This window comes from Lactuca serriola, chromosome 6 (genome assembly GCF_051521515.1).
Source record: "Lactuca serriola cultivar US96UC23 chromosome 6, Lser_US96UC23_V15, whole genome shotgun sequence".
In the NCBI taxonomy this organism is placed as follows: domain Eukaryota; kingdom Viridiplantae; phylum Streptophyta; class Magnoliopsida; order Asterales; family Asteraceae; genus Lactuca; species Lactuca serriola.
Genome location: NC_136413.1, coordinates 164,179,434 through 164,323,612, shown reverse-complemented (window position 1 = coordinate 164,323,612; position 144,179 = coordinate 164,179,434). Strand labels below are relative to the sequence as shown.

General features: G+C 37.6%; 6 protein-coding genes across 9 annotated transcripts; 2 read left to right on the top strand and 4 right to left on the bottom strand.

Moving 5' to 3' along the window:
* The first annotated feature begins 27,311 nt into the window (after nucleotides 1–27,311).
* LOC145057274 (metal transporter Nramp7.2-like) lies at nucleotides 27,312–30,490 on the top strand. 2 transcript variants are annotated; one of them, XM_079005057.1, is made up of 13 exons: nucleotides 27,314–27,511; nucleotides 27,680–27,758; nucleotides 27,840–27,880; nucleotides 27,963–28,041; nucleotides 28,132–28,236; nucleotides 28,336–28,445; nucleotides 28,552–28,733; nucleotides 28,844–28,913; nucleotides 29,007–29,180; nucleotides 29,279–29,383; nucleotides 29,485–29,616; nucleotides 29,721–29,816; nucleotides 29,889–30,490. In XM_079005057.1, the coding sequence occupies exons 1-13, from the start codon at nucleotides 27,392–27,394 to the stop codon at nucleotides 30,222–30,224; spliced, it is 1,629 nt and encodes a 542-aa protein (XP_078861183.1). In that variant the 5' UTR covers nucleotides 27,314–27,391; the 3' UTR covers nucleotides 30,225–30,490. The 2 variants fall into 2 exon arrangements, with proteins under 2 accessions (XP_078861182.1, XP_078861183.1); XM_079005056.1 differs by having other exon boundaries at nucleotides 27,312–27,511; nucleotides 29,721–30,490.
* A 244-nt stretch (nucleotides 30,491–30,734) lies between these two features.
* On the bottom strand, nucleotides 30,735–36,354 carry LOC145057273 (putative inactive leucine-rich repeat receptor-like protein kinase At3g03770). The gene is made up of 7 exons (XM_079005055.1): nucleotides 34,871–36,354; nucleotides 32,907–33,040; nucleotides 32,519–32,762; nucleotides 32,040–32,230; nucleotides 31,895–31,950; nucleotides 31,682–31,799; nucleotides 30,735–31,201 (listed from the first exon to the last, which is right to left on the bottom strand). The coding sequence occupies exons 1-7, from the start codon at nucleotides 36,258–36,260 to the stop codon at nucleotides 30,914–30,916; spliced, it is 2,421 nt and encodes an 806-aa protein (XP_078861181.1). The 5' UTR covers nucleotides 36,261–36,354; the 3' UTR covers nucleotides 30,735–30,913.
* A 16,931-nt stretch (nucleotides 36,355–53,285) lies between these two features.
* SWI3C (SWITCH/sucrose nonfermenting 3C) lies at nucleotides 53,286–58,611 on the bottom strand. Of its 2 annotated transcripts, none has more exons than XM_079005053.1 (9): nucleotides 58,403–58,611; nucleotides 57,693–58,232; nucleotides 57,048–57,586; nucleotides 56,616–56,964; nucleotides 56,467–56,540; nucleotides 56,254–56,381; nucleotides 54,229–54,293; nucleotides 53,993–54,144; nucleotides 53,286–53,907 (listed from the first exon to the last, which is right to left on the bottom strand). In XM_079005053.1, the coding sequence occupies exons 1-9, from the start codon at nucleotides 58,419–58,421 to the stop codon at nucleotides 53,470–53,472; spliced, it is 2,304 nt and encodes a 767-aa protein (XP_078861179.1). In that variant the 5' UTR covers nucleotides 58,422–58,611; the 3' UTR covers nucleotides 53,286–53,469. The 2 variants fall into 2 exon arrangements, with proteins under 2 accessions (XP_078861179.1, XP_078861180.1); XM_079005054.1 differs by having other exon boundaries at nucleotides 53,993–54,141.
* Nucleotides 58,612–65,987: 7,376 nt separating this feature from the next.
* OGG1 (8-oxoguanine-DNA glycosylase 1) lies at nucleotides 65,988–67,612 on the top strand. The gene is made up of 3 exons (XM_079005052.1): nucleotides 65,988–66,821; nucleotides 66,892–67,102; nucleotides 67,201–67,612. The coding sequence occupies exons 1-3, from the start codon at nucleotides 66,112–66,114 to the stop codon at nucleotides 67,420–67,422; spliced, it is 1,143 nt and encodes a 380-aa protein (XP_078861178.1). The 5' UTR covers nucleotides 65,988–66,111; the 3' UTR covers nucleotides 67,423–67,612.
* A 1,254-nt stretch (nucleotides 67,613–68,866) lies between these two features.
* Nucleotides 68,867–73,479, bottom strand: LOC145057270 (V-type proton ATPase subunit B 2). Of its 2 annotated transcripts, none has more exons than XM_079005050.1 (15): nucleotides 73,251–73,479; nucleotides 72,604–72,679; nucleotides 72,412–72,467; nucleotides 72,161–72,259; nucleotides 71,978–72,037; nucleotides 71,789–71,900; nucleotides 71,490–71,698; nucleotides 71,129–71,263; nucleotides 70,913–71,050; nucleotides 70,681–70,831; nucleotides 69,966–70,048; nucleotides 69,806–69,853; nucleotides 69,669–69,722; nucleotides 69,441–69,524; nucleotides 68,867–69,340 (listed from the first exon to the last, which is right to left on the bottom strand). In XM_079005050.1, the coding sequence occupies exons 2-15, from the start codon at nucleotides 72,659–72,661 to the stop codon at nucleotides 69,155–69,157; spliced, it is 1,473 nt and encodes a 490-aa protein (XP_078861176.1). In that variant the 5' UTR covers nucleotides 72,662–72,679; nucleotides 73,251–73,479; the 3' UTR covers nucleotides 68,867–69,154. The 2 variants fall into 2 exon arrangements, with proteins under 2 accessions (XP_078861176.1, XP_078861177.1); XM_079005051.1 differs by having other exon boundaries at nucleotides 71,129–71,260; nucleotides 73,251–73,478.
* Nucleotides 73,480–114,136: 40,657 nt separating this feature from the next.
* Nucleotides 114,137–116,868, bottom strand: CYCA1;1 (Cyclin A1;1). The gene is made up of 9 exons (XM_079005049.1): nucleotides 116,441–116,868; nucleotides 115,761–116,070; nucleotides 115,535–115,671; nucleotides 115,361–115,453; nucleotides 115,150–115,283; nucleotides 114,874–115,060; nucleotides 114,647–114,796; nucleotides 114,425–114,559; nucleotides 114,137–114,341 (listed from the first exon to the last, which is right to left on the bottom strand). Exons 1-9 carry the CDS (start codon nucleotides 116,630–116,632, stop codon nucleotides 114,270–114,272), a joined length of 1,410 nt encoding a protein of 469 aa, XP_078861175.1. The 5' UTR covers nucleotides 116,633–116,868; the 3' UTR covers nucleotides 114,137–114,269.
* Nucleotides 116,869–144,179: the final 27,311 nt, after the last annotated feature.

Here is a 144,179-nt window from a genome sequence, read left to right as displayed (position 1 = left end):
CAGTTTAGGTTCGGTTCTTTCACTACCATATTTTATACATGTTGAACCACTTATTTTTGACGACCGACCAACTAATTTTAAATATAAGTTGGTTTAGTCAAAATTTTAAAGAAGAACCGATTTCATGACAAATTTTTATACATGTTGAACCATTTACTTTTCTAGTTGAACCGATCCGGTTGAATCTTGTTTCTGTTGAACCGACTTGGTTCAAATCGGTTAGTAACTACATGATTTTCTATTCTGGACTCTTGACTAGGTGGCCTGATAAGAATAATGCAAAATTGAATTGCTATATGCTATAATGTAATATTCTAAATAGTAATGTAACTTACTTTCAACCAATGTTTTAAAAACCGGTTTGAACCGGCCGGTTGGACCGGGAACCGAGAGAGGGAGCGGTTCAACTATCACCGGTTTTACATTGATTTCTGAACCGGATTGAACCGGCCGGTTTTTAGAAAACCCCGGTTGAACCGGTCAAAATAAACTGGTTGAATCGGTTAAACCTAATAAAACCACATAAAAAATAACCATTTACATAACAAACTTTGATAATTTTTTTCAAATCTATTAAGTTTTCTTTAAATAAAAATATATTGTAAATTTTATAAAAATTTTTGATGTGTTTGTATTCATATAAAACTATATGTTGTTTCGGTATTATACTTTATTTTCTTTTTGACATATATGTATTGATGTAAAACACTAAAACTTATGATTATGTGTTATTTTAATGTATTTGGATTTATGTACAACTTATTTTTATATGTATTTTTAATGTTTGAACTTGTAAAATCAAATTCATAATTTATATATGTATTTATGTATAGGAAAATAGAAAAAAAAATATGAAAAATATAAAAACCGGTTCACCCAGCGGTCAAACCGGTTGAACCGGGAACTGGTCACCATACCGGTTCAACTAAAAAACCGATTTTTAAAACATTGCTTTCAACATCAGAGTCAGCATAGAAATTAGGTACATTATGTTTTTTTAGAACGGAATAAGAGGTACATCATGTAATACAACAGAATATATGGTATGTTTCTTTTTGAATCAAGCCTACTTTTAGTCGCCTTCCTAGCAAGCTTTGTTTTGGAATTGTTGATGGAGTATTACATGTTACCATTCGAATCTTTAATAACCTACAACTATAATTTCACATATTCTTCACAGTTAAAATAAAAATAAAGTGTATCACTCATCTTCACCTTCAATGTTGGTTTAGGTATATAAAATATCATCATCTAAAACACAACTATTGATGTCTATATTATTTTATTTCTATCTGAGTTTAGCAACCATTGCTTGACTTTTAAGAGTTGCTTCATATTACCACTTAGGAAGGTCCATTGATATATTCACTACCACATAAACTGAGCATTTAAAAACAACTAAACTTCTTATGACTGACGTTTACAATATAATAAATGTAATCTACTTCATAATAATTAACCAAATCATTTTTTATCAAACCATGAAATACTTTATTTTTCTACTCTATAAGATTAACCATTCTTGCTTGACGTGTGTTGATACAGCCAATTATATGGATGGCGAGTCCCCTGTAGAAACTAGAGATGAGAGATAGATAAACAAGACAATATTGAGACAATTTTCTCCTTCCTTTTATCAAATGCAGGTTACAATTTATAGCAAACATGGAGTTACTGGCTAGCTAAAATGAAGGGAATTATGCATGCTGAAATTAAACGTGAATCCTACTTTACTGCAATTAACTTCTACTAGAAACTGAAATGAGACTGAGTCTTCAAGCACGTGACTGATGCACATGTTGCTCCATGGAAGAGATCGTATCAGTTGTTTATGTCTTATTCTAGCAAAGTCCATTGGTCTACCTATTACCATAGAAACTAATCATTTAAAAATGTATTTTGTACAAATAACCGATTGATTTGTCACTAAAAACAATTAAACTACACATAACGGCCTCATCACATATGAATTCAATCGTTTAAGTTTTACTACTTAAAATCATTAAGTAGTATATTCAAGTTAGCAATGCCACATTAGGAAAATAATCTACTTTGCATCAAAATTTAATAAAACACTTTTCTTGAACCATGAAATGTAAGTAAGAAGACAATCCAATATATTTATATGCATCAAAAACATCATATAATTAACAATCATTTACACGCTACTTACTTTTCAAACTACATGTATTTATACATTTTTACTTAAAAACATCAAATTCTAATTGCAAGTAACCAAGGAGTCTGTGTAGTAACTCTGAATGTAATATAGTTATTAATTTTCATTCTAGTAATTTGTTTGAAATACTTATAATCTCCTTTAACGCTACATGAGTAGTGTGTGTTCTAGGATTTTATGATTTGTTATTCATGTTTGGGGTGGTTTAAGTTATTGGATTCCATAAAGTTGGCAACTTTATGGATCCTTGGGGTCCCTTTGAGGTTTGGTATGCTACATCTGAATTTGGATGAATTTTGGTTCTTGCATAAGATTTTGACCTCATTTTCACCATTTTGAACTAACCAAGTTCAAGATATTCATTGGACATGTATGAACATAAAGCAAGGGTTTTATGAAGCTTATTGACATTTGGAAGCATTGTGGAAGAGATGAGTATGTGGCTTAATGGATTAAAGGATTAATCGATTAACTGGTTTCTGGACAGTTCCTACAACATGGTAACATATTTACTTCTAGGTACTATGTTATCCATATAATTTTTTCCTAGTATATCGGGTAGCATAACGGCTAGGCATAATATCATTACTTAAGACTAGGCAGAGTTTCTACCTGCATATTATCTTAACGTATTTATCGCATAAACTACTAATATATTACAAATAATAATATTTTATAAAATCGAGAAAGTAGTTTTATAACATTTATCCTCCCCCCCCCCCCCTATTTTAGAGAACGATAGAAAAAGGGTTGTGAAACTCTCTTGAAGCGAGATATCGCTGATGTAGGGTAGAATCGGGATTCGGTACTCGAAGATCGCCACGGGATCGACCAGACTCGAGAATATAATAATAATAACTAAAATATATATTTAATAAAATTTCCTAAGAATTTCTTGAGGAATTTGAAGGAATCCTCGAAGAAAAACGAGAGAGAAATGAATAGAATTGAGTGAGTATCAAATGAGGGTTGATGAGCCTTTTATAGGCAAAAATCTGAAGTGCACCCTATGTAAAAGGGGTGCACCCCGTTCAAATAGGAGGAGCCTAGAGGTGTCACGTGTCACTTTCTTGGTGGTCCATGTCGCCCTTCTAGAATTTTTGCGCCTGGTGTATTTCTCAAAACTTCAAAAATATGTAACGTGTTCATACGAGCTCCGTTTTTTACGTTCTTTATATTCACGCGTAGATCTCAACGGGTACTACAACTTTCTTTTATGTTGTTTTGTCTAATTCTGAATTTTATTTTTAGCCCTTATTTTATATGATTTAATGATTTTGCAAAAATCATAACACTCTCGTACGAACTCTGATTTTGACGTTCTTTTAATCAAAATTCATATCTTAAAGAGCACTACAAATTTTGTTTTGCTGACATTACCAAAAAGTCAACTATTCTCTCTATAGATTTTGACGTTAATAGTTTTTATTATGCGGTTGATTTTTATATGTTACAAAAATCATGACTAATTTATACACAGTCGGATTTTTATGAAATTTATATTTTTAGAATGGAAGTGACACGTGCTTTCTAAATATATAATAAACTATATACGTTTGGTGCACAAATTTTCACGACTTACAGACGATTCGGTTGATGTTTCATATTTATCTTAATACGACACTTCATATTTCTATCATATATATATATATATATATATATATATATATATATATATATATATATATGAGTGTGTGTGTGTGTGTGTGTGTGTGTGTATATATATATTACGTATTAAGCTTTTTATACTCGATATTTGTGAATTTTCGTAAATAACGATCGGTGCCAAAAATCACAATTGTTACAGTTAAGGTGTTCTAGTGTGTGCATACATGTGAGAAGAATCCTAGAGGGGAGAGTGCTTGTGGGAGTACAGGTATCTGCAGTTGGTAGTGGATGTGTTTACTGATTTAGGAACTTTGAGACAATTCTTAGGGCACATATGGATGGGTGTGGAAGCTAGTATGGTCCAATACTACTAAAAGCACAGGATCCGTACGAGGATTAGGAAGAGTCGAAAAGGTATATAAGGAGCTAGTGGATGGTAGATAGTGTGGTATAGAAGTAGGGTTAATTGTAGTTGTCATGGTCGTTGCCTGTCTTTTGGTGATGGTCGTTCAGGATAAAGGCAAGTCTGGTCATTGTTCAGGCATTAGTGACCATGGAAGATTGGGTTTGATTAGTGTAGGCATGTGTAAGTTAGTTGATTCCAAGCTCTTGAGGTCCTTATTCGAAGTAGTTCCAGAAGAGTCGCGAGATGCAAGTAGGAAGCGATTATGATGATCGACTTGAAGACTGCAGCCTGAGGCTGGGTGGTCGGCTGATGTCTTTGTATGTAGTTTTCTACAATAGGGTTATGTTTCTTCAGCATGCCACATTCAAAGTAAAGAGAGAGTTGGCATATAATTTTGGATTTAGGTGTAGAGACAACACGAGGTTGATTATCGGGTGTAGGGTCAGGTATCGTCGGGGGATAAAAAGTCATGTTGTTATAATGGGTTTGTTAGAACTATTATTAGAGCATCTATAAGTTTGATGGAGCAAGGTTCAATTCTCAGGGTGACTTGTGAATCAAGTTGGTATTGGAATCCACCATGTTCGCGGAGAATTTAAGGATTGGTCAGATTGTGGGTGCAGATCAAGTTGTTGTTAGGTTTATGCCTTCAAGGATGCATGCATTGTCCTCGCAGTAGGAAGATGTTGAGTAAGGAGCTTGTTATGGTTAGTAGTTCCTTTCTGAAGCATCAAGGATCTTGATAGAGGGGGGTTGAACCGCTCGAGTTGTACATCAGTTATAGAGAACATGGTTATCCCATGGCACAGGTCGGTTATCTTTGTTCAATATTAGGAATTGGTTAATTTAACATCCCGTTTATTAAATAAATAAATAAGATTAAATAAACTAAATAAATAAATAAATGAACTCTAGGATGAGAAGTATATTTCATATTGTTTTATTGAAGCCCTAAATCCATAATAGCATATTAGTGCCAGCCTTAGGAGTAAAATGTTATAAATTCGAAAATTTATGGTTTTATTGGTATCATATGGACGTGTGTTGAATAGATTTTGCGAACCAAGGGATAAAGGGTAAATTTTAGGAGTCACTTGTAAAGATGTATGAAGGCAGGGACTGTTTGGTAAGTTTGGGAGCTAGATTGAAAAGATCGTGTGGGGGAGGGACTAATCTTGGAAAAATGACCAAATGTTTGAAAGAAGGCACGGGATTTAGACCCGGGACTCCTTCCTCACGTGTAGCTAGTATCAACTCTAACCCGAATTATACCAGCCACCATGCGTGATATTTAGCCACCACCACCTCCCCTTCGTTCGTTGTTCCGATCAGACAGGGTCGCCTGCTGCCTCGCCGTTGAGCACCACCGACCGCTACACTTCCATTGAAGGTCGCCATTACGACGTCTGCTGCCGAAAACGTCGGGGGCCATTGGAGAACCGCTGAGGACCAGGAAAACCCCGTTGTGTCGTCGTTGTGCAAGTCATGAGCCACCAGAATTACTTGGTAAGTTCAATCGCAAACCCACATTTCTCCTCTTCCTCGTTATTTGTTGTGAATATGTTGCTGGAGACACCATGGCTGCCGCCAGTGGCCTTTTTGGCCACTATTTCCATTTACTCTGATGACGACAGCCACCTGAGAGGTGACTGAATGTGAGTGTGTTCGATTGTTTTCGTTATTTGTGGTGTTATGCGCATCATTTGGCCAAAAACCCACCGCCACCACCATGAGGTGGTGGTTGCCACCGTGAAGGGTGGTTATGTGTGTGTGTGTTTTTTATGTGAGTGTGTACTTTATGGGTGGGAAGTTGTACATGTGATTTTTAGGCAGGAACCACCACCACCACCACTATTGGAAATGGTGGTTGCCATCGCCTTCCGTCGTGAGCTGTCGTCGGCCACCATCGCCTGAGGTGGCAGTGGGTGGTGCCCGGCTTAATGGAACCCTAATGGACCTAAAAACTTAATTTTGTACTTGGTTCGCTTATGCTTGGGTTAGAAACCCTAAATAGGGTTTAGAAAACCCTAATTCTAGAAAAAGGTTAGTTTTGGATTGTCGAGACACGCGTTTGGACCAATGGACTGAAGTTATGACTTATGTCGATTCCATTGTATGTTGTCCTAGTGGAGTAATAGACTTAATAGGTTAAGTCCTTAATGGGTTAAGTGAGAACACTTAACCCTAATTGTCATTTTATGTAAAAACCCTAATTTGGTTTGGGCCTTGAGTTGGGCCTTTTGTTGGGCTTTGGTGATTGGGCTATTGATGGGCCATCCAAGAGCAAGTATATGGACTAGAGTATTGAATTGGGCTTTGATATAAGGCCCATTGGAAAGGCTTGGGCCCAATTTGGAAAATTGGGCCATAAATGGGCCATAACAAGGCCTTGATGATTATGAGATATTGGACCATTGGATTGCCAAGTGTTTGCACCAGAATATATGGTTGGGCCTTAAGGTGAGACCACGTGAGGGGTATGGGCCCAATTTGGAAAATTGGGCTATAGTTGGGCTTTGGTTGATTATTTGACTTTTGGGCCTTCAGAGTATGAGTTTGGACCTTAATCTTGGACCAAGCTAGGTTAGGGGTAAAATGGTCTTTTTACCCCAAGTGTGGATTTTAGAGTTATGCATAGGAAGCCAAAATGGTTAATTGGGTATTGTTTTAATGTTGACAGCTTGGGGATATGTCAGCCAGCAGCCCGAGATTTATTCGCGGGACTTCAGCAGTGCAAGGTGAGTTTCTCCCTGGATTGAACGGGTCTAAGGCACCAATGTCAGCCCGTGTAGTTTATATGTTCTTGATAGGAACACAGAGTGTGGGCAGGACCCGTATCTCATTATTACCAGAGTATAGATATCAGTCAGATTGTTGGATTGTTATACTTGTTGTCTGTGTGATACTTGTATGTGTTTGCTTATGTATGTGAGTGTGGGCGGGGCCCGTATCTCATTATTATTCGATTGTGGGTGGGGCCCATATCTCATCATTATCTGAGTGTGGGTGGGGCCCGTATCTCAACATTACTTGAGTATGGTTATTGGTATAATGGTAGGTTGTGTATTTGTTGGTTGTGTGATACTTGTGTGTGTTTGTTTATGTATGTAAGTGTGAGCGGGGCCCGTATCTCATTATTATTCGAGTATGGGCAAGGCCCCTATCTCATGATTGGTTGAGTATGGGCGGAGCTCATATCTATTAGTCAGCAGAGTGTGGGCGGACCTGTATCTCCTAGTTAGCGGATTGTGGGCGGGGCCCGTATCTCCTAGTTAGCGGAGTGTGGGTGGGGCCTGTATCTCCTAGTTAGCGGATTGTGGGCGGGGCCCGTATCTCCTTGAGTGTGGTTGGGGGCCATATCTCTTATTAACATGATTATGTGTGAGGTATGTGGTAGTTTGGGGAGACTCACTAAACTTCATGCTTACAGTTTTCAATTTTGGTTACAGGTACTTTCGGTAAGCTCGAGATGATTGCAGTGCACACACCATTTATTCAGCCTGGGATGTTTATACTCTGGTATATTTGACAGATGTTATGATATTCTTGAGATACACAATTTATGATTTTTATGTGTTGAGTGATAATTATGGTTTTATTAATGATTTAGAACGAAATTTTTAGACTGTATTTTTGGGATATTTCAGTTAATTTGTTGATCAGCTTTAAGGTTTGATGTGTGTATTTCTACTGAGGCTTCTCAGCATTATAAGAAATCGTTTTTCATTTAATTCATCGTCGACGGCTATGGTTGTTTCAAGGTCTTGAGCTACGATTAGTTGAAGGTGCAATTGATGCGTCAACGCGTCGTTAAGTTTTGTAAGACATATATATTGGTCTCTGTGTATTCTTACTCCCGACTTTTTGGTTGTGGAATTCTTGTTCCTAGAAGGCTTGAGTTGACAGTTATCCTTGGTTATTGGGAATTCAGATATCGGAATAACGTTGTTCAGTTTTTCCAGGCATGCTTGTGGCCTACATAGAGTCCAGTTTTGACATGTCGCATCAGTTGGGTTGGTTCTGGATTGACTCGACCATGATGTGGGCAATATTTCTGGATAATTTTGAATTCTTCTCCGAATTTGGAAGTTATATTGGTCTATTTTTGCCTTGGGAGAGGATCCATTAAACTTCTCTATCAAAATCTCTTCGTCAATACCATAATGACACTTTCCCTGACAATAGCAAACAAACAAACAAAAAACATTAACCCAATGCAAAGTAAAGCAACAAAACATAGACATATCACATAACTACCTCCTACTCCATTAAAACCATATCAATGTTGGTCAATTTTGAATGCCTTCATGTACACGTGTTGTATCTACAAAAAAGAGCAAAACTGATTATGATGTTTTATGCAAACAAAATTGCAGAAATCAAAAACCAATAAACTATAATAATTAATGAACATAAACAAAATCAATAAAATAAAGATAATTATGATGTTTCATCTTAACCAAAATGCAAAAATCAATAACCAATAAACTATAAAGATGAATGAACATAAACAATTCATTTGTTGAAAGATTGTCCAATATACCTCATTTATAAAGGAAAAAATGATCGGTTATTGTGGCAGCTAGAAGATCAAAGGCTGCCAAATACAACCCGTAACCGTAACCCAACGAAGAGCCTTTCTAAATCGAACGATATGTCAAAAAGCAAAGGCTTTCCATAGGCTATTATAAACAGATTGAAGTGAATTACAGTAGTTATATGGCCTTGAAACGCGGTTCTTTTGATAAATAACCAAAATCTTGTGTAAGTTATACAGGATATAGATATGAAAAATAAAAAACACTTGCATCTCATGCGAAAATGAATTTCATATTTGAGGGGTGCATATTTAACAAAGAAACACCTTTGCTTTTAATGACCTTGAAGAAAGAGCCTCATGAGCATCTACGACACTAAACCTGAAAGGTATATCATTTTTTTACTATAAAGTCCAAGTAAAGCGTCAATTGCTCCAAAATTATTAGTGTCAAGACGTTGTCGCAAGCACCTAACAAATAATATATATATATATATATATATATATATATATATATATATATATATATATACTGCTCAATTGCACTAAGGGGTAGTACATGACAGCAGGGTCGAATCCACAGGGGACACGTCCTAAGGTCTATGTCTTCTTGCGTAAAGTTCACACTAGTTTGACAGTAAATTAATGTGACAACTAGAGAATTTTGAAACAAGCAAGGTCTAAATGGTAACTGTGTGTGTAAGTGAATTCACAACGTAACTTTATTGCAATAAAACTCTGAAAATCAAAAGGGCATTGTTTGTTTAAGTGTATATATAGGTATATATATACTTTAAAGATCATACTCGTAATAAACACTTAAAAGTCAACAAGATAGACCAAGAATTATGAAAATTCCATTTGCATTTAAGTGATTTCGGCCTAGGATCCCAAAACATGGATTTTGGTTGATGCAAACCGAAATCACATGTGATTTCGGTTTGCATTAAGACAGATATCACCATGTGATTTCGGTTAGAGCATGGGCCAAAATCACAAGTGAGTAAGGTGTTTTCCAGTGAGATTTCCATGGTGATTTCGGTGAGAATAAAGAGAAAAGGGGTTTGACTTTATGATTAGATATTTCACCCTTTTCCAATAACAAAGTTTACCCATCAAATATCCATGCATTACCCAGCAGATAAAAATGTAAATGTCACCTCACTTCCCCTCCTTATCTTTGGATGAGATCACCCCATAAACCCCCACCCTTTCTATATTCACTTATGTTTACTCCAAATCCTCTCAAAGAATCAAGTCTAGATCTCCTAAGTTCAAATCCTCCAAGCTTATTCTTAGAAATTTGTTAAGTTCTTCATGACCATCTAGTGTTTTCATACCCTTTCATGTTAGTCTCATTATATTTACACACATTATTATATGGTAAAACTCTTAGGGTAATATCATCTTCAAAGGATACATCAACCCCATTCAAGTGTTTAGGCTTGGAAATCTTCACACTATCTCTTCAAACAACCCACAAATCCACTCAAGGTGAGTTCATACCCCCATATTTTTAGGGTTTTCATGTTTTAAAGGGGGAGGGGATACAAGTAAAACATAGTTTGCCACACAAAGACTTGCAATGTTTTATTTTTATGCCAAAATAAGATATTATTTGCATGAGTTATGGTTGTTACTAGCTTTTATACAAATATTTGTGATATATTAGTTTTCAAATGCAAAACTAGCAAAACAAAACATAATCCATGTCATAAAATCATAAGAAAAATTATGATTTGTAAACTACAAGGTTTTTGGAAACTTTTTACCAAAATATAGCTTTTCTATTGAAAATGAGTACATTCTAGTTATTTCACTATTATGTGGGTTACCACCCAAAAAAATGATGTTTGACCTTACATTTTGAAACTCGACAAGATAATTACTATATATTTATATAAATGTTCTTGGCAAACAAACAAGATAAACTATAATTGGTATAGTATGGGCGTCACAAACGCTAGACTATCATTTCAGAGGGAACATATAATTATTTTGAAGGTATAATTATTTCATTTACAAGAAACAAGGATTTTCAGTTCACATAAATCGGTTGATACTGGTTGTGAGACATTTAGCTTCACCGTACCTACCAGAGTACACATTTAAGTCTTGAATTATAACCAGAGTCGCTTGTAGGGAGAGCATGACACTTGTGTATATATCTATACGGGATTGACAACCCCGCACCTAAATTGTTAGATACAGTTAGACCGACAGGTCTTGTAACGACCCAATTTTCACGTCCAAAAATTTCGTTTTTAAAACATTACTTAGAAAACATTAATAATTAAAACATTGTTTAATTAAACCATTTCACATCGAAAACCAAATTTGAAATCCACAACATTTGAACAACCAAAATATCAGAGTATCAATCCCAGAATAAACTCATAACCGCGGAAACAAGAGTGTGTGTGATAGGCCGCTACCGCGCCGGCTCCTTCCCCTTTGAAGCAGAGGTACCTGAAAACCAAAACTGAAAACCGTAAGCACGAAGCTTAGTGAGTTCCCCCACTGTACCACATACCATAAAATCACATAACATACATATATTGTCAGGCATATCTGGGTGCCCGACCTACCCCTTCGGTCCTCTCGACCGGACATTGCCTAACATACCTGGGTGCTGGCCTCCCCTTCGGTCCTCTCGACCGAATACTGCCTAGCATATCTGGGTGTTGGCCTCCCCTTCGGTCCTCTCGACCGGATACTGCCTAGCATATATGGGTATTGGCCTCCCCTTCGGTCCTCTCGACCGGATACTGGGGAACTATTTCTCCCCTCTACTACTACCACATAACATGTATCACAATATCAGAATCTATCTAACATGGCTGAGTATGACTACCCCTTCGGCCCTACCGACCGGATACCTCGGGGACTATCTCCCCCTACTGTCACTAGCACATAGCATCATATCATACTAACACATAAACATAACACAGGTAGTAGTAATCCCTAGATGAATATCACAGAGACAATCATCTACATACAACTCCTACTGGTGGGTCGGCATTGTGGCCATAGACCCACCGCTACTGGAAGGTAACTCACCTCGAAGTAGCTGCTGATCTGATCGGGAACTGACTGTCTACTGCTGCCGCTGCTACTCCGGAAATCCTCCAGCTGTAATTCCCACAACATACTCAATCAAACACTGCTAACTGCCCTTTGGGTAAAATGACCATATTACCCCTAATCATGCCCTAAGTCAAAGTCAGAGTCAACTTTCAGTTGACCCGACTCGTCGAGTTCGCTCACCAACTCGTCGAGTCCCTGTCCAATCGACTGACCTGGATCCCGTCTCTACTCGTCGAGTTAGGCGTTGACTCGACGAGTTCTCCTTCCAAACTAATGTTCAAGTCCTTCATCCTACTCGTCGAGTTCATCTTCTTCCGATGAACACTTATGCTGAGACTCGCCGAGTTCATCTTCATCCGATGAACACTTATGCTGAGACTCGCCGAGTTGTATGAACAACTCGCCGAGTTTGTTCTTGATCTAAGAAGATTGCCTTGAACTCGCCGAGTCAGGGCAATGACTCGCCGAGTTCCTTCATGGATGAGTCCGGCTTCCAACTCACTGAGTCATACCCTGTGACTCACTACTCTACTCGACACAACGAAAAGGGGACAACTCGGAGACTCGCGAGCAGACTCGCCGAGTCAGATGAACGACTCGTCGAGTCGCTACCAAGCAGTCTCTATATGGTCGATTTTGCTTGAATCCAGCTTATGCTATCTACAGATATGGGTTCCTAGAGCATGAATAACATGTAAAGTTTCCAACTTTACGTGTAGATACTCACTAATGAGGGTTTTAGGGCTTAAAATGCACCAAAAAGGGTAGATCTAGGGTGTACATGCAACATGGGTCCATAAAGGCAGTAGATCCAAGCTCCTGGAGCTCGATCTCACCTAGATCTAGAAGTTACCCAGCTTATTACGAGTCCACAAGCATACATAAGCTTGGAAATGGATCAAAAAGGGCTTTAATGGAGCCATAAGTATGAAAACATGGGGGAAACGAGTCATACCTTAGTGAACACTCTGAGATTGCTCAAAGGTGCTTGACCTCCTCTTCTTCTTCTTTATCTCCTCTCCTTCTCACTCCAAAGCTTCAAAAGAACACACCAAAGGCTTCAATTCCACAAGAAACAAGGCTTAAACGAGGTATAGGGCTCTGAGGGTGAATGGGGGCTGGCTTGGGGTGGAAATGAGTGCTTAAATAGGGTGCAAACCCCTGAAACTTAGGGTTTCATCCAACAGTGGTGACTCGCCGAGTCCAGGATAGGGACTCGCCGAGTCGCCTACTTAAACGTGTCCCGGGTCCCGTCTCTACTCGGCGAGTCAGACCTATGACTCGCCGAGTCCAAGGCTAAAAATGGAAAACACTCAAATAAGATTAACGTACCAGGAACCAGGTGCTACAGGTCTGGAGCGACTAATGTTGTAACAAATCTGACGCCTGAAGAACATCGTTCAGGCCACTAGTCGCATTAGTCAGGTTATAATAACTAACATAGGGTATTGACAACATATTTGATTTACGGGTTAACATACATTCAAGTAGTTTTATATAAAGATAAAAATTCATAACACCATTTTTCAGTACAGTATTACAACATTTTTAGTCTTGGGATTTAAGACTTACAGCTCATTTATAAAGAAAACATCGGATTTTCTAGAAGTATACATTATCATTTTACACAAAAGAGTTACAAATCCTTCTCATACAAAACGCTTATGAACTCACCAACTTAATTTTTGACACTTTTCAAAATCACTTGTATTCTCAGGAAACCAATAAACAGGTAACCACAAGAGTTTTTGGTGGATGGGATGTCGTTGCATCACGTTATTTACTTTTGTCGTATGTATTTGATATCATGTAAAAAATGTCTTGAGCACAATGTAAACTTATTAAATATTCAATACAATGGTTGTAATGTTTTGATTCCTACTATTCAATTGTTATGATACTGTACATGAAAGTCATCCACCCCCAAACGTTTCAGCCGTTCTAGTTTGGGGGTATGAGTGATTGGTATCAGAGCATTATTTATAGTGAACTAAGTATATCAACCCATTTGAGATATACAACTATAAATACAATGGGGCTAAAACACTCTGACTAAGAAGTATACTTTTAAAATATAATAGTATTTTTCTAAAAAGTATACATACATGCATGCATACTAGAAACAGTGTCATAATGAGAACCATATAAAAAGTATTTAGAGGAGTTAAACACTACGATTACGCCTAGACAGTTAATCATATTTGGGATAAATATAGCCTGATCAACTATATTTATACGAGATATGACCAACATGTGTTTAGGAATGGTCGTGGTAGGCAACTAATCTAAAACTTACCAACCCTAAATACCAAGAAACTTTAGGGTAAAACATAAACATTAAAATACTATAGGAGTATTTTAGAAATACTACGAAATCATACACTTAAGCCTTTCATGTATTTCTCATATCTCTATTCTCGCACAGACATCATGGCAGGATTTCACATGCCTGGAGACCCCTATTTACCTAACCAGGGAAATGGTGGGTGGATCGAAGAGGATCCCGGAGAGGATCCTGAGGAAGTAATGGAATAGGATCCCTAAGAGGATCCAGAGGAGGAAGAAGAAGAAGATGAGGAAGGGGAAGAAGAGGGATTGGACGCAAAATCTGAAGTCATAAATCCTCCTTACATCGCCCGAGTTCCCGCACCGACTATGCTACCAGGGACCCATGCCCCACTGGGCAGAGGAACCGAAAAGGTGGAGCAGACAGCAACATCAGTGTTCTCCATATGGCATGGAGTGAGGTTTCTATAACCTTGGTCATGGAGGACCGGTGGACTGGGCCCTCCTTGTTATGGTTCAGCGAATCACACACCTCGGAGATCAGACCAGGGCGTCAGCGAATCAGATCATGGAGCTAGGGGCCGCTGCCGAGGCTACCGACGCACTGACTCGATTTCTGGAGAGAGACTACCCCCGGTATGCCACCTCATTGACAATCTCCATGAGGACCTTACCACCGCTCGAGCGAAAGTGAGAGAGTACCAGGAGAGGCACTCGGCTCTCGAAGAGAGAGTGATCGCAGTTGAGCATCGGATAGCATAGATACAGGGTGCCTCGACTTCATCCCATGACCCATAGGAGACTACCCTCCGTGAGTAGAGCTTATCCTACTCACATCTTGATTTCATTTGCGAGTAAGAGTTGGTGCTACTCTTTCATGTAGACCTTCTTAAAGGTGAATTTTCACAAAAACTATGTACTAGTACCAAATTTATCAATGAAATGGGTATGCATTTTTATTTCATTAGATGTTGCTAATTGTTATGCAATTTTTTACTTGTTATAGTAAATTTCATTATGAATTGCTTGCAAATTTCAATAACAACTAGACTTGATATGTATACAAAACAAGGCATTCCATTACGGAAATGTCTGATTCGTAACTCTTATCAAAGACTTATCGTCATTCCACCTTTAAACTTTATGGCATTAGTATGCCACCAAGGAAGTCAAACAGGCGCAAGAACAACACACCAACAGCCCCACCACCGCCACCACCTCCATAAATGGATTCTAATGTGTTCCAGGTTGTCGTAACAGCCGTTATGGCTGCCACTATGGCCCAAATTAGCAGTAACAGCAACGGAAGCGGAAACGGGACTGACAGTTCTAATCAGGGAGAAAACCAAGGGCACCAGCGGATGTGCTCATACAAAGAATTCATGAACTGCAAGCCCATGATGTATCATGGCGACGACGGGGTCGTTGCTTTGACAAGATAGTTCTGGAAAACTGAGTCCATCTGCGAAATATGCGCCTTCCCAGAAGAGTTCAAGGTCAAATATGTCGCATGTACATTTGCGAACTCAGCCTTGTCATGGTGGAACAGCCACGTTAAAACATTGACTCTAGCTATTTCCAATGCCATGAGTTGGGAGGAATTGAAAGCCATTATGCTCGAGGAATATTGTCCAAGGAGCGAGATGCAGAAGCTTGAACAGGAATTGTGGGAACACTCCATGAAGGGTTCTGATATTGCCACTTACACTTCCCGATTTTACGAATTGGCAACTATGTGCCTAGGAATGGTCACTCCAGAGGCCAAGAAAGTGGAACATTACATTTGAGGGCTATCCCCTCAAATCCAAGGGATGGTCATATCTGCCAACCCGAGCACCCTCGACAATGCCAAGCGACTGGCACAAACTCTTGTCGACCAGGGAGTTCGTCAAGGCATTATAACCCCCACGCCCGAACAACCAAAGGGGGGTGACCACAAGAGGAAGTTTTGGAACAAAAAGAAGAGCCAACCCGCTCAAGATCTGACCAAGAAACAACAAACGGTGACCGTCCATGCCATCACCACTTCCACCGCCCCTACTGCCCCTGCACCAGCCAAGCAATATGTTGAAACTCTTCCAAGATGTGACATATGCAACTACCACCAGCACGGAGCATGTCAACACATACAATGTAACAATTGCAACAAGAAGGGGCACACAACCCGTTTTTGCAAAGCACCAGCACAACAAACCACCCAGGCCGTTAATGCTAGGGTGAGTCGTTCCTGCTACAGTTGCGGTGAAACCGGGCATTTCAAGAAGGATTGCTCGAAGGCACAAAACAAAAATAGCGGAGGTGTGGGAAGGGTTCTAGCAATAGGGCATGAGGAGGTCATGAGGGATCCCACCGTGGTTATTGGTACGTTCCTCCTAAACAACCCATATGCATGCATAATATTTGATAGTGGTGCGGAGAAAAGCTTCGTGAGCCACCAGTTTAAACACTTACTCAAACAAAAACCCCAAACACTAAATGAAACATTCACCATAGAAATGACAAATGGTAAAATCGAAAGCACTAAGGATATATACATAGGATGCACTCTAACTCTAAACAACCATTCTTTTCAAATCGACCTAATGTCGGTCACCATAAGGAGTTTTGATGTTATCATCGGCATGGATTGGTTGAGCCCCCACCACGCCGATATCCGATGTTACAAAAAGGTTGTTCGCCTTAATCTGTCAAGCAACGAAACCCTCGTCGTTTATGGCGACAAACCCGACGCGAATCTACAAATCATCTCATGTATCAAGGCTCAGAAATATATATATATATATATATATATATATATATATATATATATATATATATATGCAAAGAATACCACGCCTTCTTAGCTCATGTCGTTGATAAGAAACAAGAAGTGCAAGAAATCAAGGAAATTCCTGAGCTCTGCAACTTTCTCGATGTACTCCCAAAAGACCTTTCGGGAATCCCACCCGTATGCCAAGTCGAGTTCAGAATCGACTTAATCCTCGGAGCCACCCCCATAGCCAAATCCCCAACTGAACGGAATACTGAGCAAAGGATTCATCTGACCGAGCTACTTACCTTAGGGAGCATCGTTCTTGTTCGTGAAAAAGAAGGACGAATCATTCCGCATGTGTATAGACTACCGAGAACTAAACAAGCTCACTATCAAAAACTGTTATCCCCTACCTCGAATCGACAACTTATTTGATCAACTGCAAGGATCGAGCTACTTCTTAAAGATTGATCTAAGGTTGGGGTACGATCATCTGCAAATTCAAGAGGAAGATATTCCAAAGACGGCATTCAGAACTCACTACGGCCACTATGAGTTTGTGGCGATGCCCTTTGGTTTGACTAATGCACCTGCAGTGTTCATGGACTTAATGAACCATGTGTGCCGACTTTAATTGGATAAATTCATGATAGTAGTCATCGACGACATACTAATCTACTCACGAAGCAAGGAGGAACATAGTTAGCACCTACCGCAGGTCATAGAGACGTTAAGGGCAGAAAAGTTATACGTAAAATTCTCGAAATGCGAGTTCTGGATTCAAAAAGTAGACTTCTTGGGGCACATAGTCAATGAGGAAGGGATACACGTGGACCCTTCCAAAGTCAAGGCGATTGAAAACTGGGCAACACCAAGAACACCGACAGAGATCCACCAGTTTTTTGGGCTTGCTGGCTACTACTAAATATTAATACAAAACTTCCATAAGATTGCAAAGTCACTCACTACCTTGACTCAGAAGGGATTGACATTCAGTCGGGGGAATAAACAAGAAGCCACCTTCCAGACGCTTAAACAAGCCCTGTGCAATGCTCAAATCTTGTCCATCCCAGAAGGGACCGAAGACTTTGTAGTCTACTATGATGCATCCAAGCAAGGCCTGGGATGTGTGCTCATGCAAAGAGGAAAGGTCATCGCCTATGCCTCAAGACAACTCAAGGATCATGAGGTAAATTACACCACGCACGACCTCGAATTAAGAGCAGTGGTGTTTTCCCTGAAGATCTGGAGACACTACCTGTACGGTACTAAATCCACCATCTTCACAGATCATAAGATTCAACAGCACATCCTCAATCAAAAGGAGCTCAACATGAGACAACGACGATGGTTTGAACTGCTAAATGACTACGAATGCGAAATTCGTTATCATCTGGGCAAAGCCAACATAGTAGCAGGCGCCCTAAGTCGTAAAGAGTACTCGGGCCGCCGAGTGAAATCGTTAACCATGACCATCCATTCACACATGTCCATACAAATCAAGGAGGCACAGTTAGAAGCCTTGAAACCCGAGAACGTCACAGGAGAGGCCCTGCGGGTAATGGATAAAAACCTTGAGGTTAAGGATGACAGAGCTTATATATTATCTCATGAATCGAATCTGAACACCGAAATTCGGCGGGGTACAGAGACGTTGTCATGAACGAGGCTCACAAGACAAAATACTCTGTTCATCCCAATTTAAACAAGATGTATATGGACCTCAAAGAACTTTATTGGTGTCCAAACATGAAAGCAGAGATCGCAACCTATGTGGGCAAGTGCCTAACTTGTGCCAAGGTCAATGTAGAATATCAAAAGTCATCAGGTTTGCTTCAGCAACCGGTTGATACTAATAATCTTTTTTAACAAATTGTTTAATACAAACATACTCATTGAATTACACCTTGCTTTTTTCTAAATTAATTAAACAATATCTTAATTAATCTAGAAAAGCAGTATTAATAACAACGTAAAATTCGCAGTAAAGTCCAATACTTCTCATAGGCCCGGAAGTGTAAAAACTTGTTCAATTAGTTTATATTACAATTAAATCCTAGCACAAAACCAATCTAATACTTGTTACTTATTACTTATTAATTAAGACAAGTATGGATCATAATAATCAATTAACTGGAATGATTTAATATCAATTCAAGTGGCCAACAAAAACTGAAGTAAAATCAAACATTCATTAAACGCAAAATTAATCAAATTAGTAAGGATTCACGATAAAAAAATCAATTCTGATGATTACTTGTGCGAAAAAGTCGAGTCGATGCAAAACTAAAATTTGGGGGTTTTAACCTGACATGGCTAAAAACTAATTACAAATGGTAAAAGTAAGTACCGAATGAATAATCTTACTAAGCAGGAATAACATACTAAATCATGTTCTTTAGATCCTCTTTCTTCACTCAAAATATTCATAAATTTTCCACACAGCCGTCTAGAAACAAGTTAGGGCGATGGAAGGTTATCAGATGCTTTTTATGTGTAGAAGAATGTTTCGGCCAATTCCACGATCGTGTTCTTGTAAAACACGTCCACAATCGTGTTCTTGTAAAACACGATCGTGTTTTTATTCAATTCGCATCTAAAACTAGTTTAATGAAGTACGTTGTTATTTTTGGGCATTTTTCTGACTTTGTAGGAGAAACGCAATCCTGTTTTTGCTATAAAACTTTAGATGCATTTTCACGTCCAACAAAACCTCGAAGCACTAACACGATCATGTTTTTTGAGGAAGCACGATCATGTTTTATCTTTTTCTCGCAGATTGATCGTAATTCTTCAATTAAAGCAGCTTCTAATCATTCCCAACATCAATCTTCAGTTTCCAACTCCAATTAAGCTTCGATGTTTCGTAGAACGCATCCTCAACGTGTCGTATTCTCAGCCGACTTTAATTTTCCATGAAAATCATAACAAAAGTGAGTAGTATGGATCATTTTGTGAATATAATGAGAAATGCACAATTTATAGCAATACTATGGAGAAAACCAACTTTTTATAAGAAAATACCAAGAAAAACATGCTAAAAGATACATACAAAATGCATCTAACAATTAGCTAAAAACATCGGGTTGAAAGACTAAAAGATGTGGGATTGCCAATGGATGTCAGGGATATCATGAACACATATATCTAAGAAATTTATAAAAGAAAAAAAGAGTATTCAGCAAATCAAATTTCTTATTATGATTTATCTTAATACTAAAATAAATACAAAGTTTCACCTTCTGCTCCTTCCTTGGTTGCTCACAGGATCTACCTATATACGTTTAAACTTGCATTAGATTTCCCGCTTATGTGAACATGTACACTTTGCATGATGATCTGAAGTCTTTTGAAATGTCACACAAGTTAAATGGAAATACGTAATATCATATTATAAGTGCAGGCTTATGAAAGAGATAGATTAACTAATGACTTGATTCACCTAAGGGCATACCTCAATTTGTTTTTGAAACTCTTTGATGTAATCGATAACGAAATCTAACATGTATGTCGTGTTTGTTTGCTACAAATATCAAATACATAGATTCTTAGTAGATATTTAAGCAGGATAATTAATTAACAAATGATCTTACCTCAACCATATATATTAGGGACAAACTCTTGTAGCTTTCTCATTTTTTTCGCTTATGTGTGTTCGCCTTATTTACACATGTACAAAAATGACAGTCGCTATGATCTTCATGATAAGTTAGAAATTCCAAATGAACGACATGTAAGATTGTTTATCCTTTCGTTTATGATTCATGTGTGGATGAGCACCCACCTGTTAGGCTCCTTATATGCACATTGTCTTGAAACTGTAATAATTGTTCCATAACAGATAGCTTAGAGGAACTCATTAGCAAAACTTAGCTAATGACTCAAAACAGTTGAAACATGGATTCTTCCTTTTAGATTATGTTCATCAAGATTATTTAAAAACATGGCAAAGTTATTTGAACCAATTACAAGCTATGCAACTAGGGTTGTAAACAAACCGAACGTTCAACGAACCATTTGTGAACCGTTCAACAGGAAGATCGTTTATGTTCGTTTCATACATACTTATAAAGCTAGCATTTTTTCTTGAATCTCATGCATTTGAAACCTCCTTTTTTAACTTCCTTTCACCACATTCATTTGAAACTCCTATGACTTTTCAATTTCTTTACAATAATATTATAAATAAGTTAAATAATATTCTATAAACAAGAAAGGGTGTTTTATTATAATGTTTTCATCCCACATCAATGGTGAGAGTAAACAAGAGAATGTTTCATCTTCTATAAATAGGAAAGGTTGTGAAATGTTTCAAAGGGACTAAACCATGAGAACTTCCTCATGCCTACCTTTGTAGGATTTTGAAGGTATTATGTAGTTGGGTATATTGAGTTGAACCGGAGCTGGATCAATTTGGACCGATAAAGGAGTCATTTTCCTTTCACAACAAACATTTGAAACTCCCATGATTTTTTAAATTATTTCTAATAATATTATAAATAAGTTACATAATTTTATATAAATATAAAAAAAGCATCTACCTAAACCTAAAATTATAACTATTTGAAAAATCACTTTGATTATAAATCACGAAATATATACAAACCGGGTTTCACTAGGAAAAAATATGTAGTTTGGTATATTTAGTTGAATCGGTCCGAGTTTGATCTATTTGGACCATAAAAGAAGCATTTTCCTTTCACTACATACATTTGAAACTCCCATGATTTTTCAAATTGTTTCCAATGATATTTTAAAAAAGTTACATAATGTTATATAAATATAAAAAAAACATATACCTAACAATAAAATTATAATTGTTTGAAAATTCGATTTGATCAAAATTGCGAAATATATATACGCAGATTATATTTTATAAATGAATTCTTTTTATAATGAACTTTTGAATTTCGAAAATACATATAAACAAACTTTCTATATTAAGTACCTAACTGAATTTATGATTTTAGAATTGAACAAAAAGTTATTCAATAAGAACTTACTTTTTCGGATAGCAACTTACGAGATTATAGAAAAATGGAACTATTGAACAATAAAGAAAGGGTAAACAAGAGAAAGGGTGTTTTACTAAATAAGTTGAATAATGTTTTATTAACAAGAAAGCGTGTTTTATTACAATGTCTTAATCCCACATCGATGGTGAGAGTAAACATGAGAATGTTTCCTCTTCTATAAATAGGAAAAGTTTTGAATTGTTTCAAATGGACCAAACCATGAGAACTTCCGTATGCCTACCTTTTTAGGATGTTGAGTGTATTCTTTGGTGAGATTGTCTTTATTGGCAACTGTCCATTTAAGTTTTAGAATCCCGAAAATGGTTTTGAACAAGATTTTTTTAGGTTCAAACAGAGTTTCAGTTGAAAAACATTTATGTAGTTTGGTATATCGAGTTGAATCGGTCTGAGTTTGATCAATTTGGACCGAAAAAGAAAGCATTTTCCTTTCAGCACATATATTTGAAACTCCCATGATTTTTCAAATTGTTTCTAATAATATTATAAATAAGTTACCTAAACATAAAATTATAATTGTTTGAAAAATAAATTTCATTCAAAAACACAAAATATATACAAATCGGGTTTCAATAGAAAAAACGTTATGTAGTTTGGTATATTAAGCCGAATCAGTTCGAGTTTGATCAATTTGGATCGATAAATGAAGCATTTTCCTTTCACCACATACATTTGAAACTCCCATGATTATTCAAATTGTTTATAATAATATTATAAGTTACATAATGTTATATAAATATAAAAAAATATACCTAAACATAAAATTATAATTGTTTGAAAAATCACTTTAATTCAAAAGCACGAAATATATACTCGATTATATTTTATAAATGATTTTATTTTATAATGCTATTTTGAATCATGAAAATACTTATAAACAAACTTTCTATATTAAGTATCTAACTTAATTTATAATTTTAGGATTTACCAAAAAGTTATTCAATAAAAACTTGATTTTTTATAGCAACTTACGAGATTACTGAAAAATAGAACTATTGAACAATAAATTTTCTGGATGACGTTTTATTTTTATTATTTAATATTTTATTTAACAAAATGAAATTATTGGCAAATACAGAAATGAGTTTAATTAAAATGTCTTCATCCCATATTGATCGTGAGAGTAAACAAGAGAATGTATTCTCCTATATAAATAGGAAAGATTGTGAAATATTTTAAAGGACTAAGCCATGAGATCTTCCTTGCATCTAACTTTGTAGGACGTTGAGTGTATTCTTTTGTGAGATTGTCTTTGTCGACAAGTGACCAATTAAATTTCAGAATTTCGAAAATGATTTTGGACCATATCTTTTAGATTTGGATAGAGTTTAATAAGGATCCGAGTGTCTTCTGGTTGAGTTAGGCAAACTCGCTTCCATTGGAGACTGAGTTTAAGTAACATGCCGAGTATTTGGTTGTGTTAGCCAAGTTTTACAACCCTGTATGTAATACAATTTAAAGTTTTAACCTTATAAAAGACGTCACTATTATCATATGTTCTACATAATTATGGTAATATTTATGGTACAAAACGTTTTTTTTACTATTTAAGATAAAAAGTTGTCTCTATTATCATAAGTTATACACAAGTATAAAATTTAAGATAGATAAAAAGATGTCTTTATTATCGTATTTTCTACATAATGATAATATTTAATGTAAACGTTTTAATTTAATATGAAATTATTATTTAATAGATAACAATAACGATTTATCTATTTTAATCATATAACTTTGTATATGCAAAACAACTTCAAGTTTCAACCTTACCTCTTATAATATAATTCAACATAATAACAATACTAAAAATCATTTTTTATATTTTTTATGAAGTTATTATTTAATTGTTAATAACAATGATTTAGTTATTTTTAATATAAAATATTTTTTTATATCCCACGCAACGTGCGGGATTCGCCTAATATTTAATAAATGAGCGAACATGAACACAAATTCTCATTTGTTTAGTTAAAAGGATGACCATGACAACGGTCTCATCCGTTCATTTATGTTCGTGAACATTCGTTTATGTTCGTTCATTTAATTTTAGTTATGTTCTTATATGTTCAATTGTCTGTTATTACATTACTATATCATATGTTCGTTTATATTTATATATGTTCAATTGTGTTTATTTATCTTTGTTCATTTATGTTCTTTGTGTATGTTCGTTTAGCATGTTTATGAACATAAACGAACAAACATGAACAAGGTAATTTGTTAAACAAACGAACATGAATAAGAAAATTTGTTTGTTTATATGTTTTTGTCTGTTCGTTTGTTCCGTTAATTTAAACGAACGAACATAAACAAGCCATTGTTCGTGTTCATTCGGTTCGTTTACAGCTCTATACGGAACTATCATCACAAAATGAAACATCATCAATTTTACCTGGTTTTCAGATGAACTTATTTGATCGCTTTCTCTGATCTTTCGTGAAAATCAACATTGTTGGTTCATTCCAAGAATCACCGGGAAAGTTGGAAACATAACCACTTTGACCAAAACCTCCATCGATATGTGCACCATTCATTCTCATGGTTTTGCACTAGTTTTCAGGAATAAAAGACAGTGGTCTAGAAACTGAATGTGAATCTGATGAAAAAGCCATTCGATTTTCAAACCACTTCTGGGACACTGTCATTAGCAGTTCAAAATCTATTCATGGATATCATTCGAAGAGTAACCAAAGAAGAATTGCGATCTAGAATTTTATCCATGGATCACCAATTAATCCGATGGTCATTGTATTTGAAGCATTCACGAGGAGTTATCGGTCACTGGATTCATAACAAAACTCCATGGCTTTCATAGCAGAAGTCATTGGTGATCTCGACTTTCCGACTTACAAACATTAAAATAAAAAATAAACAAAATAACAAATAAAAATATACCTTAATAAATAAGAATGATTCTACTATATGTTGTTCTCTCATTCAATTGGTCACATGTCAATTTGTCATAATTTTGGGATATATATATATATATATATATATATATATATATATATATATATATATTCTACTTGTCATTTTTTTTATTTTCCAATATATTATTAATTTAGTTTCCATAAATTAAACATTACATAATGACTATTAATTTTAAATTTTAAATATCAATTTCAGTTTCAAATAAATTTATACTTTAAACATTTGTATTTAATATTTTGTTATAATTAACTCGTTTATTATACAGATATGACCAATAAACACATAATTTTAATTTATTTATTTTTCGCATGTTTTTTATTTGGGATAATGACTTAAAAGGGTAATATATTAATTGATTTGTACACATTTAGTCACTAACTTGTTTTTCGTCCACATTTACACATTCAACTTGTTAAACTGTACACATTTAGTCCTTATGACCGGCTACTCCAGGTTAGCCGGTAAAAAGGACTTAATAGGGTAATATATTTCTCACTTTGTACACATTTAATCTTTAATATTTTTGTATACATTTAATCCTTAATATTTTTTTGTTGCAAAATAAGTCATTTTTGTTTTTGTACTCATTCAGTACTTATGAATGATTTATTTAGGTTTTTCTCACGACATCTTACGTGAGATAGCCATATGGTGGTGGGATAGGTTGAGGTAGTCCTGCTATATGCTGTAGGACAAGATACATGGTGTGGGTCGACTGTAATTCGTAGCCACAAAGGCTCGAGAAGTTGTTGGGTTATGGCGACATGCCGACAAACCTTGGCTATCCAGTCCGATGACTGATTGGACCTGTTGCATGTTGGCATTTCAGTCCGATGACTGATTAGGCCAAGGTATTCTAATTTGCTGAGTATGGGTTCGTTATGCATGATAATACGTTTGTTGTATCGGGTATTTTGGGGGAAACTCACTAAATTTTATGCTTACCCAGTTGTTTATGTTTTCAAGTTCTATCGTTGATCGTGGGAAGACGAATGCATGACTGTACACACTTATCAATAGTATTGAGGATTCCGAGTTTCTTATATTACTATGATTTTCAATAAATGTATTTTTGGAATAAATGTTTTTTCTCAATAATAGATTTATAATTAGGGATTTTTGCCTTATTTAAAAATGATTTTTTTTTTTGTGAAAATGAGACGTTACACATAAACATCAACAGTCCCACAAATTCCATCAATGACTATCCCACATTCATAAGTATTGAATGAGTACAAAAAACAAAAATGACTTATCTTGAAATAAAAAAATATTACGGATTAAATATGTACAAAAATATTAAGGACTAAATGTGTACAAAATGATAAATATATTACCTTATTAAGTAATTTTTCCCGGTTAACCAGGAGTAATATATATCATAAGAACTGAATGTATACAGTTTAACAAATTAAATGAATAATGTGGACGAAAAAAAACTCACTAACCAAATGTACACAAATCGAAAAATATATTATTCTTTTAAATCATTATATCTTTATATTTCTCGTAATTTTTAATTATTTTATATTTCAAATTCATATAAACTTTCTCGTTAATTGTTTATATTTAAATTTTGTTTTAATCGGTCAACAACTAGTAAAAAGATAAAAACGGATGATCAGAATTCAGAACAGGAAACCCCAAAATAGTCCATGAAGCACAATCAGGAAAACTAGCCAGAGAAAGAGAAGTGAACACTGTAGAACAAACATAGAAGAGAAAACATAACTTCTTTGACTGTGGAGGCCATGCCAGAACACAGCTCAATTGGAGAGATATTATGGAGATAAATCATCCAATAAACCCTAGGGGGACGTGCACAATGTCATGTTCATCGTCTCTAATTACATTAATTTTAATCGACTTTCGAAGTATAAATCTACGTGACATTGACTATCAAAATCAAATTCTAAGTGGGTAGTAAGTAGAACGTATAGAAGACATGATCAAGAATAGGGACAAAGACGATGAGCACCGGGTCCGACTTGCCCGTAAAACCATTGGGCGGTGGCGGCGACGTGTCATGGTGGTGTCGGTGACGGTGATGTTGATTTTCCTTCCGTCTCTTCCTAATCTCTGCATCGGCTCTGTCGTCTCTTCCAGTGAGGATTAGGGGTTGAGAGCGAGAGAGATGGAGCGATGTGGGAACCTTTATATGATGATGGTGATAGAGTGGATAAAGACGTGGATAAAGGAAAAAGGCAGGCGGCAAAAAGAAATAGAAGAGCTGAAGAGGTGTCTCGCGGCGGGAGGTGGTGGAAGGGGAGGGCGTTACTGGGTTAGGGAGAAGTTCAGAATCCTTTTTTAATTCAAACGGCATGGACATGCCACAAACTGAAAGCAACCTTTATAACTTGAACTCAGCAGCCGTCTTTTTTTTAATGCAAACGGCATGGACATGACCAAAATCTGAAAGCAACTTTTGAACTTGAAATCTAGTAGCCATGAATTATCTGCAGAATTCTAGTATAAGTAGCATATTCAATCCAAGGCTTTACCATCATATCTGTTCATACTTGAGATTGTTCACATACATAGAGTCTCCATCCCCACAGAGACAGAGACAGAGATGGCAAGTCTGCAGCATGAACCACGAGTTACAGGAGGGAGCAATCGTGTTTCAGCTGTTGATCTTTCTGTTCTTAACTCCAAAGACTTTGATGACCATAAAGATATCGACCATGATCAGGTAATTCTCACAAACATTAATGTACATGTGGTTTTCAGTTCTTGGAATAAAAATGAACTCCATCATGAAATACTCAAAGTTTTGGCTGCTTTCTAATTTCAAAATTGATATCTAACCATATGTTTGAGGTTTTAACAGTTTGAATAATTTGATAAACATAATCTGCAGAAACCTGGATGGAAAAGTTTTCTCTCCTTTGTTGGCCCTGGTTTCCTAGTGTCATTGGCTTATCTCGATCCTGGCAACAGTAAGTTTTGATTTCTCAACATCTCATTGTAGCTTATATATCTTAATCCTCATTATAAACTTATCAATGTTTTTTATGCAGTGGAAACCGATTTACAGGCAGGAGCCAACCATAGATACGAGGTAAACGTTTTTTCCAAGAAACCTCCATAGTTCTAGTTCAAAAAAATGGCCACTTTGATCATTAAAAAATCTTTATTTTCAGCTACTTTGGGTGATTTTAATCGGGCTAATCTTTGCACTTGTTATTCAATCTCTGGCTGCCAATCTTGGTGTAAGCACTGGTAAGACGTACACTGAACTTGACCTATGAATTTGTTTATATATCCAGAAATAATTATAAGTATCTAAAGTTTAGTTATTCTGTTATTCAGGGAAACATTTATCAGAGTTGTGTAAGGCTGAATACCCTATCTTTGTCAAGTATTGTCTGTGGCTGCTAGCTGAGGTTGCAGTCATTGCAGCAGATATTCCTGAAGGTACTAATTTTTAATCTTATCCACGAAACTGATGTGAATATACGATTTAACTTTTTTTATTTTATATTATTATGATTCGTTTTCTTTTGATGTTTTCAGTGATCGGAACAGCTTTTGCACTGAATATCTTATTCAAGATTCCAGTTTGGGTTGGAGTTCTTCTCACTGGTCTCAGCACCCTCCTCCTTCTTGGCCTCCAAAAATATGGTGTAAGAACTTCATTTATGATTCGTTTTCTTTCCATGTTTTCATAGTTGGTGTTTCCTTATATATATGACAACACATGTAATTAATGTTGGTTTCATATATCCATAGGTGAGGAAGCTTGAAATATTGATAGCTATTCTAGTTTTTCTGATGGCTGGTTGTTTCTTTGGAGAAATGAGCTATGTGAAGCCACCAGCTGCTGATTTGCTAAAGGGAATGTTCATTCCTAAACTTAGTGGTCAAGGCGCCACTGGTGATGCCATTGCTCTACTTGGTGCCCTTGTCATGCCGTAATATCCCACTCCCCCAAAAAAAAAAAAACTATTTCTCATATACATTTGTATTAATTCCCTAAATGTACTTTGATTTCACTTAACATAAAGTTCACCCTTTTTAATAGGCATAACTTGTTTCTCCATTCGGCTCTTGTTCTTACTCGGAAGATACCAACTTCAGTTCGTGGCATCAATGTAAGTCCCTCCATGATATAATGTTGTTGGAATCTTTTTCTCGAAAGAGGAACTCAAGTTCTTATCTATTCATGATGATGTTTTGAATTACAGGATGCATGCAGATACTTCCTGATAGAAAGTGGCATTGCTCTCTTTGTAGCATTCTTAATCAACGTCTCGATGATCGCTGTTTCTGGCACTGTTTGCTCAGAAAAAAACCTACCAAGCGATGAAATGGATCGTTGCAACGATCTCACCCTTAACTCAGCTTCATTTCTTCTAAAAGTATGAGCTTATAAGATGTTAAATCTATAACTTCTATACCAACAACATTCACAAAAAATCTCATAATTAACTAACCCCGGTTAATTTTTATTACACAGAATGTTTTGGGAAAGTCGGGCTCTACTCTTTATGCAATTGCACTGCTAGCTTCTGGTCAGAGTTCAACAATCACAGGCACTTATGCTGGACAATTCATTATGTCGGTAGGTTAAGATAGGTCTTTGGGTTTGTAATATTCAATTCCCCTTTGGCAGATACCTTTTGATATTGATAATCACTAAGAATGAACTATTTGCTATTTTAGGGTTTCTTGGACTTAAAAATGAGGAAATGGCTCAGGAATTTGGTAACAAGGTGCATCGCCATCACACCGAGTCTAATAGTGTCAATAATTGGTGGGCCTTCTGGAGCAGGAAGACTAATTATAATAGCATCTGTATGTGGCGCCATCTTTAAAGTTTCATTCAATATGTAAAGCATATCCATGATATTCATTGAAACTGGACTTTAATGTCAGTATGGAATATGGATCTTTTGCAGATGATACTGTCATTTGAACTTCCATTTGCACTCATTCCACTACTCAAGTTCAGTAGCTCAAGCACCAAAATGGGACCTCACAAGAACTCAATATTTGTGAGTTTTAATTTCATAAATCCAGGATTATACCTGAAATTCATTTATAATACGTTTATTTTTCTTCTACAGATCATTCTTTTTTCATGGGCATTAGGACTTGGAATAATTGGCATCAACATCTACTACTTGAGCACTGCATTTGTCGATTGGCTAATCCATAGCACTTGGCCAAAAGTGGCTAATGTGTTTATTGCAATATTAGTTTTCCCAGTCATGGCTGCTTATGTTCTCTCAGTGATCTACCTTATGTTGCGTAAGGATGTTGTGGTTACATATATTGAGCCATCGAAAGGCAACCCTATTGCTCAGGATAACATGGAAAGTGGAAATGATGCTAATAGAAGACCAGAGTTGACAAATGCTCCTTACAGAGAGGATCTTTCTGACATCCCATTTCCACAATAGTGTATCTGAAACTTTCTAAGTGGATTCAAAGGCGTTCATTGGTATCTAGCCTTCTTACATATTACTTCTTTATGTGTGTAGATCATCTGTGTTTCAGGATTGGTCATGTCTAATCCTAAATGTAGGAGATTTAATTTGGTTGCTTGAAACCAAAAGTTTTAATTATATTGTCTGCGTTTTGTAAACCGAATGCGCTTTGTAAACCGAATAAGAAAGTGTACGGCATCAGTTGAATCCGTTACAGCTTAACTTGTTTTTATTCTTTACATTATTGAGTGGATCTTCAAACTAATGCAACTATATCATATAACCAACAAGGCAAATAAGCAGCACTCACGTGTGTTTTGGTCCTTTATTTAAAGCAACTTCAGAAAGGAGAACTTATTAAGTTTGCTCGCATTGCATCTGATCCATTCTTACTTGTGCTACGCAAATTATTAAGTTAATCATATTCTCTGCATTGTTAAGCTCAGAAATTTAACCAATTTTCCATGCGTAAACATGTGAAGATTTTGAAGTAACTCAATTCGTCATAGCAAATTTCTTGGTGTAGTACCAAATGTGTAAGTTTTAATCACACATAAATCTGTTAATCAAGTCTTTAATTGTTCTAGATATCACTATCATAAGCACAAAACTACAACGAATTTCAAAACAATTACAAATGTGATAATAACTTATTCAACTATTTATGTTATAGAGACGCTTGTCTCATTTGTTGAGGTTTGAATATTATTCATCTTCTCGTTTGTTGAGGTTTGAATATTATTCATCGAATCCTCCATTGATGAGGTGTGGGCCTGAGCTATGAACTCTAGATTCCATAACACGTCATCAATGGAAGGTCGATCCTTAGACATGCATCTTAGACAAAGCTCCATTAATGTCTTTAAAGATTCATCACAACATTCCTTACGAACCAAAGGATCCAGGATACTCCTTCGAGCTACCTCATCCGCCACCAGACTTACATGCAACTGTAAACAAAAAACAAAGTTTGCATGACTTTAACGTTTTGACGTTAATTCCAAACATCTATCAACATGTATATATATATATATATATATATATATATATATATATATATATATATATATATATATATATGGTTAGGTTATTTTGTTTTCAGCATCTATTGTGTGCATGTATGACTGATTCTGGACCAATCATTTTAGTTATTTTAAGAAAGTAATTAATGCATATTACATGTTGAAGATATAATAAGTATTAATTACATCTTCAGCATTTAATATACATTAATTACTTTCTTAAAATAACTAAAATGATTGGTCCAGAATCAATCATACAGGCACACAATAGATAGTGAAAACATTTGAACCTATATATATATATATATATATATATATATATATATATATATATATATATATATATATATATATATATATATATATATATATATATATATATATAGCTTGGTATACAATACAACTTACCATATCTTTAGCAATAGTTATGTCGCTTATGCAATCGATGGCCCTTCCTAAGATGAGTTCTAGCATGATTACTCCCATGTCGTAAACATGATCATGGTCATCCTCCTCCGTTTCAAATCTGTATAAACGTCAAAGAAAAACATTCATAAGCAGAGATGCATGCCATGAACGTTGACTCCATTAACTAAACGTTAATTAAACATTAATTAATACCGTTTACTTCTTCCAAGATTTTCACTCGATCTGGTTGCAGAATGTCCAGCAGACACCTGCGGTAGAAAACCGTACCTTAATTTCTTCTAACATACATCGTCAACTTACTTACATGAGTACTGAAACACCGGAAAGGCATATATACCTTAGTTTCTGGTAGCAAAGGAAGATTATAGCCACTGATCTTCACTTGAAAATTTTGATCCAACAAAACGTCGGTTATTTTTAGGTTGTCTGGAAATAGTTTAGCAGTTATCCGTGTGTTTAGAAACTGGATCCCTTTTGAAATCCCGATAGCAGCTGAAAGCCTCTGTGCCCAGGAGAATTTCTGTCCGGCTGTCATTTTAATCTTCAGATTAGTAAATATCTTCAAGATTGTGGGTTTGACTTTTCGGGTCAATCGAACTGATTTTCAAATATCGTCAAGAATCTTTTAGTTTTTGAAAAAAATTCTACAACGAGATTACCAGACACAAAGATAAGAGAAAACCGAAAAGGGTATTTAAGCTATGGTGATTGGAAGCACTGTTCTTATCGGAAAATAAGATCTAATAGAATAGTGTTAATTTCGCCTTGAAAACCAAAGTGTCTCTTTTTTGTTTTTTTAGGGAATCGAATACTGACCCATTAGGGAGGCTCTGAGTGTTCCGTTTGGGACGAATTCAAAAACCAGAAAGACGCCATGGATGATGGCTGAATCGTCTGTGTGGCGTTCAAAACAGTGACCGATGGGGTTGACCAGGTTTGGATGCCTGAGTTTAGATATGAGTTCAATCTGTCGAGTATAACTCTGGATGCTACACCTCTTTCTCAATTTCAAGTTTCTAATAGCAACTATACTTCCATCGTTAAGCTGGCCTTTGTAAAGCTGATGGAATATACAACATACAACATATTAATTTTGAGTTGAATTGTTTTAATTAAAAAGGACAGTTTGACTAAAATGATAACCAAATTTCATATTTGTTATATTTAAAATCAAAATGTCTCTGCTTTTCATTAAACCAATTACCTGGTCATGAGAACCATCGCCCATGCAAGTTGATCTATGGAAGTTATTTGTGGCCTCAATCAACTCCCCCAAAACATAAGTTCGATATGCCAGAATTCCAACTGCTCCCAGCTTCATTGTCTCTGAAATGTATCCTGCATTTAATCATTTCGTTTGTTAATAGATTGCTATTAGGAGTCCTACATTTGGGACTCTGATTTCAGACATTTCCTATTTAGAAGGTTTTAAGATTTGACATTATTTTAGTTCTAGTATAAATTACCGTAGGTGAGCATGGAGCTAAATGGACCTAAAAAGTTTGTTGTTTATATATATAAAAAGGTTGGTGCCTTGGTGGGGTATTTAAGCATCCCTAAAAAGTTTGTTTTTTATATATATAAAAAGGTTATTTGTAAACATATTTTATATTATTATACTCTCGGCTAAAAAAGATAGTATCATGTTTTTTAATGTTTAGTATAAGATAACTATATAAAATATATTTTGACAATGTTTGTATGTCTGTATCAAAAAATTTCGTTCCGCATTTTTTCAAGCCAAATAAATTTGGTTTCTAACCACAAAAACTCGTTATCTTTCGATTGTAGTTTCTAGGTTCAATAGAACTAAGCAATATGTCATATAATTAAGCATATAAAGAACTCATAAATGTAATACATACAAACGGTTTTGTTCCATTTTATTTTCAGTTTGAGTTTGAGAGTATTTTTGGTAAAAACTAGTTATTTGGTGTTTCCACATGTTATACCAGTTTGGCACTTTCCATCCGGTTTTTAATTTTTTTTATGCTTTTTTGCCTAAAGTTTGGTTAGTTACAAATATGGTTCAAATTTTTTTTATAAATTCACCCTAAAATTAATTTTTTATACAACTTTTTTTAAATATATATTTTTACAACCTTTTGTAAACTTTTTTAATCTTTTTATAAAAAATTTACGAATTTTTTACATACCTTTACAAAATAATAATAATAATAATAATAATAATAATAAACTTGTGTTATATTTTTTAATGCAATGTTATAAACTTAATTATTTTGTAATTTTTTAATGCAATATATTAATATTTTATAAGTTTCTAAGTGTTATAAAAGAATTATTAAAAAGTTCAAAGAAATTTTGTGAAATTTTTTTAAAAAATTGTGTAAATATTTGTAAAAAAACTTTCTAAAAACTTTTTTAATACATTTTTACAATATTTAGAAATATTCTTTTTCGTAAAACATCTTATATTTAAATAAAAAAAATAAAGTTTAAAAAAATCATAAAATTGTTGTATGAAAAATTATAAAACGTGTAAAAATATTATTACAAATGTTTAATAAATTCTAAAACTAAAGTTATACAAACAGTAAACTTGTAAAAAGAATGAGGTGAATTTGTAGGGGGGGGGGGGGGGGGGGGGGGGGGGGAATAGACCATATTTGGAACAAAATTTATAGTTTTAAATAATAAAATGTAAAACTTATGTCAAAAATGTAAAATTAAAATGACCTACCTACAGAGAAAAATAAAAACCTAGAATTTGTTTTCTTTATAATATTGTTTTGGTTTCTTGGTGATATCATAACATGTTCAACCGTCTCTTCCCTAAAAAACAGTTTAACACTTTAATCATAAATTTTTTAAATGTGTTAGTTTATATCAAATATAAAAGTTAAAAGTTATTTAAATAGATTTTATATTATGAGTTTTTTTTTTGGTATAAAATAAAAGTTCTAAATTTGTATTTACAAACAAAACTTTTTCAGATAAAAAAAAAAAAAAAAAAAAAAAACCATACCAATCCTAAAATTTCGGTTTTTCAGAAAATAAACCGTCGTTTTTATTAAACCGCTTCATTTTTTTGGTTTTTATTTGGTTTGGGTTTTTTGAACAGTACACACCCTAATTTCTGGGATTTTGACCACAGACCACATAGATCCGATTCATGAAAACAGAGGAAGATAGGGGTCGAAGTCTTACTTGCATCAGTCAGCATTTTAATGGTATAAGCAGGTGAAATCTTTTCAACTAAAACTCTAATTTGTGGTGTAGCTGCTGCACATCCTCCACCAAAAAACTCGCTCCTAATCGCAACCAAGACGACGCCAAACACTGCAACTCCTCCGATCACAACACCCCCAACAACACTCGAAGCCACCACCACTTTAACCTTCGACGACTTGGAAGAACCATCATCCCCACTTACAGGAGGTTTAATCATAACAGCTAGAGCTTCGTTATGACAAAACGAATCATTATGCTGTTGTTTCTTGTCGACATTTGATAAACAATTCCATCCGTATAAAACGCTCCCTCTTTTATTGTTCTCTAATGTTTGCATGCATGTCGGCAGTTCTCCGGTGAATCTGTTGAGCGACAAGTCCACTGACACCAGTTCGTCGTTACATGAAACGTTCGCTGATAACTTTCCGGTGAACTTGTTCCCGGAGAAGTTGAGATACGAAATGGAAGGGAGGGAGAACAAGAAATCGGGTAAAGGCCCGTTGAATTCGTTTGAAGAAAGATCGAGCTTTCGAAGCTGGAAAAACGAACGTAGATCGTACCCCTGAATGCCATAACTGAATCTATTCTCTCTTAGCACTAGAACTAACAACCTGTTATGAAGAACTGGAAAACTAGGTCCAAGCTGGTTGCTTTCAAGATCAAGAACTTGAAGATTCGTTAGATTCTTGAAATCAACTGGGACATCACCTGATAACTGATTCTTGGAAAGATCAAGAACACGAAGAGAGAGTAATCGGGAGAGTGAAAAAGGTAAAGACCCATTAAGTGAATTGTTCTTGAAGCTCAAAACTCTCAAGGATGAGAGGTTACCAAGCCAATCAGGGATGGATCCTGAGAAGTTATTGTGATCAAGAACCAGGGTTTGAAGGTTTTTTAAGTAAGAAAGCTCGAAAGGTATGTCGCCATGGAAATGGTTTGAGCTAATGTTGAGGATTTCCAAAGAAGAAACTGTTTTAGCAAGAACAGAAGCAGGTAGAGGACCATCGAGGGCTAGAGAAACCAAAGAGAGGACTTTCAAGTTAGGGAAGATTGCAGAAATGGTGTAAAAGAAAGATTCAGTTGAGAGGTATTCATGGTCAAATCTGTTGTTGTTATCCCCAGTTATGTGAAGTTGAGTGATGATGTTGTTGTAGCATACGAGTGTTAAAGATGAGTTTGGAATTAATGTAGGAAGGTTGATGGCGACACTGCTGCTGGTGCTACTGGGGCAGTAGTTACTTGTACCTCGTGCATTGAAAGTGGTAAATAGAGTTTGTAGAGAACGAAGGGATTGAGAATGGGAATAGTTGATTTGCAGAAATGGTATGAGAAAGAAGAGGTGTAAGATGAAGGTGATTGCAGCCATTGGAGGTGTAGCAAGCTGCACATTTGATTCTTTACAGAATTTGGAGGACTAAATTCACTCATGAATAAGTTGAAGTTTATAAAAAAAAAATTAAAAAATCGTTACCTTACTATTTTACCTTTTCATTCATATAATGGATAATGACAAGACAAAAATAGATACAAATCGACTATTTTGTCGGTCAATAATTAAAATGGCTACCTGTCTCGTAATAAACCAATTACAAAAAATTTAAAAACTTGTGAAATTATTCTTGCCGGAAAAAGACATTCAAAAAAGTTCAAAAATATTGTGAAGTGATTCATGAATTCACAACATATAAATACATTAACATCTTGCAAAATATGTTATTTTTTCTTTAAAAAAATGCTATTTTTTGTATGAACTATTAGAAAAGCAATTTTTATAAGGATAATTTCACTAAAGTCTTTACATTTTTCAATATTTTAATAGCCATTGCTTTACATTTTTCGGAAAAAAAAAAAAACAATGTCATTTTGTAAATTTTGCAATTTAATCATTAAAACTTTAGAAATTTATAAATTTAGCTACGAATTATTTTCTTAAACAACGATTTTAGCCCAATTACCGGCTTATGGCCTGCCAAGAATGAATATCTATAAAATGTTTTTTTAGATACCTTCGAATAATTTCGTTTTTATCCAAAAAAAATGACTACGAATTCTAAATAATATATATCTACAGTCATTAGAGAGGTTGAGAGAAAAAATTTGGATATTTATATTTCCAGCCGATAGATTGTCGGGCCCAATTCTCAGCCCAACATACTTAAATAGAAATGAGAAGGTTGGAATTCTTAGGCGTGATTAATCACCTCCGAATGGAATGTGGCTATTTTTTAAAAATATCTAAATTTTGGTTATTTTTCAAAAAATAGTTGGCGTTTTTAGCTAAATTATAAATTTCTCTTAAAACTTTTTTTTTTTTGTAGTTTAGTCATTTTTGAAGGTCCCCTTCTTAATTAGGTGGTTCACTTCTTATAGGATTTTCTCATAAATAGAAACTATTATTTTACCATACATATGATAATAAAATTCATTTAATAATTGAATTAAACCAAATAATTTTTTTAAACATTTAGTTCCAAATCTAAAGTTATTGTTTTTTCTATCATTTTAAAACAGTCAAAATTGCTAATTTTATGAAACCTAAATGGTTTTCTAAAAAATAATTAAAGTAATGAATAAAAAGCTAAAAATATAATGATGTTTATGAAAAAAAATCCATTTCATTGTTCATAAAATCTATATTACGAAATTAATGATCATTTTGTTAGAAAAATCAAAAGGGTGTCCATCTTGTTAAATAGATCATACTATTTAGTTACCTTTACATTTTTATGAAAGTGTACTTCAGATATATTTTATGGGTAAACATAAGGGACATAAAATTTGCATTGAATAGGTGCACATATATATATTTTAAAAGTAGCAATGTAAGCATAAACATATAGATTTTTTATGTTTTGATAAGTAATAATATATATTCCCCTAAAATCATTATAGTAAATTAGTACCTAAATTTGATCATTTTAATTAAAAAAAAATTAAGATCTTTTGTTTAACTAAAAAAAGGGTTGTATGTTAAGCAATGACATTTAAATTTTTTTTACTTATACAACAAATTAACTTTTTAAACAAAATATGCAACTATATTTAATCCAACTCTAAAAAAATCATTTTTTCTAGCTAGTAGTGATAAGTGAAAACAAAAATTGGTAAATGTGAAATTTTTCACATAAGCCATGAAGTTAGCGCTTCCAAGTTACCATGCTTCATTATTTTGTCATAGAACAAAACTTCATTGCATATTTAAATCTAAAAATAAAAATTATAGCATTCGATCTAGGAATTTATGTTTATTTTAATACTTGTTTAACTTACCAAAATACAAATAGAGTTCATAAGATACAAATAAATACTATAATTTTAGTTGAGCAAAACAGTACTGTGAGGTCTGTGTCATGTTTAGTCACGGGGATGAAAGCATAAGCATCCAAACAAAGTTCACGTGTTTTGTTTCTTACCGAACCAAAACCCAATGTGCTTCCCTTCATGGATCTAACACCAACTTTTTATAGGACATCTTCGTTAACACCCATTAGAACTTTCTTATTTCGTCTATATACTTGAAAAAGAAAAGCAAAAGGAGTGATTTCTCAGAAAATTATAAATTTAGCCAAAAATGTTATTATTTTGTGAAAAATAGCCAAAAAAAAAAAAAAAAAAAAAAAAAAACCAAAATTACATTTTTAGCCACCAAAATTACAGATAGATTAAGTTCATCTGCGATTTTGGCAAGTAATCTGTGAACGTACAAGTGGCTAAAGAACGTTTGTGTTTCAGTCACTTGTTCGTTCGCATATAGTTTTTTTTCGTTGTATAAAAACCCTCATTTCCCCCTTAAAATCGTAGATGGACTAAATTCATTTGCAATTTCCTCTCCTTTTCAATTGCGAATGTGTGATTTTTTTGTAATTTTTTTTTTAATTTTAACTACGAAATTTATTGGGTTTGCGAAACAACCTTATTATATATAAATGTTTGCAAAAAATTATCAGTTTAACTGTTATTTCTGTGGAAATTGTCCATAATCGCAGATGGGATAAAAAATCGCTTCCCAAAAAGAGTTTTCGAACAAGAAAATGAAAAATGAACCAAAAAAAATACGTTTTTATAGTAGGTTATGTTTTTTTTCGCAGATGGACTGATATGTTCGCAGATGGGCTAGTCCATCTGTAAACATAGGCGGTCCATCTGCGAAATTGATGGTTAAAAATGCAATTTTGATTTTTTTTGGCTATTTTCTACAAAATAAATAATATTTTTTGTTAAATTTGTAATTTTCTTATTCATTTTATATATATATATATATATATATATATATATATATATATATATATATATAATCATTAACATTTTGGTTTTTAAATTTTAATTTTATGTCCCTGTTATATTTTCAAATTTTCATATAGTTTGTTAAGTATCTATCATAAAAGGTAATAATTATTTATAGAATAATATCATGGTGATCTTTAACTTGAGTTTATTAAGTATTGGTAGAATTTTTACAAACAACAAGCAAAGAGCAAGAAAAAGAAAAAATAGTTATAAGCTAAAGCAGGATTTTACAACTAGACAACTCAGTACATTGCGCAAATTTCACAACACTGTAATGACAACCGCATCAAGATACTTCTTATGTTTAGCTGATAAAAGCACGGTATCGGCCCACTTAACGAGAGAATCAACATACACGACCACGGGAACATCAATACTCCACCATCTACCAATGTGCCCCCTAAATACGTACAATAGAGATACATTCGGAGAGCAAATGTCTAACAGTTTCAACTCCCTCCAAACAAATTAGGCACAAAATCGACTTCGCTTCCATCGCACGATCAACAAGCTTCTCTTAAGTAAGAATACATGCCAAAATGGCCCTACAAAGCGGAATATTTAACTTAATAGGAGCAAAGTGTCCTATTTAGTTGACACCCAAGTCCCCGGCATCAGACGTGTATCTAAGAAACACCTAACAGAAGACACTAAAAACTCATCATAAGAATCCAAAGATCGTTCCCACCTATCTGTCTGATAAAAAAGAACAATGATGTTCACCAAATCATCAAACGACACCCACTACTTATACCTCTCTCTCTCTCTCTCTCTCTCTCTCTCTCTCTCTCGGGAAGTCGATGTAGAAAACCAATAGTTTTATGGGATACAGTTTTCTGCAGCCGTGTTCTATTCTTACAAAATCATTATGAAAAGAATAATTTATTAATAGTTTTAATAATTTATGCATGATTAACATGTATGATTCAACCTGACATATATTACATATGGTGTACATGTGAATTAAGGTTTCTTGATTTAGTTATCTACTTGGGATTAATAAAGAATCTTTTTTATATAATAATGTAATACATAAACTGAGGTCATTACTTCATAAGAAATAATAAAATATATAGGAAAACATAAAACATGAAATTGTATATAATTGAGTTCCTTTTGCATCACTTTGAGTTAGGATGATCAGAACTATATTTAGAGTTATGGTAGGCTGACTAAAAGGATATCATAATAGTGTTGAAACCATATGAACTTTTGTATGAGTATACTATAATAGTTTGGAGTGTGGATGTATGCCCATTGGAGTCCTAGAGAACTTAAGGAAACTTGTGCAAGAGTTAACACCAAATCTAAGTCAATCCGAGTACATAATAAGAGCATGGATACGATAAAAAGAAAAGGGATTTAGTATGTTTATGAATTTTCATTATCTATTACATTGTGACAACCTAGAATTTCAATCTTGTGCAATTAATCAATTCAATCAATATTCAACTTGTTTGTCGATTTATGGTGCTATTCAAGGGGTCATTTAAGTATTCTAAGCTTGTATATATAACCAAGGTTGAGTTTAGGAATGAGTCGGAGTGGTGAATAGTAAAAATTTGGGCCATACACACCTCTTGGAGGAGTGTACAGCTGTACACCCGTGTGTGCGGCCGCACACCCACTTCCTTGGCAGCACACTCACGTTTGGGCAGCACCTTTACCCCTATATAAAGGGTAGCCCCTTCCTTTCATTCCTTTAACACCTTGGCAACACACAACATCATTTCCTCTCAAGTTTCTCCAACTTTGAACCTTCCAAAGCTTCAAAAACGTAAGTAATCCATCCCTTAGCTTGTTATACTTGAAGAACCTCTTGATCTAGGCCTTGAATCATGAAAGTCCCATCATGTTCTTCATTTCGTTGAAGGAGTGCGACTACACACCCGTGTGTGCGGCAGCACACTCATTTGTGCGACCATACACACACACCATAGGACCACAGACCCATTTCTAAGACCCTAAATTTGTTCTACAACCAAGTATGGGCCTAGGACACTTCATGGATGCAAGTACGGACCTTGAAAACACCTTTAAAAGTGGCCATACACCTCACGTATGCAATCCTTTGAGGTCCTAACACTTAGTGCAAGTAGTCCCAAGTTCTTAGAATGGTTCTTCATCACATCTAGTGGTGAAATAGCATCATTTGACTCTTTTATGTGTCATTACATGTTAATTAGGATCAAAGCGTGTTCAAGGCATCACTTAAGCATCCAGCATTTCGTGTCGATCCGTCATTCAAATCACCCGAGGTGAGTTCATACCCCTACATTTTCCGTGTTTTTAATGTTTTCAGGGGGGAATACAAGCCAAATTCCAAGTATTTTATTAAGTATTAAACTTATTAATGCAGTCCAACGATTTCCATGTTTAATAACATTTTCGGATATTTTATCTCTTTTGTAATATGTTGAGCATAAGGAAAACTTCCATTTTGGAAATCTAACTTCATAGTTTTCAAAAGGATTTTACAAAGCATTTTTCATATCATCTCTAATAAACTATAATGGGTATAGTTTGGGATAACCCTCTAGGCAGTCTCTACCTAATCAGATTTCATAAATGAATATATATATATATATATATATATATATATATATATATATATATATATATATATATATATATATATATATAAACTATGGCAGATTTAGTTTATGTTATATGTTTTCTCAGAAGTATATAGTACATTTATTCAAGGAAATTTTCTGTTTATTATTGATTTACCGCTAGTAAACTAGATTATACATAATTGTGAGGCGCTACTTCAATACTGTACCCTTAGGTGTAAAGTGATAAATCCTTTTAGTATAACCAGAGTCTCCTGGAGGGAGAGCGTGAGATTTATGAATAGATCTATTCGGGACTGACAATCCCACACCAGAACTGCTAGCTACAGTGAGGCGGGCACGCCTGTGGTGAACAAATGTCATTTAGCATAATGCCTGAAGAACGTTATAAAGGTCTCTCGGTCATATCAAGTATGGTTATACGACTCGCAAATAAGTATAAACTAACTTTGTTTACGGACTCTATTCTTCATTTGTTTTATCTTAAGTAATAAAACTACTTTTATATATGCTGATAGCAATCGAGGATTTCTAAACTGGCATCTCTACCTCTAGGATGAATAACATGTTTTTAAGGAAAATATAGGATTTTCCCAGGATAACACTAGCATTTCTAAAACTGATGGTTTGCATTCTACCACTAGATACTCTTTCAACACTATCTGTCATAAGAAAATATAGAATTTTCTTGAGGAACACTCTTCAAAAGAATCAAAGAACATTTTTCTCTAAAAACTAAATGCTTATGAACTCACCAGCTTTATGCTGATATTTTTCAAACTGCTTGTATTCTCAGGGAATTAGTAGACAGGTACTTCCAGGAATTCGATGAAGCCGGAGCAATAAGAGTCATGTTTTCTATATTATACATACTTTCGATGTATTTAAAACAAGTTCCAAACTGATGTAAACATTTTTCATATTTGTATTCAATGTTTGGTTGTGTTTAATATGCTTGCTATACAAATGTTGTGATACTACGCATGATGTCAGCCACCCCCGAACGTTTCCGCCGTTCCGGTTTGGGGGTGTGACAGATTCGTATCAGAGCCCTTGTTTATAGCGAACTAAGTATACCGAACCTTACATGGTATACAACTATAAATATTAAGGGGCCTAAGTGCTCTAAACTAAAAGTATACTTTCAAAAATATAAGTATTTTTATAAAAAGTATACAAGTATACCTAAGTACCCGAACCAGTGTCATAAGTAGAACAAAACAAAAGTATTTGGATGTCGGACATCGCGGTTAAACCTGGGCAGTTATGTAATCATGTCTAGGGTCAATATAGCCTGATCAACTATATTTATTCGAGACATGACCAACATGTGCTTAGGAGTGACCGTGGTGTTACAGCAGGCCTAAAACTTACCAAAATCATCTCATGTAAACTACTATAGGAGTATTTTATCTAGAGCCAAACTCAGTATACAGATTCACTCTAAGTGTTGCTACCTCTTCTTCCTTAAGCAATAACTTATTTGCGTTAGTAAACTTTCTACGCTTATCATTGGGTAGAACACTATTATTATCAGGATGAGATATATATTATTTTTATATATCTCGAGGACTTACCATCCTCTTCTTCCATATTGTTTATAGAACAAGATGCCTCCCCGACCAAGACCTATTAGAAGGAACGACGACACTCCGCCACCACCACCACCTCCTCAGTTCGACCTTGTCATGTTTCAGGCAGCAGTTATAGCCGCCGTGACTGCAGAAATGGCACAAGTGAATGCTGGTGGGGCTGAGGTGGAACCGACCCTCAGAGACAAGATGGAAGTCAGGGACATCAAAAAGAGTGTTCCTACAAAGACTTCATGACTGCAAAACCCAAATCCTTCGACGGAAATGGAGGTGTCATTGCTTTGACTCGATGGTTCGAGAAGATCGAATCCATCTTCGAAATTCGCATCTGTTCTGAGACAAACAAGGTGAAGTTTGCCGCCTGCACCTTCACCAACAGAGCTTTGACCTGGTGGAATGGTCGAGTTAAAACCCTAACCCTGCCAGTGGCTAATGTCATGGGTTGGGAAAGACTGAAGGAACTCATGCCTGCAGAATACTGTCCATGGGGCGAAGTGCAAAAGTTGGAGCACGAACTCTGGAACTTGAAGATGAAGGGTTCTGACATCGTTGCCTACACCGCGAGATTCTGTGATCTGGCTCTCCTCTGTCTGAGAATGGTCACCCCGGAAAGCAAGAAAATCGAGAGGTACATTTGGGGGCTAACGCAACCAACCAAAGGGAATGTCTTGGCTGCTAGGCCGATTACTTTCGAAAGCGCCAAGGATCTGGCACAGACCCTGATCGATCATGGAATCGATCTGGATGAGGTGGCAGCTGTCTCCGAGCCACAAAAGGAGAGTGGTGAGAAGAAGAAGAAATTCAGGAACAAACGCAAGGTTCAGTCTTCGCAGGAGCCCTCCAAGAAGCAACAAATAGTGGCAGTCCATGCTGCTACTACTCCTACCGCTACCCCCACTACTGTTCCAACCACCCAAGCTCCTACCGGTGGTTATTCAGAGAAACTACCTATGTGCAACAAGTTTACTTTTCATCATCACGGACCCTGCCGTGATTTGAATTGCAACAACTGTGGGAGGAAGGGACACACTACCCGATACTGCAGAGCACCAGCCCAACTAACCAATCCGACTCCTGGAGCGGGTGCCAGCCAAGCCTGCTATGGATGTGGAGAATTTGGGCATTTCAAAAGAAACTGCCCCAAAGAGATAACAGGTTGCAATGCAGGAAGGGTGCTAGCAATGGGCCAGGAGGAAGCAGTCGTTGATCCTACCGTTGTTACGGGTACGTTCCTCCTTGACAACTCTCATGCATGCATTCTTTTCGATTCTGGTGCGGAAAGGAGTTTTGTTAGTCATGCATTCAAACATCTAATCAAATGTAAATCCCAACCTTTAACCGAAATGTTCACCGTCGAGATGGCTAACGGAGAGAAAGAGAGCGCGAATGACATATTCCTAGGATGTACTCTTACCTTTGGCGATCATTCCTTCCCTATCGATCTTATGCATGTATCTATCAAGAGTTTCGACGTCATTATCGGTATGGATTGGTTGAGCCCCAATCGTGCTGATATCATTTGTTTCAAAAAAGCTATTCGCCTCAACCTTCCTTCTAGCGAAGACCTCATGATTTATGGTGACAAACTTAGTTCGAACCTTCATATCATCTCGTGCATCAAAGCTCAGAAATACCTACGGAAGAAATGTTATGCGTTTCTAGCTCATGTTGTTGATGGGACGCAAAAAGTTAAAGACCTCGAGAGCATCCCCGAAGTCTGCAACTTTCCTGATGTCTTTCCTGAAGATCTCCTAGGAATTCCTCCCGAACGTCAAGTCGAGTTTCGTATCAACTTAATCCCCGGAGCTACTCCTGTAGCTAAGTCTCCCTACCGTTTAGCGCCAACGGAGATGCAAGAATTATCCAGCTAGCTCAATGAGCTGATCAGCAAAGGATTCATAAGGCCAAGTTCCTCACCCTGGGGAGCCCCGATCTTATTTGTGAAAAAGAAAGATGGATCCTTTCAGATGTGCATTGACTACCGAGAGCTGAATAAGCTGACCATCAAGAATCGATATCTCGTGCCCAGAATCGACGATCTCTTTGACCAACTTCAGGGAGCCAGTTATTTCTCAAAGATAGATCTAAGATCAGGGTACCATCAGTTGCGAGTCCACGAGAATGATGTGCCTAAGACAGCATTTCGAACTCGCTATGGACACTACGAATTTGTAGTAATGCCCTTTGGTCTGACCAATGCACCGGCAGTATTCATGGACCTGATGAATCGAGTGTGCCGCCCTTTCTTAGACAAGTTCGTGATCGTGTTCATCGATGACATACTTGTCTATTCGCGGAGTGAGAGTGATCATAAACACCACTTGAGACAGGTGTTGGAAACATTTAGGGCGGAAAAGCTATACGCGAAGTTTTCAAAGTGTGAGTTTTGGATCGGGAAGGTAAATTTCCTTAGGTACGTGGTTAGCAAGGAAGGCATTCATGTAGACCCTTCCAAGATCAAAGCGATATAGAATTGGTCTGCACCTAAAACACCCACAGAAATCCAGCAATTCTTGGGCCTCGCGGGCTATTATCGCAGGTTCATCCAGAACTTCTCCAGAATCGCTAAGCCCTTAACTATCCTGACACAGAAAGGTGTAACCTTTAGTTGGGGAGTCAAGCAAGACAATGCATTTCAAACATTGAAGCAGGCCCTGTGTAGCGCACCTATCTTGTCCTTGCCTGAAGGGACAGAAGACTTCGTGGTCTATTGCGATGCATCCAATCAGGGCCTAGGTTGTGTGCTCATGAAGCGAGGAAAGGTCATCGCCTATGCCTCGAGGCAGTTGAAGACACACGGGGTCAATTACACAACTCACGATCTAGATTTGGGAGCAGTTGTCTTTACATTGAAAATCTGGAGACACTATCTCTATGGAACCAAGTGCACTATCTTCACCGACCATAAGAGCTTACAACACATTCTTGATCAGAAAGAGTTAAACATGAGATAGCGACGATGGGTAGAGCTACTCAGTGACTATGAGTGCGAAATTCTCTACCATCCCGGCAAGGCCAATGTGGTAGCAGATGCTCTCAGCCGAAAGGAATACTCCGGGCGAAAGGTGAAGGCATTGACAATGACCGTTCATTCCCATCTATCTGCATAAATCACGGAGGCTCAGCAGGAAGCCTTGAAACCAGAGAAATGAATGGATGAAGCATTGAGGGGAATGGACAAGAACTTAGAGGTTAAGGGAGACGGAGTGTACTATTTCATGAACCGGATCTGGAACCCAAAGTTCGGTGGGTACAGAGAGGTTGTCATGAATGAGGATCACAAGACGAAATACTCCGTTCACCCCGGTTTAGATAAGATGTATTTGGATCTCAAACAACTCTATTGGTGGCCAAACATGAAAGAGGAGATTGCAACCTTTGTGGGCAAGTGCTTGACTTGCGCCAAGGTGAAGGTGGAATATCAAAAGCCCTCAGGTTTACTTCAGCAGCCAGAAATACTTGAGTGTAAGTGGGAAATGATAGCAATGAATTTTATCACCAAGTTACCTATATCCCCAAGTGGGCACGACGCCATCTGGGTGATTGTCGATCGATTGACTAAATCCGCCCTTTTTTCTGCCAATCAAAGAAAACTTCAAGATGGAGAGACTTACACGGATCTACATGCAAGAAATAGTTCGCCTTCATGGGGTACCTGTATCCATTATCTCTGACCGAGATAGCAGGTTCACCTCAAGATTCTGGCAATCGCTTCAGAAGGCACTTGGAACTAAGTTGGATATGAGCACTGCTTATCATCCTCAAACTGATGGACAAAGTGAGAGAACAATTCAGACATTGGAGGATATGTTGAGAGCCTGCGTCATCGACTTCGGCGCGTCGTGGGACACTCATCTTCCTTTGGTCGAATTTTCCTACAACAACAGCTACCATACTAGCATCAATGTTGCGCCGTTTGAAGCTCTCTACGGCCGCAAGTGCAGATCCACTCTGTGCTGGGCTGAAGTAGGTGACACACAGCTAGTCAAGGGTCAAGTCCCTGACAGCACTCTCACGGGTCCTGAAATCATCCGAGAGACAACAAAAAAAGATCGTACAAATCAGAGAGCGACTAAAAGCATCTCGGGATAGACAAAAGACCTACGCTGATAAGAGATGAAAACCCTTGGAATTCTAGGTCGGTGACCGCGTCCTTCTGAAGGTCTCGCCCTGGAAAGGCATGATACGTTTCGGAAAACGTGGAAAGCTAAACCCAAGGTACGTTGGACCATTTGAGATCCTTGCTAGGATCGATCCCGTAGCATACAAACTCCAGTTACCTCGAGAGCTCAACAACATTCATCCTGTCTTCCACGTGTCGAACCTAAAGAAGTGTCTATCCGATGAGACACTTGTGATTCCTCTCGACGAGATCGAATTAGAAGAGGGTCTACATTTTGTGGAAGAACCTGTCGAAATCATGGATCGGGAAGCCAAGCATACAAAACAGAATCGCTCCCAATAGAGAAGGTTCGCTGGCATGCCAAGCGGGGTCCTGAATTCACTTGGGAGCGTGAGGATTCAATGAAGCAGAAGTACCCCCGTCTTTTTCCAAGTTCATGATTGTGCTTTATCCTTGAATTTCGGGACGAAATTCACTCTAACGAGGGGATGATGTGACAACCTGGAATTTCAATCTTGTGCAATTAATCAATTCAATCAATATTCAACTTGTTTTGTTGATTTCTGGTGCTATTCAAGGGGTCATTTAAGTGTTCTAAGCTTGTATATATAACCAAGGTTGAGTTTAGGAATGAGTCGGAGTGGTGAATAGTAAAAATTTGGGCCATACACACCTCTTGGAGGAGTGTACAGCCGTACACCCGTGTGTGCGGCCGCACACCCACTCCCTTGGCAGCACACTCACGTTTGGGCAACACCTTTACTCCTATATAAAGGGTAGCTCCCTTCCTTTCATTCCTTTAACACCTTGGCAGCACACAACATCATTTCCTCTCAAGTTTCTCCAACTTTGAACCTTCCAAAGCTTCAAAAACATGAGTAATCCATCCCTTAGCTTGTTATACTTGAATAACCTCTTGATCTAGGCCTTGAATCATGAAAGTCCCGTCATGTTCTTCATCTCGTTGAAGGAGTGCGACCACACACTCGTGTGTGCGGCAACACACCCGTGTGTGCGGCAGCACACTCATTTGTGCGACCATACACACACCATAGGACCATAGACCCATTTCTAAGACCCTAAACTTGTTCTACAACCAAGTATGGGCCTAGGACACTTCATGGATGCAAGTATAGACCTTGAAAACACCTTTAAAAATGGCCATACACCTCACGCATGCAATCCTTTGAGGTCCTAACACTTAGTGCAAGTAGTCCCATGTTCTTAGAATGGTTCTTCATCAAAGCGTGTTCAAGGCTTCACTTGAAAATCCAGCATTTCGTGTCGATCCTTCATTCAAATCACCCGAGGTGAGTTCATACCCCTACATTTTCCGTGTTTTTAATGTTTTCAGGGGGGATACAAGCCAACTTCAAAGTATTTTATTAAGTTTTAAACTTATTAATGCAGTCCAACGATTTCCACGTTTAATAACATTTTCGGATATTTTATCTCTTTTGTAATATGTTGAGCATAAGGAAAACTTCCATTTTGGAAATCTAACTTCATAGTTTTCAGAAAGGTTTTTACAAAGCATTTTTCATATCATCTCTAATAAACTATAATGGGTATAGTTTGGGATAACCCTCTAGGCAGTCTCTACCTAATCAGATTTCATAAATGAATATATATAAACTATGGCAGATTTAGTTTATGTTATATGTTTTCTCAGAAGTATATAGTACATTTATTCAAGGAAATTTTTTGTTTATTACTGATTTCCCGCTAGTAAACTAGATTATACAGAATTGTGAGGCGCTACTTCAATACTGTACCCTTAGGTGTATAGTGAGAAATCCTTTTAGTATAACCAGAGTCTCCTGGAGGGAGAGCGTGAGATTTGTGAATAGATCTATTCAGGACTGACAATCCCACACCAGAACTGCTAGCTACAGTGAGGCGGGCACGCCTGTGGTGAACAAATGTCATTTAGCTTAACGCCTGAAGAACGTTATAAAGGTCTCTCGGTCATATCAAGTATGGTTATACGACTCGCAAATAAGTATAAACTAACTTTGTTTACGCACTCTATTCTTCATTTGTTTTATCTTAAGTAATAAAACTACTTTTATATATGCTGATAGCAATCGAGGATTTCTAAACTGACATCTCTACCTCTAGGACGAATAACATGTTTTTAAGGAAAATATAGGATTTTCCCAGGATAACATTAGCATTTCTAAAACTGATGGTTTGCATTCTACCACTAGATACTCTTTCAACACTATCTTTCATAAGAAAATATAGGATTTTCTTGAAGAACACTCTTCAAAAGAATCAAAGAACATTTTTCTCTAAAAACTAAATGCTTATGAACTCACCAGCTTTATGCTGATATTTTTCAAACTGCTTGTATTCTTAGGGAACTAGTAGACAGGTACTTCCAGGAATTCGATGAAGTCGGAGCAATAAGAGTCATGTTTTCTATATTATACATACTTTCGATGTATTTAAAACAAGTTCCAAACTGATGTAAACATTTTTCATATTTGTATTCAATGGTTGGTTGTGTTTACTATGCTTGCTATACAAATGTTGTGATACTACGCATGACGTCAGCCACCCCCGAACGTTTCCGCCGTTCTGGTTTGGGCGTGTGACATGTATATTATTACTACCTTCGTGGCTTTGATAAACAATATGATTATATTTATAACTACATACTAAAATTACTTTCTTATAGGATATCTATGAGTAGATAAATGAATTGATTGATACAGCTTATAGGTTGGTTATGTGTTAAATATTTTGATTATTGAGAAGTTTGAACCACCTATGATCTCCTTGATGGTGTACGGTGGAACCCGGGAATATGTTTTGAACATTCTAGATACGGCATTGCTTGAGCAAAACTAGGCTATCTATTCATATGTGAGGAGATATCATCACATGGATGAGAAGTCATGTGAAGTCTTATGTCTTCACATATAAGTTAGACCCCCCACCCCCCCCCCCCTTCCAAAAAAAAATCCCCCATGTTTGATATGCTTGTGGAGATACCTTCGATGATGTGTATCTATATATACATGATCAGTTTTTTATATTTAGTATCTATATATAAATACATGATCAATTTTGTGTGTGTGATATTATACTTATTTATGTGTCAAAATATTTTAATATAGTATTTATAAGTTTATTTCACAAAGGATTTACTTATGAGTTTTTGAGTTAGGATATTAATTATATAACATTACAGAGTACTAACCCTTATGTTGCTCACCAAGCTTTCCTATCCTAATGTACTATTTTGACGTGTGCTTAATTTAAAGAGAAAGATAGGATAAGGTATTGAAGAGTTTTGATGTCAAGAGATTAGTTATGGTTATATATTACTTTATATGATTTTTGTTAAGAACGCCTCATTGGGTTATGAGACATGCTAGTACTTTAATTTCCTTTTATATATCTAAGATTTGGGATTTCTGCAAACATATCGAGTTGTTACTTAAGGGAAATTTTTATATGATGGGTGTAAGGTCTGTATATATTGTATGTATTTGAATGTTGGCCGACTAAAAAGGATCATAGAGGAAGATGTATGTTGTAGAAATGAGTATATTGCAATGGGTTTGTGATAGAACTCAATTGGATTGGTTTCAAAACTCAACAATTAGAAACTCATTAGGGTTTGTTTCAATTAATGAGAAATCAAGAGAAAGAAGATTATGGTAGTTTGAACATGTTCATCGAAGGCAATCAAGTGTCACAATTAAGAGGATGGAGACAATAAATGTTTGTACACAATGAGAGGATGAGAGGACACTCGTGAAGGAAGTGGGTTGATAGTGTGATGTTATGCTTGAAGGATTTTGGTCTTTTTTGGACAACCTCATATAGGGGTGAGGAGGCATAGGATCAGAGTAGTTAAGTAGTATATGAGTAATTATTTGAGTTTTACCTTTGTTGGTACTTGTTGTCCTTTCTGGCGAGTTTTTGTTTTCGCTTGTAATCATACGGGTTGATATTTGTTCATTCTTACTATCTCCTTGTATTTGCTAGTTTCTATTCCAAGTTTTATAGCTAATGTTTATTACATACTTTGTTGCTAGTATTTGCTTACATGGTTTGTACTTGTAGCTTTTTCAGGTTGACCTTGTATGTGCTTGTATTTATATGAGTTTGTCATTTGTTTTCCTTTTGAATGTCTTACGTTTTTGCTCTAAGGGTTGTGGCTAATGTTTGTTATGTGTTTTATTGCTTCTATTTGTTTGTACTGTTTGTACATGTCTTATTGCTTCTATTTGCTTATTTTGTTTGTGTACATATACAATAAGCACATGTTTTCCCCAAAAACTTCTACCTATTTAATTTATTGATTATTCATTAGTTTGTTTTATTTATTTATATTATTTGATGGTGAACCGACATTTAATATGTATGACATATTATTCAGCAAGAAGGAGTTTTGTATTTTCCTCTTTTCATTTTTCATTTCCTTTTTTGTTTGTTGTTAATCTTCTTTTTGAATAAGTTTTGACAGCCTTCCATCTAGGTCTGGCAATGGAGCTGGTTTTGACCCTGATCTGATCCAAACCCTTAAGAATTATATGGGTTTGGAGCATAGTTTTTGATTCGTTTACCCGTTAACAACCCATACCCGCTAACCCTTTTATTAAAAGGGTCGGGTATGGATCATCGTTGATCCGCTCCGTTTATAACCCGCCCCGTATAAATTTTGAATTATTGGTTTATATTGTATATTACTTAATATTTAATTTTAATTCCAATTGAAAGTCCAAAGGGAAAATGCCAAAGTCCAAACTGTTTATAAGAATCGAGGAGTCGACTTCTATACTTCCAGTATTCTACTAAGAAAGATGTCATTTCATTTATATTTCATCAAGCAATCATCATATTTCATTCAAAAATCAATAAATTCATTCATTTGCTGAATGAAAGTTTGTCATTGTTATTCTCTATCAATACAATTGAGAGTAAAAAATAAATCATAAGTTACTACAATATTGATTTTTAATTCCAATCGGAAGTCCTCGAGTACGTAATGTGTTTTCTAAATCAACATTTATTTTATTTAAGAAATATTATTTTATGAATTAACTAAAATGTGTTTGATAATTCAAAAAGTCTATGGGTTACGGGGCGGGTTTGGATATCCGTTGATTCGGTGGATAAGGGTATGGATTTGATTATTCAAAACTCTGCTGGTTACGGAACGGGTTTGGATCTGATTTTGAAATTTGTTAAAAGGGTTTGGATCAATGTCGATTCGCTCCAAACCCGCCCCATTGTCAGGTCTCATCTTATCTTCCCTTACGTAAATAAGACTTTGGTTTTTTTTTGTACATTGTTAGTTCTAGATGAACATCAAGAGTGGTTTTAATGGAAACGAAGAAACAAACCATATGTCCAACTATCCAACATGTAAACCCGCTTGTCCATAACAAAAAGAATCATGAGGAAAGTAATTATCAGCCATGAGCACTATTGAATATGTTATTTCTTAGATCATCCTCATCATTATCTCAATTAGGTTATAGATGGACGATGGTATCAATTTTCAATGACACTGAATTTAAAATTCAATACAATTCGAGTGTGATCTTAGTGCCTGACGCCAACTACCAAACCCGATAGATATCAATGCATATATTATTTCAATATTGCCATGTTGCTTTAGTAACGTCAGAACACCATTACACCATAGACACAAAGCACACACATGGCACGGGTTCAACATGAACACGTTGCTATGAAGAAACCAAAAGCAGTTGTTACATAGCATCGTTATCCAAATGCTTTTTAATCAGCAACTTAATAAAGCTAATGTCATGTCCACAACACAAAGCATATGCTAAATTTGCTACATAATCAATATCGCTGTACAACACCATACCAATTCAGTCACAATAACATTAAGAAAGAGATTAAGAAAAAAAAAGCCTAATCAACAAATACCTCCAAGATTAACCATTTCCCTCGTGTCATTTCAAGAAAAGTAAAAAAAAAAAAAAAGGTTAAAATCATTTTTTTTAATTACTCAAAACCAGATCTACTTCCCGACACGGGTCTCAACATGGGATGGGCGGCTGATGGCGGAGATGGGTTGATCGCCGAGAGGGGCAGGTGTGGGCCCAGCCCAAACATAGGCTGCTGCTGCTGTTGTTGAGAATGAGACATCTGTGGGTGGTGGTTACTGGGGAACCCCGAAATGAATGGCTGACCTGGCGATCCGGAGACGGGTTGGCGGCTAGGTCCGGCGGTGTTGTTGAGCAATGAGGGACCGACACCTGGCATGCCGGTTGGTCTGTTGACGGTTGTGCCGCCAGCAGCAGGGGGTCCGAATTGGGAGGAGATGGTGAGTGCTCGCTCGGCTGAGACCCTTTGCCTTGCCCTTTCGAGCTGTTCACATTCTTTGATTAATAAGCTTTCCACTTCTGCAAATTGCTTCAGCTTCAGCTCTAACCTCTTTAACTGAAAAATAAAGTGCATAGTATGGTTAAAGAGTAGAGAATTTTATTTTATTTAAAAAGAAAAAAAAAAAAAAGAAAATTGATACCTGATGATTGATGATATTAGCAGATAGCCTTTGGATTTCTCGTTCTTCATGATCTGCAAAAAGCTTTGCTTTGGTTGCAGCAGCAGCAAGACCAGCTCTGACTGCATCCCTCATCTTTTCAGGAGTGATATTACTACTGCCTCCTTCACCTTCTGAGAATTATTATATTAAAAATATGAAAGAAATAAGTAAGAAAAAACAAGACACCAATAAACTCAAGTCAAGGCCTTACTTACCTTTCTGTTGAATTGGAATTGGGTTTCTGGGATCTGCACGACCATTCATGTTTTCCGAATTTACCCTTCAAAAACAGAACTCTCAAATTAGACATAAGACGGGACAAAAAGCCACTGGTTTTTAGGGTGACAAGGTAAGCAGAAAAAACAATATGATAAAAGCATTGTTTTTGTGCATAATTTTCCAATTTAGAAAAAGAAGTTTACTTAAAACCTAAACCAACAACAACAGCCAAATCCCACATGGACAGCATAAGGGGAAGATGATCATACCTCCACCTCACCGAAGGTGAAATGCAAGCCCATAATAAAGAAGAAATGAAATATAAATACTAGCAATAAAGCCGAGAAAAAAAAAAAAAAAAAAAAACATCCACACTCTCCCATCTGAGGTCATGTCCTCTTGAATGTAATTTGTAAATGGGTGAAACCTTATGTTATGGGCCATTTAATTAATTGGTCTGGTTGATTAATGATTGCAAAGGGCTCATCACTAAAGTAACCTTTCATTCCACCCATGCACATCTACTTCAAGGGCATGGATCAAGATTTGTGGTTCCCTTTTGGATATTTAACTTCACAATCTGCTACTATTATTATATACCATGTCATGTCATGTGTTGAGATAACTTGACCAAAACAATAATAGCAGAGTTGCAGAAAGTAAAGTATAACTGAATAGAAATAGATTGCATTGCTGCAACAAACCAATCCCAGACACAACAAGGACTCTTTTTTTTGTAAAGTTGTCAAACTTCAAAGACTTTATCTGGAACTGGAAGTCTAAAAAATCATATGTATCTTGTTGGAAAGCTGGAAGTGTAATTTCCAAAACAAGAGCCTCGTTTCATTTGGAGTTACCTACAACAACTTATGCCCTTTTTTTTGCTACATACTAAAGGCTGTCCATTTCACTCATTCATCCGAATTTCACATATCCTACGTATGTTTAATTAATAAAGTCTTCAATGTTCCCAAGTTATTTATTGAGTTTTTATCATATTCTAAAGAGCTGCAGAAATGTCTCAAAGTCCTATAAATAGATGAGTTTGGTCAGAGAAGACAAGTTGAGTTCTTAATGGAATTTAAGCATTAAACTTCCTTTCATGTCATGCAATCTTTTTGGTAGGATTCCAACTCATATTTATGCCTTGTATCTTCGAGGTGGATATATTATCTTGGAAGTGGTGAGCACCTTACCCCATTTCAGTTTAGCATCAATCATAAACTTTCCATTCCCAGTATCAACTATTAAACCCAGAAAAGTTTAAATCATAAACAACCAAAACCCAAAATAGGACTTCATCCAGTTGCTATATTGATTCAATATCTTGAATCAAATTGATTCAAGTATTGTACACCCAGACTCACCATGAATCGAACATATATATATATATATATATATATATATATATATATATATATAAAAACTGATCTAATATCAATAACAGAAATCCAAATCAAATGATGTAACAACAAATGGGCAGATTTCTTGAAATTGATTGACTCAGAGTGAGATAGTAATCATCAACTTAAATCACTATTTGAACAAAAACTAGAGACTGGGAATTGCTATTTACAAATATCAGTAGAAAGCATACATGAAGTTTGTTTGTAATAAGTTGGGGTGATTCACTTTGTTGCATGATTTGGTAAACATGTGTAAGTTCATTACATTAATAAGTCATGAACTATTTCTTTAATTGAATGTGTTTTAGAATCATCAAGTCATCAGTATAGGATTCTTTCTATCAAAGAGTTCAAAGCTGACTACTAACAAAAACATCACACTAAAATGTAAAATCTAAACATATTTGCTTTCCCTAGCATACAACCTACTAAACTTCAGTCTATAAGACTAATAAGACACTAAGGCAAAGCAACTAAATAACTATAACAAAAAGAGAAATATGCATCCCTTCATAAGCCTATGTTATTAAATGCATGATCCCATAGGAAATTACTTTTACTTCCACCTCAAAAGGGCACAAAGCTAATAATAATAAATCATTAGAGGAAAAATACCTATTTTCAGACCCAGATTCGTCATTTTCCAGATCACCTAGATGATCATCCTCAGACAATGCTGCCAACGATGCATGAGCACAAGCTGCAGCCACTCTTGGTCCCACTGCAGATGCCAAAAAAGCAACCTAAAAAAATCAAACAGAAATATAACTCTAGGTTAATTAACATATTTCAAGGTATATAATATATTTTGATAAATGGACAACTCACCTGAGACATTACAGGATTCCCGGATTTTTCAAATGGCAATCTCTCTTCAAATTCAGAGTCTTCAATAATAGATGCTATATTCACAAACAATATTTCAGGCATAATTTCAATTAGTTAACCAACCTCCCACATAGAAAACATGAATATACCTTTCCCATTTGCATATGATTGTGGTTTTGCACATGAATTCCCATTGGGCAAATTTGAAGCAGTTGGAACTTCAAGATTTTCCAAAGGAGTCTCATCTATAGAAAGGCGTACAAAGTGGAGGATACATTGAGCCTTTGATTTGGTCCCAACATGCTCAGCAATCTCAACCCAATTCTCATTGAAGAGTTCCATAGCCTCCAACAACAATAATGTCTCCTGATTGGTCCAGCTGTCTGCTTCAAGATCTCCATAATCTTTTGTGGAATCAACCTTGATAAAATCCAGACTTGAATGACCAGCAACAAATTCCCCCTCATTGTAACAGTTCAAGCATAATAGTGACTCAATCTGCCAAACAAATCGTATCACCATAAAGCTTAAAGCTTCAACAAAACAAGAAAGAGAAAAGTACAAAAGGGTTGGTGAATTACCTCTTTGAGAGACTGATAGTACACAATACCAAGAGATTTAGAACAATGATTGCACTTATTCTCAGATAATAGCTCACGAATTCTTGTGTCCAAATCAGATGTTTCATCACTATCAACAGCTAATTCTGGATATATATCTGTTGCTTTTATCCTACATCTTGGTTTATCAAATTGGATTAAGCTATCAATAGATCGCAAAGCAGCTGCTGGCACTTTTAATTCTCCTTTTGAATCTTCTGTCAGATATGAGCCTTCATTTCTAGGTTCATGATGATTTGGTGGAGCAGCACAGTAGTTGATTACACCCCAGTTTTCAAGAAACCTTACAACTCGAGTTACATCATCAGCATCAACACCAGCTAAAAAACTATGGCACTCAGAAGCTGACAACCTCATTGCTGGATTCTCCATGTATTTAGCAACAATTCGGTTGCGACAATCCATGTACTTTTCTGGAGTGTGGTCTGGTGACTTCCCGGAGAAAAAATGTGGCACTGCCTGTCTTTCTAATCGGTTTACAGTTGTTGGTGAAAACCAATCTGCTTGAAATGAGAGGAAAAATACAAACCCATGTAGGTAAGAAAGTGTCTACAATCAATAAAAGTTGATAGCAATAAATGGAAGCCCACATGTGATTCTACAGACCTGCGTGCATTGGTACAACATGTACTCGATCCGAACCATATCTCTTGACAACACCACGACCCTCCATGATGGGAGGAGGTGTAATTACAAAAGACCCTTCTGAGTCTCCGCCAGTCAAAGCTGGAGCATCCTTAGGCATGGCAGACAACGCCTGTAGCTGGCCGTGAGAAATATTCTCCAAGAAGACGCAGTTCATGCCACCATTGCTACTGTCTCCAGCTCGGCAAGCTCTCTCCCTGGCAACACTCTGAATCACCGAGTAATGGTGTTGATTTACCGTATGTTTGATTACAGAAGGGAAGGTGGAGATTCGAACAGCGCCATCGGATATGACCTCAGTTACTGCTCCGGTGGCAGCTGTAGGATCGGGTGAATTACTGTGGTCATCGTCAAATTCGGGATGTTGGTTCTGTTGATCGAGGTCGACATCGTCTTCTTCTTCATAATCCTCATCGTCATCATCGTGCTGGTGCTGGGGTTGCGGTCTAGGTTTTCGGGACTGCTCTCCTCGCTTCCGTTTCCTCCACCTGTTCCTAGTCTCTGTAGAAAATCAAAATCCACATCCAAATCGAAACCAAAACCAAAATTGAAGTTATCCCAAAGCTCAAATTGAAAATGGAAAAAGAATTGAAACCTTAGAAGTTCCAATTTTATTGTGTATATACACACACATATACATATGTGTATATATAGAAAGGGTGTATATGTACCTGAGGAGGAGGCTGGCATTATTGCAGCGAGAGAGAGAAAGGAAAAGAGAGAACGAAGGGGGAGAAGAAGGGGTTTAGAGGAATTGTGGGGTCCGTGAATGGTGGAAGTATGGGGAGAGAGAGGACAAGAAAACACGATAGAGAGAGGGGGGGAGAAGGGTTTCCAATCAATCTTCCCCAAAACACAAGAAAACGAGATTGCGCAGAGAAAATTTATCTTTCTTTTCTACCCAAAACTCTATACACAGTGAAGTTAGAGGACCAATAAGCAAAAACGCAAAATTTATACTTTGACCACTACACTTTTATGTTTTGTATCATTGCTTACTTGTATTTAATCAGAGCAATTTGTGTAAAACATATATATATATATATATATATATATATATATATATATATATATATATACACACACACACGTTCAAATAAAAACATTTTTTAAATTGAGAACATTTGAGAACAAAATTTTAGCTTATTTATTCATAAAACACCGTGCATCATCCAAATACAACACATTAAGTTTAAAAGTTTATCTCTTACTTTATTAATTAGACAGGCCCAAGGAAACGACGTGAAACCTGGAATCAACGGACATACCCTTCGCCTCTACTCCTCCCATCGTCAGAATCATGTCCGTCTGTCCCTTCTCTCCATCGAAAAGTCGATCTGGTTCGAGTGACAATCACATTCTTTGGATTTTAGGGTTAGGGTTTATCGACTAGGTGTACCAAATAACCGACCAACTGAGCCTCAATTTCTTCATTTCAAAGGTGTAGATGGCAAAGATCTACATAATGTCGGCGTTGGACATAGCAAATCAACAACCATGGAGGAAGAGGAATAGTGAAGCAGAAACCAATGTTCATGAAAAACTCATACACAAGAGTTTGAAGCATAAATATTTGCAAATTTTGATGCTTTCCATCGAATTGGATGTCGAGATAGAATTTGAGGTTAGTTTCAGTTGTTTTTAAAAACCACATTTTAGTTTGATTTTTTACTTTGATCGGGAAAATGATGGGTTTGATCGAATTATGAGTCAAATTCATGATATTGTGAAATCTGGCATCGTTCCATTTATAGTCATGAATCGTTCCTTCTTTATGCTAATTATTGGTGTCAATGATAAATGAGAATAGTAAGCTCTAGGGGTTGGATTGGAGTCTATTAGAGAGTTGATGATCACTGTTGGATTTCATGCACGCAACGTGTTTGTCATATTGTTTGAAAGAACCTAATAAGTGTAAAAGTGGCATTTTATGTGAAAATCCTTAACTTTTAACCCTCATTAAGCCAAGTATTAAGGTCCTTAGGTTAAATTGAATTTCACATCTCAATATCCTAATAAGTAACCAACAATCATGTTAAAAGTGATAAACTTAAGGCTTGACCATTAAGTACTTAATAGAACACCAAAAGTGATTTAAAAGCTATTATGATTAATTTTCCCAAATGTGTCATCCAACTTCTAAAATTCGTGAAAGTCAATAAGATCACCTAAAAATCATGAGACTTAGTTTTCTGGAAATATTAGTATGTCTAGTTCCTTCAAACATTGAATCACATTTCTAAATTCCAAATCCTTGAGGGGTAAAATTGGCAATCTTCTCAGGTTGGTCCATGTTGTCATAGATTTCATGCATTGTCTTCAAAAAATCATAATAAATTCATCAGAACTCCAAATGCAAAAATTCCAAAGCCTATAGTTAGATATGGATGTATAGTTTTCCACATATAAAGGGTCTAATGTAATTCTTAATTGATTGGTACAATTTATTCCAAGATTGTTAAGTGGTCCAGAAAGTGACAGCTTAAAGTTACCAACTTGTAAATTTAATATAAAATCAACCAAAAATCATTAGAATGGGATCTTAATATTTATGAAAAGATAAAATGGGGAACTTTACCAATATTATTTTATCGAAATTTAAGAACGGGTTGAAAGGTAAGAAAACAGATCCCAAAAGATGTAACACCCATAAAATTTGCGCCAATTTAAAACATTTTAATCCATTCAAAAACCATTAAGTTATTACAACTTGTTTTCAAAACAGTTTAAACATCAAAGTATCCCCATAACCAAATCAAAAAATTATGTACTATGAGGAGCGGTACGATCACGCTTTCGCCTTGCCACAATCTCCTGATGTACCTGAAACAATACATTGAAACTGTAAGCCCAAAAGCTTAGTGAGTTGCCCCCAAAATACCCATACACATACAGTAACAAAACAGCATACTATGGTCCAGTCAACCATCAGGTTGGAATACCCCTGGCCCTCAACCATCGGGGTTGGAATGTCAACATACTACGAGTCCAATCATCCTACCAGATGGAATACTCCCGGCCCACACTGTCACACCCCCGAACCGAACGGCGGAAACGTCCGAGGGCTCTTGTGACTTAAATTGAATACCATCACAATGATTATACATGAATCATAACATCATTCATCACCATGCATTGAAATATTACAACTGATATTGTTTACATTCAATACATTGTTTTAAACATTACAATTTCATAACATAAACCGTTCGAAAGATAATCTAAGCAAAACACCATCACATAACTTGATACTTATTCTTCGGCTTACCTGTTACCTGAGAATACAAGTTACTTTGGAAAAACGTCAACATATGAAATGTTGGTGAGTTCATAAGTAATGTTATGGAAAAATGATTTTTGTGAAGTTTGAAAAACACAGAAAATCCGATATTTTCTGAAAAGAGTATTTGTTTATAAAAAGTGTGAAGATCCGTAAATATGTTTGTCGATTTTGAAAACATGTATAATTGTTGAACTTTGTATACATCACATAGGTGAAAATGTTGAACTTTCCGGGAAAACCCGATGTTTTCCCAATACGCAAATTACATGACTTGTTTATTGTTATACCGATACGACGAATGTTTTTGATTACCCAGGTGACATTGGATTAATTAAGGTTTGTGACTTGTTACAATCACGCATTAATGAAAATGACTAGTTTATAACTACAGGTTACGAACGATCCGTGAGGCGTCGTCCGTACTACTCACATAATCCAACCACCCTGACTTCTCTTGATTAACGCCACGAATCTGTTTACTCGAATTCTCATAAGCCGGTCAACCAAGGAGAAAGGAGGGTACGAAGCCCCCTTTATTTCCATAAGTTATTCAAGGCTATCGGGAATGCGAAAAGCACTTGACCCAACTCGCATTTGACTTCTCGACCTCACTAGCAGTACTAATGGACCATTAGGGCCCAATAACACATTAGAGCTATTGAAGTCCTTTTACATGGAATTGGGTCATAGAAGGCTCATTAACACGTAAGTGTATTCCCTTCGGGCCCAAATATCATGTTATTGGGCTAGCAAGGCCCAACAAGCACGATTTGAAACTTTCAAGCCCAAAGTTTGTATGTTGACTCATCATAGTTGTCGCGTGTTTAACGAATTACTTGGGTTATTGATTATTGGATTTTGTTATTGATTCGAGACCGAATCAATTCGTTTTGTAACGATATTTGTTGTTGAGAGTGTATTTGTTTTTCTGTTTCGTCGGTAGTCGTGGATCTTGTATTTTGTCTTAATGAATTAATTTGTTTAAAAGTAAGATTTTTACCTTTTCACAACCTTTTTTTTATAAAAATAACACTTTTAGTCCTTTATATAAAAGAATTTCATTTTAGTCCTTAAAACATTATTTTGACACTTTTGTATCATAAACTTGTTGAAAAGACATTTTTAACCCAAATTTATTTTGTAAACAGCTTTAGCCCTTCCAGAATGATGTTTTCTCGGTTAAAACCCCCAGTTTCGCAACTTTTACAGTTTTGGCCCAAAATATAAATTTTTTACATTTTTTATCCTTTTTGAATTTGAAAAGCATTTTTGACCTTTGAAATAGTTTTAATACACTTCAAATCCCCTATTTTACAGAAAATTGCATTTTCAGCCCCTCAAACTTATAAATCTCGCAATATGAGGCTTATTGGACCGAAAAGCCCAAATCTAGCCCATTAAGTTCAAAATTTACATTTTAAGTCCCTTAAAAATGTTGTTGTTCAGAAAAATTATTATAGAAATTGTTTGGAACCTTTTGACCCTCCAGAAACTATAAATTGTTGGTTTGTACCCTAAGTTTTGTATTTTTGACATTTTAAGCCCAAAAATGGGTTTAATATTAGATTATGTTCATCATGATCTTATAAGCCATTTTTATTGACTTGTTTAGTGTATAATAACTTAAGTTATGTTTATTTATCTTCTCATGCCTTAGATCTCGGTTTTTACACACTTTTTGATAACATATACATCACAAAACACATGATATCACACACATACATGCATCAAATCACACATAGCATACATTTACACATAGATCTACACATTTACTTGTATTCTCCCTCATAAAAACCGAAAAAAAGGGGGTATGAAACTCACCTTGGGTGTGGTTTCGGTTTTGGAAGGAAAGATGAAGAAGAATTCGATCCTAGCAACCTTTCTTAGAGGATCTCGAACTTAATATGCTCTAAGATGCAAAATCATGAGTTTGAATGGATTAAGAGACGATTTTTGATGAAAAGGAAATAGATAGATTATGGATCTAACATCAACTTACCTTAGATGATGTGTTTATGGGTTAAATCTCCTTGAAAGCTTCCTTAATCTCGAAAATATGGAGAGGAGTGGAGAGAGTTTTCTTGAGAAAATTGTGAGTGAAATGTGTGTGTGTGCTTGGGTTCGGCCGAGAGCAAAAGAGAGGAGACAAGAGAGGTTTTTGAATTGATTTGCATGAAAACATGAGATGATGCATGGGAATCCTATGGACAAATGTGAGGTGGCATAGGAAAGTCAACTCTCCTTCTTTGGTTGGGCTTGGGCCGAGATTTGGAGAGAAAAAGATGAGGATTGAGCCTTATATGCTTAAGCCCATTTCATGGTTATGTTAAGTGATGTTTGGCCCAAATAATTATAAATATGATTTTTATGACCTATAAGGGCTAAATTTGGTTAATTATGGCCCAATATGGTCCATTTAAATATCTTATTTCATTCTAGGCTCAATATGGCCCATAATATTAAAATAAATGAAAGTGGGTCCAATTAGAGCCCATTCAAGAGCTCTAAGCCCATGATATTCCAATTGGAAGCTTATTGGTCCATTGGGCCCAATAAGGAAGTCCTAGTCCAAAATGGACTTAAACAAGGACTTCTAGGGTTTCCAATTATTTGTTGACTATTTGTTGTGCTTGTATGAAGTGTTTGATTGAAATTCTGTTGGCATAGAGTAAGCATCATGCATGCTTTCATGTTTTTGATTCATAGTTGACATAAGTGTTGTAGTTACAAGGCACCAAAAATTTCTAGTTGTGACACACACCATCGGGTTGGAATGCCCACGTCCCTATACCTACAATAGCTATTATGGGTCCAATCATCCTTCTGGATGGAATACCCCAGGCCCTCAACCATCAGGTTGGAATGCCAACATACTATGAGTCCACTCATCCTACCGGGATGGAATACTCTTGTCCCACAACCGTCGGGTTGGAATGCCCACACTCCTACATCTATTCTAACTACTATGGGTCCAATCACCCGTCAAGATGGAATACCCCATGCCCTCAACCATCGGGTTAGAATGCCCACCTACTATGAGTCCAATCATCCTACCGGGATGGAATACTCCTGGCCCACAACCACCGGGTTGGATTACCCACATACTATCAATCAGACATGTGCACCAATATCAGATAACCATATAACAGTCTAAATCGACATACTAGGGTCCTATCATCCTCAGGATGGAATACCCCACAACTAGAAAACAATCATTTTTGCATTCTCGATCCAATAAATTGTCTTTTTTTTCCACTTTAATCATATGTGATTAAATAAATTTAATCAGATGTGATTATATGTTTCTAATCACATATGATTTTATTTGGAAAAAATGAATCATGTCTATATAAATCATATATGATTAGACACATACAATCATATGTGATTATATACATGGTAACAAATACTGAACCAAGAACACAAAAACAAATCATTATCCAAATTAATCATATGTGATTATATACATCTAATCACATGTGATTATATGAATCTAATCATATATGATTTATGTTGACACAATTTATTTTCTCTTTGTCGATTCAATAGTTATTCTCATGTATTTTATCACATGTGATTATATGTATAATCGCATGTGATTAAGTACATGAACACAACTATTGAATCGAGAAGGCAAAAATGAATCTTGACCACCTCAAATCATATGTGATTATATACATATAATAACACGTTTAAATATCATCAATATCTATCTATAAAACAAATCACAACTGACTATCTAATCACGTATCCTCTATTTTTGGCTTTTGCTTACAATGTTTATGTGCATGTTTTAACATACCTTATATATATATATATATATATATATATATATATATATATATATATATATATATATATATATATATATATATATATATATGATTACATCATATTTAAATATCATCAATATCTATCTATAAAACAAATCACAACTGACTATCTAATCACTTATCATCTATCTTTGGCTTTTGCTTACAATGTTTATATGGCATGTTTTAACATACCTTATCACACACCACCACTCCCTCTAACCTAATAAACAACCTAACATAAAGGTCTTGTTCCCTGGTTCAAACAAAGAAAAGAAGAGAAGAGAAGAGAAAAAAAGTAAGGTGTTGTTTTTTTTTTTAAAACCTTTTCAAACCACTTTTTGCTGCGCATCCCAGCACATGCGCAACACTTTCCCTCTCGCCACGGTTTGTTTTTGGAAGACTTCAGACTATAAAACCTCTACGAATATGTTGTGTGGCGCAACACTTGACTTGCCTCTTCAAACCTTTTCAGCTTTCATTTTTTCCAAGTGTTTTTTTTTTAGAATTTTGGTATATTTTTTTTTTTAAAAAAACTTTTATTTAAAAAAAACATTGATTTTTTTAAAACTTTTATTTACGGATTTGATACAATATTTCTTTATAGTTTCCACATATTTTTCGCAATACTTTCTTATTTTTTTTTATTATTTTCTCTTTTTATGTTTTTTAAAATTAGTTTTTTTTTCTAGAATAAAACTTTTAGTTTCTTTTATATATTTTAAAGTTTTTTTTCTAAGTTTTATATTTTTGTTTTTTTACACGTTCTTTTTAGTATTTTTTTTTCAATGTTTTAATAATATAATTATTAAAATTTCGGTTTTGAGAACTATTTTCAGTTTATAAAATTAGTCTATTTAAATTTCAGTTTACTGTAGCAGTCCGCAAATATTAAAAAACAAACATGCTTCTTATTATAGACTGCAGCCTTTTGTTCCACTTCTTCTGCTATAGAGGATTGTAGAGGTAGTCCGCGTAATTCATGGATTTTCTCTTCGAAAAAACAAACAACACCTAAGAATAGAAAAGAAAGAAAAAAAAAAAATTATGTAAGCAAAAGAAAAGTTAACCATATTGTAAATTAAAAAGTAACACCAGTATTTTTACATTTTTCTCGTTAACACTCAAGAACGGACGAAAAATGGGTTGAAAAATAAGGAATTGACACGACAACGGTTTTAGATCTAAGAGGGTGTTTGACAATTTGTCGTGAGCAATCAATCGCCAGCCAGTGTAGAGGTCCTTGAAGCAGCGAACCAAATTTCAGCACCCAATTACTCAACGAATGATTACATACATGAAGCGACAACGACCCCTCCCGTCGTCGCCGTCAATAACAACGGCTACCGGAGAACCCATCCTTTCAAAAATCACCTCAACCAATTCCACCATATCCTCATACTACTCTTCCAAGAAACCTAGAAAAGCCCTTATTTCAGACCTCAAAACCCCCAAACGGGTAACTCTCAATTTGAACAAATCAGAGCTCTTTCTACCCCTCACATTCCCAACCGGCCAAACATTCAGGTGGAAACAGACATCCCCTTTTCAATACACAGGTGTTGTTGGCTCCCACCTTGTCTCCCTCATACAACTTCAAGATGCAAATGGGACTGACGTAGCTTATACTTTTCACAACACCCCCTCCTCCGATCAAACTGCTGCTAAATCAGCTCTACTGGATTTCCTTAATATGAGTATTTGTTTAAATGATTTATGGAACGAGTTTTCCGCCTCCGATCAACGGTTTGCTGAACTGGCGGAGCATTTGAGCGGTGCCAGAGTGCTCAGGCAAGACCCACTTGAGTGCCTTATTCAGTTTATTTGTTCTTCTAATAACAATATTAAGAGGATAACCCAGATGGTTGATTTCATATCATCATTGGGTAATCATCTGGGCGTGGTCGAAGGGATTGAGTTTTATGAATTCCCCTCTCTGGATCAATTGTCAAAAGTTTCCGAGGAAGAGCTTCGAAAGGCTGGTTTTGGCTACAGGTTAGACTTTCATTCCCATTGAATGCATATTTCCTTACATTGAAAATACATTTTGGTTTTGATGAAACAGGGCCAAGTACATAACTGGCACAGTGCAAGCACTGCAATCAAAACCTGGTGGAGGAGCAGCATGGCTGGCTTCTCTTCGTGAATTAGAGCTTCAAAACACAATTGAAGCCCTTACTACTCTACCTGGTGTGGGCCCCAAAGTTGCTGCTTGCATTGCTTTGTTCTCTTTAGATCAACACCATGCTGTTCCTGTTGATACACATGTCTGGAAGGTCAGCCAGCTTCATTCATGTCTTCTTTATAACAAGGTTTATTGCATGAAACATAATTACTAAAATATTGGTGATTTTTTGTCTTTATATAAAAAAAGATTGCAACCAGATACTTAATCCCTGAGCTGGCTGGAACAAAATTGACACCCAAGCTTTGTAGCCGTGTGGCAGATGCATTTGTGGAAAAATACGGGAGATATGCTGGATGGGCTCAGACTCTACTTTTTATTGCTGAATTGCCTTCACAAAAGGCACTTTTACAGTCTCTAACTAATCAAACAAAAGAGGCAACCAAAGATGTAAAATCACAAAAAGGTTGATAAAGATAACATTTGATAGTAGTTTTCATGTATTAGGAATGGTGTTTCATTGTCTCTTTTCAAAGTGATTATCTGATTGTTACAAGTCATGATTGTTGCTTCTAGTGTTAGGTAAGTTAGTTCTGTTGTACAATGGAAGAAATTCTTACAATTGGTAGTTTTATTTATTGAGTGGTTATTCTTTTTTAAAGTGTATATTATTTAGAGGTTATTTTAAATATGTAGTCACATCATTTCCGTGCCATTAGCCCATTATCAAATGAATACTCAGTTGTGGCCAAACAGGTAAACAATTTACTTTTACGGTTTCACCTTTTTGCATATGAACATAACAAAAATGGATATTAAGTGTTGAAACCTTTATAAAAGTTGTTATCCATATTTTAAGTAAGAAGAATTCCTTAATTGGCTCATCAGTCTTCTACAAAGAGGATGCTCTAAAGTAGGCTCCCCTTTCACTTGTAAGACACACTCATAGTATTGAATTCTCTTATCAATACAAAAAACCCTTATATATCTCTCTCTTGTGCTTCATGTTCTTGGTTCTTAATCTTAATTCTCCAAGATATAGTAGACGTTCTCTTGTACCCATATGTGTCTATGTTTAAGAATATCTAATTCTCAAAGGTCACTTATATGTTGTACTTATGCGTAGGGCTTGTTTCTTTTTGGCTTAATGGGTTAAACACTTAAACATGGATAACAATACATGAATGTTTAAAAAAACTAGCTTAATGTATCAAGACACTGACAATTACCTATTTGATATTCTCTTTTCATCTCAACTTTTCTCATGTTAAAATTGACGAATATTGTAAAAAAAATGAAAGATAATGATAAAATGGTCATTAGTTTTATTCTGATAGTTTATACGATCTAAAAAAGAGTCTATAAAAAAACATACCTTATGTGTATGTTTCTTTATCTAGACAAACGTTATTACTCATTCAGCCAAAAGAAACAACCCTTGATGATTGGGGCCTTGCCAAGTTGCCTTTATTTGAGGAAACACCTCTTCGTTTTCTTTGGTAGTTTGGTTTTAGACCATGTTGTGTTGTTTGTCAGGTTATTTTTCTATGGCATAGTAATTTGAATTAAGCAGTTAGGGGATGTTTAAATTACATTATATTAGGAAATGTACTTTTTTTTATATTAGATTATGATGGTTATGCATTAAGGTACACAAGTATTTGGTTTTATAATAAGTAGACATTTACCATCGTTTTGCATCTATTTTAAAAAAAAAAGTTTTAGGCTCTACGACATCTAAGTAGTAGAGCACCACATTAGCTGGTCGTTGGTTGCAACATATCATATATAATGGATTTATTTGAAGAACGGATTCAAAACCACCCCTCGGAAATTTTCAAAAATGAAAAAATATATGATTCTCAGAAACAGAAACAAATAAGTTGCATTCGTGAACGAGCACAAAACAATCCAATACAACAATAACAATATGGATAAAGTAAACAGAAACGAAGGAATAATAAGGGCAGGGCTGTTTCCCAAAACACAAATCCACAGCTAATAGTCTCTCTCGTAGTAGCCACTAAATACCATAAATTACATAGCCTACCCCCCTGCCTCTTATGCAAAAGAATCATTAGCCGAGGCTTTCAACATAATAAATCAAACCACAGACAAATAAAAAAAAAAAAAAAAAAACAAAAAACCTTTTTCTTATTTCATCGATAAAAAGGTCGTCCAACAAATAACTACTCCTTTCCTTTCAGTTGGTTGCCTCACGGCTGTAGAAGGCATCGAGGGTCTTGGCGGGAATACGGTGGAGAAGCTCACGTGGGAAGATTCTCAGAAGTGTCCATGCCAAGTCCAGTGACTGGAAGATGTTTCGTGTGTCATATGCTCCTTGTGCCACAAATTTCCTCTCAAATTTGTCCAAAAATTCCAAGTACAGCTGAAAATAATATAAAAATTTTCATTTTTGGCAAACAACTATCACGTTTGTCTACTTTAATCCCTTGTAATTTATCAGTCACAGAAAGAGAGAAACTCACCAGATCCTCAGAAGAGAGAGCTTCTTCTCCAACCACTGCCTTCATGGCCTGGACATCTTTTCCAATGGCATAGTTTGCATATAGCTGTGAATATAACAATATAAGGGTAAAACCGTCATTCATTTATACAATATGGAGTTATTTAATTTTTATTATATATATATATATATATATATATATATATATATATATATATATATCATATATGAGAGAAAAAAGAATCTTGACCTGATTGGAGACATCAGAATGGTCCCTACGAGTCATCCCTTCACCAATAGCACTCTGTAAATCATTCATAGAACCTCTAATTACAAAAAAAACCTTATGGTTTATTTAGTCGTGATAAACAAGAGGTTTAGGCTTACCTTCATCAATCGAGATAGGGATGGAAGCACATTGATCGGAGGGTAAATCTGTCATTTTTTTTTAAATCATCATATCAATAGACTTTTCACTTTTAGGTTTTAGGTTTAATAAAAAGAAAACCAATCAAGCATCAGAAACAAAACTCCAAGATCATCTAACCTGTCTGTTGTGGAGCTGCCTGTCAATGTATATCTGTCCTTCAGTGATATAACCCGTAAGATCAGGGGTGGGATGTGTAATATCTGATTAATTCAATCACTAATTAGTACCCAACTACAAATCAAATCTAAAACAAAAAACAACAAGCAACTTCCCTAAGTAATCAAAGAGGGAATGGAATGTGATTCCTTCTCATGGCTGATTTTCATTCCGTAGGGGAGGACTGTTTTTTTCGTTACTTGAAGGATAGAATGATATAATCTTTTATATCAATAATGTTTTTCATTTTTTTTTTTTCAAAACTTCAATTAAATTATTTTTTGTTATTTCCAAAAGTAACTAAAGATTTCATGGTATTAAATTTTATTTAATCTTTTAATATGTGTAAACAACCTTCTTACAGTGATAGATAAACTTTTTTGACTATTTAAAATAAAATACATATAATATATCAAATGACATAAAATATTTTCATCTGTAATTTATTTAGCGATATATTTATGATTGGATTAAAACTTATTTTTATTTCTTTATTTAACAATTTGATTTCATTTACTTTTTTTATTTGTACATAACAAACAACATGATTGAATGTCTCGTTCCATTTCCTCAAAGCAACCAAACATGATAATGGATGTAATGGCCCATTCCATTAAGTTGTGATTCCATTCCAATTCATAATCCGTAAGAAACAGAGGATAAAAATGATACATACCATCATTGGGCATAGTCAAAATTGGAATCTGTGTGATGGAGCCCTTTCGGCCTTCAATTCTTCCAGCACGCTCATAGATAGTTGCCAGATCAGTATACATATACCCAGGATACCCTCTCCTTCCAGGCACTTCCTCTCTAGCAGCAGACACCTAATAAAACACATAAAAATTGAATAATATAAATACTTAAATATATACTGTATTTCAGATAACATGAAAAATATTCATTACCTCACGAAGAGCATCAGCATAAGAACTCATATCTGTTAAGATAACAAGAACATGTTTCCCACATTCATATGCCAAATATTCTGCTGTTGTCAAAGCGATACGGGGAGTGATGATACGCTCAATTGTAGGGTCATTGGCCTGTATATATTAAAATAAAGTCAAAAAATAAGCATCATTTGATGATATTAATAATACTAAACTTAATCAAACACTTACAAGATTTAGAAAAAGTGTCACTCTTTCCATGGAGCCATTTTCCTCAAAATCACGTTTGAAAAACTGTGCAGTCTCCATGTTCACTCCCATGGCTGCAAAAACAATGGCAAAGTTGTCCTCTTCTCCACCCGACTGCTAAAATCACATAAAATTCACTTTGGAGTAAAAAACAAGAATCACGAGAAATAACAAAGTATTATTTTCTTTTCACCTATAATAGCAACATACTTACATTTTGCTATTAGGGGTAAAGAAATGTATGTAGATTGCTACTATGGGTAAAAAAGGAAAGTAGATTCTCCACATTGATAAAAAAAAAAGAGTAAAGCATAAAGTACGTTGCTATTTCTTGCAATAATACCTCAAGCAAGTTTTCAGTCTTTTCCAATCGCTTGACTAAACCAGCTTGACGACAGATTTGAGCAGCAATCTCATTGTGAGGAAGCCCAGCAGCAGAAAACAAAGGAATCTTTTGTCCTCTAGCAATTGAATTCATCACATCAATTGTGGAGATACCAGTCTGGATCATTTCTTCTGGATATGTTCTCTCACTAGGATTGATAGAACTTCCTGAAATAATAATAACATATTACAAAAGGTTTAGTTAATTATGGTTTTTGGGTTTTGTTTTGATGTGGGTTCAAAGTATGTTGCTATTACCAGAAATATCCAGGTAGGCCTCTGGCAAAATAGGAGGGCCATTATCAATTGGCTTCCCAGAGCCATTAAATATGCGCCCAAGCATATCCATTGAAACAGGAGTTTTTAAGACCTGTAATTGTATTTTTGGAAAGTAAGATTTCATTTGGCAAAAATATAAAAAAGACATAAAATGGAATTTTTGTGTACCTCCCCAGTGAACTGAACAGTTGTGAATTTATTGTCAATTCCAGATGTTCCTTCGAAAACCTGGTCAATATAAAATGAATATTTGTTTCATCATAAATGCAGACAAGTATAGAACCATAGATACGGATAAATGATAAGCAGATTGTTTATCATACAATCAAAATAAATTATACAACTGATCACCTGGACAACAGCTTTCTCTCCATCAACTTCCAAGACCTGACCACGTCTGGTTGAACCATCACCTAAACGAATATTGACAATCTCTTGATACTTTGGTCCCTGTGATTAAGTAAAGAGGAATGCCCACATGTTTATCAGTAGTTTGTATACAGAATTACAGATATATAAGTATAACATGTATAAATGTTTGAATATCTATGGGCAAAATAAGAGAGTAGGAGAAAGAAGAAATGAAAAGAATGGAAACTAACCTTCACTTTATCAAGGATAACTAGTGGTCCAGCAACTCCAGAGACAGTTCTATATTCTGCATAGTAGTGAGTTCAGTAATCATGCACAATCAATGATACTTACATATAGAAGTTAAAGATCTTACAGCATTTCAGTTTCCATTAAACTCAAGAAGGGGAAAAAGACATGTTGAGATCGTAACACAAGCTTACCCATTCCAATTTCAAGTGTTGCCTCCTCCATGCTGGTAGTGTTTTTCGTAACCCCCATATTCAGCTATAAAAGAGCCTATAGAACAGAATTTTAAAAATTGGAAAAAAAGTTAAAAGGCTGAAATTTCCAAAAATAAACCGTCTTATAGCTCACTCAAGCAAGTCCAAGACTCTAGGTCCATGCCCAATCCGTACTTTAAAATCCAATAATGCGGATCAAATTATAAGAGCGCTAACTTAAAAAACATCGGATGAGAAACAAAAATGAGATCTAAATAGACAATTAGACATAGACATGAGGAAAACAAATTCTCGTTGAATCATATTGTAATTATGTCTAATTCGCATCAAACTCCATTCAAGCATATGATAGAGAATGTTCCCATCCACTATTCGATCCAAGTATTTTTATTCCAATTTACGATTACCGATTGATCCAATGAAATGAGGGGAAAAAATAAACCTAGACATCTATCGATTATTCAGAAATCAATAACAATAAGATTGCCAGATTTCATAACCAATAAACATACAAGTACGTGGATCTGGATACCACTGTAGACGCAGAACGCAAACAAATCACGTACAGATATAGATTTACTGAAATTGAAAGGAAACGATGAATATTAGAAAAACAATAGTCTTACTTGTCCTTCGATTAGTTAAGTTGGTTGATGGTGATCGACCACAACCACAACCACGACCAAGAGGAAGAGGAAGCAGATTTGACGTGTGAGGAGGGTAGATTGATCCGATGGAGGGAGGGTTTTGAAAGAGACGCCTTCGATTTGTGCTGTGTTTAGATCGAAGTCGAAGGGAGCGATTTCTTGTGTGGCTCTCGTAGAGAGATGGGGGACACGACAATCTTAATATTGATTGATTGATCTCTCTCCAAGACTTTGTTTAATTAATGAGTAAATTACAAAAAGATCCCTCGATTTCGTTAAAGTTTGCAGTCACTTTTCAATCTTATTTTTTTACAACAAAATAGTACATTTTTATGTTTGGAAAAAAAGAAAGACGCATCTGGAAATTTGTATAAATAATCTAAAATTTATGCATATATATAATGTGAGATCTCCACACAAAAATCATGTTTGTAGCAACAAACGTATACAAGCTTCGAACATATCTTATTCCAAAAGCAAAAAAATAAATAAAACTATCACGTGATGAACTTACTTAAAAAGTAACATATAACTATATAGATGGCCTTTCTAAAAGACTTCCTGCCAGGTTGTTTAGACATGCATATTCTCGCTTATGAAAGTAATTGTAAAGAAAGATAGAACAAAAATGAGATTTCTTATTTCACAAAAGAATAATGGAAACTGTAACTTAAAAAACTCTATGAACATATACAGTGGCGGACGCAAACTATTTTAGTAGGGGTGTCCCTCGTACTTCAAGCGGGTGCACGTAATAGAAAAAAAAAAAAAAAAAAAATTACACTGCATGCCGGAAATTGAGCAGTGGTCCGGGACCCCAAATGCCCTACATAGGTCCGCCACTGAACATATACACAACTACATATGAAATAAGAAATCTCATTTTCACCAAGTCTTCGATCAATATCAATGGTAGAATATAAATCGTTTTATCGGAGTTGCACAACAAAATGGTATGGATGAAGATCCAAGTAGGTTTTCACGAAGGATTCAATCAAGATCAAGGGTAGAAAACATTTTATCATAGATGCACAACAAATTGGTATTAAAGCATCATGGAAGGAGTTTTATTGAATGGTGGGTTGTGTTTGTGAATTATTAGTTGTGTTTTCTGATGATCGGCCAAAGGTTTGGGTGAATATTCAAGTGAGTTTTCACAACGGTTTTCAATCAAAGACATATCAGCAAGAGTTGTTCAATTTCACATAAAGCGGTGCGTTTCTTGGAGAGTTTTCTAGGAAAAAAAATTATCAAACTACAAAAAGACAAGTTCAATCATTTCAATTCATTTTGTTTTATTGATTTGTGGTTATTTGGGAGTTTGAATTGAAAATATAGGGTCCCTCCACAAAGAAATTTTGTGTTGAGGTGGAGTTTGAAAGATTGTAGATAAGGTGTTCAATAAAAAAGTGGGGGTTGGTTTGTTCTTGGGTAACATTTTTTTTTGGGATTAATCGAAAGGGTGAATTGCATGTGATTGGGTGTTGGATCAATTGAGGTTTTCACAATGTTTAATTGATCAAGAGAGGGGTGTTGCAGAAAAAAGTCACTAGTTCAAAGGAGGAATGAAATTGAGTCGTTTTGGTGAAAGGAAGCTGCAACGGCCTTGGTTATTTGACAACATAAAGAGTGGTTCTTCAAGTGGTAAATTGACGTGTTTTACAAAGAATGTTCTATGGCATGTCAAGTTTTGGTTCATTGCGTGGGCATTGTTAAAGAAACAAAGAATGTTGTTTTCAATTTTTCAGAAAGATGCTAGCAAGTGAGGGTGAGATTTTGTATATGTAAAAGGAAAAGAAGGTTGAGAGACGGTATGGTGGCAGTGTCAAGGGATACCGGTTTTGGTCCTCTTCTGAGAGGTGTTTATTTAGTCAGATACAAGATTCGAGATAAAGTAAGTGGTTCAAAATATGGTTCTTCACGTATGGCGGAGAAGGTGAAAGGAATCTCCAAACGGGTGGAAAATGGTAGCTGTGAGGTGGTATTGAAAATTGGAAAGTACGTTGATCAAATTGGTATGAAGGAGTTAGACAAGAAAAGTAGTCATGGGAATTTTCAACATAGTTGTGGGTCTTCGGTAGTGGAGTTAAATGAGGATGTTCTTCAAGGTGGAGCTAAAGTGGGTTGTCATTCATTTACTCGAGATGGGTCCAAAAGATAGTTTAGAATGTTAGTCAAGGTATCAGACGGGTGAGGAATATTGATCGAATAGTTATGTTGTGGAGAACTATTGGTTGTGTTTTCTAGTGATCGGTTGAAGGGGTGAAGACAAAAGGTTTAAGTGAAGATCCAAGTGGTTTTTTACGAAGGATTAGATCAAGATTAATGGTAGAAAATGTTTTATCATAGTTGCACATCAAATATACTAGAAAAATATATGATAATTCATTAACAATCATCTAAACATAACATTTTTTAACAATACAATAAAAACAAAAACATTGAGTGCACATGTTTATTCAATTCTAATACGAGATAACCCATGATATGTATAACGATAACTTGAACGATTCTATTATTGCATAATGATAGGGATGTGTATCCTCTTGTCATTGTTACTTTGAAGTAATGGTGATTATTTATTGCCCAATTGTAATAACAATGTGTCAACACTAGGGATGAGATTTAGAACCGAAAAATCGGACCGGAACCGGAATCGAACCAGAACGGGAATATAGAACCAGTTCCGGTTCCGGGTTTAAAAATTGACTTTATCCGGGTTTCGGGTAATCTGGGTTTGGGTCCATCGGGTCTGGGTAAACCGGTTCTAAGAACCGGAACCGGTGTTAGGAAACGGAACCACTTTTAGGGGCCTGAATCGGTTTTTGTGAAACGTTTAAAAGATGCATATCTCGTTCGTTTCATGTCAAATTGACATACGGTTTTTCCAGCGTGTAGTTTAGAGTTTGTATATGATTTTAGACTATAAATTTGCCATTTTTAGTTTTATATTCACTGACTTAAAGTCCCCTAAAGTCGAGATATCAAAGCTGAAAGTTTTTAGTTTTTCAGTTTTTTTGTATTCTATGAAAATTTTAAAACATGCATATCTAATTCGTTTAAGTCAGATCAACATGCGGTTTTTTCAAGCTTGTATTTTAGAGTTTGTACATGAGTTTAGACTATAAATTTTCCATTTTTGTTTTTATATTAATTGACTTACAGTCCCTCGAAGTCGAGATATCAAAGCTGAAAGTTTTTAGTTTTTCAGCTTTTTTGTATTCTGTGAAATTTTTATAACATGCATATCTAATTCGTTTAAGTCGGATTGACATGCGGTTTTTTCCAACTTGATTAGGATTTTTTCCAATTCGTTTATAACACACAAGTCACGAATTTCGCTTTACCCCATCTAAAGTCGTTACATCTCCGACCTCTATCGTCTACCACCTATTGGTTCCATGAGTCCCACGGTTCTTCCCATACCAACAAAACTAACTCACTCCGGTATAAGACATCAGATGGAGATCAATACCCCTCAAAATGAAACCCATATACGAATCCAGAACCTCATCTCGCCTACTCAATACACAAATTGTCCCAAACTCAACTCGAGATTTTGATTCAACAGCAGAACTGGAACCACTCAATTCCATTCTGATACTCAACCCATACCCGTGATTCGCGAATTTATGCACACACCATCTCTCCAATTCCTTCCGATTACGATAATCCCTTCTCATCCTGGGATATAAAGATTCACAACCGTCATGGAGACCCCAGTCTCGCCCCTGATCCGGCAACCAGGTTCCTGGAGATTCAAGTGGTAAGGCTACCCAAGCCTACGAACTCCTTTACATCATACTCTGACTAGTGAATACTACAACTCCCCGCAGAACAATATTCACTCTTATCGACTACTGAGTGCTACGGTTCCCCCGTAGTCTTAAGACGCTCCTTTATTGACTCATGAATGCTATGGATCCCCGTATACTCATGACACCCTCTCACTGACTCGTGAATGTTACAGCTCCCCGCAGTATCACAACACTCTCACGCTAACTAGTGAATACTATGACTCCCCGCAGTACCACGGCACCCTCTCGCTGACTAGTGAGTACTACTGATCCCTGCAGTATCACAACACTCTCCTGCTATCCAGTGAATACTACGGCTCCCTGCAGTATCACGACACTCTCTCGCTGGCTAGCGAATACTACAGCTCCCCGCAGTACCACGATACCCTCTCCCACTGACTCATGGATGCTACGGCTCCCCGTAGTCTTACAACAATCTCTCGCTTACTAACTCACCATGGGCTCACTTCATGGTTTTTTTTCCTGATAATCCCAAGCGATTACTCCCACTCGGATCCACTTGCTCTCTTATCACCCCATAATCTCATCATCAAGTCATCACTACACTGAGTTCACTAACTCATGCTCCGTAGCTCAACATAGATAGGTGCTTACACTCGCCCAGCTTATGCACCACCACTCTTGATGTAAGTTCTCGTAGGCAAGGCACTTCTTTCAGCACGGAGACACCCTTAGACAGTCCCACTCCAGCGACAATTAACTTATGGGTTCCCACTGGAACAAAAGTCACTTGGTACTCCACTCGCCATCTCACAACTCGATTCTCAACATGACTAAAAATTAGGACATCATACACAAGTACCTCGTTTCACCATCACAGTATCTCACGATGTCTTGCCTCAACCACTAATCTTCTACTCACGCAACTTGAAACCTCGAAATACTCCCATCTCACAAATTGATACATGGAGGAATCATCAATGACTGAAAACACGTTGGCGAAAATCCGAAGCTCCATCCTCTACTGATCACCACCCATACGAAAACTACTCATACTGACTCTGAAATTGGATGACAACTCAACTGCTGCCCCTCCTGGGGTATAGATCACAATCTATACCTATACCTGCAAATCTCAGCTATTGTACCCTGAACTCAGCGACCCAAACGCCTCGAACTCAACATTTGCAAACCCGAAAAAAATCCCTGGCCACAGTAAATTCTCTAACCAACGACCACCTGCCGTAGATTCACTCATCCTTTCTTAAGCGCATACACATACATCATCGTGCCTTGCACCTTGCCTCATCCACCAATAACCCAGGTCTCATGTTTCCACACCACAAATCTCCATAACCAGTTCTCTAACCGCACTTGAACGGATCGTTGACCCTCTCAATAGAATACCCAGTTGACTCTTGGTATATCACACTTGACTCTTGGAACGTACCGCGTAATCACTTCAATGATCTTCCTGATGGAAACCAAGCAAATCCAAATATCTCGTAACTCAAAGAAAAATCTCAGAATCCTCCCAACATGACTGCCTCTAGTCATCTTAAAGTCTCAGACCGACACACCACCGGATACCCCAACTGTTCCAAATTAGTCCTCACTCTCAATCTGGAAATAATGCACTATCACGCACCTCGTCTCTGATTCCTCGACCAACCTCCCATCGCGGGAATCATCATAAAAGCAAGAGACCTCACTCTCACAGTCAATACACAACGTAGGCAATGAGGGCCGCCGCCCCGATACACTCCTCTTAATCATCTGGAACTGCTGCTAAAAGTATGCCTCCCTCAATAAGGCGCCTCCTTGTTATTTTCCATCTTAGTCCCACTAATGACTCTCTTATGGTATAAGAAATACCTTGCAACAAACATACTACCCAAATACTCTGGTGAAAAGGTTGCAACCCTATGCTACCCCACGGGGTTTACCTCCAAACTCTAAAACCGGGAACTCGTTATCTCTTTTGCTTCTCCCAGGAAACGGGGACAGCGCAACTCTTTCCACAGAAGGTGACGTCTTATCTATCGATCGATTGCTCAACTCATACCGCGATCCTCCAATAAGCATCATCTCTACTCATCCTTGAGTCTTGTGACTCCAACTGACATATCACCAATAAAATCTCTCGGAAACTAACTTGGTTTCCCTCTCAAGGTATGCTCCATTAAACTCGTTCAATATGGCCCTCTGGCCCCAAAACTATATCATATATGTTCTCATTCTAATCAATCACAACGGGATAACTGGAAAATCAGAGGCACTAACCGCCACAAATCATGGTACTCGAACCATGTTATCACCTCTCAATCTGTTACGAATCATGGTACTCGAACCATGTTATCACCTCTCCATCTGCTACTTAGAAATCCTGGAATTCTCCTTGTTTCGAGTATGGGTGCTCTGCTTTCAGTAGTATGAGCCCATACTACCTACCACATCTACCCATACTTTCCACACGGATCATCCCAGATTTCCTAAGTAGCTGCTCAACCTTATCGATCACCAATCTCGTTATACCTGGTTGCTCTCTAGCGAATACTCTCATCTATCAGTGTACTCATCTGACTAAGGTCACTCCCTAGGCTCTTCCTAGGTTCTCATACTTTTCTGCCATTAGCTGCTGAAGAACTCCTTATGATGCCAATCATCTACCTCCTGAATATCGTCATATTCACTTAGTAGCTAACTCCTATCATCAAGAGTTCCACAAAAGCATGAAGCAAGAAACATTCAGGCATCGAATAATCTCCACCAACACGTAAAACCACTTTAGGTTACAACTCCACTTTCTCTACTCACACTCAAAAGGTATCACCGAACTCAAGCAACCCTACCTCTCGCGGGTATCTAACTACTCCCTCAGTAGGCTCCTTCAATGCTCATCTAGGTATCTCTCCTAGATTACACCTCTACTCAAAGTTCTCTCTAAAAGATTCTTATTGGATACTCTTACTCTGCACATACTCAAGGCACGTCATAAATAGAAAAAATTCCTAGGCTAAGGCATCACAAATCAGGCAACTCTAGCCCTAAAATATGAAATATCTAGCCTATCTTCTAGCATGCATCACTAATATCTCAATAATAACTCATAACACAAATAAGTAAGGGTATTTTGGGATATCACCGTTCTGGATCTGGCTGATTATACACACCGCTACTTCTCATTTTTCTCTTAGAAACTCTTGCTCGTTTTAGAAAAATATTTTCTTTTGAAAATTTTTGTCACACCCCCGAACCAGACGGCGGAAACGTCCGGGGGCTCGTGTGACTAACAATTGAATAATGATCACAATGAATATACATAAAACATAACACATTCATCACCAACATTACATAATACAACCAACATTATTCACATCAAGTACATTGTTAAAATACATAAGTTCAAATTGTTAAAAGTACGATAAGTGTTGTTACATAAAACAAAACCATACACACTTGCAAATCTTCCAGCTTAACGGTTACCTGAGAATACAAGTTATTTTGAAAACGGTCAACATATATAATGTTGGTGAGTTCATAAGTATGGTTGAATAAAAGCCTTTGTATCTTTCGTAAAAACCCAGAAAATCCGGTATTTCCTGTAAATTGTCTGAAAATGATGCGAAAATCAAGTATAAATGCATGTGTGAATTTCATAGTTATAACTTGTATGAGTGTAGTTTTCATTATATTGTGAATAAATGACAAATGTATATGAATAATTTCTCCAGAAAATCCGATATTTTCTGTTTTATAACAACGCCTATGTGACAACCCGAAATTTCCATTTCGTACAGACCATATCAAGTCAATAGAAGTTAGAACAGTTACAGAGAATTTCCATACTTTTGGGTATAAGTTTGAGTATTTCAGGATTTACACTTAAGGAGATATCAGGAGAGTGGATGCACTAGGGTTTTGTGCAACACTGTTATTTCAAAACTCTATGATATTAGAGTTCATTTCATGAATAAAATATTTTCTGCCAAAAATCCCAGGACTATATATAGGATTCTGAGCTATATTTATTCATTAGTTACATTTCCAACTAGAGAAAAGCCAATTTCTCTCTCACGGATCTTCGGGTTTTCATCCCAAATCGTGAGTACCTCTCTCTAATTGTATTATATAGCTTTTTAAGTGCTTAATAAAATAGAAATCATATCCAAACAGCAAGATTTGAGAGTTTACCGCCCAAGAACACCTTGGGGAGTAAACTCTCTTATAAGGGTCAAATGGTGCCTAGTCCCTTCCTTAAGTAATGAAACTAGTTTGGACTTGTACCCTAATGTGTTTAGGACCAGAAAACAACCTTAGAACACCAAGAGTAAGGTGTTAACGGCCCAATAAGTTCCAAGGCCATGAACTCCAAACAATAGGGCCAAATGGTGCTATAAACTCTTCTAAAGCCTTGTACACTAGCCTAGTTTAGTTCCTAGTTAAATTAGGGACTTGTAAACACCAAAAACACCCTTCCAAGGGAGATTACGGCCGAAATATCCATGAGATTTGGTCCCAGGGCCGTAAACTCCTAAAAGGAGTTATATAATGCCCTAAACTCTTCCATAGACCAAGCCATTAAGTAGGAATGCATATTAGGGCCTTATAGAGCATCAAACATCAAATGGTCATATTAGTATGAGCTTACAGCCGTAAACTCATGAGTTTACGACCGTAAACTCATTTGGTAGTGCCATTAGGGCCGTGAACTCCCTTATGGAGTTTTCCTTGAACCCTACACACAATAGCTTTCCCTACAAACACTTAGATGCAATCCTAGAGGCTAATAACACTTGATAAAGGTGTTTAGCATTGTTGGATTAGTGTCTAAGTCCATAACTATTTTGGTATGTACTTGACCCGATTATGAGCATGGTCCTTTTGGGTTGCCTTCACCATAGCAATATGTAGGATGATTTAAGGAGAGAAAGGTTTAAATATGATTTATTAATATATTATGAGAATAATATATTAAAGGAGAAATCATATTGTTTAATTAATATTAGTCAAGAATTAATTGATAATTAATTTTGTGGCTAAAAGAGATTAATTAAATTTAGGGGACTGGACTGCAATTATTGGATAATTGAGTTATTGGGCTAAGGAATGCTAAAGGATCAAGGGGTGAACGAAATTATGATGGAAGCCCATCATATTTTCGTCCATGGCCTTATCCAGAAGGTTCCATGGGCTGCTTAGAGTTTAAGCTGTCCATTAGGGTTTTTACTGAAACCCTAGCAGCCTACACAAGTATATAAAGGACCCCTTAGGCTCCAAAAACGTGGAGAACACTTCCATTAGGGTTTCTAGTCGTTTTTGGGCAGCCTCTCTTCTTCTCCTCTTTCATCCAAGTTGCATAAGGTGTTTGTGACTCCATTAGAGGTGCAGCACTTGAGGCACTAAGCTTTTGAAGCCAATCCAAGCAAGGAATTGATTGTTATTGCTATATAACAATCAAAGGTAATTCTCTAAACCCTAATTCAGTTCATAATATGTTAGATCTAAGTTTATTAGTCTTGGATTCAAAGCATGTACAATAGAGAAACCTAGATCCAAGCATTAGGGTTTGTATGAGCACATATGATTGTTTCTTATGCATAAAACCCATCAGTGGTATCAGAGCCTTGATTGGTTTCAGTTGTATGTGATGCTTAACTGCTTTATTTGATGAAAATCGTGTTTTTTGGCCTCTGCCCGACCTGACTCGGCGAGTCAGTGGATGAACTCGGCGAGTCTGTCTGACTCGGCGAGTCCAGTCCCTGACTCGGCGAGTCCAGGGGTCAGACAGAGGGATTTTCGGGTTTTGGCTGCTGTTTTGACTTGGATTTGATGCCTAATTCGTTTTTTTGAAGTTAAAATCCGATTTTTATCTTAAATTAGTGAATATCCTTGCCAAAACAATAGATAATTTCAAATCTTTTAAATATTGGTTGTTTATATGATAAATATGGATTATTTCAAATTATTTGGTAATTATCTAGTGACTAAAATAAGATTAGGTCAAATATAGATAATTATGAAATTAATTGTTTAATTTGAATTATTTGTTGTTTGATCCCTAATGTTTTGAAATGTTTCAAAACTTGCCCTCAAGTTTTGGAATTTAAAATTTGACTAAAAGTTTAATTTTGAAATGTTAAATTCTAAAACCCTAGTAATTTGAAAAGTTCAAATCACACCCTTATGTTTTATTAATTAATTAAAGTGTATAATTAAAAGTGATTTAATAAACCCATAAAGTTTTGGTTTACATTTATTGAAATTAAAAGTATAATTTACTAAGTTAAACCAACTAGTATTTTAAAAGTATAAAATACACCCTATACTATATATAGCATTAAAAGTCTAATATTATATATGTATGAGTAAACAGTCAGTCTTACCGTTAGTAGGCCTCATTCACGAAGCTGGTCTATAAGGGGTGTTTAAGGAAATTGCCTATAAAATGGCGATTGAATGTGTATCCACTCTTACCCACCGCACTCTTGACTAGTGGAGGGTCGTTAGCCGAACGGGTAGGATAGGACAGAAACCTTCCATTATAAGTATAATGAAGTACAAAGTAACTAAATGCTTTTTCAAATTCCCAAATCATAGTTAATTTAGGAAAAATGTGAAATTGTATGCTAATCCATAGAATTACACTTCGTACCCCTGTCAAACGTTAGTGGAGCGTGTGTGGTTAACCGGCACACTAATTTGGGGATGACATTGGTAGCGAAGGGTGACTCGATGTTTGTCATAGATCAATGGAGCGTGTGTGGCTAACCGGCACATTGATTAGGTGATTGTAGCATTGGGTGCACCACGTGATTCGTATGGTTATTCACACCTTGTTTGTGATCCTCGGCATCCCAGTCACAAATAGTAGGGCATAATCGAGATTAAACATGCAATTGAAAAGTTCAATGAGTCTCAAAAGATCTAGGAGTTTCAATTCATTTAAAACTTAATCTTCCTTTTCGTTTTTCATGGTGGAAATTGGTAAATCGTCATTTACCTACCTTCAAATATTCTGCAACTAAATTACGGCATCCCTCTTCTAGGTTGTAGAGTATTGTGTTGGATCCTAGCTTGATGTTTCATTTGGGTGTTACATCAAGAATTCTAATCAACATAACTTGAATTTTCTCCCGTTTTGTAGATGTCTGAATCTTACAATGGTCTTCCCAAATCCCATGGAACAAGTTTTCCAAATGAAGATGACGTTCCGAGATACGATCAAGGAAATGAGAGTCATGCTTCACTTCCTCCACCTCCTCCAATTGTTCTCCCTGACCCACAAGTTCAAAGGCTTGAAAAGTTCAAGCTCACTCAAGCCCTTTTGGCAAGTAAACATGAAGATGGGAAACCTGTGTGTGCGCACGTCTTAGAGATGAAAACACACATTGATAGGTTAAACATGTTGGGTGTCGAGATTTCAAGTGAGTTGGCTGTTGACTGGGTTCTTCAGTCACTTCCTGAATCATATAGTGAGTTCGTTAGAGAGTACTATATGATGGACCACGACGTGACCCTTATTGATCTCACTTATTTGCTTAAAGTTGCTGAATCAGCAATGATTTGGCGTGCTAAAAGCAAATTTGTCTGGTGAATCAAACTCCCAAACTTCAATGGACACTGGCAACATTGGAAGTCCAGAAAGAACCAAGTCTGTGATTGTCCGATGTGTTGTGCCAAAGGAGTCCATTTCATTTTATTGCCAAGAGAAGGGGCATTGGAGACGAAGTTGCCCTAACTACCTGAGAGATCTAAGAGATGGGAGAGTCAAGACGTATGGCTCTACTTCAGGTAAAATCCATTATCTAACTCTTTTAAGTTCCTATTCTAGATTCTTAATACATGATGTGATAAGATTACATTTTGATGTTTTGTAGGATCGAAGAAAAGAGAGGAAGCTTAAGGAAAGAAGTGAACTGAATCTAATCGTGAAGAAATGGATTTTGATCGCATTACTTGAAGAATGGATTCTTGAGCTACTACTTGGAGTTAGAATAGATTGTTAAGAAATATGTAATAACATAGGTTTTCAATTGAATTGCATTGTAAGGACAATTTTTTTTTCCGCAATAAAATAAATTTTGACTTTATCTTATTTATTTATCCTTGCAATGGCATGTATGAAAGAATTGATGTTTGAATGTTTCTATTATTAGCAAAAATGGATTTGATTCTTAATTATGTTATTTGTGGAAATGTCGAAAGTGTATCAAATAGGGAGAGTTTCTCATCGCCCAAGTTTCAATTGGATAGAAACTTGGAATCATGCAATGTGTATTGTATGATGAATGAAAAACTTTCACATTTGGGAAACTTAGACTAATTCTTTGGCAAAGTGTCAATTGAAGGACAAGGAGATCAAGTACACAAGGTTGTGCGTTGATTGAGTCCACCACAAGAGTGGCAAAGATATTCGTCATGATTTAATAAAGTTTAGTAAATATGATTATACTTATAAGATTAAGTGTAATTCTGAGTTGATTGAAAGAGTTTCAATGAATAGTAGAACGAATAAAGAAGAATCATGTAGGCAGAAAGATAAAAGTTTCTCTTTTCTAAGAAGAAGGGAGAGTATCTTTTATTGTGTTTTATGATAAGTCTTAAAGATTAAGAACCATGTCTCAATAGATCCTCTAAGTGAGTCTTAGTGCAATTGCATGTCTAAGAAGAGGGTAGAAATGGTTAAATCAATAAGTCAATCATACTTCGTTCCAATATCAAGTCTTAGAGTCAAGATTGTGACATTGAGTGAAAAGTCTTAAGTAGGTTTATAACACTCATCAAATGTGGAACTTGGAAAAGTTTTCTTATTCTTGCACATTTGAAATTGGTAAGTTGTGCTGTCTTGGATAAGACAAAGAACAACTAGGACCAATTATGTGAAGTGTTTTGTCTTGATAAGAACTACACTAACTCTTGAATATTTGCTTTGTCAAGAAATGTTTCTTGACAAGAGAATCTTATATATCAAGGAGTCAGTGGGAGTCTTAATGGTCTTGAAAGGTTTCAAGAACAAATCAAGAATAAACCTTATAGATCATCACTAGCACACGACTTGAGGTTTATAACCTATCGTGCTGACATTATTTTGTTTCTATGTCATTCCAATTAAGTTAATTGTGTATGTGAGTTCTATGAGATCTCATTTGAATGCATACTAGAGCCTTAGTTGATGGAAAGTACATTGATATGTAAGGACAAATTACTAAACTGCTTGGAAGACATGGTGGGCACTCGTATTACCACAAGGCAAGAAATCAAGATTAAGAAAGTTCAGTCCATATGAGTTTGGATTTGTCACAAACCTTGGTTTTGGCTAATTCACATGGATAGGAATTCATACACCGTAAGATCTAAGTGTCATAAGATTCCCTCCTTCATGAAAATGACTGTGAGGAAATGCTTTCACTAAGAGAGATCTTAAGAAGATAGCAATTGTGAAAATTGTATTCTCAAATTCGATTATGGTTACGACATCCTTTTCCATAGTTCGAATTGTGAGATTTGGCAGTTAGTTTGAACATTTGGAACTTAGTAACATAAGTTCTGAATTGTTTAAGCACACATATGAGCTATCTAAGGCAAAGGTGTATAAGTTTAAGAAGCTTAGATAAAGGCTTATCGAAGCATCTGGTATTAGAAATATGAATTTCAGAAATTCAATAGGCATTGTTTTCTGGAAGTTCATTTGTTTTCTGAATACATGTCAAAGCTAGTGGGAGCATAAGTGTTATGCTTATATAATAATAATCATCATGATAGTGGGAGCATAAGTGTTATGCTTGTATGATTATTATGGCAAGTATTGCAAGTTAGCAATATTAATTATAGAAAAACAAAGATTCAATTTGCAAAGTTGCATGGGTTGAAATTTTTTTTTGCTATAATAAAGGGAGAGAATATTATACTTCATTTCGATATCTAAAGCTTAGATTGAGAAATTTTAATATTTTCAGTCAAAGGATACATTGTGTGTTCTCAAATTTCGATTATGATTACAACATCCCTCTTCATAGTTCGAATTGTGAGAATGTGACACATAAAATATTATGACAGAAGATTGATAAAGTATCATATCTTTATGTAAGACATTATGCATCGTGTCCCATACGCTTCGGGTATAGGATCGACTGCAAATGCTATAATATTTTACCATTCTAAAATTTTTCCATATGTCTAGTGCATTAAGAGGGAAAAAGGACTAGAATTGATTTTGACTAAAATAATTAAAAAAACTATCAAAGGATGATCCAAAGTTCGCTGAGGATTGGTCGCTTGTGAGTAGTTGGAAGTATGGTATTGGATGGGCCATATCGACATTATTATGAATAGATAAGATTCTATTAAGAATGAGTTGTCATATGGCAAATGTGGAAATGTTTCCATATTGGGAGTTGGATATTGAGATTCTATGCCTAGATTAGAAACTTTTATGCAGGAAGGATGTTCAAATGAATGTACTTTGAATGTGAGACTTCATGAATTGTCTTGTAACAATGTCCGATAGAGTACTTCAAAATTTAATTAGCCAAGTCTTGGTGACTTTTGTGCTATGACTTTATGAAAGAATCGTTGCATAAGATGTTAGAATCTAGCATATTCTAATAGTAGCAAAGAACCTTGTGTTCTTACACTAATGATAAGGATTGGGAATTGTGAAATGAGCATCATTGAAAAGGTTTTTCAATTGATCTATTTCACAAAGTAAGGACCATAGGAAACATAGTGTGCATGCTTTATGCATGGGACAGCTATTGTTGTAATTTAAGTAATAAGTTGATTTTCTGAAACAGTAAACGATAATAATGAGTAATCAATATGGTGGTTAAATAGAAGTGTTTTATTTACTCTCACAAGTTTGGGGCCATATAGGATTAAGTATTATTGTTATGTTTCAATTTGCATGTTTTGACTTCCAGAATAACTAGGTTATTCAAACATCCACAGTCGGTCATACGTTGGGAGTAGGTATGAATAAAGATTGTCATGAATCTGTCTGTAGATTGTCTGAAGTGTTTAGACATGGCACAAGTTTGCTGCAGAGTTCGTGAGTGCTTTGATAAGATTAGAGTATTGGATTAAACCCACGCTCACTTGGATCACTTCATGGATTTATCACGAGTGATTAGTGAGACGATAATATTGTATATTCTTGAAACTGAGACGTGTGAGTTGTTATTTGTTGGTCGGTTACACATTGATAATAAGTAAACGCACCAGTAACTTGGTGTTATAAAACTTATTGTTGTGTATGATTCGATCAGTAAATGCAAGCAAGCATATGAGTCGAAGTTTATCCATTCCTTTTACCCAAAGTAGGATAAAAGCGATATCTGTGGGCCTCTCGATGATTTAGTGATGACACCTAAGCGCTTGGCCAAGCCGGGACTAAGTTGATGTGTTCAAATTGTAGTCTGTTATCAGTCGTCATAAATCGGAAGTCGGGAAACAGTATAGAGAGAATGATTGAAATTCATGTCTTTTGTCTATACGATATCTTGAGAATGGAGGAATATATAATCCCTTATCTAGAGGACACGCTATCTGATAAGATCAGAGTTGACAACGACTTTTGAAAGCTACGATTGCTGATCAGGTTCTGAAGTCATACAGAAAATAGTTATTAGACTTATCCAAGTGGGAGACTGTTGGATTAGTGTCTAAGTCCATAACTATTTTGGTATGTACTTGACCCGATTATGAGCATGGTCCTTTTGGGTTGCCTTCACCATAGCAATATGTAGGATGATTTAAGGAGAGAAAGGTTTAAATATGATTTATTAATATATTATGAGAATAATATATTAAAGGAGAAATCATATTGTTTAATTAATATTAGTCAAGAATTAATTGATAATTAATTTTGTGGCTAAAAGAGATTAATTAAATTTAGGGGACTGGACTGCAATTATTGGATAATTGAGTTATTGGGCTAAAGAATGCTAAAGGATCAAGGGGTGAACGAAATTATGATGGAATCCCATCATATTTTCGTCCATGGCCTTATCCAGAAGGTTCCATGGGCTGCTTAGAGTTTAAGTTGTCCATTAGGGTTTTTACTGAAACCCTAGCAGCCTACACAAGTATATAAAGGACCCCTTAGGCTCCAAAAACGTGGAGAACACTTCCATTAGGGTTTCTAGTCGTTTTTGGGCAGCCTCTCTTCTTCTCCTCTTCATCCAAGTTGCATAAGGTGTTTGTGACTCCATTAGAGGTGCAGCACTTGAGGCACTAAGCTTTTGAAGCCAATCCAAGCAAGGAATTGACTGTTATTGCTATATAACAATCAAAGGTAATTCTCTAAACCCTAATTCAGTTCATAATATGTTAGATCTAAGTTTATTAGTCTTGGATTCAAAGCATGTACAATAGAGAAACCTAGATCCAAGCATTAGGGTTTGTATGAGCACATAGGATTGTTTCTTATGCATAAAACCCATCAAGCATGTCCTAGGGTGTCTTGAATTGTTTATTAGTTGTTTATAGACTAATTTGATACATATATGTGATATTATATGTTAACTAGGATCATAGTGTGTGTTCAAGACTTCACTTGACACCTAGCCATCCTACCTCTTCAGTTCATCCGTACCACTCACAGCAGGTGAGTTCATACCCCTTAATCAATGTTTTAAATGTTTTTAAATGTTTTATGGGGGGATACAAGTAGAATCATGCTAGTTATTATATCAATCACATGTAATTAATAAGCAACATTTAAATGATTTGCTACTCATTAACCGTTTTACCAAACAGTTTTGTTCACATGATTTTCATAAACGTTTTATAGGTTTAAAACTCCTTATTAAACTGTTCATTTTACACTGTATGTTTCATTTCAAACTCATTTACAATTGTGTTTCCACCAAATGTTTATTTATACTTAAACTGTTTTATCAAACACGTGCTTTCAACCCGTTTTATAGATTGACACCAAGTCAATCTTTTCTTAGATAATAATTATGTTCAAAGGTTTTACAAAACTTATTTTATGCTTTTATATTATCAATTGCATGCCTATATATGTATAGTTATATAAGAAATGTTTAAAAGACTTAGGAAGGCTATCCACCCTATTTCCTTTTCGTGCTTGAGATGTGGTCTGGTGGGATATCGGGTACCCGTCCGAAGGTCGTTTAAATATTAGTTATATATCATGTGTACATATATAGTCATAAAGGTTCTCCCAGTTCATTCAATACCCTTGGGTAGCAAGGGTATACTTCCATGTTCATACGTACCAGTTATATTACTAGTAAGCTACCATATGGGTAGTTTAGGAAGATACTAATACTAATACTAGAACAATAAATCACACAAAGAGTCAGTTCATACATGAGTCATAATACATAGTGATGAGAAACAAACATACTACTTAGTGATGAGAAACAAACATAATACATAGTGATGAGAAACAAACATAATACTTAGTGATGAGAAACAAACATAATACTTAGTGATGAGAAACAAACATAATACATAGTGATGAGAAACAAACATACAAGCTAGACAGAGGAAGAACACACAATACATCTAGCACATACATTACGTATACATTACATATACATTACATTTAGTTAGGTGAGCCATTAAAGGGTCATGGCACTACCTTCCATGACCGTTTTTGTGTTCAGAATCTCCTTAATTGGGGAGCGTATGAGTTTGCGTATAGATCTATATTGGATTGACCATCTTACACCTTGCTGCTCACTACAGTGGGACTTGCAAGTCTACGGGTGCTAAATGTCATTTCTTACGGTGTCTTACATCGTCGTTTTACTAGAGTCGGTAGCAGGATACAGGTCGATCACATGTTACTTTAAATTACATTAGATTTAAGGTAGTTAGTACGATTGTAGTTAGATACTACACCATAGTACTGTTTCATTTTCCCATTACATTCACTTCGTGAACATTCACACGACGCACAATAATGTAGAAACTATATTTTTGGTTAATGATAGTCAGACTTGGGAAAATACACACTCTTACAAGAGACACACACACGGACACTAGATGCCTTGGTAGAAGGATACTTTTAGTAGGAAACATATGGTTTTCTAGGATGTTCAAAACGATTTTATACTTACAGTTCATATACATACAAATACTTACAAACAAATTAAGACACTAAAACACTTATGATCTCACCAGCTTTAAAGCTGATACTCTCTTTCAAAATAACTTGTATCCTCAGGTCAACCATAGACAGGTACCGATGCAAGTTTCAGAGAAGATGGTGCTCGTTCAAGACTCATCTTTCTTTTTGATTTATACTTTAGTGTCTATTATATATTGACAGAACACACTTGTATTAAAATTATATTATTAATGCAATGGATGATGTTGTTGCTTGTTTACTACTTTTCATTGTTGTGATACTGTACATGACGTCCTCCGCCCCAGAACATTTATGTCATTCATGGTTTTGGGGTGTGACAGCCTAGATTCTTGTTTTGTTAAATAAGTCTTTTTGCATTGACACAATCGAAGAGTTTATCTTCGAAAGGTTAAATTTTTGGTATTGAATCCCTATATGAGCTGTTATAACCATGCATGATAATGACTACATTGCCCGCCTTGGCATTTTTTCAAATGCCGATATTGCTAAAGATTTTGTCGCCCTAGACTGGCATAGTCTAGCTGTAGCGAACAACTAAGGCGTGGGGGGTCTGCCCGTATAGATCTATACATAAACTCCCACTTTCCTACCAGGAAACTTTGATTATAACTACAGGCTACGATTGTACACTCAGAGGTGTCAACCGACATGTCTCACTAGATTCTCAACCCCTTTTGTACTATGTTTAATGTTTACGTATATGTGGTATGTTTTTGTATTCGCAAGGTACGTATATAAGTATACGAAGTTTAATGGTTTCGCAAAGGTATCGTTACAGTCTACTAGCATGTGAAATTTCCATTCCAAGCCCTATTAGTATGTAAGTAGGCCACAAAGGCCCAATAACATGTAAGAGGATAAGTTAGGCCCAATAGGCATGTAAATGGGCCACAAAAGCCCAATAAACATGTAATCCAATACTTAGGCCCAAATTAACATGTAAGTGGGTCGCAAGGCCCAATAAACACGTCATGGAAAAAATTGGGCTCAATATACACTTAAATGGGCCCTTAGGGCCCAATGGCCAAGTAACGTGAATATTAGGTCCAATAAATAGTTATCGACGTATTTTGTTCATTTTTTTGTTTCGTTGTCTGTTTTAGCTCGAGGTTTACATGATTGATGATAAGAAGCTTTCTTTTTGTAAAAATGATATTTTGGCCAATAATCCTACAAATTTTCAATTAAGGCCCAAAGTTTTGTAAAAATGACATTTTAGTCCATAATTTATAGAATTTGCAATTTTGTCCCAAATGTTTTAGAAATTCACAAATTTAATGCAAAATTTTATAATTTGGCATTTATGGCCTAGTTTTGCAGAAAATTGCATTTTTCAGCCCTTTGTTTGTAAAAATTTACACTTTCGGCCTAAATTTGGAAAAATTTACATTTTTGGTCCAATTTGAAAATAAATGTTATTTTCACCCGTAAATTTGGTTTATTTACATTTATGACCCAAATTTTACTCGAATAACATTTTTAATCCCAAAACTTCATTTTTTTTCGCAAGTTTGGGCCCAAACCGTGAGGCCCAAAAGTTTTGGCCCATTAAGCCCAAATTTGCATTTTTGGCCCTTTTTAAAGTATGTTTAACATAAAAATACCTTTTTATACATGTAGGACCTGTTTGGTCCCCATAGAAACATAAATGTCATTTTTGACCTTATCTTTTGTTTTCTTGACAATTTTGACCCTTAACCAAGTTTTTGTTGAAATCTTTTGTTTCTTAAACATATAATCTCTTTTGGCTTGATAATGTGATGTATATAATGTCATAGTTCATAGATCTTTGCTAAATAATACTTAAAATTTCGAGATTTGCTAAGATCTAACACATTTTTAGCAAATAAACTAAGAATTCACACAAAACATGCATATAACATATAGATCTACACATTTTACTTGCATTCTCCCCCAAAAATAATATGAAAACCGAAAACAAGGGGGTATGAACTCACCTTTGCTTGATGCTTCAGTTTTTGAAGAAGAATTGGAGAGATTTTTTGTCTTAGCAAGCTTCTTGAGTAGATTTCGAACTTAAGGAGTTCTAGGAAGTAAAATCACAAAATAGATGTTGATATGGAGTGATTTAGCTAAAGAATGAATTAATTAAACTTAGGTGTACAAGATCTTACCAAGGATTGATGAGATTGTTGGATAAGGTGTCTAAGTCCATAACTATTTCTGGTCAGTACTTGACCCGACCCGGCATGGTCCATTTGGGTTGCATGGCACCATGCAATTGGATAGACTAAATGAGAGAAATAACACTTGGAGATTATTAATATATTATAAGTTCTAATATATTAATAAAATTATTTAATTAGTTTGATCAAGAATTAATTTAGAATTAATTAAGTGATCAAAAGATAACTAATTAAATATATGGGTTGATTATGTAAATCATTCATATCTTGTATAGTGGGCTAAGAGGCTCCATGGATTATCAAGTTGGGTTCCACCCATAGGATGCTCCATGGGAGTTACAAACCCATGGGTCGTGGAAATGAAGAGTCATGACACATTAGGGTTTACATGGTGTAACCCTAGATGTGTCAACACTATATAAGAATCCCATTCTCCACCAAAATCGGCTACACATATATGAAACAAGAGGGCTAGGCCGATTTCAAGAAGTGTGTGGTCTCTCAAAAGTCTTTCCAAGAGCATTTGATGTTGTGTGAAGCATTTGAGGCATCATACTTGGGGTGCTAGGCTCACAAGGTTTCAAGGAACATAAGCAACAACAAGGTAAGTTATTCTATCTTTCATTCAAGTTAAAAATTGTTCCCCATGTATGCTAGATAGGAATATAACCTTGGAATTCAACTTTGCATGATAATTAGACAAACATAGATCCAAGGTTATTAGGGTTGCATGTACACTTAGGAAGTGTTAGAATGCTCAAAACCCATCAGTGGTATCAGAGCCTAGGCTTGTTTGTTTGTTATTTGTGCTTAAAAGTTGAAAAAAGTCGAAAAACTTCCTGTCTGCCTGATGAACTCGCCGAGTCCATGGGGAGACTCGCCGAGTTCACTTGTATCTTCAACCTACTCGCCGAGTAGGTTCATGCACTCTGCGAGTAGGAGCCACAGAGTGCAGATTTTCGACTTTAGTTGCTGGAAATGGACTAGAAACGTTACCCTAAACTGTTTTGGTACTTGAAAACTTGTTTTAGATGATGTAATGTCTTTGCTAATCCATTTACAACAACTAGTTATCAAAATTACAAAGTTTAAGTGTAGTTTTGACTCATGAAAGTGTTCATGTTCATGTTCTTGATCTTATGATGTTTAGATGATCATAGGAATTATTTGTAACCTATGTGGTAGTTTAATTCTTGATCATAATGTGTTTTAATGGAGTCCATAACTTGTCCTCAAGTTATGGAAAACCAAAAGTCACTTGAGTTAAAACCATTAAAAGAACACAAGAGTTAGAAAAATGAAGAGTCTTCATTTTTATTACTCTAATAAACTCATAAGTTACAAGAAATGAAAAGTTTTGAAAGTTTACAAAACTTGCCCTCAAGTTTTGGAACAAGTAAAGTCATGCTAAAACTTTAGTTCCAACCCTTAGAATTTTGAAAGTTAAAATTCTACCCTTATACTTATAATATTATAAGTTAATAATATATATATATATATATATATATATATATGTATAAGATTAAAGTCGTCTTACCGCTAGTACGCCTCATTCACGAAGCCGGTCTATAAGGTGGGTATAAGGTTGTTGCCTATAAAATGGCAACTTAATGGGTGTCCACTCTCACCCACCACTTGCTTGACTGGTGGAGGGTCGTTAGCCGAACGGGTAGGACAAGGACTTATAAATTCTCATTAAAAGTATGATGAATATTATAAAGTAACTAAATGTTTTATTAAATTCCCAATCTTAGTTACTTTAGGAAAAAAGTGAATAAGGTGCTAATCCATGAAATTACACTTTACACTTTGTTTAAGCCGTTGGTGGAGCGTGTGTGGTTAACCGGCACACTAACTTGGACTTAACAAGGTAGGTAAAGGGTGACTTAAGGTTTATTATAGTATCGGTGGAGCGTGTGTGGTTTACCGACATATCAATTGAGTGATAAACTTTAAGGGTACCAAGTGATTTGCATGGTTACTTCACACCTCGTTTTGTGATCCTCGGTATCCCAGTCACAAAACTTGGAGGGCACACTCGAGATTGAAACATGCCTTTGAAAAGTTCATTAAATCTCAAAGAATCTAGGAATTTCTAAGAACCAATCAAAAACCTAATATTTAATATTTCGGTTTTCGTGGTGGAAATTGGTGAATCGTCATTTACCTACCTTTCAAATATGTTATAGCTTGGATTACGACATACCTCTTCTAAGTTATAATATATTGTGATTGGATCCTAGCCTTAATATTACATTTGGGTGTTTTATTAAGGACTCTCTAAATATCTAAACTAATCTTGTCCTTTCTCCTTCAGATGTCTTCAAACAATTCTGCTTCTGGCTCTAATCCTAATGGCTCCTTTACCCTTATGAACTTGTGTGGGAAAGTCATTTTTGATGGATCCAAATTCAATGAATGGATCAGAAACATCAAGATGATTACCCGCTACGAGGACAAAGAATATGTCCTTGACAAGGAGCTTAAGGAGATTGATGAGACCACTGCAACTCCCCAGGAGATCGCTGACTTTCAGGCACATGAAAGGGATGCTACCAAAGTGGCATGCATCATGATGGCCACGATGACAACGGAACTCCAAAAGTCCTATGAGGATTTCTACCCTTATGAAATGCACCAAGATCTGATGGAAATATACCATCAAAGTGCACGACAAGAAAGGTATGAAATCATCTGTTCCATGATAACAACCATGATGAAGGACGGGGAATCCGTCACGAGCCACATGCAGAAAATGCAAAGGTATGTGGATCGATTGCTGAAGCTTAATGTGAACTTCCCTGAGGAGCTTGCAATAGATATCATTTTGCACTCCTTACCATCGTGCTATGATCAATTCCGCATGACATATCACATGAATAAGGAAGAGGTCACACTCAACAAACTTTAGGGACTTCTCAAGACCGCAGAAACAGGTCTTAAGGGGAAGTCGGTTGTTAACACTCCTACTCCAAACTCTACTCCGGTTTTGGCAATCGGGAAAAGTCGAGGGAAGAAGAGAAAGAACTCTTCAAAGGGTACCAAGGCTCAGACCCTTGATGGCTCTTCTTCAAGTGGAACCAAGAAAGGTTTCGTTACTCCTTCTTCTGACCCAAAAGAGGCTGAATGCTTCTATTTCCATGAAAAATCACATTGGAAGCGGAACTGCCCAAAATACTAGCAAGATGTGAAGGATGGGAAAGTTAAACCCAACCATGCAGGTATTTACACTATCATTTCTAATAACTCACCCCATTCTAAATCTTGGGTCCTAGATACCGGTTGTGGTATTCACATTTGTTGTGACTTGCAGGGACTAAGAAGAAGTGAGAATGTGGAGCAAGGAAGAATAAACCTAATCATGGGGAATAGGAAAGCTCTACTTGTCACCAAGATTGGAGTTTATACTTTATCGCTAAGTAGTGGGTTTAGTTTAGATTTGAATAAGTGTTGTTATTCGCCAGAAATGGCAAGAAATATTATTTCCTTTCATGCATTGTATAAACAAGGTTTCACCTTTTCATTTGATAATGAAGTTGGTTCGATTAATGCTTTCTTTAATAATGTTCTTTATTTTAAAGCATTACCTTGTGATGGTGTGTATGAAACAGTATCTGTGGTTGATAACTTAGGAAATAATGTATTGTGTATTGATTCTGTTAATAATAATTTGGATAAAGCATCATTATGGCATTGTCGTCTTGGACATATAAGCAAGAAACGCATAGGCCAACTCCAAAAGGATGGAGTCTTGGAGTCATTTGACCTAAAGTCAGATGATAGTTGCGAATCATGCTTACTTGGAAAAATGACAAAGTCACCCTTCACAGGCTCGTTTGAGAGGGGTGAAGGTTTGTTGGACCTTGTACACACGGATGTGTGTGGACCATTCAAACATGCCACAAGAGATGCTAATCGTTATTATTTGACTTTTACTGATGATTACAGTAGATATGGATATGTCTACTTCATCAAGCATAAGTCAGAGACTTTCGAAAGGTTTAAGGAATTTAAACAGGAAGTCGAGAATCAATTGGGTAGGAACATTAAGATGCTTCGATCCGATCGTGGTGGTGAGTATCTTAGTTTAGAGTTCCTTGAGTATCTAAGGGAATGTGGGATAGTCTCACAATTGACACCTCCCAGGACACCACAGTTGAATGGTGTGGCTGAGAGGCGTAATCGAACCTTGTTGGATATGGTTCGTTCCATGATGAGTCGAGCTTCGCTACCAATCTCGTTTTGGGGGTATGCCTTAGAGACTGCCGCCCATATCCTTAATCTAGTCCCTACAAAGAAAGTTGCCAAAACTCCTCACGAGATGTGGACTGGTAAAGTACCTAAACTAGACCACATCAAGATTTAGGATTGCGAGGCTTTCGTAAGATGCGAGACTCATGATAAGCTCGAACCTCGAAGCGACAGGTGTATTTTCATCGGCTACCCACAACAATCTTTTGGTTACCTCTTCTACAGACCTAGTGAAAATGTGGTCTTTGTAGCTAGGAGGGCTTTCTTTAGAGAGAGAGAGAGAGAGTTTATAAGCCAAGGAAACAGTGGGAGGCAAGTTGATCTTGAAGAAATTCAAGAGTCAAGCGGTGAAGGAACTTCAAACTCTAGCACTCAACTTGAGGAGGAAACTCCTGTTGAGCCAATTAACAAGTCTATACCTCTGAGGCGGTCCACAAGGGTTAGGAATGCTCCTGAGCATTACTATGGATTCCACAATACTGCAGAAGGTGATACACTTATCAGTGATGAGACACTGATAGGTCTGGATGAACCTAACAGTTACGCGGAAGCCATGGCAGGCCCTGAGTCAGCCAAGTGGAAAGAGGCAATGGACAACAAAATACAGTCCATGTATGACAATCAAGTTTGGAACTTGGTTGAGAATGTACCAGGTCGTAAGACAGTAGGGTGCAAATGGGTCTTCAAGAAGAAGACCAACATGGACGGTAAAGTACACACTTATAAGGCTCGACTGGCTGCAAAGGGTTTCTTTCAAATTCCTGGAGTGGACTATGATGAGACCTTTTCTCCAGTAGCCAAGATTAAGTCTATTAGGGTTCTGTTAGCCATAGCTGCATTTCATGACTATGAAATATGGAAAATGGATGTCAAAACCGCTTTCCTTAATGGAAAGTTGGCTGAAGATGTTTACATGAGTCAGCCAGAGGGTTTTGTCAGCAACGAGTACCCTAATAAAGTGTGTAAGCTTGAGAAATCCATTTATGGATTGAAGCAAGCACCTCGCAGATGGAATCTTTGCTTTGATGAAAAGGTCAAGGAATTTGGCTTTTCTAGAAGTGAAGATGAGTCTTGCGTGTATGTCAAGGCTAGTGGGAGTATAGTTAGCTTTTTGATATTGTATGTGGATGGCATACTACTCATAGGAAATGACATCCCAACTCTGAAGGAAGTTAAGTCCTGGCTTGGGAAGTGTTTCTCTATGAAGGACCTAGGAGAAGCTGCCTATATTCTAGGGATAAGGATCTTGAGAGATCGGAGTAAAAGACAAATTGGACTTAGTCAGAGTACCTACTTGGATAAGTTGCTGAAGAGATTCAGCATGCAGGACTCCAAGAAAGGAGAATTACCCATCCAGAGTAACGCCAGATTGAGTAAGACACAAAGCCCCAGCACTGAGGCTGAGATTGCAGAAATGAGTCGAATACCTTATGCTTCGGTTGTAGGATCGATCATGTATGCAATGACGTGTACTCGACCTGATGTAGCCTTTGCACTGAGCATGGTTAGCAGGTATCAGGGGAACCCTGGCAAGGCACACTGGACTGCGGTAAAGAATATCCTCAAGTACCTACGGAGGACTAAGGACTGGGTCCTTACCCTCGGTGGGAGTAATGACTTGAGAGTTGTAGGGTATAGTGATGCTAGCTTCCAGACTGATAGGGATAATTTGCGCTCTCAGTCGGGCTGGGTCTTTACCCTAAACGGAGGAGCAATTTCTTGGAAGAGTTCCAAGCAAGAGACAGTGGCTGATTCAACTTGTGAATCAGAGTATATTGCAGCTAGTGAGGCGGCAAAAGAGGCGATATGGCTGAAGAACTTCATTGGAGACCTTAGAGTTGTACCAGCTATTAAAGAGCCAATGGAAATTTTCTGTGATAGTGAAAGCGCTGTTGCCTTAGCCAAGGAACCAAGGGATCACGAGAGATCCAGACACATCGACAGAAAATACCATTTTATCAGACATCAGATAGAAGGACTCCTCGAGGCAAAGAGGGTATCATCAGATGAGAACCCAGCAGATCCCCTCACGAAGGGACTGACTCGGGTTAAGCATCTCCAGCATGCTCGGAGCATAGGGCTGAAGGATGATATTAGATTTAGTTGTTAGATAACCTAGAAATTTGTAAAGTGTAATTGACATTAGATGATGAATAAAAGGTGTTTTATTTATGAGTAAAGTGTTGCTATCTCTTGTCGATCGTTTACTATATTTCTTTTGCATGTTTTAACTTCCAGAATAATTTTGTTTCGTATAACATATTATTCAAACCTCCACAGTCGGTCATATGTCAGAAGTAGGTATGAATCAAGACTGTCATGATTGGTTGCAGAGGTCTAAGGTGTTGGACAAGGCTACAACATTCATGAATGCTCATAAGTTCTGAGCATTGGACTCAACCCACGCTCACTGGAATCACTTCATGGAATTTATCTCGAGTGATCATGAGACGGTAATATCATATAAGTCTTCAAACCTAGAGATATGATTTGTTACTTACAAGTTGGTTATGCATTGATTGTACGAAAACGCATTGGTAACTCGATGTTATAAAACGTGCTTTTGTGTATAATTCAATGAGTGGTAGAACAAACATATGAGTCGAAGTTTATCTGTTCCTTCTTGGATTAGAAGCTGATATCTGGGCCCCTCGATGATTTTGTTTTGACCTATGTACCGGGCCCGGTCAGAACTAAGTTGATGTGTTCAATTAAGTTCTTTGTCAAACAAATCAGAAATCGAGAAACAAACTGCTGGACAATAAGTAAGACATTGTTCCATGTATTTGTCCGGCTGATATCTAGAACAGAGGATTATATGATCACTTATCTTGAATGGCGTATCAACATCTTCTCAGTTCCGAGAGACCTTGAAAGAGCTACGATTGCTGGTTGGTTCCTGAAGTACTGGAGTTATAGTTATTAGACTTATCCAAGTGGGAGACTGTTGGATAAGGTGTCTAAGTCCATAACTATTTCTGGTCAGTACTTGACCCGACCCGGCATGGTCCATTTGGGTTGCATGGCACCATGCAACTGGATAGACTAAATGAGAGAAATAACACTTGAAGATTATTAATATATTATAAGTTCTAATATATTAATAATATTATTTAATTAGTTTGATCAAGAATTAATTTAGAATTAATTAAGTGATCAAAAGATAACTAATTAAATATATGGGTTGATTATGTAAATCATTCATATCTTGTATAGTGGGCTAAGAGGCTCCATGGATTATCAAGTTGGGTTCCACCCATAGGATGCTCCATGGGAGTTACAAACCCATGGGTCGTGGAAATGAAGAGTCATGACACATTAGGGTTTACATGGTGTAACCCTAGATGTGTCAACACTATATAAGAATCCCATTCTCCACCAAAATCGGCTACACATATATGAAACAAGAGGGCTAGGCCGATTTCAAGAAGTGTGTGGTCTCTCAATAGTCTTTCCAAGAGCATTTGGTGTTGTGTGAAGCATTTGAGGCATCACACTTGGGGTGCTAGGCTCACAAGGTTTCAAGGAACATAAGCAACAACAAGGTAAGTTATTCTATCTTTCATTCAAGTTAAAAATTATTCCCCATGTATGCTAGATAGGAATATAACCTTGGAATTCAACTTTGCGTGATAATTAGACAAACATAGATCCAAGGTTATTAGGGTTGCATGTACACTTAGGAAGTGTTAGAATGCTCAAAACCCATCAGAGATTAGTGAAGGATCTTCTTGGAACACATGCAAAATATCGAAAATCTTGGTGGAAGGAAGAGGATGATTTTAGAGATGTTTAGAGAGAATTTTTGTGTGTGTGTGTGTGTTTTGGCTCTTGGCCGAGAGTAGAAGAAGAGAGGGGAGAGAGAGGTGGTGAGGTGACTAACATGGGAACATGAGAGACCATGCATTGATACATGGTGTGTATTATGGAGGTGGCACCTCCAAAGTCAACTCCCCCCCCATTTCAATTCTCTTTTTTTTTTGTTAAGTGGTGTTGGGTCAAGATCTTTGGGCTAAGAAGGGTAGGGATGGAATAGTTTGAGCCCATTAACATTTAGTTAGGATTTTTGGAACCTAAACATAAAATTTTCGGCCCAATGGGCCTTTAGAGTAGTTCACGGCCCATTAGTATAAAGGAATAAGAGTTTATGGCCCATTTGGGCAAATTATTTCATTAATGGGCCAATAGTAAACTAATTTATTTTTGACCCAAAATGGCCTAAAATGCTAAGTTTTATGGAAGTGGGTCCAGTTAGACCCCAAATAGGGTTTCCAATCCCAAAATGGTTGAATTGGATGCTTATTGGTTCATTAAGCCCAATACGGAGGTCCTAGTCCATTATGGACTTAAACCATGGATCTTAGGGCTTCAGACTCTTTGATGAACATAATTGATGAATCTAAATGAGCATTGAGTAAGATTTACTTAGAGTATATGTTTTACAATAGATGAACGGTTACACAGGAATAGAATTTCCTAGCTAAAATGCCAGTTGTGACCATTTTTCTTAAATCCTCAGTTTGAGTCCAGATATACCCCAAGGTGTATCTGAATCCCTCAAACCTAGGCTCTGATACCAACTTGTAACACCGTAAATTTTCAAACAAAATTTCCATTTAAAAATCACATAATTCTCATAACACATTTCACAAAAATCCCATTTATTTAAATTTACAAAAACTAACTCCATAATTGTTTGATTAGTAATCCAGGATCCTCAAAACATAACTCTTTCTATGGTGTGTACAATCAAGCCGGCGCCTTCCCGCGATCCTGAGAAGAACCTGAAACACATATCACATAACACGGTAAGCACGAAGCTTAGTGACTTCTCCAAAATACCACATATATCTCATTAGCCTCTCATGGCTATTCTCAGATTAGACCCTTCGATCAATGTGTCTCATTGGGACCCTTCGGTCCCAAAACTTAGGTGGACCCTCCGATCTTAACTCAGTAAGCTCAGAATAATACACAACATAAATCACAAAGACATAATGCAGGATATCACAATACTCAATAAAAGCACATAACACCCTCCGATGACACAAAGGTTACCACTCTAGGTAAAGTATAGTGAGAAGACTCACCTCGGATGATGAACAACTCCTATAGATGCTGCTGCCGCACCGACCTCTAACACTGGACCAAAATCCACAATTACCCAATTAAGATCTAACTCAAAATGCTCACTCTTTAGGTCTAAAGGTAGTCCACTAACTAGCCCATCAATAACCAAAAACCCATTGGGCCCACCAAGGCCCAATAATAAATGGGCTCTCCCGAGGCCCAACTCTCAATTCCAAGTGGCAATCCCAACTCAAGGGCCCAAGGCGCGCACACACACACACACACACACATATATATATATATATATATATATATATATATATATATATATATATATATTCCTCTGGTCCAAAACTCCAGTGCAACAAGCCCAAACTCCAAGCCCAAAACTTAAGGCCCAAAATGAGACTTAGCCCAAAAGCCCATAGCGAGGTTACCCGGGGCGTACCTCCCTTAGTACGCTCAGCATACACAAGCATGCATGAAATCTGATCGGGGACACCAACCCAGTACGCGGGGCATACTAGGATTACGCTCGGTGTACGTCCAGTATGACTTTTCTCACGTTCAGGGTCTTAACCCGTTAAGACTTTAGCTCATATCAGATTTGGACTCCCTATAGGCTCTTAGTCCATAAAGCTTGTGACTTTAAGCCTTTGCATGGCTGATAAAGTCACAAACACCCAAAACTCTCATTCTCTTATCTCAAAATGCTCATATCTCATGCATGGGTTGATTCAAATGTCCAAGGAGTTGCTCATAATCGCTGGAGCTAATTTTCTCATAAAGCATGCAACTTTGGGACCAAAACCCTAAAATGGTCTAACATGATGCATAAAACAAAAGAGTGAGAAAGCTTTGAGCTTTATACCTCCAAAATGAAGCTCCCAACACATCTATGCTCAGATCTATAGCCTGGAATCCCACTCCTTCTTCTTCAAAGCTCCTTCTTCACTCCAAGAACACACAAAATCCCGTAAATGCTCTCAAATGGACACACACAAGCTCAAGAACGAGGATTTGGGTTTGAGAGGGTTGATTGTCTGAGGATGGTGGCCAGGAATGAGGCCATCTTATTCTTTGTATAGGGACACCCTCTCATTTAGGGTTTTCACTATGTGCCTAGTAAGCCTAGTGTACCCTCTAGTATGCCCAGCGTACTAGGTGGCTCCACTTAAAAGTCACGGAAAGGTGACGAGAAGCCCTACGCTTCTAGCATCTCTTCGCAGGCCTGAGGCTTCCTCATGCCCAGGTTGCAGCCCACGAACCCTAATCACGGACGATCTGAAACAGGATGTTACAAAAGGGTTGGAAGTATTATGGTTGCTTGACATTTTGAGAGAAAAATGGTTGTGATTTCTGTAGAATAAATAGGTGATATATGTGTGTATTTATAGTGTTTTTGGTTTAAAGAAATAATAATAATAATAATACAAAATGAAAAGCCCCAACGTTCATATAGCCAACGGCTATATCTTTCCAACAGTCATTTTTCTTGCCATATAGTCTATTTGATGGCAAAAAACCGCTACAAATTATGTGTCATGGACTAGTGTTCACTGATGGTAAAGACGTGGGATTACTGTCGGCAAACTCACGTTTACACTGTGCAGTCTAGGAGTGCTACCTAATATGAGTATCATGATTTGTAATGAAATAACATTTTAAGTAAAATCCTAAAATTATAACGAGACCATCAATGTGCAATAAACTATAACATTGGATATTTGCACAATCCAACTTGTATTCCCAAGCATTATGTAATAGAACTCATAAGACCTTAAGTACTATTAAAGATTTAATTTGCCTTACCCCATAAATTTTCCATGTAAATTAAGTCTTAGCTCGTGTTGAAGGGCTAAGGCTAAGCGATTATGTTTAATAGAAGGCAAGTTGCCTAGCTACTATGCTAGAATATAGGATTGTGCAAGTTGGATAAGAGATGATACCATGAGTTTTTGTGGGAGCATTGTCCTCATGTTCAATAATTTTCCATAGATCATAATTTGTACTATGAACATAACTTTTAAATAATGATGCCTAAACATTGAATATAACCGGGGAAGTGTGGATCTGGATCTCAGTATATTCTAACTCCTTACACCTATATAACTGCAATATATTTTGTATTCAACCAACAATGATATTTCAAGATCAAAGTAAGTTTATGTGAGATTTTTAAACTATTATTTTTAAGATTCCGTTTAAGCCTTTTGTCAGAAATAATGGAGAAGTTATGGGTGACAATGTAGTGTGTAAACCCTATGTTAGCCTATATATTATTAGCCCACTTGTTTATGGGCCCTTTAGTCTTTAGCCCATTAGGGTTTTTTTTTTGTCTAGCTAGTATTTATATTCGTTTTATTCTTTGCAGTCTTCATGCTTTTCATTGAGAACCCTTGTAATTTCTCTTTATCATAATCATACGAAAATGTTATAATGGTATCAGAGCAGAGGTTTGATATGTTGTTAGAAGCCTTTCTAGGGTTACTGTAGCAGATGGTATTCATTTGTTGTTGCTGGTATTTGTTGTTGATGTGTTGATTCATTGTTGCTGTTGATTCGTTGTTGTTGTTGATTCGTTATCCGATTCCGCTGGTTTGTTACTCCTTTGTAACACCCTATTTGAAAGTACTCGGTTGGGGTCGTGGAAGCTAAATGGTAGGGGTGATTCGGTCTTTTATGGGTCCCAGGTTTTATCCGGAAGGTTTTAGGCTTGGAGGTGTCGAGGGGAGCGTAGGGCTTCCAGCCATCTTTTCGTGGTTATAAAGTTCGTCGGAAACGGACTTAGAATGAAGGAGTTATGACACTTTGAAATTATTGTCAATTTTAGCCCCAAATGGAAATTAGTAACAAGAAGATCCCATTCATGCAAGTTGGCCAGCACAAGAGTATGCCCAACGTAGATGGAGTAAATGGTCGCGGGTGATTGGAGACGTACGCCCAGCGTACGAGGAGTACGCCCAGTGTACGCTCATAGTCACTAAACCCTAATTTTTAGGGCGTGGCACTATATAAAGAGTATTATGCCTTCTAGAGCCAGTCTCCTTCTCATCCTTTCACCCCTCTTCGAAACCCTAACCCTAATTGTGAGAGTGTGACTGTGTGAGCTTGCAAGGCCATCTTGGAGTGCATTCTAGTGTTCTTGAAGAGGAGTGATCACCTTGGAGTCTCACTAATCAGGGAATAGCTTTTGGATCCAGGTTCTCCGGCTCGTTTGCAAGTCTCAGAATGTATAAAGTTTCTACCTTGTTATATTATAGCTTGAGATTTAGGTTAGGGCTTGTTTGGTGTTTCTGATGAGCTTATGGACTATCTCGTGGGAGTTGAGCAACTCTAGAGCTTAGGAAGAGTAGATATGAGGTCCTTTGGTCCATCTACTTCATAAAAATGCAATCTTGATGAGTATTATAACCTCATGCATGGATCAAGAACCTTGGAAAGGTCTTAATGGGTTGTTGGGAGCATATGAAGCATGCAAAGGCATAAAGTTGCCAACTTTATGCCTTAAGACGTCTTAATGGACTTAGATATGAAGTTTGATGTTGAAATCCCGAGTATTAAGCACTTAATGGAAAAGTAGCTTAACAGAGGCGTACGCTGGGCGTACATGTAGGTACGCGCTGCGTACACCACCTTCAGTCAGTACGCTTAGCGTACATAGAGTACGCCATGTGTACTCATCAGTTTTGGGCTTGTAGTGTTTTGGGCCTTGGGTTGGGCCAAGCAATGGACTTGGGGTCTTTGGGCCTTAGTGGGTCATCAGGAGTCAAATGTTTTGGGTCAGGAATATGTTTGGGCTTAGGGTAAGGCCCATTAGAGGGATTGGGCCCAATTGAGAAAGTTGGGCCAGTAGTGGACCATTAGTGGGCTTGGAAAGCCTACTTAGTGTTGGGTGTTGTTTTGGGTTTCGGGCCTTAGTTTTGGATCATACTGGGTCAGGGGTAGAATAGTCATTTTACCCCCATGCATGGATTATGGATCATGGTATGGGACCTAATTGCTAATTGGGTATATTGATCGGTATTGATGGTCCAGGAAGTGGATAGGACAACAACTAAGGATTTCTTCAGGAGGCTTCTGCATTTGAGGTGAGTCTTCTCACCATACCAAAGGGTCTAAGGCACCACGACCGACCCATTTTATGATAGTTGGTATAATTACTATGTATAGGTGTGTGGCATTGTTATGCATTGATATGTGGTAGAGATAGCTTTACAGCTGGTTGTAGAGATAGCCTTCAGGGCTAATGGTAGAGATAGCCTTCAGGGCTAGTGGTAGAGATAACCTTCAGGGCTAATGGTAGAGATAGCCTTTATGGCTAAGGGTAGAGATAGCCTTTGTGGCTAATGGTAGAGATAGCTTTATAGCTAATTGATATGTATTATGTGGTAGAGGTAGATTGTATAGCTAATTGATATGCATTATGTGGTAGAGGTAGTTTTATATCTAATTGATATGTGTTATGTGGTAGAGGTAGCTTTTATAGCTGACATGTTATGTGGATTGTGTGGGGTATGCTCTGGGGAACTCACTAAGCTTCGTGCTTACAGGTTTGTTTATGGTTTCAGGTACCTCAGATCCCAAGGGCAAGGGCAGGCGTGATGGCGCGACGTGCACTCTCTTACAGGCGTTTTATGGGACATTCTGATATTTCGAATAAAAGTTGTATTTGACTTATGTTTTGAAAACAATTATAACTGCGCTTCTTAATGTATGTGAATATTTTTGATTACTCTAAAATGAAAATTTTATTTTAAAAATTTCGGTCGTTACATCCTTTCATTCTCAGATTGTTATACTGTCATTGTGGTTATTTATTCATTGTCAACATGACTGGAAAGGATGATTCCCTTCAGTTAATCAGTACTCGTCTAGATGGAAAGAATTATATGTATTGGAGTTACGTTATGAAGAACTTCCTTCGTGGGAATAATATGTGGGGCTATGTCACTGAGACTAAAGCCAAACCCTCAGTGCCTCAGACTGTAAATTTTTGTTTTGTTGCTTGATGCTTGGGAGACTGATAACTCCAAGGTAATTACTTGGATTAATAACTCTTTTACTCAATCTATTGCATCAAAGGAAGTTTGGAATCACTTGGAGAGACTGTATACTCAGTCCAACTTTGCTAAACAATACCAGTTAGAATATGATATTTGTGCTCTGCAACAAAATGACCAGAGCATCCAAGATTTCTATGTTGTTATGTCTGATTTGTGAGATTAATTGGCTCTTACTGAATCTAAAGAGTTAAAAGGTTTTGAGCCTTACATTTCTAGGAGGGAAGAACAACACTTGGTCCAGTTCTTGATGGCCTTGCGTTCTGATTTTGAAGGCCTGTGTGGAACCATTGTTCATCGCTCTCCTCTTCCCTCAATGGATTCTGTTGTCCATGAGTTAATTGCAGAAGAGACTCGTATCAAGTCTCGTGCTGATAAAGGGTTTAAAGCAACCTCTATTCCTACTCCCTCTCCTGTTGTGTTTGTTGTTTCCTCTAATCAGTCTCGACAAACTTCAAGGGTTGCTTATGATGAGTGTGCATTCTGTGAATAGAAAAATCATTGGAAAGCTTAGTGTCCATTTTTAGTCAACAAGGGTAAATCTGGTCAACCTCAATTGAGACAACAAAATAGGTCTGGTCAATAGAAGTTTCATCCACGTTCCTATGGTGCTCCTCCATGGACCCCTCGTCCTCCACAGTTTGATGTTGTTGCTGCTATACCACCAGTTGACACCAAACCTGTTGGAAACATGCCACCATCTGTATTGGATTCCAAGGCGTTTGAGAGTTTCAGACAATATTTGGTCTCTAATTCCACTGCCATGTCTGCATCTATGTCTCATTCTGGTCCTACTTCATATGGTACATCAGGTATTCTCTCATCTTTGTGGATTTTAGATTGTGGTGCAACCCATCATATGACTCCTTATTTGTCATCGTTTACTTCTTTGTCGCAAGTGTCATCTATTTCTGTTAAGTCTGCTAGTGATACATCTATGCTAGTTGAAGGTGCTGGGTCTGTCTCTATTTCTTATATCACTCTCCCTGATGTTTATTACATTTCCAAATTTACTTTGAATCTTGCCCCAGTCAGTCAGTTACGTAAGTCTGGTAACTGGCTGCTCTTTTCTGATCATGTCTGTGTTATACAGGATCAACACACCCAGAAGGTGATTGGGATCAGCCGTAGGGCATGGGAAATGTATGTCTTGGAAGTTCTCAAAGTATCTAATGTTGCTGCCTCCAACATTGGTTTATCTTCTTTTCGTTTGAGTCCTTTGTCGTCTGATTTTTATCTTTGGCATTCTCGTTTGGGACATGTGTCTATATCACGTTTGAATTTTTTAGCATCTAGTGGTGTTTTGGGTCATTTAAACACTTGTGATATTTTTGATTGTAAACTGGAAAAATTCTCTGCTTTACCTTTCAATAAAAGTATGTATTGTTCTACTGCTCCTTTTGACATTATTCATTATGATGTATGGGGTCCTGCACCAGCATCCACAAAGGTGATGGGTTTTGGTCATAAGACATCCTATGTGCTCATACAAACCCTAATGCTTGGATCTAGGTTTCTCTATTGTACATGCAAGTTATCCAAGACTATAAACCCTTATTCTAGCATTCAAATAATCATATTAACATGAGAATAGGTTTATAATGTTACCTTGATTGTTATGTAGAAATAACAATCCCAAATCTCCTTGAATTGACTTTGGAAGGCTTAGAGTCACAAGTGTCACTCCTCTAATGGTTCACAAACACCATAAGCAAGAGGATGAAGAGGAGAGAGGATGGAGGCTACCAAAAACGTGTGAAACCCTAGCAAGAAGCTTAGCCACGTTTTTGGTCCTTAAGGGATCTATATATAGTGAGGCTATTAGGGTTATCTAACAAGGAAACCCTAATTTGGATGCTTAAGCCCTAAGCAACCCATAGACTCCTTTAATCAAGCCCATGGACGATTTCCTTATGGGTTTCCCCATAGAATTCGTCCATCCCTTAATACAAGGCAATCCATGGCCCAAATTGCAATTATCTTATAATTACAATTCCAGTCCCTTAAGTTTAATTAATCTCTTTTAGTCACAAAACTAATTATCAATTAATTCTTGACTAATATTAATTAAACAATATGATTTCTTCTTTAATATATTATTCCCATAATATATTAATAAATCATATTTAATCCTTTCTCTCCATAATTTATCCTATCAAGTTGCTTTGGTGAAGGCAACCCAAAAGGACCATGCACCATCGTGTCAAGTACATACCAAAATAGTTATGGACTTAGACACTAATCCAACAAAAGGATGGGTCAACCTATTATGTATCTTTTATAGATAATTATACTCAATATACATGGGTTTATCTTATGAAACACAAATCTGATTTCTTTGATATTTACAACAATTTTATAGCTCTTGTTAAAACTCAACATTCGGCTGTGATTAAGTGCTTCAGGTGTGACTTAAGGGGTGAATATACCTCTAATGATTTTACTCAGTTACTTGCTTCTGATGGTACCATACACCAGTCTTCGTGTATTGAAACACCTCAGCAAAACGGTGTGGCAGAACGAAAACACTGTCATATTGTTGAGATTGCCCGCTCATTGCTCTTGTCTGCGCAGGTCCCTAGTGCCTTTTGGGGAGAAGCAGTCCTAACTGCTGTGTATGTGATTAATCGTATCCCTACTTCATTGAATTCAGGAATGTATCCTTTTGAGAAGCTATATGGTCATCTACTAGACTACTCTTCCTTACAAGTTTTTGGATGTACTTGTGTTGTTCTTCATCCTCATGTTGAAAGGAACAATTTGGGGCCGAAATATGCTATTTGTGTATTTTTGGGGTATGGTATTGGATAAAAAGGATACCGTTGCTATGATCATGTGAGTCAGAAGTTATATGTTTCCCGACATGTCACTTTTTTGGAACATATTCCTTTCTACTCGATTCCTGCTACAGCCCATAATGTAACGAAGTCTGATCTTCCACATATTGACCCTTTTAATGAAGATATAAAGGCTCGGGATCCATCTATGCCACCTGATCCTTCAGCTCATGACACACCCACTTCTTTAGAGAGTGCCTCGACTCCACCTGTTCCTAAGCATGCTCCTCCAATTGTTGAAATTGAGGATCCACCTCCACCACCACCCCTCAAGAGATCCACTTGTCATGTTAAGTCCTCCAAGCTACCATATTTTGCTTATTCTACATATTCAGGACCATTTGCTTCATTTATAGCAAGCATCCATCATCTGTCTGAACTTGAATCATATAAAGAAGTTGTTTTAGATCCTCTTTGGTAGAATGCTATGGCTGAGGAACTCATTGCTCTTCATCATACTCATACATGGGATTTGGTTTCTCTTCTTCCTGGGAAACATACAATAGGTTGTCGTTTGGTGTACAAGATAAAAACAAAAGTTGATGGGTCTGTTGAGCGGTAGAAGGCCAGACTTGTAGCAAAAGGTATTCCCAACAGTATGGTTTTGACTACGAAGAGACATTTGCCCCAATTGCAAAGATGACAACAATCTGTACTATGATTGCAGTTGCATCCGTCCAACTGTGGAAGATCTTTCAAATGGATGTTAAGAATGCCTTTTTGAATAGTGACCTCCATGAAGAGGTTTATATGACTCCTCCCCCAGGAATTCAGCACCGGTCAGGTGAGGTTTGTCAGCTTTGTATGGTCTCAAGCAAGCCCCGCGTGCTTGGTTTGAGAAATTCTCCACAGTAATTACCTCTCTAGGATTTTTCCAAAGTAATCACGATTTTGCTCTGTTTTTTAGATGCCCGAGTGGAAGAAAAATTCTTCTATCCTTATATGTGGATGGCATGATTATTACGGGTGATGACCATGGTAGCATTGAGTCTTTGAAGCATGATCTAGCTCATCGATTTGCTATGAAGGATTTGGGCTTGCTGCGTTATTTCTTGGGTATTGAGGTAGCTCAGTCTAAGAAAGGGTATCTTTTTTCCCAAATTAAATATATATCTGACTTGTTTACACGGGCGGGCCTCTTTGACAATCAGATTGTTGATACTCCTCTTGAAACTAATGCATGGTATTGTCCTACTGATGGTATTCCGTTGTCCGATCTGAATCTTTATCGCAATGTTGTGGGAAGTTTGGTCTATCTCACAGTTACTCGTCCAAATATTGCTCATGCTGTTCATGTTGTCAGTCAGTTTGTTACTGCTCCTTCCTATGTTCATTGGGGAGCTATTCTCCGTATTCTGAGATATCTTCGTGGCACTCAGTTTCAGACCCTCTTGTTTCCCTCGACGTCTTCTCTTGAGTTACATGCCTATAGTGATGCTGATTGGGATGGTGATCGTCATGATCGTAAGCCCACCATTGGATTTTGCGTATTTCTTAGAGAGTCTTTCATTTCATGGAAGAGCAAAAAACATGACGTTGTCTCTAGATCTTCCACGGAGGTTGAATATCGTGATATGGCTGTAACTACATGTGAGATTATCTGGTTATGGTGGCTGCTTGTGGATATGGGAGTTCACATTTCTTCATCTACTCCCTTGCATTATGATAACAAAAGTGCGATACAAATAACAAAGAATTCTGTTTTTCATGAGCGGACGAAACACATTGAGATTAATTGTCATTTTAGCCGTCATCACCTATAGCTCGGGACCATTTTGCTCCCGTTCGTTTCATCAATCTTGCAGCTTGCGGATATTTTCACAAAGGCTCTATTGGCTTCTCGGTTTCGGTTCTTATGTGACAAACTCTCAATGCTAATTGTTGCGGCATTGTGAGTTTGAGGGATGATGTTAGCCGATATATTATTAGCCTACTTGTTTATGGGCCCTTTAGTCTTTAGCCCATTAGGGTTTTTTTGTCTAGCTAGTATTTATATCCATTTTATTCTTTGCAGTCTTCATGCTTTTTATTGAGAACCCTTGTAATTTCTCTTTATCATAATCATACGACAATGTTATCACCTTAAACATCATTGGGGTTTTTATAAACTCTTAACGTCAAGATCTAAACTCAGATGTATAAGATTTGGAAAGTATGAATTATACCAAAATTTGAAAACTAATGGACATAAATAAGCTCATTGATCAATTAGTGAGGTAAAAAACAACGAAAGGAGTTAATAAATTCTAGAAACCTTGTTCCAATGTCCACTCACCATATACTTTATATAATATAACTATTATAAAACGTTTTATAAAATATGACATTTTTATTTTAATCTCCGCTTGAATCAATCAAGAGCTAAATTTGTGAAAGTATATGATGTGGAGCACACTACACATAGAAGATCTTGTTGAAGCTTATATGGAGAAGTGGAAGAAAGATAAATGAGGCTAAAAAAAAGCACAACTTAAAGCAGACATAACTTTTGAACTGTTAGAAGTTTGGGGGGATGTGCGTTAAAATGTTGAAAAGCTATTGTCGGGCCGGAGCTCCTTGACATGACGCGCCCCGGATCGATCCCCAAAGTTCATTGCCCATGCCTCCAACTTCAGCTTTCCTCCGATTCATGTCCATTTCTGTGATTTATGTGACTGTGTTTCAATGAAAGAATAACCTTTGTTCATTATTTTATGAATTTCATGTTTATATTTAAGAACTTAATTAGAAGATTTCAATGTCAACTTCAACTTCCCAAAATTGCATATCTGCCAATTTTAGCCTAATCTATAAAGCTATTTCGTAAGCCTTTGATAGGCATCTTGAAATCAATAATATTCATCCCTTTAAATAAGTGTTTGTTCTTGAATGACACACTTGACAATATAAGATGTACAAGGCTCGCTTCACATGACTTGTGTTTGACTTACTCAGTAACAACATCCATCTTAACAACATTTCCCGGTGTATTCACTCCTCTTTGAATGCAATGTAATACAACCCATAAAGGTATATCTCGATTTATGGTTAGCCCAAATAAATTATAATTGGATATATATCATATGGGCATGGATGTATTAAACTCTCTATGCCAATCTTCATCATGCAAATGATCAAAATGAAACTTTAAAGCTGTATCATCGATTTACTATTTCATATAAAAATTGATCTTTGCCTGTTACTACTTCTGGGAGCAACCATATCCACTACTGAAGCAAAATCCCATTCAAACATGGAAGACTTGAGGAATGCAAGCCAATCTACATTTGACCATTTTTATATGAGGAATGCAACGCTTTTTGTATGAAGAAAATGCAAGCCAATCAACCTTCATATGAAGAAAATGAATTTGGCCCTTATTATGTGATTCCAAAACGTCAAAATCAACAAATTTAAACATGTTAAAACAATAAAATCAGTGAGGTTTTGAAGAAGTTGTTGAGTAGACACATCAACAGTTTTTTTGAATAATTTATGAGGATTTTTATCGAGCCTTTTGTTAGAAATAAGAAACTTATTTAGCTGTGATCCCTATTTAATTTGTTTCTTTTACTCTTCCGTTCTACTTTCTTGATATTTTCTTCAAGATTCAATTGAGAAACAATAGAACGAAGTAAGAGAAAAAAAAAACATTCATCTATTCATTGCATCAGTAGAACACAATTACAAGTAGCATGTTGGATCCATCCAACAGAACATTGGAAAAAAGACTCCTGCCACTGCCTCTGTCATCACACCTTCACCTTCTTAGCTGCTAATGTTCTCAAAATACTCCACCGGTATTGACCTCGGACAATGCTTCTTCGCTACAAACTTGTACTGTTTCACATCAATCAAAATTACCAAATTAACCCCCAAGTCATCATCAAAATTACCAATACAGTAATTTTAGAATTACACACCTTATGTTGACTGTACTTTTCCCTGATTGCTGGCAAACTAGAATTTGGGCATTCACAAACAAGAGCATGCAGAGCCTTCACACATTCACTCAAATCCGATGGCTGATACCGAGTATAATGCCTCAATGTCGAATTCTGTACAATTTATTGTCCAAAGTTCGAAGTTAGAAACCAACATCATAAAACAACCAAAAAACGATAATAACAAAGCATACGACATACCCAAGGTTTCTTTGATGGAACAAGTACAAATCTTGCTAAAAAGATGGCTGATGCAGCAACAAGGGAAGGAGCATAACAAAGCATGTTATACTCGAGAAGAGATAACTCGGATATGTAGCTTGCTAAACACTCTAATTGCATCGAAGGAGCCTGTTTATATTTTATACCATATCAGTAAATCAAATGCAAAAAATTATTCTTTTGGTAAAATTCGTTGAGATTTATACCTCGTTTACTCCTTGAGCAGCACGAACAAATCGCCTCAAGAAACATCTCGATGTTGGTGCAGTCATTTCAAACTTCAAGAAATTTAGAACCGAAGATTCCATTTGCAACACCTCATCTTTGAAGTATGTATTATCAGTAATGTAGCAGAATTCTTCCACTTGTGGTGCACAGATCTCCTCATACTTCCTGAAAACAAGTTCAATTTTCTTAATATATTTTCAAAACAAAATGTGAATATAATATTACGAACAAAAAGCAAGAAACATGTCTCTTACGAAGCAATCATCATGCAAGCAACTCCAAGCAATTGCAATCGTTGTCTATCCATCAAATTGCCAGAAAGATATCGGTCAATGTAGTTAATAGTCAAATACAATGTATCGGGTACCAATCTGTACTCTTCTGCAACCTAAATTCATAACATTTTATATTAGTATTAACAAAATTGCCAAAAAAAGATGGGATTAAAATAATGTCTTTTATTACCTCGACAAGCCAGTCTATTAGGATTGCACGCATGCTGGGATTGATATCTTTCTGAACTTTCTCCATGAAATCAATTGAAGGTCTTTTCTTTGCCTAAAATCACCAATAAAAAGTGATTAGAAATCAGCAACTAAATCACAAACGGAATTAGAAACGATTAAAACAATAATGCACCTCAGATGCTCTAAGGTGTTGATAAATGTCACACGCCATCGTTGCACACAACTGTGGATCCATGAAATCAACATCAAGATCGACAATCTTGTCATTTGTCCCCATCTCCATAAGTATCTCTCTCTTGCATACTGTTCCTAAAAAACCCAATTTGAAAATTTTAATCTACAAGAAAACGAAATTGAAAAACTACAAACTGTATAATCACAGAAGCCGAAATCAGTACCTGTTGTTTCAGTATGATCGGAGATGTTCAGTTTACTGCATGTTTTCCTTTCGATTGACTCCATTGCTGCAATGTCATTGTTGTCGATGTATTCAACATCTGGGCTGTTCAAAGATTCACATGTGGACATTGTTTCATCCATGTCGGATTTAGATGGAGACACGTCCATTTTAGATTGAACAGGAGGAACGATTGCATCTTTTCTTGATGTGGGTATACTCTTAGTTGAAGCAGTTGGCTTCACATGGGTTGATGATGAGAAGATACTTCCATATGAGGCGCCATTGTTGTTGACAATTGAAGATCCCTTCTGTAGATGCAGTTTATAGTCAGTATTTTAATCAAATTTAAATTGTACATGTTTTAATTGGAAACCTAAGCATTCAAATTATTGAAATAAGACAAAAAAGAAGTAGGGTCGATTTTGAATTTGAAGGAACTGTGGTCGTCGTTCTTGGAGGAAACAGAGCATTAATAATGTATCTTAAATGATAAGAAAAAATCCGTTGGTAAGAGATTATGATTGTTTATCAAGAAATGGATCTGATCACCAAAATTCTCGTTGCATAAACACTGATTGAGAACATATTCAAGAAAATCAAACATCATTGCGATATATGAAGAAAATGAAAACCCCATAATAGTTTAAAAGAACGTGAAAGAATGAAATTATGTTTTACCAAATTAGATGTGCTTTTTGAGATGTTATGAGAGGTGGGTCTTTGATTCGTGACGTTAGCGAGAGCAGGGCGTTTCTTGGCCATGTGAGGCGGTAAAGCCATTGATTTCCCGACGACATTCTCCGACGCCTGTCGCTTTGCAAGTGACGACGTCGTTCCTGAAGCTTTCCGATTGTGTGTTACCGTCGACATCACTCAATGCAGCAAGAAACCCGGAAAAGAAAAGAAAGAAGAAAGGAACCCTAGAAACAAAACCCTAAAATTCAACGGCGTTTTGGTTTTGAATTGACAACTAGAACAAGAAATTAAAACAAATCCAAGAAAACCCAAGTGAATTCATGTGATTTAAAATCAAAGTATCCGTTTGATTTGCTCAGAACTGAAAAGGGTTACGAATTCAAAAAGCAGAGTGACTTGAGTGAGAGAGAAAGGAAGAGAGAGAGTTATTTAATGGTATTTTTGAAGGCGGGCAAAGGGGATGATTTGAAATGAGAATTGATCTTGGCCGTAGGATGAGAAGCAGGTATTCGTTAGGAGCGGACAAGGAGGCTCTTGTCTGTTTTCTTACATTGGGCTATGGAGGAGTGGCCATTTTGTATTATTTTTGGAAAAATGAAGGGCTGAATATGTAAATTTTTGAAGACATTGGGTTTCACAAGTGTCTTTTTATAAGATTTTGAATATTGGGCTTTCTGATTGTGTGTGTCACTTTGGCATGTGGGTTTTTTTTTGAATTCGAATTTGAACGTTGGTCCTTGTCACAATATTTTAATGGATGTATTGCTCACTTCTTTTATACTTCAAGTATTTATTACGACTACCCTTGTGTTGAAATAGGTTTCAATTATTAAATTCAGGACGTTTAAAAAATGTTCGAATCCAAATGTCTAATTTGAAATCTCATATAAATATATGAATTGTAATTTTCAAATATATTGGATAACCAATTACCTGAAATTTGAAATATATATGTTTTATTTTTATTTTGGAATTTGTGAAAGAAAACCATTAATGTATATAAATTGAGGAGCTGGGAGTTTCAAATTGTTTATGTTGTAATTTTAAAAAATTTGGAGATCTACTATAATAAATGAAGGTTTTTTTGTCACATGTCCTCTTCTCATTCATTTGGACACATGACATTTTCTAGAATTTTTAAAATTTATATTTTCCACTTGTCATTTTATTGTGTTTTTATTTTATTAAATTAAAATTTCACATTTAATGTGTAAGGTAATATATATGTAAAATATTTATTAGAAATAGTTTATATATGTAACGTATTTAATACATTAAAGTCTAATTAATTTTAATAATTCAAAATTTTCTTATTTTTCTTATAAATTCAAACATTTCAAATTATTAAAGTTTTATATTTATTTTTTTTAATTAAATCCATATAATACATGTGTCTCACACCTAGTTTTAAATATATGCGGTGCAAGGAAAATGACCTTATCCTCCTTAATAAATGAAGGTTTTTTTTGCCACATGTCAATCTCTCATGAGTTTTGACACTTGTAATTTTGTGGTATTTTTGAATAAATGTTTTTTCCATTTGTCATTTTCTCATTTTTTTTATCTTTCTTAATTATTTACACCTTAATTAATAATTGCCTTAATTGAAAATAACTAATAAATTACAATATTACAACTCATATAGTATTTAATATGTTTCCTTTTAAATTTCAAATTTAAATAAATTTTTGTTTAAACCTTCATATATATATATATATATATATATATATATATATATATATATATATATATATATATATATATATATATATATATATATATTATCCAACCCGTATAACATACAGGTCTCACAACTAGTTTTTAATAAATATTAGGTGAATTTTTGCCCATTGAGCAGAGTATAATTACATAGTTAAAATATTAACAAATATATATTGTTCAAAATCACTATATTAGTCTTAGTAACTATAAAATAATAATTTTTATATTAAGTTGATAAAAATATTGAAATTAATGTGAACCATGTCATAAAATAAGCATTTATTGGAATCGCATCAACATAATATCTATATGTGGGTTCATAACTAGGTTATAACCCGTGTACATCACGTATGAGAAAATTAAAAATAATTTCATTTATAGTAATACTTAATAAATGAACAATGATAATAAATTTTTAATAAGTAATAAATATAGATTTTTATGAGTCATTTCAGAATGATATAATGATTCTTTAAAATTACGAAAGCATAGTGGTTTGAATATCCAATCGACAATTTGCATTTCTAGATATGTTAGAAAAATATTATTTTTGTAGAATTGAATCAAAATTAAAAAAATGATATAAATAATAAAATTGTACAAAGTTTTTATAAATTTCTAAAAACTTCTTTATACACAACATTGAATATTTTATTTGACAGTCTACAATCCTTATCTAAAATTAAAAATTTTAATCTCTCTCTACTCTGAACTCTAGATAAAACAACGTACAATTGGTCATGTGTAAAAACAGGATCATTGAGAAACAAACCAACATTCGATAAAGACTGTCATTAGCTCTTATTAATTGTCATTGCAAAACATACAGCGAATGAAAATTCTATTTTTTTGGAATTTGAACGAGATCTTGTTTTCAGTAGGAGTTAAAGACATTCTTGGAATAAAAGTTTTGTTTCCAATATTACTTCCATCTATGATAATTGCATCAATAACACGTTTGCCCAAAGATTTTGTTGGATTAAGTGTCTAAGCTCATAACTATAGTTTGTATAAACTTGAATTGATAGCAGCACAATCATTTTGGATTGCCCTCAAACCTAACAACTAGACATGATGATTTTTGGAGAAAGAGGTTGATTTATTATTCGATTAATAAATTGAAATAAATGATCTATTAATACATTATGAGAATAATATATTGATTAGAAATAGTAATATTTGATTAATAATTTATCAACAATTAATTGGAATTAATTTCGGGATTAATGAAATTAATTAAAAGTGTAGGGTCTAAAGTGCAAATGTTTAATAGTTGAGAAAAAGGCTCAAGAACCTTCCACCAAGGGGTAGACGGTTTCTAAGGGATAATATAGGGTTTCTAGATTATCCCATGTGGATAAATATGGAGCTAAATAATTACAAATTTGAAATATTATTATTATATTCAGATTAAGGTTATCCATGACATCCTTGTACCATTATATAAAGGACCCTATGCCTAGCGATTTTCGGCCACTCATACTCTTAGAGAGCTAGGCCGAAATTTTGTCCTCTTTCCTCTTCTCTCCATAATCTCCTTTTTACTTGTGTTGGGTGTGAACCTGTGTTGGGTGTTAACCATTAGAGGCATGACGCTTGTGGTGCTTGCTTCCAAAGCTTCAACAAGACAAGGATCATTGTTATTTGCAATAATAACAATAAGGTATGTAATCCTAAACCCTTTTATGTGTTTTTCGAAAATTACATAGGGTTTTTAGGGTTATTATTTTGATGTTCATAGTTATAGGTTAAATAGTGAAAACATAGATCTTGTTTTAGATTGCATGCACACTTGAGAGTTTTAAGTTTGTTTTGTTGTGCCTAAAACTCATCATATTTGACTTGTAGTCTAGTGCTATTGCATAAACCATTTTTTTGATCAATGTTTCTCAATAAGATAACTAGAACACCGACTTTTAAAATGACCTTATGGTTGGTCCTCAATAAGATAACTAGAACATCGACTTTTAAAATGACCTTATGGTTTGGCAGACCTGAGACTTTAAAGACCATTTACAACATCAAGTGAGTATAAATTTACATAAAATTGATCATGAACAAACTCAAATTTGTAACGATCGTTTTCCGAGGTATAAATTTATTTAAATCCTCAAGTTTTATTTGGGCTATTATAGAATTATATATGAGAGTGGGCCTTTTGTTTTGGGCCAAGTTATTGCCTGCCCATAAGCCGTATGTGGGGCGTAACCCGTTGTACGCTGGGCGTAATGGCTAAATGAAACGCAGGAAGGAGAGGCGTACGTGCAGCGTACGCGGCCAGAGGAAAAACCCTAATTTTAGGGTTTGAGACGTATTTAAACCCCATTATAGCCTCCCATTTGGCCTCATCACTTATCATTCACCCCAAAGAAACCCTAGTTCGTCCCCTTTGCTCTTTGCTTGTGTGTGTTTGATCTTTGAGCTTATTTTTGTGAAGAAGAAGAAGAAGAAGAGAAGTGGAAGAAGGAGAACTTGAGTACCTTGAGCTTATAGATCTAGAATCATTCCTTCATTTGGCATTCAAAAGAGGTATAAAGCTTCCAACTTTCCTCTTGTAAGTTTAGATCTAGGAGTTTTTGGAAGTTTGGACCTTTTAGGTCCAAAGGAGGGACCTTTATCTTACAACTACGTTTTTAGAGCTTGGGATTGCTATCCTTGAAGATCAAGTGTCCCCATAGCAGTAAAGTTTCGATCTTTGAGGCTTATATGGAACCATGCATGAGATCTAGTTGGTTTTATGGAAGTAGAATGTTATTTTTGAGAGTTTGAGCCTTTATGAGGCTTGTAAGCCATCAAGTAAGCAACTTTATGGCTTAAGTCATTGAATAAGCTTAGGATCTGGATTTTTAGCTTCTAGATCGAATTATTAAGCACTTAATGAGATGTTAGCTTAACAGGGCTGTACGTTGGGCATACAAGGAAGTACGCGCCGCGTATAAGCCAACAGCCAGTACGCTTAGCGTACCTTGATGTACGCCCCGCGTACGCTACCAGTTTGGGCTTCGAGTGTTGGGCCTCGGTGTGGGCTGGGTTTCAGGCTTAGGGTCCTTGGGCCTTTATGGCCCATCAGAATTCAGTTGCTAAGGACCAAGGATTTAGTATTGGGCTTGAGTAAGGCCCAATAAAAGGGTTCTAGGCCAAATATAGCAAATTGGGCCATTAGTGGGCCTATAGTGGGGCCATAGATGGACTTAGAAGGAATTGGGGTTTTGGGCCATGTTGTGTCCCACACCATAGTAGGGGTAAAATGGTCATTTTACCCATAAGGGAATCCCTATTCTGATTTAGTATTTATTTCCCATTATAGCTGGGAAGCAGCCGGAGCAGCCGTCAGGGATTTCTCACTCAGGAGTTCAGCAGCCAGTGTCACGAGGTGAGTTTCCTTTCAGTAGGAACGGGTCTAAGGGCACAATGCCGGCCCGTCTAACTAGCAGTAGTTTCCGGACTTCAGTTCAATGCAGTAGTTAGGATGTTTGATGCCTTCGTCGCTCAGACAGGGTATATGGATTATGTGTTCCGGGCTATGGCCCGATGCAGTATGCAGTTTATGTGTTCATGCTAGTTGATATGTTTATGCTATGCTATGTTATTCTCAGTCAGTTTCCGGATTTCGGTCCGATGCAGTTAGTGCCGGACTTCGGTCCGATGCAGGGGACAAGGTCCCAGTCAGTTCCGGACTTCGGTCCGATGCAGTTTTCGGACTTCGGTCTAATGTAAAGGGCAAGGCCCTGGTTAGTTCCGGACTTCGGTCCGATGTAGTTTCCGGACTTCGGTCTGATGCAGTGGGCAAGGCCCGGTATGTGTTTATATGTTATTGTATGGTATGTAGTAGTTTGGGGGAGCTCACTAAGCTTTGTGCTTACAGTTTTAGTTTTGGTTTTAGGTACTTCCGCAAGTAAAAGGAAGAGCTCGGGTTTATGGCATCGCACACACCACAACTTCAGTTTGTCCTGGGAGTTTTTTTAGCTTTTTATAGATGTGGTTTGATACAGTCTTGATACAGTTTCCTCATAATACTTTGCTATTGTTTTGAGATATTGACATACGTGTTTTACTTTATGATATTAATATGGTGTTTTTAGTAATTATTAAACAAAAAATTTTTGGGTCGTATTTTGGAACGTTACAAGTTGGTATCAGAGCCTTGGTTTGAGGGATTCGGATACACTTCTGGGTGTGTCTGAACTCAAACTAAGGAAACGGTAAAGATTTTCAAAAGAAAAATGTTTTCGAAAATGATTTTTGAAAAAGAACTTAGAAGGAAGAAGAGTTTTTATAAAAGGAAAAGGGTGTGGTGTATGCGATCAACCGAGCTCAAGTAAGTACTCCCAAATTACCATACAAGTTATATTATGATTATCTATTTCAGTTCTAGTAGAACAACATGCTAGAATAGGACTAAGGATCTAGGAGGATGCCTTATGTGCCTGCTATATGTGTTTCAGCTTTATGAGAATTGCATGCTAGTTTTGAGTATACAGCAGAATGATAGCCTGTTTAGGTTATGCTTAATAGTAGGAGCTTAGCATTGTATGCTAGTACAGTTTCCCATTATGAGGATAGAATTGCTTGAGTAGTCTCCTATGTCTGAATGCTGCTTGCTTTGTGCTTTGTGGGACTCTAAGTGATGGGAGTTAGCCATTAGGTGAATGCGTCACGTCACATGTGAACAGGGTTGAATAATCTCATAGTGCTAGACTTAGCCCTATTGCGCAGCTCTTGTCTGAGTCTAACCGTTGTAAGGACGAGTCTTCTACTCAAAGGATTATCTGAGCCTCGCCGCATGTGATGGTATTCAGGTGATGGCTAGTTGGCATCGCAAGGAGGCCTTCAGCAGTTGAGGACTGGATCGGGTATAGTCAGATAATTCCCTTGGGAAAGCCTAGGATGGGAGTAGCAGAGATCATTAGCAATATTAGTGACTTGGTGGAGTCAAGGCAGTACTTGAGGAAAGTACGGATAGATGTGGAAGGTAGTATGGGCCCGTACTACTGGAAGCAGAGGATCCGTACTCGAATCAAGGAAAGCTGAGATGAGACCAGGAAACTTGTGGTAGTAGTGATTCAAGAATTATCAGTGTTCATGACGTTTATATTGTTATGTTTCAGAATGGTGGTATTATGCCCTAGACCAACAGTCGGCAGTTCAGGTGTCGGGGGGGGGGGGGGGGATCAGGATCAGGCCTGGAGGCCGGGCAGTTGGATGAGCAGACTAGGGAGTTTCTCTCTTCATAGATTACTCGCACCATACTTGAGCAGACTCCTGTGATCTTCGGTTCGATCAAGGAGGGTATCTTAGAGATGATGGACGAGAGGTTGAGCACCTTCCGTGCTAAGGTGGCGGCCATGATGGGGTCGCACACACTTACTTTTAGGGAGTTCCGGGCATGCGGGGCTCTGGATTATCACGGGGCACGGGACCCCATAGCGAGCACCAGATGGTTGGCAGATGTGGCCAACGCCTTCCGCACTAGCAGATGTCCCGAGGGGGACAAGGTCAGATTGGCGTCCTGTCTTCTGAAGGACAGGGCACGTGATTAGTGGGAAGAGATTGGTCATGCCATCGGGGATGACGCAGCCCTGGATGCTATGACCTGGGCAGACTTTACTACCAGATTCAGAGTCGAGTTCACACCGGTTATTGAGGTGCAGCAGTTAGCACGCGAGTTTCAGGATCTTACCCAGACTACAGAGACAGTGGCGGAGATTACCGCCAAGTTCAGGGAGAGGGCTCTTCTTGTTCCTCAGTACGCGACTGATGAGGAAATGAAGAAGGCTCGTTATCATGAGATGCTGCGGAGTGATATCCGCCAGTTCGTGAGTCGGTCCAACTGTAAAACGTTGGATGACATGATTGCTAGGGCTTGAGAGAGAGAGATTGACCTTGAAATGGAGAGAAAAAGGAAGCCGGAGGCGGCTCCAGGTACAGGGAATGCGGGCAAAAAGCCCAAGGGTTCAGATCACAGAGCTAGGAGTCAGCAGAGCCACGCTCGGTGTGGCAAGTGTGGGAGATTGCACGATGTGGCGTGCAAGGCAGGGAGTGCCGGTTGCTACAAATGCGGTCGGACTGGGCATATGAGCAGAGATTGTACAGCCACTACTGTCGCCGTTGCAGCATCAGATCTGATTTTCTTCCATTGCAATCAAAGGGGACATAAAAAGTCCCAGTGTCCGAGTTTAGCTGCTGCAAGAAAAGTGTCAACACCTGCTCCTGCTACTTTGAGGATTACAGATGCCCGTCAGGGCTGATCTGAGTCGCTAGTGGCAAAGAGTAGGGCTTTTCAGCTGACGACAGAGGAGGCACGAGCGACTCCTGACGTGGTGGCGGGTATGTATTTTTCCCTTTATCTCTGCATTTATTATTGACTGTTTCTTATGGTTATATGTTTTATATAGGTTCGTTCTCGGTGAACGACATCTCAGCTACAATATTGTTTGATTCGGGGGCTACCCGATCATTCGTCTCTCTTGCACTTAGCAAGAGGTTTAGCAGAGCTCCAGGGGAGCTAGATTGTCCACTTGAGGTTGAGATAGCAGCTGATAGGATAGTTAGGGGTTGCAAGGGTGCACAGAGGGTGTTCCCTACAGTTATTCGATGAGCAGTTTCCGGTGGACTTGGTCCCTATTCCCTTGCGAGGGAATAAGGTTATAGTAGGTATGGATTGGCTAAGCCCCAATGGGGCGGTGATAGATTGTGAGCTGCAATTAGTGAGGGTTTGCACTCCCAGTGGGGGAGAATTAGTGATTCAGGGTGAGAGGCCACAGTGCGGACCCGTTCTATGTTCAGCAGCGAGAGCGAGGTGTTATTTTCAGCAGGGTTGTATCGGTTATGTTGCCTATGTTTCAGATGCCCGAGAAAAGGGCAGGATAACAGTTGATGATGTTCCGGTAGTGCGAGACTACCCGGATGTATTTCCAGAGGATTTTCCTGGAATACCTCCCGAGAGGCAGGTTGAGTTCGGGATTGACCTAATCCATGGTGCGACTCCGATAGCTAAGGCACCGTATCGATTGGCTCCCCTAGAGATGCAGGAGTTGTCTACGCAGCTGCGCGGGCTGTTAGACAATGGTTTCATCAGGTCGAGCAGTTCGCCCTGGGGAGCACCGATTTTGTTTGTGAAGAAGAAGGACGGGTCGCACCATATGTGTATTGATTATCGGGAGTTAAATAAGGTAACGGTGAAGAACCGTTACCCACTCCCAAGGATAGATGATTTGTTTGATCAACTGCAGGGAGCGTCTTGGTTTTCCAAGATCGATTTACGCTCCGGGTATCATCAGATGAGAGTCAGGGATGAGGATGTGCAGAAAACTTCTTTCAGGACCCGGTACATTCATTATGAGTTCGTGGTGATGCTGTTTGGGCTCACCAATGCCCCAGCCACGTTCATGGACCTCATGAACCGCGTATGTAGGCCGTTGTTGGATCGGTCGGTGATAGTATTCATTGATGACATATTGGTTTATTCCAAGACTCAGGAGCAGCATGAGGAGCACCTGAGGGAGGTGCTAGAGATTTTGAGGAAGGAGAAACTTTTCGCGAAGTTCTCCAAGTGCGAGTTCTGGTTGCGCGAGGTGCAGTTCCTTGGACACCTCGTCAACCAGAAGGGTATTTTGGTAGATCCGGCCAAGATAGAGGCCGTGATGCAGTGGGAGGTCCCGAGATCTCCATCTGAGATTCAAAGCTTCCTAGGTTTGGCAGGGTACTACAGGAGGTTCATTCAGGATTTCTCCAAGATAGCAGTACCGCTCACCCGACTGACTAAGAAGTCGGTGATGTTTCGCTGGGAGCCTGAGCAGCAAGCAGCATTTGAGACCCTCAGGCAAAGATTGTGCGAGGCACCGATTCTTACCCTGCCAGAGGGAGTAGAGGATTTTGTAGCACCGTAATTTTCAAAACAATTTTTCGCATTTTATAAAAACATAATTCATTCACTATTCATGAAAACATCATTGTTTAAAACTCAATTCATAACATATATCGATCCCAAGATCTCATAACATAAAAATCTCGTGTGTGTACTGATCAAGTTGGTGCCTTCCCGCAGTCCTCACTCGTACCTGAAACACATAACACTAAACACTGTAAGCACGAAGCTTAGTGAGTTCCCCCACACACAACACATATTAGCCACTCGAGGCTATAACTCTGTGGGTCCATGGACCCTACTCTGTGAACCTTTCGGCTCTAACTCTGTGAACCTTCCGGTTCTAACTCTGTAAACATGCACAACATAAATCACATAGAAATAATGCAGTACAACGCATAACATATAAAGCATACAAATACTCTGTCGCATAACTCTGGTTACCTACTCAAGGTAAAGTATAGTGAGAAGACTCACCTCGGATATCTCAGTAAATCTCTGACTCGGTAAACTCTGGTCTAGCCACTGCCTAATCACATGAAATAAATACTCTAATTAATACAACCCTCAGGGCTAGGCTAATCTCTCTCTCTCTCTCTATACATCCTCTAGGAAGGGTAAAGGACTATCCTACCCTTCCGATGACTCTAAGGTCCAAACATTGACTAACCCTAAAAGTCAATGAAGTCAACGGTCAACCTTGAGCAAACTCGCCGAGTACACAACTGTGACTCGGCGAGTCCACACGTGTTCTTCACTCTCCTAGTCCTCATTCGACTCACTGAGTCAACCTCAACTAGGGGTGAGCAAAAACCGCACCGCAACTAAAATTAACCGCCCAAACTGCAACCACAATAAAAACCGATGGTGAGGTTTTCTGTTTTTCAAAAACCGCAAATTTGCGGCGCGGTGCAGTTATTAGTTTCCAAAAACCACAAAAAAACCGCACCGCATATATTATATACAATTTTTTTTTATCAATTATTAATTTATTAAATATTAAAAATAAGACAAGTTTCATGAATGAAAGACAGATAAAATACTAGAAGACAAAAGTGTTGGTTTTTTCCTATGCAGTTATAGCGGTCCAAAATCAAATATCGGTCAAGGGGCGATATTTGGGATATAGGTTATCGCGGTGGGATATCAGTATTTTATATCATGCATAATTAATATATATATATATATATATATATATATATATATATATATATATATATATACATACATACATAAAACATATATAAAAGTAATATAAAAAGTCAAAATTCAAAACTGTCAATGTTTGAAACATAATCTTACGTAAGCCATGAGATCTTCCTCCAAGTCCACATCAACCAAGGCATCCAATTATTATATCTAGATCATCCACATCAACTCGAATATCGTCATCATCATTTAAGAATTATTTACTTAACACATCAACATGATCAAACCTATAGAAACTAGCAAGTTAACACTTAAGTATGTAACAATTAACATAACAATAAGATCGGTTAATACTTACAACATGAGTCTATGACCTAAAACTAACAATTAAGTACTTCACATAATAGCATGTTCATTGAAGTTAAGTCTATAATATTTAAGGCCTTGACTTAAAACTAAAAAAAGGAAGTAAAATTACTTAACCGATATCCCACCTGGAAATATCGGTTAAATATCGGTAAATATCACCGATATTTGCGGTCCGATATTTTGGACCGATATTTGACACCGCTATTTTGAAAAGTACCGATAACCGATATCCCACCTGGAAATCACCTGGAAATCGCCGATATTAACCGCTTAGGTTTTTTCTTATGTTTAACTTTATAAAAAGGATGAAATTAGTCAATTTTAAGATATTTATTGTTAATTACTATTGATTTGACGTTTTTAAGATATTAGTTGTTTGTGGTTTAAGTTAAATACTTAATTGTCTTATACATTATGATTTTTTTTATTATTATTACAAGTAATATGTTTGAACTCTTAAAACTATTTGAGCTCTAAATTGTGGTTAAAAACCACACAAAATAACCGCACCAAATTCATGTGGTTAATAACCGCAACATAAAAAAAACAAAACCGCACCGCAAACATAACCGCCTAACCGCACCGCAAAAATAACCGCACCATGCGGTTTTGAAAATGGATTAACCGCATTTGCGGTTAGTGGTGAGGTTTTGGCTAATAACCGCACCGAACCGCACCGCGCTCACCCCTAACCTCAACTCTGCAAATCATCACTGATCATAATCTGTGAAATGTCCCGACCCAACTCGCCGAGTCCGGCTCCTGACTCGGCGAGTACCATCGTGTACCCTGTTCTCTAGATTTCCTCTGACTCACCGAGTCACTTCCCCAACTCAGTGAGTCACCAACTGTGTGATTATCGGGAAAACCCTCGTCCTACTCGTCGAGTCGGATATTGGACTCGGCGAGTTCATGCCATGCTCGAGCTGAACTGACCTCCGAGCTGAACTGACCTCCTGAGGTCAGATCTGCTCCTCTAAACCATAGATCCAGCTTCCCAAAGCATTATAATCACGTAAAGCTAACATCTTGGTGCTCATGCAAAGGCTCAAAGGCCTTATTTGAAGATATGACCTCTAAAATGGCATCCTAAGCTCATAACCTCCATTATCGCCCATAAAGTTCAAGGGAAAAGGGCCTCTGGACCTCTTTGGGTCCAGATCTACAGTACCAACACAAGAAGGGACCAATTACTCCATATAACCATCCTCTAAAGGGCTAAAGAGCCCTAACTCTAAAAATTACACCATAAACTGAAGAAAGGTCGAATGAATACCTCAAAATGAAGTCTCTGAGCTCTGAAATCACTGGATCAGCACCCTCTTTAACCTCCTCTTGTCTTGGTCCTCTTCTATTTGCAAACACACTAACAAATGATCAAGAAATGACTCCTTTCCTCTCATAAACGCTCTAGCTCACTTAGGGTTTCTATCTGGGGTCTGGTAGCCGCAAATGACGGCCATAAGGCCCCTTAAATAGGCCCCAAACCCGAGGAATTAGGGTTTCATTAAACAGCGTGGACTCGCCGAGTCCACCCTTGGACTCACCGAGTCCAGACGCGAACCCGCGACCCTACTCGGCGAGTTTAGACTCCAACTCGCCGAGTCTCCTCACAACACCCAAAAATAAAAGAATGAAAATAATAACTGGGAATCCGGATGTTACAATTCTCCTCCACTAGAATCAGACTTCGCCCTCGAAGTCTCACTCTGCAAATAACTCCGGATGCTGCTTACGCATCTCACGCTCTGGTTCCCGAGTTAACTCTGACCCTTTCTGATGCTGCCACTGGACCTGCACCAGTGGCACCTCTTTATTCCTCAGGACCTTGATCTTCCAATCTCTGATCGCTACTGGTCTCTCCGCATAATTCAGGATCGCATCCACCTGAATATCTTCTAGTGGCACTACTGCCGACTCGTCGGCTATGCACTTTCGCAACTACGACACGTGGAAAGTGTCGTGAATCTGACTCAACTCTGCTGGCAACTCCAAACAATAGGCTACCCTGCCTACCCTCGCGGTCACCCTGAAAGGACCAATATACTGGGGCCCCAACTTGCCCCTCTTCCTGAATCGAATCACTCCTTTCCAAGGAGAGACCTTCAGGAGTACAAAGTTGCCGACTTGGAACTCGAGCTCGGACCGGCGTCTGTTCGCATAACTCTTCTGACGACTCTGAGCGGTCAATAAACTTTGCCTGACCTGCTGTATCTGCTCAGTCATCTGAAGCACGATCTCAGTACTACCCATAACACGCTGCCCGACCTCTCCCCAGCAAATGGGGGTCCGACACCTTCTCTCATACAGCAGCTCAAAGGGTGGCATACCAATGCTCGAATGATGACTGTTGTTGTAGGAAAACTCTTACTAGGGCAAATACGTGTCCCAACTCCCTCTGAAGTCCAATACACATGCCTGAAGCATGTCCTCGAGCGTCTGAATCGTCCGTTCGCTCCGCCCGTCAGTCTGTGGGTGGTATGCGGTACTAAAATGCAGCCTCGTACCCAATTCCTCATGAAATTTCTTCCAGAATCTGGAAGTGAAACGCACATCTCGATCTGAGACGATCGAGATCGGTACCCATGCCGCGATACCACCTCTCTCACGTACAACTCTACCAATCTCTCAGCGGAAGAGCTCTCACTGATAGCAAGGAAGTGGGCGCTCTTCGTCAACCTATCTACAATTACCCAAATTGCATCGACTCCCCTAGCAGTCCTTGGTAATTTGGTGATAAAATTCATGGTAATTTGTTCCCACTTCCACTCGGGAACCTCCAACGGCTGCAACTTACCATGCAGTCTCTGGCACTCAGCCTTAACCTTATGGCAGGTTAAGCACCTCTCAACAAACCACGCGACATCCCTCTTCATACAGGGCCACCAATACTCTCTTTTCAGGTCCAAATACATCTTAGTGGCCCCAGGATGGATCGAGAACTTTGATCGATGAGCCTCTTCCATCAAAATGGTACGTGTCCCGTCCACAAACGGTACCCAAATATGACCCTGGAATGTCATAAGCCCCTGACTATCGGTAACGAACTCCGATACCAACCCAACAACTCGTTCTCTCTTCTAGTTTTCTGATCTCACGGCCTCAGACTGGGCCCCATGAATGGTGTCCAACACCGGAGTCATCACTGTCAATCTCAAACAAACATCTCTCATCGGGGCGCTCTCCGCCCTTCGGCTCAGTGCATCGGCTACCACATTAGCCTTACCTGGGTGGTACAGGATCTCGTAGTCGTAATCCTTTACCACATCCAACCATCTCCTCTGGCGCATATTCAAGTTGGACTGATCCATCAAGTACTTCAAGCTCTTGTGGTCTGTGTGTATGGTACACCGAACCCCATACAGATAGTGGTGCCAGATCTTGAGGGCGAACACCACTGCCCCCAACTCTAGATCGTGGGTGGGATACCTCGTCTCATGAGGCTTCAGCTGCATCGATGCGTATGCTATCACATGCCCTCTTTGCATCAGCACTGCTCCCAACCTCGATATTGACGCGTCACAATACACCACAAAGCCCTCCATTACCTCCGGAAGGGCTAACACCGGGGCTTCGCATAGTCTCTGGAGAAGTGTCTCGAAGAAGGCATGCTACTCTGGGCCCCAAGAAAAAGCAACACCCTTCTGGGTCAACCTGGTGAGTGGCACGACGATCTTGGAGAAATCCCTGATAAATTTCTGGTAATAGCATGCCAGCCCCAAGAAACTCCTGATCTCGGTGGGTGACCTCGGCACCTCCTAACTCATCACTGCCTCAACTTTGGCCGGGTCAACCAATATCCCTTTCTGGTTAACGAGGTGCCCTAGGAACTGGACCTCTCGCAACCAGAAATCACACTTGGAGAATTTGGCATAAAGCCTTTCCGATCTCAGAACTCCGAGGATCTCCCTCAAATGCTCCTCATGTTGCTCTCTAGATCTCGAATACACCAAAATGTCGTCGATGAATACGATCACCGAGCGATCCAACATCGGCCTGCACACTATGTTCATGAGGTCCATGAACACTGCCGGGGCATTGGTGAGTCCGAAAGACATCACCACAAACTCGTAATGCCCATAACGAGTCCTGAATGCTGTCTTCTGGATGTCCTCATCTCGCACCCTTACCTGATGATACCCAGACCTCAAATCGATCTTGGAGAACCAAGATGCTCCCTGCAACTGATCGAAAAAACCGTCGATCCTCGGCAATGGGTAACGGTTCTTGACCGTCAGCTTGTTCAACTCCCGGTGATCAATGCACATCCGGTGTGAACCATCCTTTTTCTTGACAAAAAGGATAGGCGCTCCCTACGGCGAGTTGCTCGGCCGAATAAACCCCTTTCCCAGCAGCTCCTGAAGCTGCAAGGATAACTCCTGCATCTTTGGAGGTGCAAGGCGATAGGGCACTTTGGCGATAGGCGCGGCCCCCGGAACCAAATCGATACTGAACTCCACTTGCCTTACGGGAGGCACGCCCGACAACTCCTCTGGAAATACGTCCGGGAACTCACGCACTATCGGAACCTCATCAATTGACCTCGGTCTCTCTGAATCAACCCATGTATCCATCACATACGTTATAAAGCCCTTACAACCCTACTGTAGACACTGTCTCACTCTAGCGGCCGAACAAAACGTTGACCCAGAACGTGTACCCTCGCCGCACACTGTAAGAACTCCCCCACTAGGGTCTCGTATGGTCACCAGCTGTCGCTCGCAGTCGATAACTGCTCCGAATCTGCTCAACCAGTCCATGCCCACGATGACACAGACATCTCCCATCGCAATAGGGACTAAATCAATCGGGAACTCAACACCGAAAATCTCGAGTATACACCCTCGGATCACCTCTATGGCATATACCACCCTCTCGTCAGCTATGGAAACTCTCATAGGTCGACTCAACACCTCACGACTAACACTGATGTGCTGACTAAAATCCAAAGATACAAAAGACCGACTCGCACCTGAGTCAAATAATACCAAGGCAGGTACAAAACTCACAAGAAAAGTACCTACGCATAACATAATATAAGCACAATATCTCAACCTCAAAATAAATGCACGAAAGAATACATACCAGCCACGACATCGGGTGTTGCGCGGACCTCCTTTGCGGTCAACTGAAAGGCTCTCCCTCGTGCCTTCGGCGCCTCGGCCTTCACTGGCCGGCTCTTAGTAGCTCTGATGGCAGAAGGGGCAGATCCCTGAGATGCTCCCTGTGCTGATCCCCGCAGCTGCGGACACTCTGCCTTCCGGTTTTCGGTCTGGTTGCAGTGAAAACATACTGCAAACCTCTTGGGGCAATCCTTGGCCATATACCCCTCCTTGCCACATTTGTAGCAAGACCCTGCTCTGTACACCCCATCGTGGCTCTTGCCGCACTTGCCACAAGTGCGGACCCTCTGGTTCCCTGATCTCGAATCAGCGGGCTTGGCCCGCTTGGCTACCGGCTGAGACTGCACCGGTCGCCAATCCCTCCCCTGAGACTCAGCCTCCTCCCTAGCCTGGGTCTCCAGCTCTATCTCCCTCTTCCGGGCATTTGCCTGAAGCTCGGCAAATGTCCGGTATGTTGAGTTCGCCACGAACTCTCGTATATCCCTCCTCAAAATGCTCAAATATCGGCTCATACGTGCCTTCTCGAAGGACACGTGCTCTGGGCAGAACATCGCCCGCTCATGGAACATCCTCGTGATCACTATAACAGACTCAGTACCCTGCTTGAGGGTCAGAAACTCCTGGGCCAAACGCTCCCTCTCCACCTGGGGAACGTACTCATCTCGGAACATAGCAGTGAACCTCTCCCAGGTCACTACAGCAAGCTCAGCAGGCGTATAATGTGCCGTCACAAACTTCCACCAATCCTTCGCTCCCAAGCGAAGCTGGTTCAGCGCGAACCGGATTCTCAAATGCTCTGGAGATGAGCAAGTAAAGAAACACCCCTCTATGTCTGAGATCCATCTCATCGCCGCAATCGGGTCTTGGGTCCCGTCAAACTCCGGTGGTTTTGTGTTGCTGAACTCTCGGAACAGCAACGCATCACCACCCTGCGACCTAGTCGCAGCTATAGCTGCAGTGGCCATAGCAACAGCAGCCTCAGAAAGAGTGGCATAACGCTCGTCAAAAGTATCAATCAGCATGGTCTTAATAGACCCGAACATCTCTGGTATCTCTGCCCTGATGGCCGCAGCCACCTCCTCATGGATGATCCGACGGATCTCCTCATCACTAGTCCCGCTGCTCTCTGGCGTATGACGTGTCCTCGCCATGATCTACCTCTGAAATACAACATACGATATATCAGACTCACTCGAGCATACTCGCACTTGATAACTCATTCCTCCTTGATCCCTGGCATCCCGAAGATTCTTACTTGAACTGTACACCGCCCCGATGTTTTCAGTAGTACGGGCCCAATACTACCATCCACACCGTATAAGTATACACCCCAAGTCCTCCTCTTAGGATCCCAGTCCCAAGTACTCTATTATGCATAATCCACTCTCTAACAGATCTCTCATAAGCTCTTTACTGCTACCTACTCACTCTCACGCATCTCATAGCAGCTCACCCTCCCCTAGGCTAAGGCATCACAAATCAGGCCACTCTAGTCCTAATAGGAATACCTAGCCCACTCTAGCATGAGAATACATCATATCAATCTCACAAACATGTAACATAAGGGTATTTTAGGAAATCACCGTTCGGGCGCTGACTGATCGTACACACAACTCTGCTCTGCGTTTTCCAAAAATCTTTTACTCTTTCTAGAAAACTTGGTTCTCTTTTTAAAATATTTCTCAATTCCTCAGTTTGAGTTCAAATACGCCCGAAGGTGTACTCGAATCCCTCAAACCAAGGCTCTGATACCAACTTGTAACACCGTAATTTTCAAAACAATTTTTCGCATTTTATAAAAACATAATTCATTCATTATTCATGAAAACATCATTGTTTAAAAATCAATTCATAAGATATATCGATCCCAAGATCTCATAACATAAAAATCCCATGTGTGTACAGATCAAGTCGGCGCCTTCCAGCGGTCCTCACTCGTACCTGAAACACATAACACTAAACACTGTAAGCACGAAGCTTAGTGAGTTCCCCAAAATACCACACATAACACATATTAGCCACTCGAGGCTATAACTCTGTGGGTCCGTGGACCCTACTCTGTGAACCTTCCGGTTCTAACTCTACAAACATGCACAACATAAATCACATAGAAATAATGCAGTACAACGCATAACATATAAAGCATACAAATACTCTGTCGCATAACTCTGGTTACCTACTCAAGGTAAAGTATAGTGAGAAGACTCACCTCGGATATCTCAGTAAATCTCTGACTCGGTAAACTCTGGTCTAGCCCCTGCCTAATCACATGAAATAAATACTCTAATTAATACAACCCTCAGGACTAGACTAATCTCTCTCTCTCTCTCTCTCTCTCTATATATATATATATATATATATATATATATATATACATACATCCTCTAGGAAGGGTAAAGGACTATCCTACCCTTCCGATGATTCTAAGGTCCAAACATTGACTAACCCTAAAAGTCAACGGTCAACCTTGACCAAACTCGCCGAGTACACAACTGTGACTTGGCGAGTCCACACGTGTTCTTCACTCTCCTAGTCCTCATTCGACTCACTGAGTCAACCTCAACTCTGTAAAATCATCACTGATCATAATCTGTGAAATGTCCCGACCCAACTCGCCGAGTCCGGCTCCTGACTCGGCGAGTACCATCGTGTACCCTGTCCTCTAGATTCCCTCTGACTCTCCGAGTCACTTCCCCAACTCAGTGAGTCACCAACTGTGTGATTATCGAGAAAACCCTCGTCCTACTCGTCGAGTCGGATATTGGACTCGGCGAGTTCATGCCATGCTCGAGCTGAACTAACCTCCTGAGGTCAGATCTGCTCCTCTAAACCATAGATCCAGCTTCCCAAAGCATTATAATCACGTAAAGATAACATCTTGGTGCTCATGCAAAGGCTCAAAGGCCTTATTTGAAGATATGACCTCTAAAATGGCATCCTAAGCTCATAACCTCCATTATCGCCCATAAAGCTCAAGGGAAAAGGGCCTCTGGACCTCTTTGGGTCCAGATCTACAGTACCAACACGAGAATGGACCAATTACTCCATATAACCATCCTCTAAAGGGCTAAAGAGCCCTAACTCTAAAAATTACACCATAAACCGAAGAAGGGTCAAATGAATACCTCAAAATGAAGTCTCTGAGACCTGAAATCACTGGATTAGCACCCTCTTTAGCCTCCTCTTGTCTTGGTCCTCTTCTATTTGCAAACACACTAACAAATGATCAAGAAATGACTCATTTCCTCTCACAAACGCTCTAGCTCACTTAGGGTTTCTCTTTGGGGTCTGGTAGCCGCAAATGACGGCCATAAGGCCCCTTAAATAGGCCCCAAACCCGAGGAATTAGGTTTTCATTAAACAGCATGGACTCGCCGAGTCCAGACGCGAACCCGTGTAAAAAAACCGCGACCCTACTCAGCGAGTTTAGAATCCAACTCGCCGAGTCTCCTCACAACACCCAAAAATAAAAGAATGAAAATAATAACTGGGAATCCGGATGTTACAGATTTTGTGGTTTATTGTGATGCTTCTATCACAGGTATGGGAGCAGTGTTGATGCAGCGAGGCCGTGTGATAGCTTACGCCTCGAGACAGTTGAAGCCTCACGAGGCTAATTATCCTACTAATGATTTAGAGTTGGGGGCAGTGGTGTTCGCCCTCAAGGTTTGGAGACATTACCTCTACGGGGTCCGTTATACCCTTTACACGGATCACAAGAGCTTGAGGTACCTCATGGATCAGCCGAATCTGAACATGAGGCAGAGGCGATGGTTAGATGTGTTGAAGGATTACGACTGTGAGATCTTATATCACCTAGGGAAGGCCAATGTAGTGGCCGACGCCCTGAGTCGCAAGGCGGCAACGGCCCCGATCAGAGATATTTTTTTGAGGATGACTGTGATTACTCCATTGTTGGAGCAAATCAAAGGGGCGCAGGCCGAGGGCCTCAAGGAGGAGAGACAGAAGTGTGAGAGGATTTTGGGCCGAGTAGCTTCTTTTGACTACGACAGTCGAGGATTGTTTACCCTTCATGGGAGAGTATGGGTACCGTACTGGGGCGGAGTATGGCAGGTGTTGATGGACGAGGCTCAGAAGTCTCGATTTTCCATCCACCTGGGGGCGACGAAGATGTATAGGGATCTTCGACGCGATTATTGGTGGCCCTGCATGAAGCGGGATGTCTCCTGGTATGTGGAGAGGTGCCTGACCTGCAGGAAGGTCAAGACAGAGCACCAGAGGCCCCATGACAAGTTGCAGCCATTAGACATTCCAGTGTGGAAATGGGAGGATATCACCATGGATTTCATCACTAAGCTCCTTAGGACCGCACGTGGGGTGGATTGGATTTGGGTTATTATGGATCGGTTGACGAAGAGTGCTCATTTTATACCGATCCAGGAGAGTATATCGACAGAGAAACTAGCCGATATTTATGTGCGAGAGGTTGTGGCACGACATGGAGTGCCTGTTTCTGTGGTGTCAGACCGAGATGTCCGTTTTACTTCCAGATTTTGGAAGCAGTTTCATGATGAGATGGGCACTCGTCTCCATTTCAGCACCGCTTTCCACCCCCAGACAGACGAACAGAGTGAGAGGACGATTCAGACCCTAGAGGACATGCTTCGGGCATGTGTCCTAGATTTTGGTGGCAGTTGGGATACGTATCTTCCGTTAGCCGAATTTTCGTATAACAACAGTTACCATGTGAGTATTGATCGACCTCCCTTCGAGGTGCTATATGGGAGGAAGTGTAGGACCCTGATTTGTTGGGGCGAGGTCGGTCAGCGTGTCATTGGGAGCACCGAAGTGGTGCTCAAGACGACATAATTGATCCAGCAGGTACGCAGTAGGCTGCAGACTGCGCAGAGTCGGCATAAGAGTTACGCCGACAAGAGGCGATCAGACTTGGAGTTTCAGGAAGGTGACATGGTCCTCCTGAAGGTATCACCTTGGAAGGGTGTCATCAGGTTTCGGAAGAGGGGCGAGCTGGGCCCCAGGTTTATTGGTCCTTTTAGGGTTTTGGCCCGGGTGGGTCGGGTTGCTTATCGGTTGGATCTTTTGGCAGAGCTTAGCCAGATCCACAACACTTTCCATGTTTCCCAGTTGAGGAAGTGTTTGGTGGATGAGTCAGCAGTTTTTCCCTTAGGGAACATTCAGGTTGATAGCAGCCTGAATTATATTGAGAGGCTGGTCGCGATTCTGGACCGGAAGGCAAAGACCTTGAGGAACAAGGTAATTCAGCTAGTGAAGGTGCAATGGCAGCACCGGAAGGGTTCAGAGTGGACGTGGGAATCAGAGGAGGAGATGTAGGAGCATTACCCGGAGTTATTTTCAGATTCAGTAGCAGCAGACTTCGAGGATGAAGTCTGATTCAAGTGGGGGAGATTTGTAACGATCGTTTTCCGAGGTATAAATTTATTTAAATCCTCAAGTTTTATTTGGGCTATTATAGAATTATATATGAGAGTGGGCCTTTTGTTTTGGGCCAAGTTATAGCCTGCCCATAAGCCGTACACGGGGCATAACCCGTTGTACGCTGGGCGTAATGGCTAAATGAAACGCGGGAAGGAAAGGCGTACACGCAGCGTACCATAGTGTACACCCAACATATGCGGCCAGAGGAAAAACCCTAATTTTAGGGTTTGAGACATATTTAAACCCCATTATAGCCTCCCATTTTGCCTCATCACTTATCATTCACCCCAGAGAAACCCTAGTTCGTCCCCTTTGCTCTTTGCTTGTGTGTGTTTGATCTTTGAGCTTATTTTTGTGAAGAAGAAGAAGAAGAGAAGTGGAAGAAGGAGAACTTGAGTACCTTGAGCTCATAGATCTGGGATCATTCCTTCATTTGGCATTCAAACGAGGTAGAAAGCTTCCAACTTTCCTCTTGTAAGTTTAGATCTAGGAGTTTTTGGAAGTTTGGACCTTTTAGGTCCAAAGGAGGGACCTTTATCTTACAACTACGTTTTTGGAGCTTGGGATTGCTATCCTTGAAGCTCAAGTGTCCCCATAGCAGTAAAGTTTCGATCTTTGAGGCTTATATGGAACCATGCATGAGATCTAGTTGGTTTTATGGAAGTAGAATGTTATCTGTGAGAGTTTGAGCCTTTATGAGGCTTGTAAGCCATCAAGTAAGCAACTTTATGGCTTAAGTCATTGAATAAGCTTAGGATCTGGATTTTTAGCTTCTAGATCAGATTATTAAGCACTTAATGAGATGTTAGCTTAACAGGGTTGTACGTTGGGCGTACAAGGAAGTACGCGCCGCGTATAAGCCAGCAGCCAGTACGCTTAGCGTACCTTGATGTACGCCCCGCGTACGCTACCAGTTTGGGCTTCGAGTGTTGGGCCTCGGTGTGGGATGGGTTTCAGGCTTAGGGTCCTTGGGCCTTTATGGCCCATTAGAATTCAGTTGCTAAGGACCAAGGATTTAGTATTGGGCTTGAGTCAGGCCCAATAAAAGGGTTCTAGGCCCAATATAACAAATTGGGCCATTAGTGGGCCTATAGTGGGGCCATGGATGGACTTAGAAGGAATTGAGGTTTTGGGCCCTGTTGTGTCCCACACCATAGTAGGGGTAAAATGGTCATTTTACCCATAAGGGAATCCCTATTCTGATTTAGTATTTATTTCCCATTATAGTTAGGATGCAGCCGGAGCAACCGTCAGGGATTTCTTACTCAGGAGTTCAGCAGCCAGTGTCACGAGGTGAGTTTCCTTTCACTAGGAACGGGTCTAAGGCCACAATGCCGACCCGTCTAACTAGCAGTAGTTTCCGGACTTCGGTCCGATGCAGTAGTTAGGATGTTTGATGCCTTCGTGGCTCAGACAGGGTTTATGGATTATGTGTTCCGGGCTACGGCCCGATACAGTATGCAGTTTATGTGTTCATGCTAGTTGATATGTTTATGCTATGCTATGTTATTCTCAGTCAGTTTCCGGATTTCGGTCCGATGCAGTTCGTTCCGGACTTCGGTCCGATGCAGGGGACAAGGTCCCAGTCAGTTCCGGACTTCGGTCCGATGCAAAGGGCAAGGCTCTGGTTAGTTCCGGACTTCGGTCCGATGCAGTTTCCGGACTTCGGTCTGATGCAGTGGGCAAGGCCCAATATGTGTTTATATGTTCTTGTATGGTATGTGGTAGTTTGGGGGAGCTCACTAAGCTTTGTGCTTACAGTTTTAGTTTTGGTTTCAGGTACTTCCGCAAGTAAAGGGAAGAGCTCGGGTTTATGGCATCGCACACACCACAGCTTCAGTTTGTCCTGGGAGTTGTTTTAGCTTTTCATAGATGTGGTTTGATACAGTCTTGATACAGTTTCCTCATAATACTTTGCTATTGTTTTGAGATATTTGATGGGTTTTGGCCATATGAACATTCCTATGTGCACATGCAAACCCTAATGCTTGGATCTAGGTTTCTCTAATTAAACATGCATTGAATCCAAGACTTCTAATGGCTAATAGACTATAATAACAATATGAAATCAGAGTTAGAAGTGTACCTTGAATTACTTGCTTGATCTTCTTGTCCTTGGAGCTTTAGAGTCACAATTGTCACTCCTCTAATGGCTTACAAACACCAACTAGCAAAAGGATGATTTGAGAGAGAGGAGAGGGAATAGAAATCGGCCAGGGTTTCTTTCTAAAGCACAAGTGCCGATTTCCTTAACCCTTGGGGTCCTTTTATACTTGTAAGGCTCCTAGGGTTTCACCCTTAAACCCTAATTGGATAACTTAGGCCCTAAGCAATCCAATACCCTAATAGATAAGCCCTTGTATGAAATCTAAGCCTATCCTAAGCCCTAGAATTCATCCCCCCTTATCCTTAAGGGATTTATAGCCCAAAGTACAACTATCATACAGTTGACAGTTTATGCCCCTTTATTCAATTAATCTCTTTAAGTCACCAAATTAATTCTTAATTAATTTATGACTTATATTAATCAAATAATATTATTATTCCTTATATTATTCTCATAATATATTAAAATATTTCTTCTCTCATAATAAATCATCCTGTCAAGTTGCTATGGTGAAGGCAACCTAAAAGGACCATGCACAACCGGGTCAAATATTTGCCTAATATAGTTGCAGCCTTAAACACTATTCCAACAGTCTCCCACTTGGATAAGTCTAGTAACTATATATATATAAGTATAATCCGATTAGCAATCGTAGCTCTCAAAGACGTTGTCAAACTCTGATCTAATCAATCTTTGTCCTTCAGATAAGGGATCGTACAGTCCTCTGTTCAGATATCATGCTGACAATTCTATGGAACAATTTGTCTAGCATTTGGTTTCTCGATCTCCGATTTATTTGACATAGAACTTAATCGAACACATCAATTCAGTTCTGACCGGGCCTGGCACATAAGTCAAATCAAATCATCGAGCGGCCGAGATATCGCTTTTACTCTCTTAGGATAAAAGTAACAGATAAACTTCGACTTATATGCATTTACTTATTCATTAATCAATCATACACAATAATGCGTTTTATAACATCAAGTTACTGATGCGGTTTCGCATTATCAATGTACAACCAATTAACAAATAACAAACCATATATCTAGGTTTTAAGACTATATGATATTATCGTCTTGCGATCACCCTTTTTATCACATTCCATAAGGTGATTCCAGCAAGCGCGGGTTTATTCCAATGCTCAAAACCAGTTTATAAGCACTCATGAACGTTGCAGCAAATTTTTGTTATGTCCAATACCATTCAGACAATCTACACACCAATTCATGAAAATCTTCATTCATACCTACTTCCAACATATGAACGATTGTGGAAAATTTGAATAATTCGATTATTCTTAATAAACTCAATTATTCTGGAAGTCAAAACATGCAAAGTGAAACAATAGTTAAACAATTAACATAAGACAGTAACATTACTCATAAATAATACTCTTTTATTTAATCATCAAATGTTAACTACATTTATATATTACACGTTTCCAATACTATCTAATCTATACTAATATCATCCTTCAGCCCAATACTCCTAGCATGCTGCAAGTGCTTAACCCTACTCAGTCCCTTCGTAAGCGGATCTGCTGGGTTATCTTCTGATGATATACTCTTCACTATGAGTTGTCCTTCTTTTACACGATGTCTAATAAAGTGATATTTTCTGTTGATATGTCGAGATCTACCATGATCCCTCGGTTCCTTGGTCAAGGCAACCGCTCCTTCATTATCACTGAAAATCTCCATAGGCTCCTTTATGGCAAGTACAACTCCAAGATCACCAATGAAGTTCTTCAGCCATATCGCCTCCTTCGACGCTTTGCTCGCTGCAATGTACTCTGATTCACACGTGGAATCAGCTACGGTTTCCTACTTGGAACTTTTCCAAGTTACTGCTCCTCCATTCAGGGTAAAGACCCAGCCCGACTGCGAACGGTAGTTGTCCCTGTCGGTCTGAAAACTAGCGTCACTATACCCTCGCACCTTCAAGTCATCACTCCCTCCGAGGACTAAAAACCATTCCTTCATCCTCCGAAGGTACTTAAGGATATTCTTGACTGCAATCCAATGGGCTCTGCCAGGGTTCCCTTGATATCTACTAACCATGCTCAAAGCAAAGGCTACATCAGGGCGAGTACAAGTCATAACATACATGATTGAGCCAACTGTGGAAGCGTATGGTACTCGGCTCATTTCTGCTATTTCAGCTTCGGTACTCGGACTTTGAGTCTTACTCAATTTGGCATTACTTTGTATCGGTAATTCTCCCTTCTTCGAGTTTTCCATACTAAAACGTTTTAGTACCTTATCCAAATAAGTATTCTGGCTAAGTCCTATTAGTCTCTTACTTCGCTCTCTCACTATCCTTATTCCCAAAATATAGCCCCTAACCAGCAGCGACAAGGAGGAGAAAACTCTAGAGGTTTGTCGAAGCCTCTTCGAGGTCCTTCATAGCGAAGCACTTCCCGAGCCAGGACTTAACCTCCTGCAGAGTCGGGACGTCGTTTCCTATGAGTAGTATGTCATTGGCATACAGAACGAGGAAACTTACTATACTCCCATTGGCTTTGACATATACACATAATTCATCTTCGCTTCGTACAAATCTAAACTCTTTGACTTTCTCATCGAAGCAAAGATTCCATCTGCGAGACGCTTGCTTAAGTCCATAAATGGATTTCTCAAGCTTACACACTCTATTTGGATGCTTCGGATCGACAAAACCCTATGGCTGAGCCATGTAAACATCCTCAGCCAACTTCCCATTAAGGAAAGCGGTTTTCACATCCATTTGCTAAATCTCATAATCATGAAATGCGACAATAGCTAGCATCACTCTAATAGACTTTATTTTCGCAACTGGTGAGAAGGTCTCATTATAGTCAACTCCGGGAGTTTGAGTAAATCCCTTCGCAACCAATCGCGCTTTATATGTGTGTATGTTTCCATCCATGTTGGTCTTCTTCATGAAGATCCATTTGCACCCAACGGTCTTACGTCTGGGTACATTATCAACCAAATTCCAAACTTGGTTGTCATACATGGACTGGATCTCGCTGTCCATTGCCTCTTTCCATTCGCAGACTCCGGGCCTACCATGGCTTCCTTATATCTATTAGGTTCATCAAGGTTTATTAGTGTACCATCACTAATATACGTATCCCCTTCAGTAGTAATATGAAAACCATAAAACTGGGGTTGAACTCTAACTCTTTCGGAACGTCTAAGAGGTAATGATTCGTCAATTGGTTCAACCGGAGTTTCCTCCTCGGGTTGAGTGCTAGCGGTAGAGGTTCCTTCATCTATCGACTCTTGAATCTCTTCAAGCTCGATTTGCCTCCCACTATCTCCTAGGCTTATGAGTTCTCGCTCTCAGAAAACTCCTCTCCTCGCAACGAAGACAACATTATCCTTCGGTCTATAGAAGAGATATCCAAAGGATTTCTGCGGGTAGCCGATGAAAATACATTGCTCACTACGAGGTTCGAGCTTGTCGTGAGTATCTCGTCTTACGAAAGCCTCGCAACCCCAAACCTTGATATGTGCTAACGAGGGAGCTTTCCCTGTCCACATCTCGTGAGGTGTTTTGGCAACCTTCTTAGTAGGGACTCGGTTAAGGATATGGGCGGCAGTCTCTAAGGCATACCCCCAAAAATAGATAGGTAGTGAAGCACGACTCATCATAGAGCGAACCATGTCCAACAAGGTTCGATTACGCCTTTCTGCCACACCATTCAACTGCGGTGTCCTAGGTGGCGTCAATTGTGAAACTATTCCACACTCCTTGAGATAGTCGTGGAATTCAAGACTTAGGTACTCTCCTCCTCGATCGGATCGAAGCATCTTGATTTTCCTACCCAATTGATTCTCCACTTCATTTTTGAACTCTTTGAACTTTTCAAACGTTTCTGACTTTTGCTTGATTAAGTAGATATACCCATATCTACTATAGTCATCGGTAAAAGTCACATAGAAGCGATTCCCATCCTTCGTGGTTGATCTAAACGGT

Excerpts from the sequence above, each read along its gene's own strand:
- LOC145057270 (XM_079005050.1), bottom strand. The coding sequence starts at position 72,661 with ATGGGGGTTACGAAAAACACTACCAGCATGGAGGAGGCAACACTTGAA. Across the intron at positions 71,699-71,788 it reads GGCCTACCTGGATATTTCTG|GAAGTTCTATCAATCCTAGT; the intron begins GTAATAGCAACA and ends TTATTATTTCAG. Across the intron at positions 70,049-70,680 it reads TTTGACTATGCCCAATGATG|ATATTACACATCCCACCCCT; the intron begins GTATGTATCATT and ends TGAATTAATCAG.
- LOC145057273 (XM_079005055.1), bottom strand. The coding sequence starts at position 36,260 with ATGGCTGCAATCACCTTCATCTTACACCTCTTCTTTCTCATACCATTT. Across the intron at positions 32,231-32,518 it reads ACTCAGAGCCTCCCTAATGG|CCGGACAGAAATTCTCCTGG; the intron begins GTCAGTATTCGA and ends TTAAAATGACAG. Across the intron at positions 31,800-31,894 it reads AATCTTGGAAGAAGTAAACG|ATTTGAAACGGAGGAGGATG; the intron begins GTATTAATTAAT and ends ACGTTTATACAG.
- SWI3C (XM_079005053.1), bottom strand. Across the intron at positions 54,145-54,228 it reads AATTCCAATTCAACAGAAAG|AAGGTGAAGGAGGCAGTAGT; the intron begins GTAAGTAAGGCC and ends AATAATTCTCAG. Across the intron at positions 53,908-53,992 it reads CTAATATCATCAATCATCAG|TTAAAGAGGTTAGAGCTGAA; the intron begins GTATCAATTTTC and ends TTTATTTTTCAG.
- LOC145057274 (XM_079005056.1), top strand. The coding sequence starts at position 27,392 with ATGGCAAGTCTGCAGCATGAACCACGAGTTACAGGAGGGAGCAATCGT. Across the intron at positions 28,042-28,131 it reads CAATCTTGGTGTAAGCACTG|GGAAACATTTATCAGAGTTG; the intron begins GTAAGACGTACA and ends TCTGTTATTCAG. Across the intron at positions 28,237-28,335 it reads TGCAGCAGATATTCCTGAAG|TGATCGGAACAGCTTTTGCA; the intron begins GTACTAATTTTT and ends TGATGTTTTCAG.
- OGG1 (XM_079005052.1), top strand. The coding sequence starts at position 66,112 with ATGATTACATACATGAAGCGACAACGACCCCTCCCGTCGTCGCCGTCA. Across the intron at positions 66,822-66,891 it reads AAGGCTGGTTTTGGCTACAG|GGCCAAGTACATAACTGGCA; the intron begins GTTAGACTTTCA and ends TTGATGAAACAG. Across the intron at positions 67,103-67,200 it reads TTGATACACATGTCTGGAAG|ATTGCAACCAGATACTTAAT; the intron begins GTCAGCCAGCTT and ends ATATAAAAAAAG.